General features: G+C 41.5%; 1 protein-coding gene, 3 long non-coding RNA genes and 1 pseudogene across 7 annotated transcripts; 3 read left to right on the top strand and 2 right to left on the bottom strand.

Annotated features, from left to right (window-relative positions):
- The first annotated feature begins 56217 nt into the window (after positions 1-56217).
- LOC118565070 lies at positions 56218-97968 on the top strand. Of its 2 annotated transcripts, none has more exons than XR_004932162.1 (3): positions 56218-59135; positions 61596-61842; positions 96589-97968. It is a non-coding gene; the product is annotated as an uncharacterized LOC118565070 (long non-coding RNA). The 2 variants fall into 2 exon arrangements; XR_004932161.1 differs by lacking the exon at positions 96589-97968 and adding an exon at positions 95674-95775.
- Positions 66800-68666, bottom strand: LOC118565069. The gene is made up of 3 exons (XR_004932160.1): positions 67988-68666; positions 66930-67260; positions 66800-66839 (listed from the first exon to the last, which is right to left on the bottom strand). It is a non-coding gene; the product is annotated as an uncharacterized LOC118565069 (long non-coding RNA).
- Positions 97969-103682: 5714 nt separating the features above from the next.
- LOC118565091 lies at positions 103683-105718 on the top strand (annotated as a pseudogene).
- A 1204-nt stretch (positions 105719-106922) lies between these two features.
- LOC118565068 lies at positions 106923-115529 on the top strand. Of its 3 annotated transcripts, XM_036144695.1 has the most exons (11): positions 106923-107051; positions 107163-107276; positions 108173-108283; positions 111906-112025; positions 112117-112164; positions 112268-112351; positions 112455-112520; positions 114613-114680; positions 114768-114821; positions 114903-114971; positions 115252-115529. In XM_036144695.1, exons 2-11 carry the CDS (start codon positions 107163-107165, stop codon positions 115259-115261), a joined length of 744 nt encoding a protein of 247 aa, XP_036000588.1. In that variant the 5' UTR covers positions 106923-107051; the 3' UTR covers positions 115262-115529. The 3 variants fall into 3 exon arrangements, 2 of the variants coding, with proteins under 2 accessions (XP_036000588.1, XP_036000587.1); XM_036144694.1 differs by lacking the exon at positions 106923-107051 and having other exon boundaries at positions 107225-107304; positions 114923-114971; XR_004932159.1 differs by lacking the exons at positions 106923-107051; positions 107163-107276; positions 108173-108283; ... (2 more) ...; positions 112268-112351; positions 112455-112520 and adding an exon at positions 112903-113816 and having other exon boundaries at positions 114923-114971.
- An 8463-nt stretch (positions 115530-123992) lies between these two features.
- LOC118564717 lies at positions 123993-125807 on the bottom strand. The gene is made up of 2 exons (XR_004932002.1): positions 125364-125807; positions 123993-124686 (listed from the first exon to the last, which is right to left on the bottom strand). It is a non-coding gene; the product is annotated as an uncharacterized LOC118564717 (long non-coding RNA).
- Positions 125808-144179: the final 18372 nt, after the last annotated feature.

Raw genomic sequence — 144179 nt, 5'->3', positions numbered from 1 at the left:
GCCTACATCAAGAGTGGCAGCTAGGATTAGGTTGATGCAAATATGTTTCTTCTAATGATGATCAGTGATTTCTGACCTATTTTTCATGAATATATATACCATTGTCTGAAAATTTTTTTTGTATATTTTCATGGGCCTTTGGAAAAAACACTATATTTTAAAGCTCTCTTTTTCTAAGTATGACTTGCTCAGTGTTCACACACAAGCATACTGTTATGCCAAGCAGCCATGCAACAATCTCTTTCCTGCAGTTGTTTTATGTACATGTGTACACACAACACAGACATGCATACACATTATCATGCAGGGTGGAGATCCTGGCCTGCTGCATTATGCATGGGGCTCAGGGGAGCAAGACCAGTGAAGTGTGGAGTGTGAGTTACACTGTTGGACACATGTCAGCACAGTCACACCACCTCCCAATGGACCGTAAACATACACACAAATACAATAATGCAAGGTACAGAGTCATACACATAGCTCAGTTGCCTGACAAATCTGTACGCTTAGGCACTCATCTACACTCTGTCAAAACAAAATCTATGGGATGCATTCCATATCCCATGATATGCTTTCACCGATGCAACCCAACATCAAGCAAAAGCTCCAGGAAACTTCAATCAGGTTTTAGTGCCACACACAGCCAGATGTCATGCAGCTGTTCAATGTCATTTGTTATAATTAGGCGTAACATCCACATGCTGTTGAGCCTTATTACACTTCAGGTGCTAATTGGCCTCTAAAGGTGGAAGGTAGTTGGTTAAGTTCCCTGCAAAAAGGAATGGTTATTTTTTATGTTTATCAGAAACTGGCTGCCACATAAAACTTTGTTGAAGGTCCTTGCTTCTTGACTCTTGTATATGGGTGTTTTGAGTCCAAATGATAATGTCCATAGGTACATTTCTGTTTGTCACAAGTAGTCATTTCATAAACAGGTGTATGGTATTTAGCAGAAAGACATGACAATTTCTCTGTGAGAACCACAGCTCACAGTTACTTCACTCTCCCTTAAATAGGACATTTGTGTTCTTTGCTTGGCTCACTCATAAAGACAGAGAATGTCTTTTTTCAGCCACATCATCAACTCCTAGCTATGAGTTGTGCCTGCAGGCGTGCCTACTTTTCATCAATCCCTATACACAATGGATGTATCCAGCTGTCAGAGGTCTGATCGGGTTGATGAATTAAAAACCAACTCCAGGTACCCACACAAGGAAACTAGCGACTGCCGTAGTATTGGGTGTTTGCCTTTGCTCAGCAGGAATCTTTAACTGTTTTAACATAGGAAAGTAAGAAACAGTTTGTTGTTAGCCAAATACACTTGCTGGTTCTCTGCAGTTTAGAAAGCTTAACCCTAACCTCTAAAAACCCATGAGTCAGTAGGTTATTAGTCTGGAGTATCCATCCACCCATCTTCGATAACCGTTTTATCTCTACTGGGTTGCCAGAACAGAGATCAGCAATCGCTGCTTAATACAGTGATGATTGATCAAAAGGTAGGGTACACCGTGGACAGGTTTGCAGATCATAACAGACAAAAATTTGCATGCAGAAATACAGAGACAAAGCACTTATGCTCACATGCCAAAAACTGTAATGTACAGGAACTGGACCCAAGATTCAAACCACGACAGGTCAGTGACGCTTCAACAAAATTTATTAAAAGGGGAAACAAGCGTGGGCACTAGGAGTGCGCTGCTCGCTCTCGGGCTGGAAATCCCCTGGTGGTGGGATTCCAGAGCCTGGAGAACCGACTTAGAGGTTGGCGAGCAGGTCCGGGGGCGGAGGTCCGTCTGTGGACCGGACCGGGCTGAAGCCGTTGAATGGCTGACAGGCAGGCAGTCCGTTCGGGGCATTCCAGGGGGGTAATCTAGAGGGGTCCGGGTCCGATAACAGGCAGAGATCCAGCGGCTGTACAGACAGGGAGATCCGAGAGGAAGGTCCAGGTCCAGTCCAGGTCCGATAACTGGCAGGCTCAGAGATATCACAAGGATTAGGCAGGTTCTGGTACTCACAGGCAGACAGGGTCAGCAATACGGGCAGGCAGCACGGGTTGGGCAGGTTGGCAGCTCCAAGGACAGATCAGGTCAGGCTTTCAGGCGGTCAGGCAGAATCAAGGCAGGGTCAGGCAGGCTCGGTAACGATAACACATAACAGATCGGGTAACAGATAGGCAGGCAGAATCAGAAACGCCGGAAAGTTCTTACTGGGTGGTTTGAGACAATCTGGCACTGGGGGCTGGACAGACAGCAGGTTATATGCAGGTGAGAACAGATGGAACCAGTGAGGGATGATTGCAGGCAGGGTAGAGTATGGCAGGTGTGCTGAGTAATGGATTAGACCAGCACTAGTGCCAAGATCATCACAAAAACGTGTAAACTCTACACTGAAAAGGCGCAGGGTTAGGATTACTGCTTTCTCAACATAAAAAGGTTACAGACACAGCGTCAACATTCCACCCCCTGCAATATTTGTGTGTGTGTGTTATTATAAGAGGGAGGGGTATCAGTACTGCCCTTCAAGAAACAATTGTTGCTCCTTAGCAATCTGGAAAGGGTTTTTAGTTCATTTTCAAAAGATTTAGCGAGCATTGTGCTATAGTGTGAAATAGTTTTTTGCTGTGTCATAAATATTTAAAGCAGTTTACCTGTGCACGTTCTCAGTTATCTAGGTTATCGCAACAGCAAACATGCTTAAATCAGAGAAAAATGGACTTTCGCTCAGTTTTTCCTGAAAACATTTCAACAGCTATCCAGGAGTCTTTGTTAGTTTTGGTACCTCAGATGTAAATCAGTGACCCACCTGTCACTGACTTGGGTTGGTAGAAGCTAATGCTTGGTGTGAGTGGAGTACTAGGTCACCTGAATCCTGATGAGACTGTTTATGCAATCTCTTTGGAATATGTGACAGGCCATAGCAAAACCAGGAACAAGTTTCCCCGGGGTCTTTTTGCATTATATACAGATTCTGAAAGAGTGGGATCTAAGCTTTCCAATAATGTCAAACTTGCCAATATATGGTCATTTGAATTTTGGAACTCTGCAAATTAGATTAGTGAGAAAAGAGCCCTCAGAGTTTCTTTAGAATCACCCCAGCCAGGGGGTGTTAACAAAAGCTATTAATTTGAATTACTTTGCATGCCTTGCTGTAACACCTCCTACCACTTTAATGCCTGTCAATAGAGGGTCCAGATCAAACAATATTTTGCTCATGTAAGGATAATTTACAGCTCTGCATTACAATATTTGTGTTAGATCTGTGTATAGAACAGCGCACGCCCTCCAAGCAACCTACACAGAACCCTCAATGTCTAAATGTGAATGGGGACAGAGGGAGCCATCAGGGGTGAGGCCTACACAATAAGCCCCCCACACCCAGATGTCTTTACCCTCCCCCCCAAACAGAGCCATGCATATGTGTGTTGTGAAAATGTTGTAGATGAAAATGTCTAAAATGCATACCCTCCAACAATGCCCCCTCCCCAAGGTCTTACATGTGAGGCAGCATGATGGAGCAGGCAGAAGGAGGAGTCGGGGATGGGGAGGGACGAACGAACTGAGAGCCTCATGCTCTCCCAGGGAGCCAGCTTCCCTACTGACTCCGATAGGCACCTTCGTTCCCCGAAAACCCACTCGGAGAGGGGGGCTCCGCCGGCCACACCACCCAGGGCCAGGGAAAGGCAGCAGGGCCCGTGAGCCAACCACACACCAGGACCAACACCACCACCCCCAACCTACACACCAAACCTAAAAACATAAATAAATTGATTAATTAATTAAACAAATAAATAAATTAAACCCCTCTGAACAGGTGGGCATAACCATAACGCATGAATGCAATTGTCAGGATTGTTGCCTGTGCACTGTGGACAGATATTGGATTGTGCAAAACCCATCCTGAATAATCTTTGACCTGTGTAGTGTACTCTGTGAAAGATTTTGTATTGTATCAGTTGTAAATTTGGGTTTCTTATTATTTTGAAAGTTTTCAGACATATCTGAGCCCAAATGTTTTGTTTAAAGCTGACTGATAAATCCTCTTCCCATTTCATAATAGGAAGACATATAGAATTGTGTAATTTAGTCAGTGTCCAGTATAATTTAGACAGTAGTTTTGGGGGGCTTAAATCCAAAAACTCCAATATATTTGTTTGAATTTGTAAACCACCATCACTGTTCTGTCATGGTCTTAAGGTGTTTAACCCACATGCAGAACTCACACCGGAAGACAAGAGCAGTTTCAGATATTTATTGAACTAGCTGAAACGACCAAACACAAAAAGTTGGAGCTCGGCTGTGCAGACGGGGAAGTCGGCGTGAGTAGGGGCCCGATCGTTCTGTGGGTGAGAAACAAGAGGATTAGATAAGTATCTGGGAGCTGAAGTGTGAGGGGAGGAGAGTTACGTAAACGCAACCTACCGCCGGGTGATGGAACCGGGCCGGAGGGAGTGGAGTGGAGTGATGGACTCAGTTGGAGCCTTCTCGAGCTGAGCCGGTGACTGTGGGACTGATGGGCTGGTTGATGGAATCCCAGGAGAGGGCCCGAGCAGCAGCGGCGTAGGTGGGATCTGGAGTCGGCTGATGGAACCAGAGAGCACGGGGATGTGTTAGGAGCAGGAGTCGGAACAGCCTGAACCTGTTGTCCTTCACTTGGGACGCCAGGGCACGAGGGAACGTTGGAGACGTTCTCCAAACGTAGAACGACCTGAGGATCACAAGAGACAACGTTGAAACGCTGGAAAGGGTTGACTGTCATAGACAGGGGCCTCTGACACACACATGCAAACATAAAACTGTGTAAAACCTTAAACAGTTATTTACAAATTAGTTAAATCTCAAACAGTTTAAGCTTTTTATCTCTGCATGTTCTTGAGTTTGCAGGTTGAGTTGTGCGCAATGGTATTGTTTTTTAATTGTTCGTTCTGTTCAAAAAGCATTTTGTGGACACTTGTTAAGATAAAATTTCTCATTGCCATTACAATACAAAATTATCAAATGGAACAATCTTCCAGGTGTAGCTGCAATCAATCATACAAAAGAAGAGATTATGCATTTCTAGCTCAAAGACCACAGTTTAGGCATGGCAAGTTTATTTATAAAGCAATTTTCATTAAAAACAATTCAAAGTGCTGTACAAGAGCAAACAAACTAACAAAAAACTGAGGAAAGAAAGCATTACAGAGACAGGAAAAACATTCCAGAGACAAGCACATTGCATTGCAATAGTAGGTCATATATATAAGACAAGCTGAACTACAAACTTTAACATCAACATTTAAAGGCAATTCTAAACTAATAGGTTTTTAATCGGCAAGTAGGTTTGCACATACAAGGAATTTGACTTGGTGTTGATGGTGCAGACAAAAATAAGAATACGATAAAATAAAATAAAATTGAATAAAATTGATATGTATACAGAAGCAATATACATGCAGTAAACTGTGCGTTAATGTAACGCAGAAGCTTGTAAGTCCTGAACGGGGGAGAGAGACAGTGTCAAGTTTCACAGGTGGCCCTTGGCCTTGTTCATAAGGCCGGTAGCAGATGGGAAAAAACTGTTCTTGTGGCGTGAGGTTTTGGTCCTGATGGACCGCAGCCTCCTGCCAGAGGGAAGTGACTGAAATAGTCTATGACTGGGGTGCAAGGGATCAGCCACAATCTTCCCTGCATTCATCAGAGTCCTGGAGGCGTACAGGTCCTGGAGAGATGGAAGATTGCAGCCAATCACCTTCTCTGCAGACCTGATGACGCGCTGCCGTCTGCTCTTGTCCAAAGCGGTGGCACCAGTGTACCAGATGGTGATGGAAGAGGCAAGGATGGACTCAATAATGGAGGAGTAGAACTTCACCATCATTGTCCTTGGCAGGTTGAATTTCTTCAGCTGCCGCAGGAAGTACATCCTCTGCTGGGCTAATCTAGGAGTTTGTTCCAGATTAGTGGAGCATAAAAATTAAATAATGCCTCTCCGTGTTGGGTTCAGTTCTAGTTATGCAAAGTAGGCTGGAGCCAGAAGACCTTAGTGGTCTGGAGGGTTCATATACTGATAAACAAGTCTAGATATATTTAGGTCAGATATATTTAGGTGCTAAGTCATTCAGCGATTTATAGAATAACAGAAGTGTTTTAAAGTCTATTCTCTGACATACAGGGAGCCAGTGTAAGGACTTCAGAACTGGTGTTATGTGCTCAACTTTCTTAGTCTTAGTGAGGACGTAGGCAGCAGCTTTCTGGATCAGCTGCAGCTTTTTTGGCAGAACTGTGAAAATACCGTTGCACTAATTGCTTCAACAACAAAAAAAAAAACACATGGATTAGTTTTTCCAGATTCTGCTGAGACATTAGTCTTTTCATCCTGGAAATGTTCTTCGGGTGATAGGCCAACTTAGTAATTCTGTTTAGATGCTTTTGAAGGTTCAGTTCTGAGTGCATCACTACACCCAGATTTCGAACCTGATCAGTGCTTACTAGCTGAAGCAAATGAAGCTGTGCACTAACTCATGATCGCTCCTCTATTGGTCCAAAAATAAATACTTCAGTTTTGTTCCTATTCAGTTGGACAAAATGTTGCCACATCCATGCATTGATTTCTTCTAGGCATTTACTCAGCGCTTGAATGGGTTCATAGTCACCTGGTGACATGGTGATGTAGAGCTGTGTGTCATCTGCATAGTTATGGGAACTGATCTTCTTTTTCATGATCTGAACTGAAGGGAGCATGTAGATGTTAAATAGGATGGGACCCAGGATGGACCCTTGGGGAACCCACATGTGATTTTTGTCGTTTCTGAGGTAAAGTTACCTACTGACAGAAAAAAGTCTTTAAGTAGGATTTAAACCAGTTGAGTGCTGTACCAGAATGGCCGACCTAGTTTTCCAGGCGCTCTAACAGAATGGAGTGATCAACAGTATTGACTGCTGCATTGAGGTTCAATAGTACAAGCACTGTGGTTCTTCCACAACCTACATTTATATGAATGTCATTAAACATCTTGACAAGGGTGGTCTCTGTACTGTGATGAGCAAGGAAACCTGATTGGAGAATGTCAAAGCAATCGGTCATTTGTTTTGTTTTGTTCGAGATGGCACTGTAGTTCTGCAGCAGTAGTTTGTCCAATTTCTTCTTTTTAGCAGTAGTTTGATAATTGCGGTTTTTAGAGACCGGGAGAAAACATCCGGCAGAAGGGATGTGTTTATTATCTGAGTCCAATCAGACGTTATGACAGGCAAAACTTTCTTTAAAAAAGCTGTGGTTAGAACGTCAAGGCAGCAGGAGTAGGAACTTAGCTGGTGTACTATTTCTTCTAAGCTTTGGTAGTTTATTTGGCTGAATTTAGACATTTATTCAAGATACGTTCTAGCTGGAGACAGATTTGGGTTTGAACTTGACATGGATGTACAAACTGATCCTATAATCTTTTGTATTTTCTCACTAAAGAAGTTAGCAAATTCATTACAGGCTCTGGTGAAGTGAAGTTCAGATGCCACAGACACAGGAAGATTTGTTGTCGACCATGGCAAATACGGCAGGAGCATTATTACTGTTTTTGCTGATAATTTCAGAGAAAGAAGATTCCCAAGCATTTTTCAGTTTTAAGTTACATCTGTAAAGTCTCTCTTTGTAGATGTTATAGTGAACCTGGAGTCTTTCTCCACCTGTGTTCATCTTTTCAACACTTTTCACTTCAAACTGCTGGAGCACTTCTCCACAGAGATTTTTTCTTCCCAGAAACAACCTTCACTTTAATTGGAGCAATGCAGTCAATGATATTGCTGTTTGTTGTGTGGTTGTTTACCACGTTTAGTTAAACTAAACACTCTAAAAATGTCTCACAGTTATTTTGCACCTCTGTTGTCAGGGTTGTCAACATGAATTTCAATCTGAAAAACTCACAGAGAAAGAAATGGCAATTAGAAGGATTTTATTGACACAATAATTTAAGTCTTTGGCGCTCAGACCTCGGCAGGAACATTAATGCTGAATTATACTTTAATATGCATAAGTAGATGTATGAGAACAGGGATGTTCCCCCCATGTCTGAAACTGGTGGTGGAGTGGAGATAGAAGAAGTTTGTTCAGTCCATATGATGATCTGTTTAAGATAGATGTCCAACTTGATAAACACAGGTTTGCATGAACTGTCCATGATGAGCAAGCTTGAAGCGACTGTGGAGAGGAAAAACTCCCCTTTGGGAAGAGTCCTCTGGCAGAACCGGGCCCAACATGGTGGTCTTCTGCTGGACCAATAACGAGGTGATAGGGAGTGCTGAAGACTGGGAGAAAGCACTCTGATGGGTTGAGGAGGGAGGAACGTCATGGAAGCTGGATGAACTCAGCTACGATGGTGGAGAAGGGGTTGGGGGTGGGTTGAATCGGATATTTGATTCGTAATCCGACATGATATGATGCTGTTTGCGCTTGCTGGTTAGCAGGCTGAGACGTGGATTTGAAGTTGCTTTTAAGATGAGCACGGGATGCTGATTGGGCTTCATGGAGGTGCGGTTCGTAGCTGATTAACTCACATCAGAGGTGGATCGGCCTCTGATTGGATCGAGGCAAGTGATGAGTTTCTTCAATTGAACTTCCGCTTTAGCTTCATGTTAAAATATCCTATAATAGTTACACAGTCATGTTGTGATATTACCGCCATGATCATCAAAATGGTTAAGGTCAGATTGAATTCTGATGACACAGCCACAGAGTAGAGAGAGAGCCAGCAGGGACGGCCCCTCTCTCTCTCTCAGGAGGGGTTCCCTCTTGCTATAAAAGTTTTCCCCACACAGACAAAAAGTTTATTCTCCTCACACTCCTCAAAACCCTCAGATGACCAGCACTCCTCGAGGAGTAGTTAGTTAGAGGGGACGGGGCTGCTGTTTCGTGGCTGTGTTGGGGTTCCGTTGGCTCGGGGTGCTACTGGTGTGGTTGAGCTTCGGGTTTAGTTTTTTTGTTTTTTGTATGTGGGGGTAGTGGTGTCTGGCATGGCTGCTTTTGAGGATTTTTTGGGGGGATCCGACTGAGGAGGGGTTGGTGCGCTGCACACATGAACAGCTGTTAAAAATCTCAGATCATTTCAAATTAGAGATCAGTGATAAGCGCTCTAAGGAGAGTATTAAAGCGTTCATCAAGGCTAATTTGACTGATTCTGGCGTGATTAAGCCAGTTCAGTTGCAGGCGGCCGGTTCATTGTTGGCAGCTGATATCTTAGATGGTGGTTTGACTTTTGAACAAAAGCAGGAGTTGCTCTTGTTACAAGCAGGGATAGAACAGAAAAGGCTGAAGGTGAAGAAATTGGAGCTGGATGAGCAAAGGTTGAGTTCAGCTGGTGTAGGCCATACCTCTTTGAATATTTCCCGTAGGACCACTTCCAACTCCTTTGATGTCGCCAACAACCTGCGTTTGGTTCCTCAATTTTTGGAAAGGTATCCTGACACATTTTTCTCCTTGTTCAAGCATGTTGCTCAAAGCAGGGGTTGGTCTGATTCAGGTCGCACGCTGTTAGTACGGTGTGTTTTGACAGGTAAGACTCAAGAGGCGTACTCTGCTCTTACAGTGGATCACAGTAAGGTTTATGCCACTGTGAAGCCGGCGCTTTAATTGCATATGAGTTAGTACTGGAGGCTTACAGACAGAGGTTTCGAACGTGGCAGAAGACTGGGAAGCAATCCCATGTTGAGTTTGCCAGGGAGCTGGGGATTCATTTTAATAGGTGGTGTGCTTCCCTGAAAGTTGGTGCTTTGGTTGACCTCTGTAATCTGGTTGTCTTGGAGCAGTTTAAGAACTCTGTTCCTCAATACCTTGCTGTGTATATCAGTAAGCATAAGGTGAAGACAGCTGCTGAGGCTGCTGTGCTGGCGGATGAGTATGTGCTTATCCACAGGAGTGGTCGTGAGTGTCATGCTCGTAGTGATTTTGGTTACTGGGGAGATGATCGATTTTATGTGGCAGGTCATGTGAAGGGGCGCAAAGGTGGTGGTTCTGAGTTGGACAGTAGGTCGGAACGGGTTGCAGGTGGTCATGTACATTATGATCCCACAGACCTATGCCACTATTGCAAAGCCAAGGGTCATTGGAAGCGTGGATGTCCTAAACAAGCAGCCCATGTTAAACCTGTTGCTTTTGCTGTCTTTGTAAAGAAACATGTTGGTCGTGCCTCTTCTTCTGAGCAGGTGGAAGTAGAGAGGTATGGTTTGGATCGGGTGGATTTCTCCACGTTTGTCTCAGATGGTCACGTGTCCCTAGTGGGGAGTGACATTTCTGTGCCGGTAAAGATTTTAAGGGATACTGGAGCATCTTATTCATATATTGTCAGCTCTGTATTACCCTTTTGTGAGGAATCCAACACAGGCGACCATATTTTGATGTGGGGAATGGGGCTAATGGTGCTACCAGTTCCACAGCATAAACTGTCTTTGAACTGTGGGTTGGCTCAGGGAGAGATTTTCATGGTGGTGTGCACTGCTCTTCCTCTGGAGGAGGTGGATATTATTCTTGGTAATGATCTTGCTGAAAGCCGGGTGTGGGCTGATTGTCAACCACCTTCACCTATAGTAACATCTTCACCTGTTTCCTGGGAGCCAGATGAGAGTGCCCGGTGTATTGCTGGGAATTTTACAGCCTGTTCGGTGACACAAGCTATGTGCCATGCTGAGACGGATTCGGTTTGTGGCCCTGAGGGTGGGGTAACAGGAGAAAGTGATATGGATATCCCTGATTCTGTTTTATCCGTTTCTCACAGTGACGTGATGGCAAGAATTGTTGTGTCTGTATCCTGGCGACAACGGAACTGATGACATCACATGCATTGTCGGCAACAGCTTAGGGTGGAATGTAAACAACCACCAAAACAACACTGGCGAACTCTCTTGGCAAATAATATGAACGAAAACTTGCTGCCAATAGGTCAATGTCTGGACTGCAGAGACAACACTTCACATAAATGTGTGCTGGGTGACACCATCTGTTGTTGACAAGCACTGCCAATCTACCTCCTTTTCATTTCCTGCTGCTCTTTAAATCTCTGTCTGCTTGTAAAGTCAAGAAGCCAAGCAGAGAGCCATTCTATTTGAGGATCCAAGCAGAGAGCCACTGTAGTTGAGGATATGATCCTGCAGCCATGTCTCAGTAAAACACATAATGCTGCATTTTCAATATTTTTGCCGAGTCCTTGTCAGGGCTTGAAGTTCATCCAACTTGTAAGCTAACAATCTTACATTGACCATGATGATGGATGACAGAGATGGTTTGAACCTCCTCCTTCCCTCTCTCTCCCCGTTGATCCTGCTCTGAGACCAGGGCATCTCCTTTTCAACTCCTGTGAGATTTCTGACTTCAGTTGTCATATAATTTCTCCTTTTACAATGTTAATCAACTGCTCCCTGTTGTAAACCACCCTGTTGTTATGGTTATGCATCATAACAAAAGAGTAAAATATGGAAAGGTATTGCGAAAAATCAATCCAGCCGCACGGCATCCAATAAAAGAAGAAACGGTTGTCCAAAAAAAGCAACGTTTCCAAGAAAACCAGGGATGAAATTCTTAAAAAAGAAAGAAATATCAAAGTTACAGCACTACTTCAACGTGCTGCCACCCTGCTCAGCACAATTCTAGAATAATATATACTGATCATCATGAGATTACATGAGTTTGACAACAATTGAGAGGACCTTTTATCTCTACATGCATTGCTCATTATGCTAAACCCTCTTTCACACTCAGCTGTGGAACATGGAATGCAAATAAATTTAAAGGTTTTCAGGCTCCCTGCTATTGTCCTCCATTAAATCTCTCATGACATTAACAGGGTGTTGCAAAGGAGAACTAACACAGGTCTGTGTCCCTTCTGCCTGCCTCACTAAAGATACGGAACACACATGCAGTTTGCATCAAATGAAATGGATTCTTAAAGAAAATTTGCATACGAGCCACCTGTGTGTTCTCTGCACATAAAGCCACAATACAATAGCGCTTTGTCTGGGGCAAAAGGATGCCAACGCATCGCTGCAAAACGACACTCTGTTTTTATTTGATGTCTAGCATTTTGTGAGTGTATTAAATTAGTTATGAGACATTTTCTGTTATTAAATATGCCTTAGAATTATTTATAATTATGCAAATGTTTTGTGCATGTCATATGAAGATAAATGCTTAAAAAAGTTATTTTAATCAATACTTGCTTTTCAAAAAAACATAGCAGAATTTTTGGATTGTTGGTGAAAGTTGAGAGTTGCCCTCTGCTCTACCTAATCATACACACCACTTTGTGAGTGGAAACACACACACACACACACACGATTGTGCACCTCTTGAATAATTTTTCAAGGCAGGAAAAAAGTTGAAAAAAGATGGTCCAGTATCACTGACTTATACAGAAATTCCCAAGCTTTTGTACTGGGTATATGGAGCATACTAGCTTATCACGTAGACTACACCACTCCTCTGGTCCCCAAGCATACCACAAAAATGGCAGGGTGGGGTGTGAAGTGCTTTAAGTTTTTTCATTTTTTTTTAAGTACCTGGCCGTTATAGTGTTGCGTTGTTCAGGACCCAAAATGATGCAGCAGAGCCATAATGAAGAACGGCATTTTAATATTTAACTGAAATTTATGAACACGAAAAGCCAGGACACAGGAAGAACGCAACAGGGTGACCAACCGGAGAATCCAGCAATGGAGGAATAGAGACCGGGCCTACAGTGGGAACTAATCAACAGGAGGAAAATGCAAAGAAAGGAATATCAAACAGTTCAAATATCAAACAGTTAGAGGGAAAGACATAAAACATAAACAACAGAGGATCATGACTCTACTCTCTCTGCAAACCAAAGTGTTCTAAACTCAAATATGAGTTTATAATAACATCAGAGAATGATTAGGTAACATAATTTTAATGGTTAATTATTAACTATTTATCATTCATGTCATTCTTCTGCTTTCAGTTCTTTTTTAAGTATTCTCTTAACTAAATGATTGTCACGTTCTGTTCTGGTTTATGTTTATTATTTGGTTAAAATAGTTCTTTTCGCCTTTGGATTTATTTCCGTTTTTGGATTCTACTTTAGCCCCTTTATTGTGTTAGTTATCTGGTCCCTGTTTTAGCTCTGCTTTTAGTTCTGTGCTTGGTTTGTTCGGTTTTGTCTTAGGGTTACTAGTGTCCTGTCTGCTCCCTTAATCACTCCCACCTGTCCTTGATTAGTTTCCCTCCGCTCACCTGTTCTATCAGCCTATTTAAACCTGCCTTAGTTCTCTGCTCCCCATCGGTTCATCACACTTCATGCCCACGCGTTTGTTCCTCCTCATTTGTTTTGGTAAGAGCCCCAGCACCTTGATCCTGTTTTGGTTAACCTGCTTCTGTTTATTCTGCCCAGTTCTGTTCCTGTCAAGTGTGTTGGATGTCTGCCTTACCCCCTTTTTTGGATCTGTTTTTTGCTCATTTTGCCCTTCAATAAATCCAGCAAAAGGAAAAACATTGTTTTGGCTGAATTCTGGGTTCTGCTCCACACCATTCATGACAATGATTAGATGATATGACGCTGGTGTTCATCAGAGGCTGTGTTTACCTTCTCTCATGGAATTATTAAAATCCTGGCTTCTGGTGCCCCACGCTACATTATGTCTTGATTTCTATTTAAAACGTGATAACAAATGCAGTTTAACAAGTTTTGGATTGCATCCAATAATTGTATTGTTTTGATACATGAGCTAACACTCATGTATCAAAGCACACAAGCACAACAAGCACAACAAGCACACAAGCGTGTGCTTGTTGGCTATAGTATAGATTTTCAACAAAACCATCATAGTGTTTTGAAAACCTGTATCTTGATACTTCTTTTTCCAGAGTCCTGTTTCTAGGTGTCACAAGTTGCCGTTTCATTAGTTTCACACTCTAACTGAGAAACACCACCATTTGCTACAGAAATGTAAAAAAATTGTTCTCTGAATGTGTCACAGTGTTTGGCTTTTTAGCAAGCAGAAGCTTTGTGCCGCCTCTCTTTTCCTGTCTACTTCTTTTTCTTCACTTGTACGTGTGTGTGTGTGTGTGTGTGTGTGTGTGTGTGTGTGTGTGTGTGTGTGTGTGTGTGTGTGTGTGTGTGTGTGTGTGTGTGTGTGTGTGTGTGTGTGTGTGTGCGTGCATGTGTGTGCACGGGTCTAAGCAGGCTGGTGGATGAGGTCCCAGGGGGCTGGATTACCCCTTTGCATGCCCCAGGCCAAGCAGCTCTTGGGGGGATTACTGTGAGACCTGCACCCTGGCTGGATTAGAGTGCTGGACCTCATTTCCATCTCCTTATTTACCTCAGCCCACCAGAGGAAACGCTCAGCTGCACAGTAACATGCTAATTGATGCTGTGAAAGGCGCACAGAGGTGGAACCCTCTCCCAGTGAGTTTACCTTATTAATTTATTTTGTGGGGGGTTGGGGTACAGATTTAAAGATGCGTTGTTGGAAAATACTTTTTGAGTTAACTAACATATTGTAGTGTTATTGTGGTGTTGCTGGGGGGACTGATTAGTCGTTGGACTGCTGTGCATGTAAGCCTTCATTTTGTCTTATATATTGATACTGTTTGGTTTTGTATGTGTATGGCTCTGTGTCCATTTTGGGATGACATTTGTTTGTTTTGCTTTCTTGATCTTGCTTTTTATGTGTGTTTGCTTGTTTCGTTTTTCCTTGATGTGCATGTTGTCTTGTGTAACTGGATCACACCGCTTGTTGTGAGCTGCTTTGTGCGTGCATGTGTGTGGATGCATAGGTGTTGTGGCGGAGGTGCTCATTACTTGGTGGGGTCACACACAGACATGGCCACAGCACAAGGAGGACAGTTGGCGGACCCATTCCTATTCCTGGAGCTCTTTAACGAGCTGGTGAAGGGAAGAACAGTCCAGTTGCCCTGGAAACCAGGTTGAACTTTGACCTCAGAGGTTGGCTACCTGTATATATTAGGATCACAGGAGTATGCAAATTGATCATCAGTCTTTTCCCCCTTTCTCTTTTTCTGCCAGAATGTTCCGTCGTCAACTTGACATGTGTGCTAACAGTGGCCTTATTCTGAACAGCGGGGGAGGCGAAGAAATGGCTGCTAGGACTGCCATTAGTGATTGCTTGGGTGACAGGAGCTCACATTTTGGCTTGGACTTTGCACACATCTGACCCTCCATCCCACAGAAATCCTGGGTGCCAGGACAATAGATCATTAGGAGAGAAAGTGTATTTTGTCATTGGAGCTATTTAGTTATTTTGCCTATTACTACTTCATGTCATTGTGTTTACTGTTACAATGATATGTTTGGGCTTCCAGTTTTATTGGTAAACGTCATCTTACCGAAAAAAGTTATGTTAAAGATTATATATTTCACCACTTCTAAATTGAATACAATTTCCAAAGTCCTTGATTAAATCTCTCTCTCTCTCTCTCTCTCTCTCTCTCTCTCTCTCTCTCTCTCTCTCTCTCTCTCTCTCTCTCTTCCACTCTCTCTTACTGTTGTGTTTATGTTCTAAAAAGAGGAGGAAAGTTATATTAAAGGCAATAAGTTTGTAATGTTAATGTAACATAACTTCTACTACCCCAATGCTGTAGGAAGATGCATATTATTCCTGTAGTACATATTTCTCTTGCTTTGCCTCCCTGAATATCAGTGTTTTGCCAGTTCATCTTAATGAGAAGTAGTTCTAAATTCAGTTTAGGAATCAGATTTCACAGGGGTACAATTCCCCCCCCCCCCCCCTCCCCGTCACCCTTCCTCTAGTTCAGAGGATTGAGAAACCGATCTTGTGTGATGGTCTTTTGGTGTCCTGATTGCATACTTTGCAATTCTCCCTCTCTGCAAAATTTCTTTTCATCAAGTCCTTAACTGTCCATTCTTATCAAAGCCTCTGCTGCCCCCGTCTCAAGCTTCCATTTCCAGACTTCCGACAACTTGCATTACTCGTTTCAATAAACCTTTATATACTGTGTTGATTTCATGAGTGTGTTCTGCACGTGGGTTAAATCATTGGCAAAAACCATGAAATCTGTGTTGTAGGCAATTTCAGTTTATTCCCTGTTGTATTTAAGTTCCCGGTTTTGGTTCAGTACTTGTCACGTCATCTGTTTTCCATTCTGGGGCCTACGTTTAGTGCGATTAAGTGAGTTGGTGCCATTAAAACATAATTGTTTCCAGTATGTGCATGCCAATGTCTTGTTGCCACTTTGGTCCTGCACCTCAAACCATAATAGAATGACTTGAACAGGAAAAGGACCAGGCAACCTGGTGTGGAAGTTATAATCTTGTTCGAACCTTGTTCATCTCCAGAGGTTCTCAGTGGTCCTCAGTCGTCTCCAGAGATTCTCAGCGGTCCACAATGCTGCCAGCATCTGGAATCTGCCCTTGAGGAGGGGTAATGTCATGATCCTTGGGTTTTTTTATGTTTTAGGATCCTGCCATCTTTAATTATTCTCCATCAGCCCGTGCCAGCATTAATTAGTAAATCTCACTCACCTGTGTTGTAGGCAATTTTTGTTTATTCCCTGTTGTATTTAGGTTCCGGGTTTTGGTTCAATATTTGACTCGTCATCTGTTTCCATCCCAGATCCTAAGTTTGGTGTGATTCAGTGAGTTGGTGCAATTAAGATATTATTGTTTCCAGTATGCGCCTGCCGATGTCTTGCTGCCACTTTGGTCCTTCACCTCAAACCATGACACAGCAGGATGTGTAATAAGATCACACTCAAAAACTTCACATCACTTTGTTTATTGGATGATTCTGCTTAAAAAAGGGAATTGGCACACCTTTCGTTTCCTAGCAACTTTTTGAGCTACATGGCTACAAAGGTTAAACCTTTCTTGTTAAACTCCTCCTAAATTTTTTGTGCAATCTGCGCAAAACTCCATATACAACCGTGTAATGGACAAATTAAAAAAGTTATCGAAAAGAGTTTTCGAAAAGTAATGCTAAAATAAGTGATTGTCAGCTAGCTAGCTCTACATGTAATTGCTGAAAATTCTAAAACCATAACAGATTTTAACATGTCCTTCATAACAGTTACGCCCTGGCTCGGTGGGTGCAACATAGTGGAAAACAACCAAACATTTAGCATATCAAAAATAGGATTTATTACAAAACTAGGGGTTAAAACATACAAAAAGGGGACAAGGAAGTGGTAGAGAGCAGCAGCTGCTGCTGTTCTCGCTGCCAGGCTGGAGAGAGAGAGAGAGAGAGGGTGGAGCCAAGGCGGACCCTTAAAGACTCCAGCTCAATGAGGGTTCAGGGCAGGCTGGAGACCTTGGAACTGGAAGACAGGCTTAGTACAGCTGCATACATAACATCCCCTCCCACAAGCAGGTTGATCACATCAATCAACATGCAACATAAGCAGTGGGCAACTCACAACCTCAAAAGGGCGTCTGCAAGAACATTATCACATCCTCGGATGTGGCGGATGTCCACGGTGAAGCCTTGCAGAAACAGGCTCCATCTCATAAGGAGCTGGTTGCAGTTCTTCATGCGACCAAGAGCGACCAGTGGATTATGGTCAGAGTAGACCACTACAGGTTGGCTGGAAGAAACATACACTTCAAAGTGCTCAAGTGCTAGAATTAGAGCTAAAGCCTCCTTCTCTATGGTAGAGTATCTGCTTTGATGGATGTTAAAATTCCTAGAGAAGTAGCAGATAGGATGCTCGACTCCTGATCTGTCTTGCAGGAGGACAGCTCCTGCACCAACCTCACTGGCATCTACTGCAATTTTGAAGGGCTGACTAAAATCAGGGGCTGTCAGGACAGGGGCACTGGCCAACAAAGCCTTCACATTATCAAAAGCAACTTGACATGCCTCAGACCAGACAAAGGGAGCTTTAGGACTCAGCAGGTTGGTCAAAGAAGCAGCAACAACAGCAAAATTTTTACAAAAACTTCTGTAGTACCCTGCCATACTGAGAAAATGCTTAAGTTCACGCCTGGTACTAGGAACAGTGAAGGTAACCCTCTATTTTGGCCCCAAATGGGCATACCTGTCCACAACCCACGACTTTCCCCAAATAAGAGACAGTAGCTTGGCCAAATTCACACTTAGCTAGATTTAAAGTCAAATTGGCAGCAACCAGCCTTAGAAAACATCATAAAGTTTAAAAACATGTTCGGACCAAGTTGAGCTACAGATGACCACATCATCTAGATAAGCCTCACAACCATCAACACCTCTCAGCACAGTATTTACAAGGCGTTGAAAAGTGGCTGGGGCATTTCTAATTACAAATGCCATCACCCTATATTCACAAAAGTCATCAGGGGTGACAAAGGCTGAGATTTCACGTGCTCTGGGGGTCAAGGGGACTTGCCAATAACCTTTCAATAGGTCAAGTTTGGTGACAAAAGTGGCTAACCCTGCCCTATCTATGCAGTCATCTAATCGAAGTAGAGGATAACAATCAGGCTTAGTGACTGAATTTACTTTTCTGAAGTCTGTACAAAATCGTGGTGACTTATCAGATTTCTCTACTAGCAGACATGGTAAGCTCCATGAGCTAGAACTGGGCATAGCTATACCATGTTGCAGCATGTACTATACCTCCTTTTGCATAACCTGGCGCTTCTAAGGGTTCGCTCTATATGGATGTTGCTTTATAGGGGCAGCGTCACCAACATCTATGTTGTGCTGTAGGACGCTGGTGCAAGATGGTACATCTGAGAAGAACTCAGGATGCCTGTGGAGTACAGCAATAATGTCATCACGTTTGTCACAATCTAAATAACAGAGATGTCCGTCTAGGTTAGACAGAAGCTCAGAGTTCGGCAACCTTCTCTCAGGAACTGATTTTTCAACCATACCAGACACGTCCTCAGGCTCTGACTTGTCTGGGATCTTAACCAAATAGTCAGTCTCACTGACCTGACTTTCGACCACAAAAGGCCCACTATACTGAGCCTGCAAAGTAGATCCAGGAAGCGGCTGGAGAACAAGCACCCTCTCCCCCGGAGAAAACACTCTGTGCTTAGCTTTTCTGTCAAATTTGTGAAATTTCATTTTGTTTTGGGCTTTGCATAAGTTTGACTTAGCAAGTTCACAAGCCCTCTGGAGTTTGGACCTGAAACTACTCACAAACTGCAAGAGGTTAGATTGACAAGGTGACTCTTCTAACCATCTCTCCTTGAGAAGTTTCAGTGGTCCCTGTACCATATGGCCAAACACTAACTCAGCTGGACTGAACCCTAGTGACTCCTGAGCTACTTCTCTGGCTGCAAAGAGTAATAGGGGAACTCCCTCATCCCACTCTTTTTCAAACTCTTTACAGTAGGCCCTCAACATGTTTTTCAATGTCTGATGAAACCTCTCTAGGGCTCCCTGCGACTCTGGATCATAAGCAGAGGAAGTACAGTGTTTTATTGACAACTGCTGAAGCACCTGAGAGAACACTTTAGATATGAAGCTTGTTGCTCGGTCAGTCTGAACAACCTTTGGAAGACCAAACAGTGTGAAAAACCTAATAAGGGCCTTAGAAACAGTGGTTGCAGTGATTTTTCTAAGGGGGACAGCCTCTGGGAAACGTGTTGCCATACACATAATTGTCAGTAGATACTGATTTCCAGACTTGGTCCGTGGGAGTGGACCAACACAATCAATCACAATGTGCTCAAATGGCTCCCCAATGACAGGAATGGGATGTAAAGGGGCCTTGGGAATCGTCTGATTAAGTTTACCCACAATTTGACAGAAATGACAGGTTTTACAGTACTGGGCAACATCAGAATTTAAACCAGGCCAATAGAAGTGTCTCCTTACTCTATCTAGAGTCTTCTTTACACCCATATGTCCTGCTAGGCTATGGTCATGAGCAAGGCCAAGTATTTCAGAGCGATAAACCTCTGGGACAACAATTTGATAAACACTACTGCTAGGGATGTAACGATTTTGACATTATCGCGCCATCGCGGTGGTAAACGTGTCTCGATATCGTCGTGGTTGGGTTACGATAATAAAAGGACAGATGTCCGTCAAAAAGCAAGAGGAATAAACACAATCCGTGGAACATTAACTACATAGACCATGATCCTTTGCGCTTCGTTGTCATACTAACCGTTCTTAAGCCAATAGGATTGCACGCTGTCCATGCAAGCTCACAGCAAGCCAGCATGGCCGACAGCGATACTTGTAAGGTTGAAAACAACAACCCCGAAGTTGAGATTGTGCCTGCCCCTGCAGCTTTTAAGTCAGATGTCTGGAAACATTTTGGTTTCGCCGTGTTAAAAAACGCAAAAGGAGAGAAGGTGGTGGTGGACAGACAATGGACTATATGCAAGCACTGCCACAGTAAACTGCGATACAACACGGGAAACACAAGCAATATGCGAAGTCATCTGACGACTCATTATCTGGAAAAGTTTGCAGATTCTCTCTCAAAGAATATCCTGTCCGGTCAAAAAACCCTGAAGGAGGCATTTTCAACAACTATGCCACACAACAGCACAAGGGCTCAAGAAATCACGAGGTACATCGCTGAATACATAGCGTGTGATTTACGTCCCTTTTCTGCTGTAGATGGGAAAGGATTTGAAAGGTTAGTGGCCAAGCTTGATCCAAAGTATCAAATGCCGTTGCGGGCTCATTTTAGTCAAACTGTGTTCCCTGCTCTTTACAGTGAGACAAAAGAACGTGTCACGTTGAACCTTAAACAGTCTGAGTGCATTGCTATTACCACTGATGGGTGGACTTCCAGAGCGACTCACAGTTACATCACTATTACGGCACATGTTTTGACGATTGAATGGGAAATGCAGAGTTACGTTTTACAAACTAGACAGCTTAGCGAATCACACACTGCCGTAAACATAGCTGAAGTCCTTAAATCTGCAGTCAAAGAGTGGGGGCTGGACAAGAATGGGACAAGGATCGCTGTTGTTACTGACAACGCAAGTAATATGCGAGTAGCAGTTAAGGAAGCCGAACTGTCCCCTCACATACGGTGCTCAGATGAAGGCAGCCATTCTGAAGGATCTTACGGACAGATACCAAGGAGAAGATGAAAAGTTCATGCAGGAGAGCAGTGCTTTGGATCCACGCTTTCGAACCTTGCACCATCTAGGCAGTGGAGAGAGAGAGGACGTCTTTGAAAGATTAAAGTTGAAAGCATCACAAATGCAACAACAGGTAAAAAAATTTTAATGCTGTGCCATAGACAAAATTGAGAGAAGTACAATAAAATGTAACAAAATCCTAATATTATGTATTTTTTTTATCATTTATGAACCAGGACCAAGATGTGCTGCCCAGGAGCCCACATCCAGCAGATCTGGATGACAGCAGCGTGAGCTTTGTGCCTCCTCTTAAGAAGCATGCCCTGGAGGACCTCCTTGGCTCTTCTTTTAGCAGTAATGAAGTCACAGGTGGAATTCAGGTAGAAATTGACTCTTACTGCAAAGAAGCATTAGTTTCTCTGTCTGCTTGCCCTCTTAAGTGGTGGAAAGACAATGCAGGGCGGTATCCTATTCTGTCTTCATTAGCAAAGACCTACCTGTGTATACCCGCTACCTTGGTGCCCAGTGAAAGGGTATTTTCAACAGCAGGGGATATTGTAAATGCCCAGTGGTCTCTTCTTCTCCCTTGCAATGTAGATCTTTTGATCTTTCTAAAGAAAAACTTGAACATTAGCTAAAGGATAGTTCAGTGTTTTTCAGAAGGCTTTTTGCCAGACTGTTTCAGGATTTATTTTTCTTGAAATGTAGATCTTTTGATCTTTCTGATGAAAAACGTGAACATAAGTTAACTGATAGGTCAGTGGTTTTTTTGAAAGGCTTTTTGACTGACTATTTTATTTAAGTTTAAGTTATGTTCCTAAATACCAGTTTTAAAAGGCTGCTTTTATTTGCCTTGCACATTTAAACCTGACCTAACTTGATATTTGTTTGCACTTAAAGGAAATTCCCTATTGTTTACAATTGTTCTGGTTGCTTCTTAACTTGAACATTGCACAGAAGAATCAACAGAATATTGATGTTCCTGACCACATCTTGCACTTTAAAAGCACTATGTGATCAGCGTTTTATGTTGTCATGATCCATAAATACAACAATAAATTGCCTGTTGACTGGCAAAAGCAGAAACAATGTCTATTTTTTGCTATTATCATAACAAACACTATCGTGAGTTATTTAACAGTACCGTGAGCTTTTCCACAATATCGCAATAAATATCGTACCGTGAGGTCAATATCGAAATTGTATCGTACCGTGAGATTTTGATATCGTTACATTCCTAACTACTCCAGTCATCCTCACAGGTTAGCTCTTGGGGGAGTCCATTTTCTCATAAGAACACCATTGCTAACAAAATAGGCATATGGGAGATCTTCAACTTCACTTTCAGACACAGCATCCTCAAACATAGCAGACAAACTATCATCCTGTCTCTGGGCAGCTTTAAGCTCTTTGTGAGAGGGAAAATAGTCACCAAAAACTAAAAGTTTCACACTTGGAAAGAAATGTATCTGAAAGATTAACCTCTGTATCATTATGCTTAAGGGCAGACCCTTTAACCATGGCCCGAGTGACCGCACACACTGGAAATGTGTCTGGGCAAGAGGCAATCTAAAGTTGAGTATCTCTGACAGGAATCCAGACACATTTTGGAATTGTGTCTAGGTACTCTAGCTCATCCGGATGCTCTGATGTAACAGGAGAGGAGACAACTACAGGAGTAGCTAGAACTTTGTCACCGGCCAAATCATTTCCCAAAATGAAAGACACACCTTGAATGGGAATAGAGGGACACACAGCTACAGGGACATGTCCAGACACTAAAGCAGTCTGTAGGTTAACAGTGTGAAAAGGCAGAGTTAAATAACCACCCAAACCCTGTACAACAGCACTACACTTTAACTCAGACTGATCACAAAACGGGAGAACATTCTGTAAAATAACAGACTGAAATGGTCCACTGTCTCTCCAGATTTTGATAGGACATTTGGTAGTTGGGTCTGAACCAAGTGCAACAAATCCATCCATTAGAAATGAGGATGAACAGGTCACTTCACACTTTGATTTAGGCTTCTGACTCAAACTCGAATCTTTATCTAACTTGAGGAAAGCCACAGGCTTAGGCTTCTGCTTTTTACTCAGAGTGGGACAGTCAGCAACAATATGACCGGGTTTTCTACAATAGAAACAAACTTTTCCATTTGCACAACTGTGAACAGGTGACTTTTTAAAACCAGGACCACGTGGAGGAGAATATTGTTCGTAAGTTTTCACTTTTGTCTCGCCCTGCCCTCTGTAAAAGCTGGATTTGTGCGTTAACACAAATTCATCTGCAAGGACTGCAGCTTTATCAAGAGTGGTAACTTTTTGTTTGGTTAGATAAGTACAAATGGCATCCGGCATTAACTGTTTAATATCATCTACTGTCTCCACTGTCTGAGATAAGCACCATCGATTGAACAGAGTTTCTTTTTGTTTAGCAAACTCAACATAGGATTGATGATCAGGTTTAGTTAAACCTCTAAAGCGTTGACGATAGGCTTAAGGAACCTATTCAAAAGCCCTGAGGACAGCATTTTTAACAGTGTCATAGTCCTCACTTTGGTCAATAGATAAAGCAGATTATGCTTCTTGTGCCTTCCCAACTAACACACTTTGTAAAAGCAGGGTCCCAGAATGTTTAGGCCATTTGGAAATGGTAGCTACACGTTCAAAAGGTGGAAAATATTTTTCAACATCTTTTTCCACAAATGGGGGAACCAGTCTAATATTTTTAATGACATCAAATTCAGCTGGCTCACATTTAATGTTTATTGAAGCCCTTTTAAACTCCAATTCATTTTGAAAACATTCATGCTCTAACATAATTTGTTTTTCTCTTAATGCCACCTCTTGCTCTCGCATACTCAGCTCTCTCAGTCTCACCTCCATAGTAGGATCTGAAGAAACAGGAACAGGTAAAGCTGCTGACGAAAATGCAGGTTCTGGGATAGTCACAGTCACACTGGGAGTAGCAGGAGAGGCCAAAGAATTAGAAAAAAGTTTAAGCTGGTCACTCTCAACTAAAACAGTTTTAAGACTATCTTTAATATGTTCTTTTAGTCGTTTATTCCAACCTGAAGCATCTGCATTATAATGTGCAGCTAAACTCAGTAACTGTTCTCCAGTGAACCTGTCTAGCAACTCCTCTGAAGGTTACTGAATGAAATCTGAGATAGAAGCCATAGTAAATGCTCTAGACTACTGTTGGCAACTAAGTAAAAAACTGAGTAAGAAAACCACACAAATGCACTATTTCATGCACACTAAGTGTCCCCACACACAAAGCAGTTAACAAAATGCTCTCTCAAACAAGTAGGCCCAAACTTATAAACTAGCCACAAAAGTAGCAACAAACTAGTCTACACAGCAATTAGCTGCTAAACCACAAACAGTTTGACCTACACACAATGTCAAGCTACTTACAAACCTCAACAACACACTAAACTGCACCAAGTTAGGCTCAAGGACACAAACAAAACTCACTATTACTCACCTAACTTATACAAAAGCTCCCACCAAACTATGCAATACAAACCTGAGTGCATATTAACATTAACACTGCACAAAACGGTCCCCTGGTACCTGCATAACCAGGACTAAAGCCTAAATATCTTCTGAGACGTGCCGGGCTAGAGGTGGCTTTGAAAGCAGAACATCGGTAGACTTATTTGAGACTCCGACTTGCTTACCCCTAACAGAGACTGGTGTCTCCACCCAGGATTGACTCGAAAATAAAAAAGGCAAAATAACAAATGAATGAACCAAACTTGTTGGAACACTCCCTGGTCTAGCCAGAGGGACCAAACTAAACACTCAGAGACAAAAAGGAGACTAAACTAGCAGCCATAAACAACTAGACAGCGCATCCACAACCTAAGCCCCAAAACAACTGACAATAGGAGAACAAAACTAAGCAAACTATACTCCGAATTCAAACCAAAAATAGGACGAGCCCCTAATATGTTATGCCCTGGCTCGGTGGGTGCAACATAGTGGAAGACAACCAAACATTTAGCATATCAAAAATAGGATTTATTACAAAACTAGGGGTTAAAACATACAAAAAGGGGACAAGGAAGTGGTAGAGAGCAGCAGCTGCTGCTGTTCTCGCTGCCAGGCTGGAGAGAGAGAGAGAGAGAGAGGGTGGAGCCAAGGCGGACCCTTAAAGACTCTAGCTCAATGATGGTTCAGGGCAGGCTGGAAACCCTGGAACTGGAAGACAGGCTTAGTACAGCTTCATACATAACAAATATACTCCAAATAAGATTTTGTACACGTGACCTGCGTTTTAGAATCGTCCATCACTAGGGGACGCTGTGATGCCAAGAAATATACTACGGAAGAATGGCTGATCGGATTTTTACAAAACCTTCTTTATTCCCTTCTAGTCACAGCCCTGAACTAAAGTATTTAATTTGGTAATGAGTGAAACAAGTGGGCGGGCCTATTTCCAAAAGCGTGAAAAAAAAACTTGAAAACTAGAAAAAATCACCTAAAATCAATGTTTTGGTGTAATGAGGTCAGATTATCAGGAAGTATTCCTTGAATAAGGTGTAACAATTCTTTCACTGCATGTATTGAAGTTTTGGAAAGTTGCTCACTCTGAATTTTTAAAAGGTTGGAAAATGGAGAAATCAATGTATTTTCCACAAATATTGTTCTAAGCCAATGAAAATGTGGACATTTGTTGATCATATGGAGACTAAACATAGATTTCAGTTTGGTAAATATCCAGGCGATTTTGACCTATTTACAAGACATTGAAATTTACATATACAAGACTATAAAGGTAATTTTTTTTTTTCCTGAAACCATTTTATCAATGACTATGAAAATAATCAAGTGCTTAGAGAAGGCACTCTTGGTGATCGGTGAATATTTTCAGAATTTTAGACCAAACCGTTGATTTTTATGAATTTATTACATATTAAAGACTAACATCAAAAAAAGAATTTTCACAAAATGATGTGTGCTGACATCTGCTGGTGAAACAAATGCAATACAACTGGTTGTCGGATGCGCGGGTGCACACTGCACCGTCAACCAAAGGATTCCGGAAAGGTAGAAATACGATGGATCCTATTCTGTTTTTGGAACATGAAATTAGAAAGGCACAAGTTAACCTAACTTCCGGCGGCGCCCCTGGCGGCAGCAGCCGAACACAGCTCTGTACCAACTCGCGGACTTTTTGCATAAAAATGCATAAAAATGCCGCCAAACTCGCTGGAAACCACTCATCTACCCAGCCGATCAGTACTTGACCGCGAGCGCCTGTTGGAGTTGCGATCAAGTTGTGTTTTTGGACTTTTAAATACCACGCTCGACTGCTTACGTGACTGTGGCGTCCTACGGAGACCAGCCCCGGAGGCCTGTGAAGCGGCGGCCTCGACGAGCAGCTCACGCCGGAGGAGAGCGACGCGGAAGCGGTGTAGCCGGCTGAAGAAGCGCGGGTGCCGAGGAGGTTTAGCAGCGAGGCTAAAGGCTAACCCATTCAGACCGCCGCTACCATCCATCTGGCTTTCCAACGTTCGCTCACTGGACAACAAAATGGACCATTTACAACTCGAGCTCTCTACAAAGAGGGAGTTCAGGGACTGCTGCGCTCTCATTCTGACCGAAACATGGCTTTCATCATCAATCCCAGACAACGCCGTTAGCCTGGAGGGGCTAGCTACTTTCCGCGCCGACAGACAGACAGAACTCTGCGGTAAGACCCGAGGGGGCGGACTCTGCGTTTACATCAATAACACCTGGTGTAAAAATGCTAGATTAGTCACAAGTTTCTGCTCTCCGGACATTGAGCTTATGATTATTAGCTGCAGACCTTTTTATCTGCCTAGAGAGTTCACTGTTGTTATCATCGCAGCGGTTTACGTCCCTCCCAGCGCTAATACTAAGGATTCTATGGGTGTTCTCTATCGGACTGTCTCTGAGCTGCAATCTGCACACACAGAGGGTGTTTTCATCATTGCTGGGGATTTTAACCAGGCAAATATGAAAACTGTTCTCCCTCATTTTTACCAACACGTGGATTTTGCAACTCGGGGAGAGAACACTCTAGACCTAGTTTACACAAACATAAAAGAAGCATTCAGAGCAGCCCCCCGCCCCCACCTGGGCTCTTCAGACCACCTTTCTGTGATGCTAATTCCTGCATACAGACCCCTGCTGATCAGAGCAAAACCAACAGCGAGGCAGGTGAGGGTGTGGACTGAGGGCGAAATGGAGGCGCTCCAGGACTGTTTTGAGTGCTCTGACTGGAACATGTTCAAAGCTGCAGCAACTTATGAGGACAAGATCAACATTGATGAGTACGCCATGACCGTGTCAGCCTACATCAACAAATGCATTGAGGACGTCAGCACCACTAAGACCATCATCACCCGAGCCAACCAACGACCCTGGATTACTGCGGAGGTCCGTCAAGCGCTAAAAGCACGGAACTCAGCCTTCAAGTCTGGTGACAAGGAGGCTCTGAGGACAGCGAGAGCCAACCTGAACCGTGCCATCAGGCTAGCAAAGCGGAACCACAGCCAGAAAATCCAGGAGCTTTTCCACGATGCCAGCAACACCAGGAGCATGTGGAAAGGCATCCGGGCGATCACTGAATACAACACGCCCTCCCCCCCGGTGGGTGAAGTTGATGCTGACTTCCTCAATGGACTAAATAACTTCTTTGGGAGGTTTGAGGCACTAAACAGCACTCCAGCAGTGAAAGCTGTTCCCCATCAGGAAGAGGAGGTCCTCTGCCTTGACACTGCCGACGTGTTGAAGACTCTGAGGAGAGTCAACCCGCGAAAGGCCCCAGGCCCCGACAACATACCTGGGCGGGTGCTCAAGGAGTGTGCAGGTCAGCTGGCTGGTGTCCTCACAGACATTTTTAACACCTCGCTGGACCAAGCCACAGTGCCAGCATGCTTCAAGTCTGCCTCCATCATTCCGGTGCCAAAGAAACCTCAAGTCACCTGTTTCAACGACTACCGGCCTGTTGCACTGACTCCCATCATGATGAAGTGCTTTGAAAGGCTGGTAAAGGAACACATCGTCTCCAGTCTCCCCCCAACACTCGACCCGTTCCAGTTTGCCTACCGACGGAACCGCTCCACTGAGGACGCCATCTCCTCTGCTCTTCACCTGAGCCTGGCACACCTGGAGGAGAAGAACACGCACGTGCGGATGCTGTTCCTGGACTTCAGTTCAGCGTTTAACACCATCATCCCACAACATCTGGTGGGAAAACTGGAACATCTGGGCTTCAGCACACCCCTTCGCAACTGGCTGCTGGACTTCCTAACCAACAGACCTCAATCAGTCCGGGTCGGACAGAACACCTCCAATGTCATCACCCTCAGCACGGGCTCCCCTCAGGGCTGCGTCCTGAGCCCCCTGCTGTTCACTCTGATGACACACGACTGCGTCCCCAGGTTCACCATCAATCACATCGTGAAGTTTGCGGACGACACAACGGTGGTGGGCCTGATCAGAGATGACAACGACCAGGACTACAGAGAGGAGGTGGAGCAGCTGGTGGGCTGGTGCAGAGACAACAGCCTGATCCTGAACGTGGAGAAGACGAAGGAGATCATCGTCGACTTCAGGAAGAACCGGCCTCACCACGCTCCACTGCTCATCAACAGCTCAGCTGTGGAGGTGGTCAGCAGCACCAAGTTCCTGGGGGTGCACATCACGGACAACCTCACCTGGACTATGAACACCATGTCACTGGTGAAGAGGGCACAGAAGCGACTGTACTTTCTGCGGAGGATGAGGAGAGCCCGCCTGCCCCCGCCCATTCTCACGACCTTTTACAGAAGCACCATAGAGAGTATTCTGAGCAGCTGTCTCTCTGTGTGGTGTGGAGGCTGCAGTGCCTCCGACTGGAAGAACGTGAGGAGAGTGGTGAGGACAGCAGAAGGGATCATCGGGGCTCCTCTTCCCTCCATTAAAGACATTTCATCGCAGCGCTGTGTGTCTCGAGCCCGTAACATCATCAGGGACCCCTCACACCCCCACCATAGACTATTCTCCCTGCTGCCCTCTGGAAAGAGGTTCCGCAGCATCCGTTGCAGGTCCACCAGGTTCTGCAAAAGCTTTTTCCCTGCTGCCATCAGACTGTTGAACTGCTGAAGTATAAAAACGGACTGTGTACCACACTCGACCCGCTGATTTGCACATTTGTATGTATCCTTCAATATCGCTGCTGCACTTTTTCCGGAAACGTACTGCAAAACTGTTTACAATGCAACTGCCTATTGTTAAATCACTGCTGCACCTTACTGCATATTTGTTTACATTGCTTACATTGTCTTTACATTTCAATCTGCCTACTGCTCACTGCTGCACTTTATCCGAAAGTTAATTGAAAGTTATCCTGTTTTTGACTGTGATTTACCACTGCATTTTTCTTATCCTGTACTGTAAATTCACTGCAAGGTATCCTGTAGAGTTACTGCAATCTTTCTGAGCTGTATGAAAAAACGAAATTTCGTTCTGTATGCACTCTGTGCTACAAAATGACAATAAAGAAAGTCTAAGTCTAAGTCTAAGTCTAAAGAGAATGTGGTAGCTGTCTTCTTTGACATTGAAAAAGGATTTTTGATCAAATTAAAGAAGATGGGAGTGGGTGGTTCAATGTTTAACTGGATAAAGGATTTTCCTCATAATCGATCTATACAAGTAAGAATAGGAAACCAATTATCAGGAAATAATTATGTTGAAAATGGTATCCCCCAAGGAAGCATAGTTAGTCCATTATTATTTTATTTCTATTATGATTAAAGATGTGTTTGAAGATGTGGAAAATAAAATGGACGTTTCTTTAAATGTAAGTTTCATCATTAAAAAGTTCAAGAAGCCATCAATAAAATAGAAGATTGGTCGTTTAGATGGGGATTTAATATTTCTGTAGCTAAAACAAAGGCTTTGTTTTTTTACAAGGAAAAAGTTTCTGAAGAAATAAAGTTACAAATTTATAGATTTGACTTGAAAAGGATAAACCAATTAAAATTTTTTTGGTATATGGTTGGATGAAAGGTTTACTTGAAAAGTTCATATTGAGAAGATGATTGATATATGCAAAAGAGTTATAAATGTTATAAGGTGTTTGGTCGGGAATGAGTGGGGAGCTGAGAGGAACGCATTGAAATAAATTTATACAGGTTTGATTAGGTCTGTTTTTGATTATGGATGTATTGCCGTCTGATGTTTGCAAATGACCATCTGAATGATCCAGAGGAGGAATGGGAGAAGGTCATGTGGTCTGATGAGACAAAAATAGAACTTTTTGGTTTAAACTCCACTCGTCATGTTTGGAGGAAGAAGAATGATGAGTACAACCCCAAGAACACCATCCTAACCGTGAAGCATGGTGGTGGAAACATCATTCTTTGGGGATGCTTTTCTGCAAAGGGGACAGGACGACTGCACCATATTGTGGGAAGGATGGATGGGTCTATGTATCGTGAAATTTTGGCCAACAACCTCCTTCCCTCAGTAAGAGCACTGAAGATGGGTCGTGGCTGGGTCTTCCAGCATGATAACGACCCAAAACACACAGTCAGGGCAACTAAAGAGTGGCTCCGTAGGAAAAATCTTAAGGTCCTGGAGTGGCCTAGCCAGTCTCCAGACCTGAATCCAATAGAAAATTTTTGGAGGGAGCTTAAAGTCTGTGTGGCCCAGCAACAGCCCCGAAACCTGAAGGCTCTGTAGGAGATCTGTATGGAGGAGTGGGCCAAAATCCCTGCTGCAGTGTGTGCAAACCTGGTCAAGAACTACAGGAAACGTCTGATCTCTGTAATTTCAAACAAAGGTTTCTGTTTTTTTCTGGTGTATCAAATACTTATTTCACACAATAAAATGGAAATTAATTATTTAAAAATCATACATTGTATTTTTCTGGATTTTTGTTTTAGATTCCATCACTCACAGTTGAAGAGTACATATGATAAAAATTACAGTCTTCTTCAAGCTATGCAAGTGGGAAAACCTGGAAAATCAACAGTGTATCAAATACTTGTTCTCCCCACTGTATCAGAGCTATGATTACCCCATATATTCCTAACAGAGCACTTCACTCTCAGACTGCAGGTCTACTGGTGGTTCCTAGAGTTCCTAAAAGTAGAATGGGAGGCAGATTCTTTAGCTATCAGGCTCCTCTCCTGTGGAACCAACTCCCAGTTTTGGTCCGTGAGGCAGACACCCTGTCTACTTTTAAGACTAATCTTAAAACTTTCCTTTTTAACAAAGCTTATAGTTAGAGTGGCTCACATTACCCTGAGCTACCTCTATAGTTATGCTACCATAGGCTTAAGCTACTGGAGGACATCAGGGCCTATTTTTCTTACTCTACTGATTTCTACTGTTCTCCAGTCTACTGTTCTCCAGATTTGCATTGCATTACATTGAAACGACTGCGTTTCAATGTCATTGAATCCGCTTCTGTCTGAGGCTGTCATTTCATTTCAGCTTTTAACTTTTTGTTCTCTCTTTTTTCTCCATAGTAGGTACACCTGGTCTGACGTTCTGTTAACTGTGACATCATCCAGAGAAGACAGGTCACCCGCTATTTCCATCTAATGTAGAACAGATTACTGGATCAATGTGTGCTTCTGTGCTTTTTTATCTGTCTTGTTGTGTCTCTGCTCTGTCTTCTGTAACCCCCAGTCGGTCGAGGCAGATGACCATTCATACTGTGCCCGGTTCTGCTAGAGGTTTTTCCTTCCCACTAATGGGTGGTTTTTCTTTCCACTGTCGCTTCGTGCTTGCTCAGTATGAGGGATTGCTGCAAAGCCATGGACAATGCAGACGACTCTCCCTGTAGCTCTACGTTTCTCCAGGAGTGAATGCTGCTTGTCGGGACATTGAAGCAATTACTTGGTTCCCTTATGTAGGAATTTTTTGACCAATCTGTATAATATGATTGATTTGACTTTGTAAAGTGCCTCGAGATGACATGTTTCATGAATTGGCGGTATATAAATAAAATTTAATTGAATTGAATTGAAATAACACGGGGATGTCTCCTTTATTCACCATTCTTCTCCCACCAGCAGTCTTAGGCTGAAGAACCTGATCTTGAGAGAAGTGAAGGCTGCAAACTTTGCTATGCGGTGTTAGCTTGAATTTGTCCCGATGAATATTTACAAGCCATCCAGGATCTCCTGGAAATCTGCAATAAACGAGCCCCAGCCAGGAACATCTTCGCAACAACTTTCTGCCCCCACTTCAGGCATGTTATTGAACATTATATATTTGTAACCCATGTACTAAAATACAATTTTTTCTTTTTAGAAAAACTTTGGCAAAATCTTGACATAAAAGTGGGCCAGCAGATCAATGGTCCACAGCTGAAGCCATCCAGGAGATGCACAGATACTTGGCAGAGGGTCAGCCTCCACACCACACAGAAAGACAGCTGGTCAAAATGCTCTCTACGGTGCTTCTGTAGAAGGTCGTGAGGATGGGCGGGGGAAGGTGGGCGCTCCTCATCCTCCACAGGAAGTACAAGCTCTTCTGTGCCCTCTTCACCAGTGACGTGGTGTTCACAGATTAGGTGAGGTTGTCTACATTGTGCACTCCGACGAATTTGGTGCTGCTGACCACCTCCACAGCTGAGCTGTTCATGAGCAGTGGAGCGTGGCGAGGCCGGTTCTTCTTGAAGTCGACGATGATCTCCTTCGTCTTCTCAACGTTTAAGATTAGGCTGTTGTCTCTGCACCAGCCCACCAGCTGCTCCACCTCCTCTCTGTAGTCCCGGTCGTTGTAGTCTCTGATCAGGCCCACCACCATTGTGTCGTCTGCAAACTTCATGATGTGATTGGTGGTAAACCTGGGGATGCAGTCGTGTGTCATCAGAGTGAACAGCAGGGCACTCAGGACGCAGCCCTGAGGGGAGCCCGTGCTGAGGGTGATGACATCAGAGGTGTTCTGTCTGACCCGGACCGACTGAGGTCTTTTGTTGAGGAAGTCTAGCAGCCAGTTGCGAAGGGGTGTGCTTAAGCCCAGATGTTCCAGTTTTCCTACCAGATGCTGTGGGATGATGGTTTTGAACGCTGAACTGAAGTCCAGGAGCATGCTCAAAGGGGCAGGGCGTTGGTGGGCTTGGAACCCGTTAATAACTGCTTGCAGTTCTAGTTACTTTTGATTTTTCCGTAATGTCACACAAGGCTACACTGTGGTTGAGGTGTTGCCTCTAAATATATCCATTTTAAAGACTGGTTCACCTCAAACTTCCTTAAACTAAACAGTGAAAAAACCGAACTCCTCCTCGTCACCACCAAATCCACCCTATTCCTAATAGTTTCTCACTACCAGAACCCCCTCTTTTCAACATATTACCCCTGTCCTTCACCAACTCCATTGGCTCTCAGTTCAATTCAGAATACAATTTAAAATCCTTCTATATACTTTCAAAGCCATCCATAACCTTGCTCCTCCATATCTGTCAGACCTCCTTCATATTGCCACCTCCTCCCGCTCCCTTAGATCCTTCTCCACCATCCACCTCAGTGTACCCCCAGCTCAACTTGTCACCATGGGGAGCAGAGCCTTCAACCGCTCTGCTCCCCAGCTCTGGAACTCACTCTGTCCTGACCTCCGCAGTATTGATTCGCTCCTCTTTTTTAAAACCAGACTCAAAACCCACCTGTTCCATCTCACTTATTTGTAAATACACTGCTCTTGTCCCTCCCCATAACTGTTTTTGTTCCTGTATTTGTATTTTCCTTTTTTTTTCTCTGTAAAGTGACCTTGAGTGTCCAGAATGGTGCAGTTAAATAAAATGTCTTAATATTATTATAGATGTGTCTCAATTTAATTTATTTTTTTTTAATTTCCCCCAACTAACCAGAAGCCGTTCAAGCCATAATATCTTCATCTGGGCTTTCCCAAGTCATTCAATGTATAGTCATCTTCTTGGTCTCGTCAAGTTTTGAGTTTTGGTTTGTGGTGAATGGTGATTCATTGATAACAGCAAGGCAAAAAGATACAGGCAGGCAGGTGAAGCGGGGTACAGGAACATGACAGGGACGAAACCAGAACAGGGGTTGCATAACGGAGGACATAACGTTGACAGTGACTAAGCTGACTGTGGAGCAATTAAGCACATGAAATATGTAAAGGTAATCAAGCAGAGGGAGACATGATGATCTAACATGTTCCTAATGATTCCAAGTGAGTTGTTTTAGTTACATGTCCCATGGTGTGAATTGCTGTATAAATTCCTGGGGAGATGAGTCAGGGATGCAGAGTAGGTGTTTGGAAGATGCAATCTGAGACCACCTCCTCTCTTAAGTGTTGGGTTTTTAATGTAAATGAATGGCTGAATTTTGAGCTGATGACTTTGCTCTTCTGTGTTGGGCCATCAGTTTGGTTAGCTGTTTTTCAGTTTCTCCTGTGTAGAGGTCTGAATAGTCCTTGCTACACTACACTTAGGATGAATCCGCTTCTGTCTGAGGCTGTTGTTAATTATAATATGCAGAATATTATGCTTGGAAAATATTCTTTTTAGTTTTGCAGATTTTCTGGCCACATGTGTAATGATAATGTTCTTCCACTTCTTATTCTTTTTTTCTTCAGTGATGCCTTAGCATAGGCCCAGGTAGTGTATCCATAGTTTTGAAAGGCTCTCTTGATGTGTTTGTGTTCCCTGTCCTTTGCTTTGGAGAGTGCATAGTTTTGATGACTGACAGTTTATGTTCCAGTCAGTAGTGAGATTCAAAAAGTAGGTACTGTTCAATGTATGGATTTTTATAGACTTCAGTGGGGAGGCTTACAGAAAAGACAGTCAAAAAGGTAGTTTGTTGTCTCTGGCACACTCTAACTTGAACTTGATTTTGTTGACCACTGAGGTATTCATCACATGCTTTTACTTGTTTTGCTTGGATTTTGACCCAGTTGTCAAACACATATCTAAACCTGTGGTTTGGTGTTGTTCCCATGTAAGAGTTAAGGGTATATTTTAAGTACAATGGTAAATGGACTGAACTTACATAGTTCTTTTCCAGTCATACTGACCACTTAAAGCGTATTACACTATGGCCACATTTACCCAATCACACTCACTACGGCTCAAAAATTTATACTCCGATATACGGATCGGTGGGCAGCTTGGGGTCTCCCAGGGGTACATTGACATGTGACAGGGGAAAGCTGGATTTGAAACCTTCTGATTGCAAGATGGCTACTCTACCCGTTGAGCTACAGTCGCCAAAGGACAATGTTTACATACAGAAGACTGGACTGTTTTCCCTGCTGCTTCACACCCAGTGGCCAGAGGTCCAGGCTGAAGCTACTCTCTCTGGTTTCAACAAGAAAAGGCTGCAAAGGACCTAAAAGATGTCCAGACAGCTCCTAACAATTTTTCCAGAGCTCCTGGAAGAATTGGCCGTCTCCTTGTGCAACAGGCCATTTAAGGAGAAGCACCCAGTGGCCGGCAGTTCGGTACTGGATTGCGACGGGATGGAAAATTGCTGCCGCCCTTTCATCAAGACCGGACCGCTTTTGGTCGAGCCTGACTGATAAGTCCTACAGAGCAGCCGCGCTCTCAGTCTGTGCTCTAAATGGCTCATCTCTGCTGATGGCCTATCAAGCAGCGCTCAAGAGCAAATGACCGCCGCACAAGATGCTACGCTATGGGAGGAGGTGTGCGTCATAACCGCTCATTGTCTGCATCTCGATCCAAGCAACGCACGCTATGGGCAGATCCATGGGACTCATGGTTTTGCAGGAGAGAGCCAGGTGGCCAAATCTTACCATACTGGTAACTCAGGAGAAGGAGGACCTCCTGGACACACCCATATCATCTCAAGGGCATTCGGTGAAGTGGTAACGTCCATGCAAAAGAGGTGGGAGAAGAAGAAGAAAAGGGATGACAAAGCCCTAAAGCTGTGCCTCCCCAGGCGTACATCTGCCGCTGGGACTGCCCCCCTCCAGCGCCAGACCTTTGCCCAGGCAGCAGCTCACTTTCCCCTTACTTTCAGAATCCCAAAGTTGCTGAAGACTCAAGCAGCTTCGCAGACCCCCCCCCCCCCCCCCCCCCAGAAAGACTGGCTCCATGGGCTCGGCCCGTGAGTGGTTTAACCCACAGTCCATAGGGCTTCTACAAAATATTATCGAGACAATACAGGATGCTAGAGCTCCTGCGACACTATCTCTGTATGAGTACAAATTGTCAGTTTTTGAAAAATGGTGCTCGGAAATTCAAGAAATACCCTTTCAGTGTTCTGTGGCTGTGATTTTAGCTTTCCTACAGAACCTGATTGATAAGGGAAAAGCTTTTTCCACTATTAAGGTCTATCTAGCAGCAATTTCTGCCTGCCACATAGGCTTTGAGGGGAAAACTGTTGGCCAACATCCCTTGGTGTGCCGCTTCATGCGGGGAGCTCGCAGGAAGCTCCCTGTTTCCAGACCCACGGCTTCATCGTGGAATCTACCCCTGGTGTTTGATGCTCTCACTACCACATCCTTTGAAACACTGAATCAGGTGGAATTAAACATAGCACTAAAAACAGCACTTCTAATGGCACTGGTCTCTGCAAAGCGCGTGGGTAAAATACTCTCCCATAGAGTTGATGGCTTTTCATCCTCCTTTTTCATCACAGGAACAGGAGAAGCTAAACAGTCTCTGTCCTTTGTGTGCTTCACAGATTTACCTAGAGAGAACAAAACAGGTCAGGAAAAGTGACAAGATGTTTGTCTCCTGGGCTAAAAATGATTATGGGAAAGCTGTTTCAGAACAGCGGCTTGCACATTGGATAACTGATGCAATTTCCCTGGCATATAGCTCAGAAGGACATCAGCCTCCAGAGGGCCTGTGTGCCCACTCTACTAGGGGCTTAAGCTCTTCACGGGCTCTACTCAGAGGAGTATCCCTGCAAGAAGTGTTTCCCGCAGGAATTTGCTTAGGCGAGGCGGTGAATGGGGGGGGGGGGCAAGTTTTGCGCGAACTGACTGGCGGAGTGGGGGTGGGGGACGACGACAATAACTTTTGCGCGGACCGACTGTGTTTTTGCCTGTATCCATGTGTATCCATGCGTATCCATGTGTTTTTGCCTGTTTTTTCCCTGCCATTCACTATATGCATGCACAAAAGCAACAACAAAGAACCGCATGTTAAAGTCAAATAAATATGCAAGCATATCGAGTTAGTTTTTTTTGTTGTTTTTTTTTGGAATGTTGGCGAGGCAGTAGCGTGAGTTTGGCAAGGCAGCCGCCTCACAAAGATAGCACTGCGGGAATCCCTGCCTACAAGAGATTTGTGCTGCAGCAAGCTGGGCATTATCTCACACGTTTACTCGGTTTTACAAACTTGATGTCACAGCTCCGTCACTGGCTCATTCGGTACTCAGTGTAACATCAAGCACTAAGTAATAAAAATAATTACAATGGAGACAGCAAGCACGTAATGTGGGATCTGCTGAGCAATACAGGAGTCAGGATATTTTTCGTTTCCAATGTGAGACACAAAACATATGCTATGAAAGAAAACTTTGGGTTACTTTTGTAACCCCGGTTCTCTGAGTAGCATGAGTGAGTGTCTCACCAAATCACCCTCCTTGCTCAAACATTGCGAGGATGAGGTGATCGTTTTTCAATATACTGTCAGCGCAGCGTCAGCCCTATATATAGGGTGAGGGACCCTGCCCTCTCTGACATTGACAGGCTTATTTCCAGCCATGGCGTGGCGTAATGTAATAGGAGCTTCTGATGAGGTCAGGCTGAAGGCGTTCCCAATGTAAGACACTCATGCTACTTAGAGAACCGGGGTTACAAAAGTAACCTAAAGCTGCTCGAAATGTTTCTTATGGTGCGTTCACACCAAACGCGGTATCTGCGGAATTTTCACCTGTTTCAATGTTGGCCGCAGTGCATTTTGCATGCACACACTGCGACACCAGCTTCAGTGAGCTCCACCGCGTCATCAAATAGGAGAAGTTTATGTTCAGCTCAAAAGGGCAGAACGGGATTTTACTGAACAAGTCACAGTGCTGTATTTAATGAGGAAAGCTGAAAAACTGCCCCGGGTGCCGGGGCAAAGAGAGCCCGGGCAGGGCAGATGCGGTAGCTGACCATACCCCTCTATGGAGCTTAAATAGAAGCACTAGGAGAGCAGCAGGAGAGAGCAGAGCAACAGACTGAGAGAAAGACATTAGTAAATATCATGTGATTGGGACGGTACAGGATTAAATATCAACGGGAGCAGACGGGAGCAGGAGTATCGTATTTTCCGGACTATAAGTCACAGTTTTTTTCATAGTTTGGCCAGGGGTGCGACTTATACTGTGGAGTGACTTATGTGTGAAATTATTACACATTTTTGCCAGTATATCATTACCCCTGTTATTTTCACACCAAACAGAAGACATGCTTTGCACGGAGCGGGGGGAAGAAGACATGCTTTGTGGGGGGGGGGCTGGTGGAGAAGACACGCTTTGCGCGGACGATAGGCAGAGCGGAGTGCCTGTTATTTCACTATATGCACGCACAAAAGCAACAACAAACATCCAAGCATATCGACTTAGGTTTTTTTTTTTTGTTTTTTTTTTTGGAATGTTGGCGAGGCAGTAGCATGCGTTTGGCAAAGCGCAGTAAATTGGGCAAAAGACTGGGCTATTTCTACACTGCGATGGACTGGCTACCTGTCCAGGTTGTACCCCGCCTGTCGCCCATTGACAGCTGGAGATCGGCACTGGCACCCCTCACGAACCCAGCAGGGATAAACGTGTTAGAAAATGAATGATGGATGGTCTGGGCTATTTCTTTTAACTTGCCATCAACATCTTTGCCAACTGGCGCCAGAAAATGCTATTATTGGGCTTTCTTCGTCTGGCAACAAATTTTTACAACCCTTTACGGGCGCAGCCATGGTGAAGTGGTTGAACTTGCTCAGTTGACAATACAGCGATCTGATTGGCTGAGCAGCAAAAATCGAATCACGTGACCTCTTGGACCGGAGCGCAACAGTTTATATTTTTTATCGGCTTTAACTTATTAATGTGCAAGTGAAAACGTGGGAACATTGGTGGTTTGAGATCACTACTATGTGTAGCAACTTATCCCGGTGGAAGAAAAGTAGTCCTACAGATTCTGGCCCACGGACTAATTCAGGTTTAATGTATTGCCAGAAAACTTAATGAAGACAACAAGAATGGGAGTGGCGCAGGAGCGGGAGTCATTCGCAATGGGAGCTGGAGTAATTTTACCAGGAGTGGGACTGGACAGGACTTTTTTTTTCTACTCTGAAAATTTCATATATGTTATATTTCAGTAGGAGTGGGATGGGACAGGAGTGAAAATCCACTCCCGTGTCACGCTCTAGACTGGAGCCACAAGAGGAAGATGAATGATGATTTAACAGTCCTTTGAAGGGCTAAATTAAAACAGCTTTATTCAAAGCCACTCACAAACCTCTAAAGAGTAATCCTTACTGCATCCTATGGCAACATTATTTTTTCTATTACCTGTTTTGATTGATAAAAGCTTTGTCTCCGGTGCTCTCCTTCACTGTGTGTCACAACAACAACTAGTGCCTGGTTGGTAACTTCACGTAGCGAACCTAAAGCAGTAGCACCCGAGCAGCCTGGTAACCAGGCTGGCTGGGTGACAGTTCGTAGGAAGCATAGCTCTAGATTACAGACCCCAGATCACCACCAAGCCATCTGCGTTTCTAATAAATTTTCCCCTCTGAGCGACAATCTCGCCGAGGAGCCGACCTTAATTATTGGCAGCTCCATAATGAGAAATGTGGCACTAAAGAAACCAGGGACCATAGTTAAATGCCTACCAGGGGCCAGAACAGGCGACATAGAATCCTACCTAAAACTACTGGCTAAGGATAAGCGTAAATACCGCTAAATTGTTATTCACGCTGGCGGTAATGACACCCGGTCACGCCGATCAGAGGTCACCAAAGTTGGTGTTGCTTCGGTTTGTGAGTTTGCTAAAACTATGTCGGACTCTGTAATTTTCTCTGGTCCCCCGCCTGATCTGACCAGTGATGACATGTTTAGCCGCATGTCATCATTCAACCGCTGGTTGTCTAGGTGGTGTCCAGAAAACGACGTGGGCTACATTGATAACTGGAGAACTTTCTGGGGAAAACCTGGTCTGATCCGGAGAGACGGCATCCATCCTACTTTGGAGGGTGCAGCTCTTCTTTCTAGGAATCTGGCCGGATTTATTAGTTCTCCTAAATGCTGACAACCCAGGGTCCAGACCAGGAAGCAGAGCCGTAGTTTAACACACCTCTCTGCAGCTTCTGTACTGTTACCCACCCATTATCCTATTGAGACGGTGTCTTTCCCACGGCCAAAACTTAACAGATCAAAAACTGATCTAAAAGGAACAAATCATAAAAACCTAATAAAAATCAATACGGTTCACCTTGAACCTAAAAATAAAACAATAAAATGTGGTCTATTAAATATAAGGTCTCTCCCTCCAAAGACTTTGTTAGTTAATGAATTGATTTCTGATAATCAGATTGATTTGTTTTGTCTCACAGAAACCTGGCTACAAGAGGACTACGTTAGTATAAATGAGTCAACCCCCTCCAGTTATTCAAATTTCCACATTCCCAGATCTGTGGGAAGAGGAGGAGGAGTGGCAACTATCTTTCAGTCTGATTTATTAATTAGTCCCAGGCCAACTAATAATTACAGTTCTTTTGAACATTTAACCCTCAGTTTCCCTCATCCAAACTGCAAAGCAATAAAACCTCTTCTGTTTGTTGTTTTGTATCGTCCACCAGGCCCTTACACTCAGTTTTTGGATGAGTTGTCAGATTTCTTATCTGATTTGGTGTTAAATACTGATAAGGTTATTATAGTGGGTGATTTTAACATCCATGTTGACACTGAATGTGATAACCTTAGTGTAGCCTTTAAAACTATCCTAGATTCAATTGGTTTTGCTCAAAATGTGCATGAACCGACGCACTCTCGGCTCCATACTTTAGACCTTGTTCTGACATATGGCATTGATTGTGAAGAATTAACAGTATTCTCTCACAACCCTGTCCTGTCTGATCATTTTTTAATAACATTTGAGTTTAATCTAACTGAGTTCTCCACCCCCAAAAGAGGGCTCCATTGTAGTAGATTTTTATCGGATAATGCTGTATCAAAACTTAAAGAGTCTGTCCCCTTTTTAATATCCTCAGTATTGCAGAAATGCCCTGTAGATGGCAGCAATGCTGTTTCTTCCCATTCACAAATCGATACCTTTGCTAACAATGTGACTTCCTCATTGCGTTCTGCATTAGACAATGTAGCTCCCTTGAAAAAGAAGGTGATTATTCACAGGAAACTGGCTCCTTGGTTTAATTCAGAGCTGCGTTCCTTGAAGCACAATGTTAGGAAATTGGAGAGAAAATGGCGCTCTACACACCAAGAGGAATCCTACTTAATCTGGAGGGACAGACTATTGTTGTATAACAAGACCCTCCGCAGAGTTAGAGCAGCATATTTTTCATCATTAATTGAAGAGAATAAAAATAATCCTAGATTTCTCTTTAGTACAGTTGCCAAACTTACCCAGAGCCACAGCTCTGTTGATCCATCCATTCCCTTAGCTCTTAGTAGTAATGATTTTATGGGATTCTTCATAAATAAAATTGATGCCATTAAAAATAAAATAATTGGCATCCTCCCAAACATGATTACCTCATCCTCAGTAAGTGAGGCAGCATTGCAGGAATCTTTAGAATCTGCGCAGTGTCTGAACTGTTTAAAAACAGTAGAGCTTTCTGAGCTATCTAAAATTTTAGCTTCATCTAAACCTTCTACCTGTATGTTAGACCCAATCCCAACCAAGTTGTTTAAGGACATATTCCCTTTGATCAGTGGCACTATTTTAGACATGATTAATCTATCCTTAGTAAATGGATATGTACCACAGGTTTTGAAAGTAGCTGTTATTAAACCTTTACTTAAGAAACCTTTTCTTGATCAAGATGAGTTAGTAAATTACAGACCTATATCTAATCTTCTTTTCTTATCTAAAATTCTTGAGAAAGTAGTTGCTAATCAACTTTGTGAACATTTACAAAGTAATGACCTACTTGAGGAGTTTCAGTCAGGCTTCAGAGCTCATCATAGCACTGAAACAGCTCTGGTGAAGGTCACTAATGATATTCTCATGGCCTCAGATAATGGACTTGTGTCTATACTTGTCCTGTTAGATCTCAGTGCTGCGTTTGATACAGTTGATCACAATATTCTCCTACAAAGACTTGAACATACAGTAGGGATTCAGGGGAAGGCATTAGGCTGGTTTAAATCTTATCTGTCAGACAGATTCCAATTTGTTCATGTTAATAATAAATCTTCCTCAAACTCTATGGTCACCTGTGGAGTACCACAGGGTTCAGTCCTTGGACCAATTCTCTTTACTATATATATGCTTCCGATAGGCAAAATTATCAGACAGCATGGGATTAATTTCCACTGTTATGCTGATGATACTCAGCTATATTTATCCATAAATCCTGATGAATCCAATCAATTACTTCGACTGCAGTCATGTCTTGATGACATCAAAAGCTGGATGACTTTAAATTTCCTGCATCTAAATTCTGACAAGACCGAAGTTTTAATCTTTGGGCCAGAGTCCTCAAAAAATAAACTTCTTAACCAATCACTTAATCTGGGTGGCATTAACCTGGCCTCTGGTAATAAAGTAAAAAATCTTGGTGTTATTTTTGACCAAGACATGTCATTTAAATCCCATATTAAACAGGTTTCCAGAGTTTCCTTTTTTCACCTCCGGAATATCGGCAAAATTAGAAACATTCTGTCCAGGAGTGATGCTGAAAAACTGGTCCATGCATTTGTTACTTCAAGGCTGGACTATTGTAATTCTTTACTATCAGGAAGTCCACAAAATGCAGTTCAAAGCCTTCAGCTGATCCAAAATGCTGCAGCAAGAGTTCTGATGAAAATCAACAAGAGGGATCATATTTCTCCAATTTTAGCTTCCCTTCATTGGCTTCCTGTTAAATCAAGAATAGAATTTAAAATTCTTCTTCTAACGTATAAAGCCCTTAATAATCAAACTCCATCATATATCAGAGCTCTGATTACCCCGTATGTTCCTAACAGAGCACTTCGCTCTCAGACTGCAGGTCTGCTGGTGGTTCCTAGAGTCTCTAAAAGTAGAATGGGAGGCAGATCCTTTAGCTATCAGGCTCCTCTCCTGTGGAACCAACTCCCAGTTTTGGTCCGTGAGGCAGACACCCTGTCTACTTTTAAGACTAGGCTTAAAACGTTTCTTTTTGACAAAAATTATAACTAGTGGCTCATGTTACTCTCAGCTACCTTTATAGTTTTACTGCTATAGGCTTAGGCTACTGGAGTATATCAGGATCTAATTTTCTCACTCTATTGAGTTCTACTGTTCTTCAATTATGCATTATGTGTTGTCATTTCTGCTTTAACTTTCTGTTCTCTCTCTTTTCTCTTCATAGTAGGTACACCTGGTCTGGCGTTCTGTTAACTGTGACATCATCCAGAGAAGACGGCTCACCCGCTACTACCATCTAATGTAGAACAGATTACTAGATCAATGTGTGCTTCTGTGCTTTTTTGTTTCTCTTGTTGTGTCTCTGTTCTGTCTTCTGTAACCCCAGTCGGTCGAGGCAGATGACCGTTCATACTGAGCCCGGTTCTGCCGGAGGTTTTTCCTTCCCGTTAATGGGTGGTTTTTCTTCCCACTGTCGCTTCATGCTTGCTCAGTATGAGGGATTGCAGCAAAGCCATGTACAATGCAGATGACTCTTCCTGTGGCTCTACGGTTCCCCAGGAGTGAATGCTGCTTGTCGGGACTTTGATGCAATCAACTGGTTTCCTTATATAGGACATTTTTGACCAATCTGTATAATCTGACCCAATCTGTATAATATGATTGAACTTGACTTTGTAAAGTGCCTTGAGATGACATGTTTCATGATTTGGCGCTATATAAATAAAATTGAATTGAATTGAATTGAATTGGTTGCGGTAACGCGACTCAACAGAAAAGTTCAGATTTCTGAACTCCAGCAAAAGTCACTGCTTCGCTTCTTCCGTGCGGACTGTGCCTTCTGCTCCGCTCTTACTGTGTGGATCACACCGCAGGCTGCTTCACTGTTCCTGATCGTGCCATTTGCATAAGGATAATATGTAAGACGGCTACATTTGTGTTCAGAGTGAACGCACCATTAGACCTGTAAGTAAGAAAAAAAGTGGAGAAGACAAAAAAACTTACTGTCTAATATATTAATAAGATATTTTATACATTGTAATCATGAAACATTGAAATCATCAAGTGTTGTTACTCTGTGTAGTAGCTGAACTTATGAAATGTACATACATAAACTGTATGTGCAGCTGTAAAGCTCAAAGAACATTATGAGCTTCGAAGCACAGTGGCGCTGATTCTTTGCAATTGTTATCTCATGAGAACGAAGGTGGAGAATACATGAAGATAGACTCTGGAAAAGAACCTTAGCAAAATCTTGGGCATACTATGGATTATAAATAGGGATACATTATCTGTATTTGTTAATTCAACTCAGCTCCATCTGGAAGAAGCTGTGCATTCTGTACACCATGTTGAATTCCTTGGCCAAGATAATAGGCAAGTGTATTTCAGCAGGATGAGGGTAATTTCCCTATTAGTAAGGTGAACATTTTACAATTCCACTGACATTTTCCCACCACAATTTTTTTATCTACTCAAGTTTCTGATTACGCTCAGATACGATCCTCTCTGCACAACCAGCTTCTCCAGCAGAGACCTTCCATGGCTTACCCTCCTTGTGGAGGTGTCAATCACTGTCTTCTTGACATCTGTCCAGCCAGCCATTTTCCCCATGATTGTTTCGCCTACTTACCCAGACTGAGAGACCATTTAGAAGTTCTTGAAACATTTGCAAGTGGTTTCAGTTCATTTATTAGGATATGACACCATGAGTTTCCAATCTTTAATCTGTTCACAATATTACATTTTCTGAGGCACAAAAATGTGTGTGTTCATTATCTATAAGCCTTAATCATCCAAAGTACAAGAAATCTGTGATGAATCTATAACATAGGTGAATTGCACTTTCTGAAATAAGTGACAAAAATATTGAACTTCTTCACAATATTATATATTTTTTAGATATAATTATAAATAATAGCAATACAAACACAAACACTTTCCTGTCGATTAGATGTGGAGTGACAAGATAAAGATTACCTTTAAAATCAACTTCTAGAAGTACTATTTCGACAAGTTATTTTCAGGAACATTACAGAAAATCTCAAAAGCGTTCACAAGCGTGAAGCGACAGTGGAAAGAAAAAACACCCATTAGCGGGAAGGAAAAACCTCCAGCAGAACCGGGCTCAGTATGAACGGTCATCTGCCTCGACCGACTGGGGGTTATAGAAGACAGAGCAGAGACACAACAAGACAGACAAAAAAACACAGAAGCACACATTGATCCAGTAATCTGTTCTGCATTAGATGGTAATAGCGGGTGATCCGTCTTCTCTGGATGATGTCACAGTTAACAGAACATCAGACCAGGTGTACCTACTATGAAGAAAAAAGAGAGAGAGCAAAAAGTTAAAAGCTGAAATGACAACAGTCATTTCAATGTAATGCAATGCAAATCTGGAGAACAGTAGACTGAAGAACAGTAGAAGTCAGTAGAGTGAGAAAAATAGGCCCTGATGTCCTCCTGTAACCTAAGACTATAGCAGCATAACTATAGAGGTAGCTCAGGGTAATATGAGCCACTCAAACTATAAGCTTTGTCAAAAAGGAAAGTTTCAAGATTAGTCTTAAAAGTAGACAGGGTGTTTGCCTCACGGACCAAAACTGGGAGTTGGTCCAACAGGAGAGGAGCCTGATAGCTAAAGGATCTGCCTCCCATTCTACTTTTAGAGACGCTAGGATCCACCAGCAGACCTGCAGTCTGAGAGCGAAGTGCTCTGTTTGGAACATACGGGGTAATCAGAGCTCTGATATATGATGGAGCTTGATTATTAAGGGCTTTATACTTTAGAAGAAGAATTTTAAATTCTATTCTTGATTTAACAGGAAGCCAATGAAGGGAAGCTAAAATAGGAGAAATATGATCCCTCTTGTTGATTTTCATCAGAACTCTTGCTGCAGCATTTTGGATCAGCTGAAGACTTTGAACTGCGTTTTGTGGACTTACTGATAGTAAAGAATTACAATAGTCCAGCCTTGAAGTAACAAATGCATGGACTAGTTTTTCAGCATCACCACCGGACAGAATGTTTCTAATTTTGGCGATATTCTGGAGGTGAAAAAAGGAAACTCTGGAAACCTGTTTAATATGGGATTTAAAAGACATGTCTTGGTCGAAAACAACAGCTTCAAGGAACGCAGCTCTGAATTAAACCAGGGAGCCAGCTTCCTGTGAATAGTCACCTTCCTTTTCAAGGGAGCTACATTGTCTAATGCAGAACGCAATGACGAAGTCATACCGTTAACAAAGACATCTATTTGTGAATGGGAAGAAACAACATTGCTGCTATCTTCAGGGTATTTCTGCAATACTGAAAATATTAAAAGGGGGCAGACTCTTTAAAGGGTTGTCAGGAAATACTGTTAATTATTCACAATCAATGCCATATGTCAGCACAAGGTCTAAAGTATGGAGCCAAGAGTACGTCGGTTTATGCACATTTTGAGCAAAACCAATTGAATCTAGGATAGTTTTAAAGGCCACACTAAGGTTATCACATTCTGTGTTAATATGAATGTTAAAATCACCCACTATAATCACCTTGTGAGTGTTTATCACCAAATCAGATAAGAAGTCTGACAACTGATCCAGAAACATTTCAATGGAGAACTGAATAAGATTTCTTGCTGTGAGGAAACAGTGATAACCATTGTGCTAATGGAAATAAATTTGTCTGAAATGCATTTATGTTCATCTTAATAATACATTTTCAAACTCTGGGGTCGCTTGTGGAGTACCACATAGTTCAGTTCTTGGGCCAATTCTCTTTGCAATATATATGCTCCCAAAAGTGAAATTATCAGACAGCATAGAATTAATTTCCCCTGTTATGCTGATGACACTCAGCTATATTTATCTATAAATCCTGAGGAATCCAATCAATTACTTTGACTACAGCCCTGTCTTGATGACATCAAAACCTGGATTCCCTTAAATTTTCTGCTTTTAAATTCCAAGAAGACAAAATTTGTCATTTTTTGACCAGGGTCCTTAAGAAATAAAATTCTAAATCAATCACTTAATCTGAATGGCATTAAACTGGCCTCTAGTAATAAAGTAAAAAACCTTGGCGTTACTTTTGATATTTGTCATTAAAATCCCATATTAATCAGGTCAGCCTTCAGCTGATCTAAAAGGCTGCAGCTAAAGTTCTGATGAAATTTAACATGAGAGATCATATTTCTCCAATTGTAGCAGTCCTTCAGTGGCTTCCTGTTAAATCATCCTTCTCACATATAAAGCCCTTTATAATCGAGCTTCATCATATATCAGAGATCTGATCACCACATATGTTCCTAACAGTGCAATTCACTCTCAGACTGCAGGTCTACTGGTGGTTCCTACGTTCTCTAAAAGTAGAATGGGATCCTTTAGTTATGAGGCTCTTCTCCTGTGGAACCATCTCCCAATTTTGGTCCTACTTTTAAGTCTAGGCTTAAAACCTTTATTTTTGACAAAGCTTGTAGTTAGAGTGGCTTAGGTGTTGCTGAGCTATCTCTGTATTTATGCTACTCTAGGCTTTGTTATCATGTCAATTTAACTTAACCTTTTTTCTCTTTACAGTAGGTACACCTGGTCTGGTGTTCTGTTTGTTGTGACAGCATCCAGGCAGGCAGATCATCTTCCATTACCATATAACATAGAAACGATTCCTGGATCAGTGTGTGCTTCTGTGCTTTTTGTGTCTCTGCTCTCTCTTCTCTAACCCCCAGTCAGTCAAGGCAGACAACCATTCACACTGAGCCTGGTTCTGCTGGAGGTTTTCCTTCCTGTTAAAATGGGATTTTCCTCTCCACACTGTCACTTCAATTCATGCTCAGTATGAGGAATTGCTGCAAAGCCATCAACAATGCAGACCACTCTCCACTGTGGCTCAATGCTCTTTCATGAGGAGTAAATGCTGCTTGTCAAGACTTGATGTTATCTGTTGTGTTTCCATAGATAGGAAACCTTTTGACCAATCTTTCTGTACCATTTGATTGAATTTCACTTAGATGTGCCTTGAGATTATCTGTGTTGTGAATTGGTGCTAAATAAATAAAATTGAATTTAATTGATTCTGTTTTGTTAAATACAGATTAACTCAACAAGACCTGTAATGCCAACGCATTGCTAAAAGCTTATCTGCAATGTGTTATACATATCTATGGCTAATTTTGACTTTGAAAACATTCCGTGTCCTTAACATAAAGAGAAGAACAGAAGAATAGGGAAAAAACGTGCTTTAACTGCAAAAGATCTCTCAGGGAAGCAGATTCTGAGAAGCTGAGGATATTTGTCAAATGATGAGTGGATTGGTGAAAAGCTCAATATTGAGGATGTTTATTCACCTTATGTTGTATTCTGCATAGTAAACTGTCAAGATAAATATTGTTTGCTCAGTTCAGTAATATCAGATAATAGATTGTTGAAACTTAACAATCACTAACATCTGAATCAGCCAGTAAGGGTCACCACTGAACAACAGCATTATCCACAAACTTTCCCTTCATGAACCCTGTTCATTGTTATGGATGGGATGCCTTGGTGAGCCAGGAGCACAGCTGGAGGGACTCTACTATAAATTGCTCTCATGGGATGGATCTTGAGTGCTTTTACTCACATTTGGCCAATTTCTGTCTTTTTTAAATGTTAGGTGTTGATTGACAGTACTGTCAACATAGAGCGGATGCAGCTCCTCATGGTATTCCCATACATTAACTAGAGCATTAGATTTTAGATCCGGAAACCAGACAGTTTAACCATTGAGTTGTTGCATCTATTTGTACCTTGTCAGTATAGATTTTTTTGGGGGGTACTTATGGTCCTACCACCAACAGTTAAAGGGAGAGAAGAATAATTCACTCTGGATGAGTTGCTTGTAGTGTTGTGTTGTTCATTAGTGATTCGTTCAAAAGAACAAAATGTTCAAGTGAACAAACTGAACCGAATTCTTTCATTACCTAATTCGATCATTCTCAGTTCAGTCAAGGAGGTCAGTGCATGTGCCACTCAGTACTGGAACTTTTGCGTTCTGTTGCTCTCCTTAATCTGAATGACGCACTGACTGCCTTGAGTGATTCATCCTACTGTTTCTCTTGCAGTGAATATGCTCTCATGCTTCTGGGATTTGTATCTGTTTCTCTAAGCTAAATATATATATATATATATATATATATATATATATATATATATATATATATATATATATATATATATATATATGTGTGTGTGTGTGTGTGTGTGTGTAGATAGATAGATAGATAGATAGATAGATAGATAGATAGATAGATAGATAGATAGATAGATAGATAGATGCAAATAGTTTTTTTTTAATATAAAAATTTACTTTATCCATAATTTTGTTTTTAGTATTTTCCACTTTAAATATTTCTTTTTTTTTCAGTAGGGTGCAATCAAACTAAATTAAGGCTTTGTTACCACTGCAAGTCTTAAAGGAACAATAAGTGAAATTTACTAAAAACTTTTGTGAAGGTATGTTTTTAGATGGACTATGGTTAAACATCACACAGTATCTCTCTGTGTTCTCCAATCACTTCTTTACAGAGCCAGGCTGTCTGGGCATGCACATACGTACACACACATACAGCTGCTACTCGGGGCTTACCCACTCCCTGCCCATAAAGTTGCACTGCCAGTCACAAAATGGCACGTCAATCGGATCAAAACGTTCTAAGAGCATTAATTGACGATCTGGCCACTGGTGCTTGTCTAACCACTCTCTCAGCACACCTGCTCAGCTCCACCCTGTCTGCAATCACCCATTATTGGTCCCACCTGTTTCCACCTGCATATAAACCCTGTTCAGATCAGCTACCAGTGCCAGATCGGCTCACTCCTTCAGTAAGAGCTTTCCAGCATTCCTAAACTCTGCCTGTCTACCTGTTACCTGACCTGACCTGTTCTCCTGTTACCGAGCCTGCCAGTTCCCTGTCTGTTTCTGTATGTCTGCCTCGATACCAGATCTGTTCCCTGCCTGTGAGAAACTGGACCTGCCTAACTCTTGTGTAATTCTGAGTTGTCAGTTACTCGGACCCGGGTTGGACCTGGTTCTCGGATTCCCCTGTCAGAACGGCCGCTAAAGCTCTGCCTTCCCTCCTTGATCATCCCTTGGTCAGTGGCTGCTTCTTGCAGCATATCCTGCTTGTCTCCCCCCTGGACTCTGCCGAAGATTGTTTTCTGTTTGTCTGGCTTACCCTTCATTATTTATCCACCCAATCATTAGACAATATAAAGTTATGAATTACTTACTGTTATGGTTGAGTTTTGGTTTGGCTTTGTTTTTCTGTTATTTTAATTTTTTCATCTCTTTTGGGTTAGGTTTGATTTTATTTATTGTTAGTTTTCAGTCATCAGTTATTTTCTGTCAATTTTCACTTCACCTCCTCAGCAGTCAGTCACACCTGATAATCATTTACCAGTCAATTAGCCAGACCCTTGTTCCACCTGTGAAGTGCTCTATTTAAACCTCCCTCTGCCTTCAGTTCAGCACTGGGCCGTCATCATTCCACACCTCTCCGTGCCAGTCCCTGTTTTTGCCTTGGAAGATTTGTTTTTCTTGTTTAAGGTTAGTCCTGCCAGTTTTCTATATTTTCTTACTTTGCTGTTTGTCCCTGGAGAAGTTCTGCTCTGTGTCCTGGTGTCTCCAGAGAACTGCTAACTGGACTAGCCATCCTGGAAAGGCTCTGCTCTGTGCCCTGGTGTCTCCTAAGTTCTGCTAACCTGACTAGCCGCCCTGAAGAAGCTCAGCTCTGTGCCCTGGTGTCTCTCAAGTTCTGCTAACCTGACTAGCCGCCCTGGAGAAGCTCAGCTCTGTGTCCTGGTGTCTCTCAAGTTCTGCTAACCTGACCAGCCGCCCTGGAGAAGCTCAGCTCTGTGTCCTGGTGTCTGCAAACGAACTGCTAACCTGCTGTGGCTACGGGCCTGCTAGCCGAGCAGAACTGAGCATTCCCGGCTGTCTGGAAAGTCGTGACTCTCTCTCACTCCGGCCCGTCAGCTCCTGCTATCACATTCATCCCTGACCTTCTGCAGTCCTGAACCTCCGGTCTTCATCACTCACCACCCAGCAAACTTCCTTCAAATAAAACTCTTAAACTTTAGTCCCGTGTGCGCGTCCTGAGTTCATCGGTAAACAAAACCCTGACACTTACTTCTTCACCAGGCATGTTCCTCTGAAAGGTGATGCTGTTCTGCTGTGTATTTATCCTTTGCAAATAGGTTCATACCAGCCAATGGGGCAGAAGGGTAAATGGGTGCCGAGTGCTGGAGCAAGTTAGAGAAAGGCATGGCTTGATACATGTCTTGTTTTGGTCTACAGACAGTGCTCAAGCTCTACCTAGTGGTTAAATATTGCTTATTGCTCTTTTAATGCACAATTTCAATTTTGTCAGTTTTTTTTGCCAGGTCGTTCCCAATACTTTTAAAATGCTGCCTATATCCGCATCTTAGACACTTTCATTCATGACATTCTCTTAACACACATATGTACAGTCAAGGCCAGAGGTATTGAGAATGACACAAATATTATATTTTCACATGATCTGCTGCCCTCTGATTGTCATGTGTGTATGTCAGATGCCATCACATATGTACAGAAATACAATTGCAGTCATATTATGAGTAACAAAAGCTTTTAATGACAGAATGAGTTAATGCAGCAAGTCAATATTTGCAGTGTTGACCCCTCTTCTTCAGGACCTCTGCAATTCTCCCTGGCAGGCTCTCAATCAACTTCTGGACCAAATCCTGACTGATAGCAGTCCATTCTTGCACAATCAATGCTTGCATTTTGTCTGAATTCCTAGGTTTTCGTTTTTCCACCCGTCTCTTGATGATTGACCACAAGTTTTCAATGGGATTAAGATTAGGGGAGTTTCCAGGCCATGGACCTAAAATCTCTATGTTTTGTTCCCTGAGCCAGTTAGATATCACATTTGCTTTATGGCAAGGTGCTCCATCATGCTGGAAAAGGCATTGTTCATCACCAAACTGCTCTTGGACGGTTGGGAGAATTTGCTCTCGGAGGACATTCTGGTACCATTCTTTATTCTTGGCTGTGTTTTTAGGTAAGACAGTGAAAGAGCCAACTCCCTTGGCTGAGAAGCAACCCCACACATGAATGGTTTCAGGATGCTTTACAGTTGGCATGAGACAAGATTGGAGGTAGCACTCACCTCGTCTTCTCCGAACAAGCTGTTTTCCAGATGTTTCCAAATGATCGGAAAGGGGATTCATCAGAGAAAGTGACTTTACCCCAGTCCTCAGCAGTCCACTCCCTGTACTTTTTGCAGAAAATCAGTCTCTCCGTGATGTTTTTCCTGGAGAGAAGTGGCTTCTTTGCTGCCCTCCTTGAGACCAGGCCTTGCTCCAAGAGTCTCACAGTGCGTGCAGATGCACTCACACCTGCCTGCTGCCATTCCTGAGCAAGCTCTGCACTGCTGGCAGCCCGAACCCGCAGCTGAAACACTTTTAAGAGACGGTCCTGGCGCTTGCTGGTCTTTCTTGGGCACCCTGGAGCCTTTTTGGCAACAATGGAACCTCTCTTCTTGAAGTTCTTGATGATGCGATAGATTGTTGACTGAGGTGCAGTCTTTCTAGCTGCGATTATCTTTCCTGTTAGGCCACTTTTGTGCAGTGCAATGATGACTGCACGTGTTTCTTTAGAGATAACCATGGTTCACAGAAGAGAAACAATGATGCCAAGCACCAGCCTCTTTTTAAAGTGTCCAGTGGTGTCATTCTTACTTAATCATGACAGATTGATCTCCAGTCCTGTCCTCATCACCACCCACACCTGTGTTAATGGAGCAATCACTGAAACAATGTTAGCTGGTCCTTTAAAGACAGTGCTGCAATGATGTTGAAATATGTTTTGGGGGATAAAGTTCATTTTCTAGGCAAATATTGACTTTGCAATTAATTGCTGTTACGCTGACCACTCTCTATAACATTCTGGAGTATATGCAAATTGCCGTTATAAAAACTAAGAGGTGGTGGATGGTGCTGTTTGTTTATTTGTCAGGTTGGGTTTGTACTGCCCCCTCCCCCATGACATCTCAGGTCTCCAATAAGTGTGGAGCCCCCCCAGTCCTGCTCTCCTCCGCTGGCTAGTGCCTTGGCCTCATGGTGCATCTGTGGTACTCTGTGTACGGGGCTGGGTACCCGGGGTTGGGTGCCGGCTCCCTCCTGGCGGCTTCTTTCCGGGGCCTGACCCCCCGTGGTTTGGTCGGTGGCCCCCACTGCAGGGCGGGGTGCCCCCGGGGCCTCGGTTCCCTGGGGCCCATGGCCGGATCCACTCCGCCGTAGCTGGCTGCCGGTGGAATCCACTAGCTCGTCCCCGCGGCTCCCCGGGGCTTTGGCATTTTGGCGGGTTTCCTTGGGGCCGTCTCTTCTCTTCCCTTGGTTGGGGAAGGCAGATTTACTGGGTTGGCCTCTCTTGGGCACCTTAGCTGTGTGGATCCCCTGCGCCGTCTGGGGTTTTGGTTCCCCTGACGTCTGCCTCGGGCCCAAACCTGATTTGAGCCACTTGCATAGGTGCTGCTATTATCAAAAGTTGTCTCTGTGAACTAGTTAGCCAAAACTTTGTGAAATGCCAGAGTTACACTTTCTTTTTATTTCCCCCTCAGCACCCACTGACACAATAAATAGTTTCCGTTGGGCAGTTTAATCCATAAAACGTATTTCTTCCATGTTTGCTGGACCGAAGCGGGCTGGGTAAAGCCATTAATATTTTTCTTTTAACTCATAACTCATAACTTTATAATGCTTTTAGCAAGAGAACGTTTTGATCCGATGGGCATGCTCTCCGGCATTTTGTGCCTGCCGGTGGCATTTCATGGGCAGGGAGGGGACAGCCGCTCACGTGCACTTATATTCATGTGCATGCAAGTACGCACATGTGCGGCAAGCCCGGCTATGTAAACAAGAGATTGGAGAACAACACAGAGAGATAGTCAGGACTAGTCAAGTCAAGTTTATTTGTAAAGCACATTTCAGCAGCAAGGCGGTGCTTTACATCATGAAAATATAAAAACATCATAAACACACCGAAACTGTCATGATCTTGGCACTAGTGCCGTTCTGATTCACCATTTGACACACCTGTGCAGGTCTGCCCCATTCTCATCAGCCTTCACCTGATCCACCAGATCCAGATTATTACAAGCCACCTGTGAGTTTAATCCAGCGTTCCGAATCCTGCCTTCTGATTCTCTGAGCCTGCCAAACCTCTGTCGGACCTCATTGTTGGACTGTCTGTCTCTGACCTGTGCCCTGACTCTGCCCCTGGATTCTGCTTTGGATTTTCCCTGTATATCTGATTACCTGGATCTGCTCTCGGACTCCGGACTAGTTATTCCCCTTGACCATCCTGCCTGTCTCTGCCATCACATTTCTGACCCTGTGCCTGTCCTTTCACCACCGATTACCTGCCAGCCCCATGAATAAGATCATTCAAGCTGCCCTGATCAGACTTTGGTTCACATTGGGCTTCACCAGCGACGTCACACACCAACAGGAGCCTTCACTCACCTCCCCAGCCTGTTTCCGGATTGTGAAAAGTGGTTCCTGACGCTGATGATTCGTCCTCGACCTGCAGCAGTATACGTCACAATAAACCTTTTAAACGTAACTCTGTGTCCGGTTGAATATCGGGTTCGCCTGCAGTAAACATTACAGAAACAGTCACTGTTGTGAGACCAGTAACAAACATTAAATTGTATCAGGTGAAAACATCAATGCACATCAAATATGTTGGTCAATGGTCCTTATATTATGGGCCAAAAGCAACAGGTGGGTTTTCAGTCTTGATTTAAAGGAGCTCAGTGTTTTGGCTGATTTGCAGTTTCGTGGAAGTTTTTGTCAAGATTTGTGGAGCATAGGAACTAAAGGCTTGTTTTCCATGTTTGGCTCTGGTTCTGGGTATGCAGAGTATACCAGAACCAGAAGTTCTGAGTGGTCTGGAAGGTTGATGGAGCAACAACAGCTCTTAAATGTATTTTGGTGCTAAGTCGTTCAGTGATTTTTAAACTAACAAAAGTATTATATAGTCTATTCTCTGAGCTACAGGGAGCCAATGTAAGGACTTCGGGTGTTGTGCGCTATCTTCCTTGTATTAGTGAGAACACAAGCAGCAGCATTCTGGATCAGCTGCAGCTGTCTGATTTTTTTTTTTTTTTTTTTGGCCAGACCTGTGAAAACAACGTTGCAGTAATCAATGCAACTAAAGATAAACTCATGGAGGAGTTTCTCTAGATCTCGTTGGGACATTAGTCCTGGAAATGCTCTTCAGGTGATAGAAGGCTGACTTTGTAATTGTTTTCATGTGTCATTGAATGTTCATGTCTGAGTCCATCACTACACCCAGATTTCGAGCCTGATCACTAGTTTGTAGTTGTAATAACTGAAACTGGGTGCTGACTCTTGTTCATTCCTCTTTAGGTCCAAAGATAATACCTTCAGTTGTGTTTCTGTTCAGAGAAGGTTTAGAGAAGGTTTTGGCACATTGATTTCTTCTAAGCATCCGATCAGTGCATAAATTGTAGTCTAGAGCTGTGTATCATCTGCATAGTTATGATAACCAATCTTCATTCTTGTTATAACCTCAGCTAGTGGGAGCATATATATATACTGAATAGAAGGGGTCCCATGGTTTAACCCTGGGGTACCCCACATGTGACTTTTGTCCGCTCTGATGAGAAGTTACCTATTCACACAAAGAAGCCTCTGTTGTTTAGGTAAGATTTGAACCAATTGAGTGCAGTACCAGAGAGTCCGACCTAGCTCTCCAGTTGCTTAAATAATATATAATGGTCAACAGTGTCAAATGCTGCACTGAGGTCCAACAGAAGTAGCATTGTGGTTTTTCCACTGTCTGTATTTATGTGGATGACACTGAAAACTTTGACGAGGACAGTCACTGTGGTGAGCAGTACTGAGAGTACATTGTGTTTGCCTAAATGATTGTGTTGACCTAAATCAATGGTTATGGACTGTGGTTAAATGTGTGTGACGTTTAACCACAGTCCATCTAAAATTATACCTTTAGTTCTAAAATAATGAAATTTTGCTTAATGTAAAACAAATATTTGTCCACATCCATTTTCTTCTATTATTGTGTTTTTTGACAATTAAATGTTTCACATTCTGTGATGATCCTGGCACTGCAGCTGATCCTGCTCACTATCAACTCACCTGTTCAGTCTCCACCCTCTTTGCAATCAACCCCGACTGGTTCCACCTGTCTTCACCTGCATATAAGCTCCGTCCAAGTCAGCCTCCAGTGCCAGATTGTCTCAAGCCACCCGCACGAGCCTTCCAGCGTTACTTATTCTGCCTGTCTGTGTCTGACCTCCGTTACCGAGCATGCCTGTCCCCTTTAACTGTCTGTTCCTGTGGATATTGGACCTGGAACTGAACCTGGAACCCCAAACCCTCCCGCCTGTCTCTAGCTGACTCTCTGCGCCCAGGCTCCTCTCGTTATCCGGTTAGTCTCTCAGTCTGTTCCACGTTGCTAACCTGCCACTGCAGCCGCTAACCTGTCCCTCTGCCTCCAGGGAGCTCCAGTCCGTTAGCGAGAGCTGCACGCTCGAGAGCCGGCGCTGTTCAACCCTGCTTCTCGATAAACTGTTTGAAACAGTTGAACTGACCTGTCGTGGTTGAATCTTGGGTCCGAATCTGGTACATTACACATTCTCAAACAAACTTTAGGATCAGACAAAGATTACAGGAATATGTACAAAATGCATTTTTCAAATGATATAATTTATTAAGGCAAAAAAAAAAACAATCCAAACCAGCCTCACTCTATTTGAAAAAGTTTTTGCACCCTAAACCTAAACACTGCTTGTGCTATTCTGTCAAGTCAACTGGCAATGGCTCCATCTTCTTTGCGGAATTGTTTTAATTCTGCTACAAAGCATGGTTGTCGAACATAAACCGCCTGTTTAATTGGATATTAGTCCTCAGTTTGACTATGTCCCTTCAAAACCTTTCCTTTCTTTTGAGCTATTTAGAGATGGACTTGGTGGTGCATGACCCCAGGGTGCTTGGGCCTACGGTCAGAAACTAATGGCTTAAAAGCAGGATCCATGCTTTACAACGATGGACGTGATGCCACCTGTCAATCAATCCTGGTGGCTCATCAGCAACTGAACAATCAGTGATCGCCATTTGTTCCCAAGTTGATTGGGAACAAATGGGGCTGGGTCCGTGACCACTGCTTAAAGCATCATTATTTGATGCTTACCTGCAGGCCTTTTACCTCCAATGACATTATTATACAATAATATGTCTGCTCGGCTTGAACTCTGACTCCCAGTGTGCCTGACTTCACCTTGCAGCGTACACTGTATCGAAGAGACCCAAGAATTCTCTGAGTTTCCTCACGTTTGAACACGTGGTGGACCCCATGATGTTTCACTGGACAAAAGCTGCACATAGCCTTTTTCCCTTCAAAGAAGAGCTTTTAAGTTTGGAACCAACAGACAAATCTGTGTGGTCTCCCTTTTACACTCTGTCGTAGGATTGACAGAGGAGGGCTAGACTCAATTTCAAGCGCACAACCTCAAGGAGAAGACGAGAAGTCCTCACCCTTTTACGTCAACAGATGAGGCGACATTCTTTCCTGCTTTGGCCAAGCAGTTCACAAGGACAGCTACTGCGATCTCAGCTCCGCACACACCGGATGAGCCGACACACCTGCAACCGCCACTGAAGCCAGCGTGACACAGCTAGGACCCACCAGCCTCTTGCGCTGAGCTAAACTACATTCCTGGGTCGTTCCTGGACTGGTCTGCCGACAGGGAGTACCAGGGGGGAAGAAACCATTTAATATCTTATAGAGCTAGAAATCAATACTGGGCCTGGGCAGAGGTTTTGATTTGAAGTAGGTTTAATCCTGATATTTTACTCCAGAAGGAGTTCTGTTGAATGTCTTCCCATTGTGACATAATTCATGTGATAATCTGCTTATTGTGGTCATTTTGGTTTGGTCATTTTGGTTTCTGTGAAACAACTGCGCTGACGGCTGAGATTATTATCCTGGATTTTATCATTAAGCTCCATTTTCTTTTCGTATCCTCTCTTTTCCCGTTTCTTGGTTTTCCCATGGATATTGTTTGAAGCTCACTATTTTTAGCCAGGTAGCTATTGTTTCGAGTTAGTCCCTCCGTTTGCCTTCCCTCACGGTTGCCTGGGCTAACAATTGTTAGCAGCTAGCTTATTGTCTTAGCCCGCTATTTGGAGGCTTTAGTTATAAACTGTTTTGAAGCTAACTGTGGCTAGTGGGTTAGCTATTGTCTGGATCGCCGCTTATGGTAAACTGATTTACCATTAGGCAAAACTTGGCAGTTGCCCATATAATTCCTTATACATGTATGGTTAATGCAGTTATTACTCATTTGTACACATTAATTGTGTTTTTGATTAAAATCCTTTTGCTAAAATACCCACCTTCAGTCTCCACTACATTGGATCAGTCCATCTTGCTGCACATGTGCAGAAGGGTCCAGGCAGACCGCAGCAAACCATTTGAAAACAAATTTACATCCTTTCAGAAAAAGTATTCTTTTGTGCTACACAGCAAGGTTACCTTCTCTGTAACCAGGCCAGACTGACTCAATAGGGCCAGTAGCTCTTTTTATAAATTCTAAGCCCCGCCCTACAATTAGATCAGCAAACAATTGAGCATTTATTTTATGACATAACACAAAAAAACACTTATCCCAAGAAAACATATTCATTTCCTGCTTCCATTCCAAAGCTACTTTCTTTAGTTAAAAAAAAAATACAATTAAGCTTGCTGGCGAAAAATCACTGATTTCCTTTATAGGAAAAAACAACAGGAAAAAGAAACCAGAAGTATTACGCCCACCTTCTTTCAAACGCCACAGTCGGACAAAACAAAGCTACATGGGTGAGTGCAAACGTGTGTATGTGTTTAAGTGTAAATGTATGAGTTCCGATTCATGAGCGTTGGCAAGTGTGCACCCTTGGTTGCGCCACATCTTACAAGGGAAAACAGTGAGTAGGTAAAGCGATCCGCCTGCAATTATACATGGAGAGGGACACATAGTTGAATGAGTGTATGTGCACGTGAATTGCTTTGTGTGTGAGTGCGTGCGTGCCAGCGGGATGAACCGCGCTGCACTGTCACAATACTGAATTTCAGGAAAACTTCAGGCTTTTGGGGTTCTTTCTAAAATCACCCTTAGGTTTTACAGGTAGTTTTGGCAGGTGTTTTAGTCCTTAACAAGTTAAGTTATGCATTCATAAAACAGGAACTCTACAGTCCTGCTCACCATTATTGGCATCCCTTCATGTTTTGCATAGCTGAGTGAATATCTTCAGAAATAAATGGAAATGTTCAAAAGTTCAGCTCAGCAAGATCTTTCAATTTAAGGTCCAAAATAATTTAACAAAGACAGTTACCATTTCAACACAAATATTTTACTTCCAAAGGACAAAACAGATAACCAGCATGTGCACTAATATTGACACCCCTCCCTAATATTTGGTTGCACAGCCTTTGGCAGCAATGACAGCCTCCAAACGTTTCTTATATTCATCTATAAGCTTCTTGCACCTCTCGAGTGGCATTTTCTCCCACTCTTCTTTTGCAATGTACTCAAACTCTCGTACATTTGCAGGGTTCCTTTCTCCAATGGCAGATTTCAGCAATACCCAAAGATTTTCACTTGGATTGAGATCAGGACTCATTGCTGGCCATTTTAAAACAGTCTGGTCCCTTTCAACCATGCCTGCGTGCTTTTGGAGGTGTGCTTTGGGTCATTATCTTGCTGGAAGACCCAGGATCTTTGAACCAAGTTTTCTTACACTGGGCAAGACATTTCGCTCTAAAATTTCTTGATAATCTTCTGATTTCATGATGCCTGTTATACGGTCAAGGCCTCCAGTACCAGATGCCGCAAAGCAGCCACACAGCATTATGGATCCTCAACCATGCTTGATTGTTGGTATGGTGTTATTTTCTTTAAAGGCTTCATTGCGCCATCTGTAAGCATACTGTTGGTGTGAATTACCGAAAAGCTCCACTTTTGTTTCATCTGTCCATAAAATGTTGTCCCAGAAGGCTTGAGGTTTGTCCAGGTTCTGTTTTGCGAGGATCAGTCGTTCTTTTTTATGCCTTTTCTTTAACAATGGGGTCTTCCTTTGCCTCCGCCCATAAAGCCCCACTTTGTTTAGTGTGTGGCGTATGGTACTTGCTGAAACAATCACACCAGACTGCTCCAGGTTGGTCTTTAGGTCTTTAGATGTTTAACGTGGTGTTTTTTCCACCTTTCGCACCAACCTTGGAAGATTTCTGTCATCAATGTTTCTCTTCCCCCTATGTCCAGGGAGGTTATTGACCATTCCATGCCTGGAAAACTTCTTAATAACATGACGCACCGTTGAAACAGGGATACCAAGGTCTTTGGAGATGGCTTTATACCCTTTGGAGTTCTTGTGCTTACAAATAATAGCATTTCTGGTTTCCTCAGACAGCTTCTTTTGTCTTTACCATTGTCACATGTGAAGATGGATTAACAGGTGCCTTTTAAAGCACCAACATGATCATTCATTGGTTAATTCATGTCACATGTGTGGAGGCAGTTCATCACAAGTGATCTTTATTTGTGATTTGCAACAGGTGAGCCGAATTGGGTTTTGATACTGATTTGCAGCAAAGGGTGCCAATACCATTGACATGGTAAACATTATGTTTTTCTTTGTTTTCCTCATAATAATTATCTTATTAAATGTTTTTTATCATTTGCTGTTTTGCATCAAGCACATGCTATCAGCAGTAAAATATTGTATCACTTGATGAATTTCCTTCAGGAAATATTCCATTATATGTACCTAAACTTCAGGGGTGCCAATAATGGTGAGCAGGACTGTATATCTTAAGGAAGTTATTACCAACTTCTCACTCTGCATTACAGTTTTTTATTAGCATTGCTTTAATGTCTGTTATCATGTACAGCCGTACATCTTTAGAGTCGAGCTAATTATAGATGAATTGATTTACTGTTGGGTAGTTTAAGCAATTGTCACATTTGTAGCCTCAATTGTCTTTCCTGTGACATGCAGCCGATTTTCAGCTGTGTCATAATTCTTTTTTTTTTTTAAAAAGTCAGTCCTTAAAGGAAGACCTGTTCAGTTTATCACAAATGTTAACGTTAAATCTTAATTTGGGGGGTACAAGATTTCAACTGAGCATGAAGGTTTTGAAATATGTAACTAGCAATGTAAATATGTATTGTAGTAGAGTAGAAAATGCTGTATCCTCAAATATCTACTTTACCAATTGAGTAAATATACATTTAACTACTGGGTGAAAGCCTTATACTGTGTTTTCTGTGTCTGTTTTCAGAATGAGACAGGGATGGGCTGTGACAGAGAGAGTTCAAAAATGATCCAACCAGGCTTTGATAATGATGTTGTTCCACCAGACTGTGAGTCCAGCATCATTCACTCTGCTGGTAAGCAGTCAGCACAGTGGACTTCCTGAAGATGACCCAGCTCTGGCCAAAACAGCTGTCTGATCGTCCACGCTGCTCAATAGTACTGAGAGGACCGCTCCAGGTGAAGAACGGGATCTTCCCATGAAATGAAGACAGGTGCAGATTTACTAACAGCTATTACTTCATGCAATTGAAAAATGGATAACAGATAAGCAAATCATGGCTTGTCTACAGTGAAAAGTAGGACTGTGTTATTTGTTTTTACTGCCTACTTTTTGGAAACACAGGATAGAACAATTAGCTGAGTGAGAATGGGCTTGATGAAGGAAGACTCCATCCTCACTGAAGTCAGCAGATATGGATCACCTCAATGCAAGATTTGCTGAGGCCAAGGTTCTCAAAATAACATTTTAGGGACAAAAGAAAGAAAATACAACTACTAGAAAAGTAATTAATATTTACTCCCTTGGTTCCGCACGAACCATGGCGACTGCGCCGCGCTAACTCCACGGATTTCACCGCTGGCCGCCTTACCACTCTAAATCACCCATTTGCATAGGGATAATATGTAAATCTGCGTTAGACTGGCGACCTGTCCAGGGTGTACTCCGCCTCTCGCCCATTGACAGCTGGAGATAGGCACCAGTACCCCTCGCGACCCCAGCAGGGATATGCGTGTCGGAAAATGTATAGATGGATAATATGTAAATCCACCGTTAATGCTGCGGACATTGCAGTTGGTCCAAATGCACCATAAGTATTGGCCGAATCTATTTCTATTGCTGCTGTTTTAATGGTCATTATTTAATGCTTAATTAAGTAAGGCCTAAGTGTGAACATTACCAAAAGACTGCTGCCTTCATGTTTCATCATTTTGCTGTTCGTTTTATTTTTATCTATTTTATTAGCAGACTAAATTAGGCTGGTTCGTTACAATGTTTATGTACTTCATATGTTGTAGCTAGCGGTTAGCTCGCTAAGCTACGTCTTTTCTTACCATGATAGCTGTGGATATAGTCTTCATGGAAGAATTTATACCCCTTGGCTGGATTATATGTTTGGGAATTCGGAATGAGGATTGCCTTTGGATCAGTGAAGGAAAAGATAGCACATTAAACAGTGCTGTTGAAAAAATTCAAACCATTTTTCCTTAGACCAATGACCCGCAAAAACAGGAACTGAACCAGCACTAACAGACTCTAATTCTGGTCAACGTGAAAAAGAGCACCACAAATGTCACATCACATGACTAAGAAAGCGTAACTGGATTGGCTGGGTGTTGGACATCACCATCCATTGCTAATGTCCGTGACCTGAAGTAACCCTAACTTTTAACCACTGAATTTAGATGCTGAATTTCAGTCAGCGAAATTGAGTCAGTTGAATCTCAGGAGTCTGAAAATATTCCATTTCAATTTTGAAAGGTTGAATTTTTTTAACACCGAAAACTCAAACTGGAAAAACAGGTTTTGAAAATGTAAAAGACTTTGAAATAGTAATGTGAATTTGAAGTTTGAAGTGAAAATAACAAATAAAATTTCAACTATATAGAAATAATGACAATGGCCTTTTTTAGGTTAAACATGTATTCTGAATCTATTTTAACACTGAAAGAGTAAGTACAAACATAGAACATTGAAATTTCATAGGCATTTTTCATTCAAATCCCAGTGACATATATTTACTTCCATGCCCATTCTCCTGACAAGGCTTTAATGACAAAAAGGAAGGAAAACTTACAGATGGGGCACAAGAAGAACTGGAGATCGACGCAATAGAAGCATCCTTTACATCCTTTTTTTAAATTTACCCAGATTATCCTTTGAGAATCCGAAACATTGACGCCATAGAGATTTCTGGGAAAACCGAGGATTTAGCCTGAAAATTTTAACAGGCACTCTTTACAGGTCCCTCCCCCTTGTTCACTGCTGCACTACAGCTTCTCCCCCACAGCGAACCCTGCTATGCTTCTCCAATGTTTACACTCGTATTATTTCGGACTTGGTTTAATTCCTTCTGTTTAGCATGCTTTTCATCATCAGTCTTCTCCTGTTTATCTGTCTTTGTGTTGAGCAGGTGCCACTAGATAATTTGCCATTTTTCCTGTAACGTTGTTTCTTCAATCTTGAGCTTGAACAATGGTACACACTGTGCGAAAAAAAGTGATGCACATACACCAGCATGATTGACACTGCTAAGATATTCTTCCTGGCTGTGATTGGTTGTTTCCTACGGAAGCGTATTGCTGCCACTGGACAAAATATTTTATTTGTTGCTTATCTTGTATAAACATGATAATTATCTTGTATAAACGTGATCTTATCTTGTATAAACATGATAATTATCTTGTAAAAACGTGATAATTATCTTGTATAAACATGATAATTATCTTGTATAAACGTGATAAATATCTTGTAAAAACGTGATAATTATCTTGTAAAAACGTGATAATTATCTTGTATAAACGTAATAACTATCTTGTATAAACGTGATAAATATCTTGTATAAACGTGATAATTATCTTGTATAAACGTGAAAATTATCTTGTAAAAACGTGATAACTTATCCAGATGGTGGCGCTAGTATGCTTTTAGTCTGACTCATTTAAGACGAAGAAGAAGCATGTGCGTCATCTACTCGAGAACTAAAATGGCAAATTTATGGAAATGGATCAAGTTATGCTCGCTGGTATCACCTTATTTTCAACGGAAATACGGAGACAGTGAGTGGCGGTTTTCCGTGCGAGACGTCCGATACGTCACTTCCTGTTACTGGCGAGTCAGCTGGACAGCGACTCGCGCAGTTAATTCGTACCAAATTACTCGTCTTTATGATTTCATGGAAGGCCGGGATCGTTTGTCCGGTTAGAGACTGTCATGATAACGGGTGTAAACGAAAGGTTTATGTGGAGCAGGAGTGTTTTAATCATCGACCGCGTACAAGAGCTGTAGATACCAGGCGCCCTACTTTCTTCACCCCCAGCCGAAGAATGAGATATCCCTCCGCCTGTGGCTAAAAGTTGTAAATTTGAAGAAACCACCGAAACAATGGTATGTTTGTTCTTTTAATTTCATGGACAAAAGACCGATAGAAGACCACACGATGCCAGAAAAGTGGCCGGGCTACAAAGTTCCATTAAAATCTCTGTGGAGACGTCAAGAGGGGAGCAGACAGGTAAGCTTGGAAGTGTACAGTGTTTACGTTTGTGTCACTCTTGATAAAACATATGCTTTCACATTAAGACAGCCGTGTTTTAGCTTTGTTCTGTCTGTCAATTATTATCTGAATATTTTTCATCTCTGCTCGAGGTTTTTGGGGTTCCGTTTGTAAAGTTATACAATGAGAGATTTACAGCAAAATATTTAGCCTGTAATATGACATAAAAGGCAGGGTTCATTATTCATATTTTTGTTATTCATAAATCTATAAATAAGTCACAGTTCCCAGTTTAATATTTAAATAACAAGCTTAATATTTAGCTCCAAAATAAACGTCTAGTTTGTAAGCTAAACATTTAATTTGGAGTTCAATATTTCATTTGAAAACTAAATGCTTGGTTTGCATCTTAATATATAGTTTACAATCTAAACATTTAGCTGTGTAATTAAATATTTAGTTTGGAACGGTGACATTTATAAAATGTATAAAACCCATTTTTTCCTCTTATAGAACCCAAACTATTGCTGTTATATCTTGACTGTATAACCTTACCAATGGTATCCCAGCATAGACTGTTTGTAAAAACTAGAAGCAATGTGTGATATTAATATTTGAATGATTATGTGATATAATGCAGGTGGTGCTCTATTAGCTTGGTGTTAACATAGTTTTAAGTAGTCTTGATATGTTTTATGCTGTTTGCTAAACTGATTGTGGTCTTGTTTTTAAAAGATGACTGCCGCTGTGATGCAGAGGCTGACTGGACCGCTCATAAGAGTCACCTTTGCAGAAAGATGCTGATACTACAGGCACCGAAGGATCACACCTAGGAGAAGAGAAGAACAGTGTATGTGGCAGGGAAAACACTGACTTCTCGAGTGCCTTTGTCCTGGTGATGAAGTGACGGCAGACAGAGGCTTTACCATCTGAGATCTGCTGTTTGAGAGGAGATTTAACCTTGTTCTACCAGCATTCACCCATAAAAGGAGGGCAGTTGTCGGATGAGGATGTAACTGCAGCAAGGAGGATTGCAAATGTCCACATACATGTGGAAAGTTATCATGAGGCTCAGAGTTTTGACAATAATCCCCCAGACTGTAGCTCTCAACTTGGTAAATAAAATGGACAAAATCTTTCGTCCGTGCAGCCCCTTAGAACATGCAGGAGATCATCCACGAGGATGCTGATTGAGCGGAGAAGTTTACATGTCAAAAAGATCCTGATTAGTTATATTCTACTGTAAATCAGTGCAATTATAATACATTAGAATGTGTTTTGGATTTCTGCTTTTAAATATTTCTTTGTGTAGCACCTTGAGGTTTTACATTTTGGAATTACTTTTAATTTTTGAAAACTTTTCAAGTATTGTATATCCTTCGTTTTAGACCATTTAAATGTTTACATATACATAAATTGTGTCCAACTAAATGTGTATTATTAAAGTTTCCAATCTATTTCACTTGCGAATGTAATTTGCATTCATTCATATTTAGATCAAGTGGATCTTTTCCTAAGCATATGTAAAGAACTAAAGTGTATCTTATGTACATAAACTGACAAAAAGATAAGATTATTTTATTTATTTAATTAATGCAATTTGTTTACATTAAATGTAGTACATTTCACTTATGGCATATTTGTAGGCCGTTTAATTCTTGTGGTGCAGGAAACATCCATCATTCAGCCTTTTGGGGACGGCACAGCTCATCTGTTCAGGACAATCCAGTCAGACCTTTGGCCACGGCAAACTGCACCTTTTAACAAAGTTAAAGGAACAGTTATTTTTTTATTTATATTACAGTACTTGGTGTCATCATATTTATATAAAATATGGATAGTTTGTAGTGACAACTATAAACCGTCCATATTTTTCTACTTCCTGATATACTTATCCAACTTGCCATTCAAGATTAGACTGTTATAGAATGGTGTGCTCACATCCACAGACAGAAAGTGGTGGTGTTTTGACAGAACATTACCCAAACTTGAATGACCTTAAACAGCATCAATGAACAAAAGATCAGACTTTTATCTTAAAAAGCTGCACAATCTGTTGATTAGAAAAATAAAAACATTATTCATACTTTTTGTACTAATTTATTACCATCCATTTTCCTACACCCTTATCCTTGTTGGGATGGCGAGGGGTGCTGGTGCCTATCTCCAGCAGTCAATGGCGAGAGGCAGGGTACACCTGGACAGGTAATATATCTGAAATATGAGTGGCCGGCAAATACATTATGTGTTCTTCCATGTGTCAGAGACACTCCTCTGGTATGCCAGAGGAGTACATATGCACTGTTCTTCTCTTCTCCTAGGTGTGATCCTTCGGTGCCTGTAGTATCAGCATTTTTCTGCATAGGTGACTCTGATTATGAGCGGTCCAGTCAGCTTCTGCATCACAGCGGCAGTCATCTGTCAAAAACAAGACCGCACAAGACCACAATCAGTTTAGCAAACAGCATAAAACATATCAAGACTACTTAAAACTATGTTAACACCAAGCTAATAGAGCACCACCTGCATCATATCACATAATCATTCAAATATTCATATCACACATTCCTTCTAGTTTTTACAAACAGTCTATGCTGGGATACCATTGGTAAGGTTACACACTCAAGATATAACAGCAATAGTTTGGGTTCTATAAGAGGAAAAAATGGGTTTTATACATTTTATAAATGTCACCGTTCCAAACTAAATATTTAATTACACAGCTAAATGTTTAGATTGTAAACTATATATTAAGATGCAAACCAAGCATTTAGTTTTCAAATGAAATATTGAACTCCAAATTAAATGTTTAGCTTACAAACTAGACGTTTATTTTGAAGCTAAATATTAAGCTTGTTATTTAAATATTAAACTGGGAACTGTGACTTATTTATAGATTTATGAATAACAAAAATATGAATAATGAACCCTGCCTTTTATGTCATATGACAGGTTAAATATTTTGCTGTAAATCTCTCATTGTATAACTTTACAAACGGAACCCCAAAAACCTCGAGCAGAGATGAAAAATATTCAGATAATAATTGACAGACAAAACAAAGCTAAAACACGGCTGTCTTAATGTGAAAGCATATGTTTTATCAAGAGTGACACAAACGTAAACACTGTACACTTCCAAGCTTACCTGTCTGCTCCCCTCTTGACGTCTCCACAGAGATTTTAATGGAACTTCGTAGCCCGGCCACTTTTCTGGCATCGTGTGGTCTTCTATCGGTCTTTTGTCCACGAAATTAAAAGAACAAACATACCATTGTTTCGGTGGTTTCTTCAAATTTACAACTTTTAGCCACAGGCGGAGGGATATCTCATTCTTCGGCTGGGGGTGAAGAAAGTAGGGCGCCTGGTATCTACAGCTCTTGTACGCGGTCGATGATTAAAACACTCCTGCTCCACATAAACCTTTCGTTTACACCCGTTATCATGACAGTCTCTAACCGGACAAACGATCCCGGCCTTCCATGAAATCATAAAGACGAGTAATTTGGTACGAATTAACTGCGCGAGTCGCTGTCCAGCTGACTCGCCAGTAACAGGAAGTGACGTATCGGACGTCTCGCACGGAAAACCGCCACTCACTGTCTCCGTATTTCCGTTGAAAATAAGGTGATACCAGCGAGCATAAAGTAAAACTTGATCCATTTCCATAAATTTGCCATTTTAGTTCTCGAGTAGATGACGCACATGCTTCTTCTTCGTCTTAAATGAGTCAGACTAAAAGCATACTAGCGCCACCATCTGGATAAGTTATCACGTTTTTACAAGATAATTTTCACGTTTATACAAGATAATTATCACGTTTATACAAGATAATTTTTACGTTTATACAAGATAATTTTCACGTTTATACAAGATAATTATCACGTTTGTACAAGATAATTATCATGTTTATACAAGATAAGATCACGTTTATACAAGATAATTATCATGTTTATACAAGATAAGCAACAAAAAAAATATTTTGTCCAGTGGCAGCAATACGCTTCCGTAGTTTCCCACCAGGAGCAGCGTATTTCTAGCCTCGTGAGACCATCCTGATCTCGCGAGGTTTCAAGGTTTCACTCGCAGATCAGTCTGGATACCCTCCGTTGAAGAAAATTTGGAGCCGTTCACCAAACGAACGTCCAATCAGCGTTGGCTTTGAGGCGGGTTGAGGTGTGACGCAACGGGAAGCGCGTCAGTTCAGTCTAAAGAACATGGCGGCTTCAGCCGATGAAACTAGCGTTAGCGCGGCTATCGAGCAAGTTTTATCGGAATTACAGAGTATTTCTCTGCTGAGCTAACGAGCCTTTACTTGCAGCAGCAAGAGTAGCTTGGCTTGTGGTTGTGTTTTCGTCGTCGCTCTGTTACGAGCGACGACGAATCTGATTGGTTTATTTGGCCCGTCTATCACCAACATAGGCCAATCAGCTGACCAGTATTTTCGCCCCTTCCCAAAATTACTTCAACGGAAGGTTTCCAGATGGATATGCGGAGCAAATCTATCTGGCGGAGTCAGGTAAGCGTATTTCTGCAAATGGCAGTAGAACCACTGGGAGGAGCTAGGGGAGCTTGTTTTTTTTTTACATATTTTCCCTCACATTATACTGTAAGGAAACAGTGACAGTTTTGATAAATATGTAAACAATAAATTTTTTACAAAGTCACCTACAGAAGCTGTACATGCCTGAATGCCACTAGAATTTAATTTAATTTGTTTCAATTTTACGTTTTTGTGACAGTGTGTTAGGACTCCAAGCTACAGCTCTGAGAGATAGGTTGTGTTTTTTGTGACAAAAAAAACACAAAAAAGTGCCTGCTTAAACAAACTTTGGGAATGTTATGGTTTTATCATATTCTCCATCTGTCCGCACAATATCTAAAAAGTGCACTGTACAAGAGAAAGAACATTGTTCTGTGGGACAGCACTCACTGTTCTGCAAGAAGTACTAAATAAGAGTTTAATTCTGTTAACATATTGCTCTTTGAAGAGTGAGCAAGCACAACTTAATGGGATCTGATTTATGTGCTGACAGACTGTGGAGGTTTGGTGCATTCTCTGTGCAGTGGAAAACATATCACTGCTGGAAGCTAAAGAAAAAAAATCAATGAGAGTGAGGTTAGTTGGTTGTGAAGAGCATCCAGTCGGCTGGAGTTTAACAGCATTTTAACTCTCTGTTGACTGAGACTGAGGGACTGCCTATTGATTTTATAATACCTGCCCCTCTTTTAATGAATCAGTTCAGTGTCTGCTTGTCTGTGTGGGTGAAAACTTCAGTTTCCTTATGTTGGGCATAGGGACATACAGTATCTAAATGTAAATATCACATTTTCATTTTATTTTAAATATTACAGTATGAAAAATATTTGCTTAGCTATTTGTGTAAAAATTGTATTGCTATGTCATGATTTACATTATGTAAATAGTAGGGCTGTCAATCGATTAAAAAAATTTATCTAATTAATTACATACTCTGTAATTAATTAATCTAAATTAATCGCATATAATTTTTGCTGTGAAAGTATTTTAAATATTTAAATTCAAATGATTCAATGAATAATCAGCATTAGATACATTAAAGTTCAAAAACTCTTTTATTCACATTTCATGCCTTCAGACGTTTTAACATGTGTCGTTGTGGCATATGTGGCACACAGTAACGTAGGGGACACAGTAAAAATAAATGAACACTCCCCTCAATATCAACACTTTACAACAGTAAAGTGACGTCCGCGCTACTTCTGGGTTACGCCGGTAGGCAAAAGGAGGACTGTTCTCGCCAAACACTGTGACAAAACGGGTGAATTAGAGCGTGCTTTTAGTTAATTTATTTTCAATATGTAAACAATGCCTACGACTTGTTGTGCTCTCGGCTGCACACAGAGGCATTCTAAATCGTTGGATGTACATTTCTTTCGTATACCGAAGGACGAAGAGAGACGAAAGAAATTTATATTTTCAATGAAAAAGGACCCAGGCAGACAATCGACTGTGGGAGCTATCATACCCCGACAGAATTTGCAGTCTACACTTCATCTCCGGTAAATACAACTTAATTTTGCACTGGTCATTGTTCTGCTTAAATAATTAAAGCCGCAAGCGGCGACGATTGGTCCTGCAGCCAAGCGCCGCTCTGGCCTATTGGCCACCTCGGAGGTTCGCGCACCGCCGGCCGCCAGCCACCGCAGAAGCTGTCATGTGTCTTACTTGCTACTTTTACTGAAACATCACGGACAGTGGACAGTTTTAAAATTTAGCTGTCATTAGAGCAAATTCATAAACAATGGTTTTCAATAGCAGACAAACTGAACTCACGTTAACAGGAGACGCCAACTGAAATAATAATAAAAAGGACAACCTGAATTTAACAGATGTCAACATATTCCATATTCTAATCTACTTTTTAGGCTAATTATACACAATTTGGACATAGTGCTATTTTAACAAACAAGCATTTTATTTGTTGTTATCTCTTATCTGATGTATTTCTGATGTTTGGCACTTTGTTTTACCTCGTGTTAAAGTGCTCTTTAAATAATGATGACATTCATGATGATTATGATCAGAATAAACTTTTGCATCACCTCCCAGAAGCTGGAAAGAAAAGAGATTCAATTCAATTCAATTCAATTTTATTTATATAGCGCCAAATCATGAAACATGTCATCTCAAGGCACTTTACAAAGTCAAGTTCAATCATATTATACAGATTGGGTCAGATTATACAGATTGGTCAAAAATGTCCTATTAAAGGAAACCAGTTGATTGCATCAAAGTCCCGACAAGCAGCATTCACTCCTGGGGAAGCGTAGAGCCACAGGGAGAGTCGTCTGCATTGTACATGGCTTTGCTGCAATCCCTCATACTGAGCAAGCATGAAGCGACAGTGGGAAGAAAAACTCCCCATTAACGGGAAGGAAAACCTCCGGCAGACCGGGCTCAGTATGAACGGTCATCTGCCTCGACCGACTGCGGGTTACAGAAGACAGAGCAGAGACACAACAAGAGAGACAAAAAAGCACAGAAGCACACATTGATCCAGTAATCTGTTCTACATTAGATGGTAGTAGCGGGTGAGCCGTCTTGTCTGGATGATGTCACAGTTAACAGAACGCCAGACCAGGTGTACCTACTATGAAGATAAAGGAGAGAGAACAGAAAGTTAAAGCAGAAATTACAACTCATAATGCATAATTGAAGAAAAGTGGAACTCTATAGAGTGAGAACATTAGATCCTGATATCCTCCAGTAGCCTAAGCCTATAGCAGTAAAACTATAAAGGTAGCTCAGAGTAACATGAGCCACTCTAGTTATAAGTTTTGTCAAAAAGGAAAGTTTTAAGATTAGTCTTAAAAGTAGACAGGGTGTCTGCCTCACGGACCAAAACTGGGAGTTGGTTCCACAGGAGAGGAGCCTGATAGCTAAAGGATCTGCCTCCCATTCTACTTTTAGAGACTCTAGGAACCACCAGCAGACCTGCAGTCTGAGAGCGAAGTGCTCTGTTAGGAACATACGGGGTAATCAGAGCTTTGATATATGATGGAGCTTGATTATTAAGGGCTTTATACGTTAGAAGAAGAATTTTAAATTCTATTCTTGATTTAACAGGAAGCCAATGAAGGGAAGCTAAAATTGGAGAAATATGATGCCGCTTGTTGATTTTCATCAGAACTCTTGCTGCAGCATTTTGGATGATCTGAAGGCTTTGAACTGCATTTTGTGGACTTCCTGATAGTAAAGAATTACAATAGTCCAGTCTTGAAGTAACAAATGCATGGACCAGTCTTTCAGCATCACTCCTGGATAGAATGTTTCTAATTTTGGCGATATTCCGGAGGTGAAAAAAGGAAACTCTGGAAACCTGTTTAACATGGGATTTAAATGACATGTCTTGGTCAAAAATAACACCAAGATTTACTTTATTACCAGAGGCCAAGTTAAAGCCACCCAGATTAAGTCATTGGTTAAGAAGTTTATTTTTTGAGGACTCTGGCCCAAAGATTATAACTTCGGTCTTGTCAGAATTTAGATGCAGGAAATTTAAAGTCATCCAGCTTTTGATGTCATCAAGACATGACTGCAGTCGAAGTAACTGATTGGATTCATCAGGATATATGGATAAATATAGCTGAGTATCATCAGCATAACAGTGGAAATTAATCCCATGCTGTCTGATAATTTTGCCGATCGGAAGCATATATATAGTAAATAGAATTGGTCCAAGGACTGAACCCTGTGGTACTCCACAGGTGACCCTAGAGTATGAGGAATATTTATTATTAACATGAACAAACTGGAATCTGTCTGACAGATAAGATTTAAACCAGCCTAATGCTTTTCCCTTAATCCCTACAGTATGTTCAAGTCTTTGTAGGAGAATATTGTGATCAACTGTATCAAATGCAGCACTGAGATCTAACAGGACAAGTACAGACACAAGTCCATTATCTGAGGCCATGAGAATATCATCAGTGACCTTCACCAGAGCTGTTTCAGTGCTATGATGAGCTCTGAAGCCTGACTGAAACTCCTCAAGTAGGTCATTGCTTTGTAAATGTTCACAAAGTTGATTAGCAACTACTTTCTCAAGAATTTTAGGTAAGAAAAGAAGATTAGATATAGGTCTGTAGTTTACTAACTCATCTTGATCAAGAGATGGTTTCTTAAGTAAAGGTTTAATAACAGCTACTTTAAAAACCTGTGGTACATATCTATTTACTAAGGATAGATTAATCATGTCTAAAATAGTGCCACTGATCAAAGGGAATATGTCCTTAAACAACTTGGTTGGGATTAGGTCTAACATACAGGTAGAAGGTTTAGATGAAGCTAAAATTTTAGATAGCTCAGAAAGCTCTACTGCTTCTAAACAGTTCAAACACTGCACAGGTTCTAAAGATTCCTCCAATGCTACCTTACTTACTGAGGACGAGGTAATCAATTTTGGGAGGATGCCAATTATTTTATTTTAATGGCATCAATTTTATTTATGAAGAATCCCATAAAATCATTACTACTAAGAGCTAAGGGAATGGATGGATCAACAGAGCTGTGGCTCTGGGTAAATTTGGCAACTGTACTAAAGAGAAATCTAGGATTATTAATAATCTCTTCAATTAATGATGAAAAATATGCTGCTCTAACTCTGTGAAGGGTCTTGTTATACAACAATAGACTGTCCTTCCAGATTAAGTAGGATTCCTCTTGGTGTGTAGAGTGCCATTTTCTCTCCAATTTCCTACATGTGTGCTTCAAGGAACGTAGCTCTGAATTAAACCAGGGAGCCAACTTCCTGTGAATAATCACCTTCTTTTTCAAGGGAGCTACATTATCTAATGCAGAACGCAATGAGGAAGTCACACTGTTAGCAAAGGTATCGATTTGTGAATGGGAAGAAACAGCATTGCTGCCATCTACAGAGCATTTCTGCAATACTGAGGATATTAAAAAGAGGACAGACTCTTTAAGTTTTGATACAGCATTATCCGTTAAGATCTACTATAATGGAACCCTCTTTTGGGGGTGGAGAACTCAGATTAAACTCAAATGTTATTAAAAAATTATCAGACAGGACAGGGTTGTGAGAGAATACTGTTAATTCTTCACAATCAATGCCATATGTCAGCACAAGGTCTAAAGTATGGAGCCGAGAGTGCGGCGAGAGACAAAAACATTTTTCACACCTCACTTAGTAACTCTAATATTTTAGTCTAAATACTTTAGCCTAAATATTTTAGGCTAAAATATTACACTTTTTATTTGTTTTTCTTCAATCCCACTGTGATGTTTAGTAATTTCTGCCAAAGGCTGCAGCATTTTGATTTAATTCATCTGAATGCAGTATTTGCAAGCCATACTCTGATTGGATGGAAAAGAAAAAATGTCTGTGATTGGCTGAAACAGCCGAGCGAGCGCACAGCTGGTGTTGAGCATGGAACAAGCAGGTGCGCGCGAGCAAAGTAGCGCGCAAGCAGAGATGGAACTCACCGCGAGGACAGTGGGTTGAGAATAGTTTTTCACACCATGCCAGACCAGTTTTGAGCGTTGAGAGTTGTCTCACTGCGCGCTTGGATTGTTTCCTGCGCGCTCAAACAGAAGGCACGAATATTGCTACATAGTTTCACAGAGTTGAGCGGCAGCGCTGTCTTCTTCTCTGTCTTCTCGTGCCTCCCCTCTGACTCTTTGGCGCCCCCCACGGGAGGCGCGCCTCACCTATTGAAAACCCCTGCCCTATACGACATTGATTAATCTGCGTTATTTTATTTAATCCGTTATTTTTTTTTATTAATTAATCGAAATTAACGTGTTATTTTGACAGCCCTAGTAAATAGCATTCAGCTAGAATATAGAATAATATAATTGAGCCTTAGTTTTCCCATAATAAAAATATGGGTGGGAGATATGGGTAGGAAAAACTAGAAACATAAAATAAATTGGACATTTTTAAAATGCTATATAATCAGGCTCGGTGGTGACCCATGTAAAGAGCCCTTAGTCCTTAACGCAGCCATTCTGGGTTAGACTCCTGCTATATGGACATTTGTTGCATGTCTTCCCCCTCTCCTTCAAATTTTTTTTTTCTGTCAAGCAACTTTCACATAAAGGCCACTAATACCTCAAAAGAATAAAAATGAAATAAAATACTATGTACATATTAAAAATAAATTTAATGGAGAAACAAGCAATATTTCACCACTAGGTGGGGCTTGAACACTGTCTGTAGACCAAAACAAGATGTGTGACAAGCTGGGCCTCTCTCTACTTCCACTCCAGCTTTAACTCGGCACCCCTTTCCCATTCCCTTCTTACCCATCGCCTCGTATAAATCCACAGCATCACCTTTTAAAGGAACATTTCTAGTGAAGAAGTAAGTAACTCTTAACTTTATACTGTTGTTAGCAAGAGAACGTTTTTATCTGCTGGGAGTGCCATTTTGTGCCTGGCGGTGGCATTTAATGGGCAGGGAGGGCCTAAGCGCTAAGTGGCAGCTGTTTCAACACAGAGAGATGATGTGTGACGCCATACCATAATCATCTAAAAAGATAACTTAAGTTTGTCACAAAGCAATTTTTTTGTTCTATCTAAAATAAAATAATCTCTCTTATTGCTCCTTTAAGGATCAGAATCAGATTCAGAAATACTTTAATAATCCCTTGACACAGAGCTAGGGAAGAAAGCCTTTAGCTACGTAGCTCCTTTTGCGTGGAATTCTTTACAAAAAGACTGGAAGTTGCCTGCATTTTTATCATTAAATGCTTTTAAGTTGCAAGTGAAAGAATTTGAAATGGCCTCAATTATCTGTAATTGTTTTCTTTGATATGTTTTTTTTTGTGTGTGTGCCTGTCATTTAATCTAATGTACACCAGTTCAACGTGTAACTTTGCTGCCTCTTGGCCAGGACTCCCTTGAAAAAGAGGTTTTTAATCTCAATGGGATTTTTTTTTTTAAATAGAGTGGTTAAATAAAGGTTAAATAAATAAAGTAAAATACATTTTCAATATAATTTGCAGCAAAAGAGGGGCGTACTGCTGCAATACTAGGAATCTTATTCACCAGGCATATCATCTAATCAGTATCAGTATCAGAAACACTTTAATAATCCTGTTTCAGTAATGAATAAAAAACATATTTCTCTGCTCCTAAATTATTATTTTCTAACAAGAGCATCTGCACTTTAGTGTGACTTTAAGAATGTGTCTACACATAATAAATACTTTGAGATCTGTCCTTTAACTTTTTTCAAAATCCTTTTTCGTTCCTGTTGATTTCTGCCGCTCTTCAAAGTTTAACTTCTGTAGTAAAACAATTCAAACCAGTAACATTTGTCATAAATTTTTAAACATCAGCAACTCCATCTTAGGATAACTCCAAAACTGATGTATGATGAGACCTAGGCCTGATAAAATCTATCTAATCAACCGGGTGTTACTTTTACCAAACATCTTTAAGCTCCATTTTAACTTTTGGTTCTGCTGACTGGTGATTCCTAGACCTACAATGAGCAGACGTTGTTAGTGAGCTAATTCCCGCTTTCTTTTGATCAACCAGATTTAAGTCTAGCGTATTATATTCAAACTAGGGCTTTCAAACTATTAAAATTTTAATTTCAGTTAGTCTTGTATTTTATCTTTTTATTTCTGAAAGTATAAAAGCTCATTTGGGAATTTTAATGTGCAATTTTGCAATAAATGGCACTAGTTAAAATTATGCTTGTGCAAAACATATTTTTCTTTTTTAGGCACTTTTCAAAATTGGAATGACCACATCCTGGCGCCATGGAATGATAAATTCTAGTCAATAATGGGGTAAATCGCAAATCATAACGCCCTGATGTTTACAAAATGTATAAACAAATGTGTAAATAAATAAATATTTCATACTGAAATATTTTTTTATTTTACTCCTAAACAAAGATAGAAATGGTATTAAGCATTTACATATACATTAATACATTTTACATTTAGATAAAATCACAAGTTTTATTGTTCATTTATTTTTTACTCTCTCTCAAACACATATAATCCTGAGCGGTCCCTTAGTTTGTCAATGCAGAGACAGCAAGTCTGCCCCTGGAGGGGTGGGCTGCGCACTGAGCAGCAGGCGGGACATATCAACTATCAGTGACCAATCCTCGGCTGTTTTCAGCGAGGTTGGGGCTGTAGGTGTAGTAACAGATGACATGCATGGTTGATGGGTGTTTCTAATAATGTATTGTTCCTGGGGGTGTCACCAGGAACCGTCAACTCTCTGCCCAACACGTCCTCGCCATAAACATTCAGATGTTTACATCATGGTCAGATTTGTTAATTATATCTATTGTCCTGTTTTAGGTTAAACTGTCCCTCTGTGGTTCGCCTCAGCTCAGCGTAACTGGATAACCACAAATGATTGTAACAGATGACAGGTTTAATGTGGCCGTCTGATATTTTGATGCTCTTCTAATTTCCTCTTTTGGCAGCAGTAAAATTTTTAGTAAAAAATCTCCCATATTCTCCCAATATGCTGTTTGCCATTTTATTAATGTTCTAAAATTAGAATATAAAAAGCCTCTAATCTGGTATTTTTACAGCTGTCATGAATCCATTGTTAAATATAAGCTTTGTGCATTAATAGTGTAACTGAATACTTTCTCCACGCCTCAGGTTACTGTACTCCATAATTAGGCTCCAAAAGAAAAAAGGAAAACCTTTATCCCCAGTTTCAATCATTTCAAACAACCCTGAGATATTTTTCGTTTAAGCCATGTTAATATCTCCGTGTTTCAATTTAATTTAGGCTGGACAAATGGTATTAAACACAAAACTTCTATGTTATTAAATTGTCTGTCTTTTTTTTCAAACTTTTAGTTTTTCTGTTTAATTGAAGTCCCCAACGTGCATTTGTTGTGAATGCTGCAGTCATTCAACACAAATAAACACTTTTTGAAACCGTGGTTTCTAGAATTTTAACCTGGATTATTTCCCACAGACGAACAGAGCTTTCACACACCAACATACAACAAGACAATTAGATGAACAAAACACAACCACAGGCCTCTCCTTTCACACTACTTTTCACAGATCATGTTTGAAAAGTTTAGATTGCCGAAATATATTTCTTTAGTTTATTATCCAACACACAGCAGTTACTCCACGGGGAGGTCTAGCTGGCAAAATTGCCCCGCACCGACGTGACCGCTCAACCCACCAGCCGTTCGACGCCTCGCCTCCGCAGAGACAAGCCCCAACACCCAACCGCTGTGCTTCCTTTATTCCCTTACGTTTCACGGTTATTTTTAGCCATTTTCTCCCGGCTAGCCGACAGAAACGTCTAACCGGTCCGTCACTAATATGTGTCTCCCGCGCAACGCTGCGCCTCTTAAGTTCCGTTCCTTTTTCTTTCTTTCTTTTCAATGCAACTGCCCCGACCAACCGCCGTCTGCACTCAGAATGCTCTCCTGCGCAACAGAAGCCATAAATACATCAATCTGTCTTCCCACTGATTTCCATGCTGCACAATCCTATTGATTTTCACTAATATCCTGATCAAATGCTCCTTCCGTGGTGAACACTTTTTACCTGTTCCTCGAGAGTAAACTCACTCTGCACGGTGACTTTCCACCGTAAATCTTTACGCTCCTGCACTATTCTCAGCCCTGTCATACGCACAAATCTACACACACAGACTTACACACAGACCCACTTGCGCACACACATACTCCCAAGCGCTGCTGACCCAAACAGTCTCTCCTTTGATACCATTAAACGACACATTACATTGGACAAGATATGATAAAAACAACATATTAGACAGACAGCTTGCGTGGAAAGAGTCTTCTGCTACCTTTTTTTTTTTTTTACATAACCTCCTTGTCTAACTGCCGTATTTCCAAAAAAACTCCCAAATTGTTGCTCTGAGATTTTAGCTATTTTTGTTTGTTAAATCACCCCTTAAATCTGCATTGTATTATTTTACCTATGTAGCTAAATATTTTATTTTATCAGGGTCCTGCTGTTCAACGAATTTCCAGTTCTTACTGTGGAGCTGTTTCAATCACCTGTTGTAATAACTCCAACTGAGTTGCTGCTGATTTCCACAAAACATCGGGTCCCCACCCGTCATTGTAGGTCTCCCCATCAAATTCACCCTGCATTATGAAATCTGTATATGTTGTTCACTTATATCACTAAACAATGTCATGTCTCATGAAAACCCCGCAGTCATGGGAATCGCTCGTGCTTGGCGTCTTCCCCAGTCACACTTATCACCATTCACACTGTTTCCTGATAGTCTGTTCTTGCTGATTGTGTTCAGCTCACAGTTCATTCATTTTATCTTTATCTTTATTCCCTGTCCGGTCTTCGCTGGGTGTGTGTGTGTGTCCAGCGTCACGGCTCATACCGGTCTCCCTGTTTCTACGGCAAGTCACGGTTTCTTATAAAAAGATTTCTTGAACTTACAGGACTTATTTGTTGTTGTGTTATCTGCACAACTTATCAATTTCTACTCTCTTCTTAGTTCTGTCATTTTATGTCAGAACTTTATGCGCATGTAATCAGAGTTTTCACAGAGTCACTCTCTGTTAAATCTCCGCATTCACACCATTGTGTATTTGCCTGGTCTTATTCTCAATCTATATGTAGTATTTGAGGTCTTCTCAGGTCCTCGGGCCTCCAACCCAGCAAAATACGATTCCCCGTTGAGAACTCGCAGTGAGCCGCCATGCTCAAGAATTAGATTTCTTGAACACACAGGACTTACTCTATTCTTAGTTATTTTATGTCATAAGTATTTGCCTGGTCTCGTTCTCAATCTTTTTTTCAAAATTCTCAATACATCTCTGAACCACACTATTCAATACTGCTCCAAGGCACTCCAAAGAATTAATTTAGCAGACTTGGTTCTACTAAAACTTGGGACACATAATTTAGACTATATTTCTGATTCGATAAAACAGGTTCTGCTTACCTTTTTTTTGTTGTGGCCAGCCAGTGTCCCTTGTCCTTTCGTTCCAATCTGATGTCCAATTCAGCCTGTCACCCCAAATCCCAGACGAACCCCCAATTGTTGAAGCCGTCTTGCTTCCCTGGGTTTGTTAATTCGTTGTGCAGGACTTAAAACAAAAACTCAGCCAGGACGCATAATTTAGTTTTCACCTTCGCAACTCTGACTCTCGCTCTCCCTCCCACTCAGGCTTGTTTTATTAATTATTGAAAATAGATTATACAAAGTCACACAATGAATGACGCACACTCCTTATCGCTATCTTACTCCCTAATAACTATCTTCTCTTATTGTTTTCTCCTGCTGCGTGTGAACTGGAGTTGTTGTTCTTTCGCACTGCCTAGGAACTGGCCTTGAAACTCTCTCCTGATACTTTCCCTCGTTAACAGCGCATTTTACCCTAATCTATTCACATTCTATTCCTCTGAGAAACAGACACGGTCATATATAATAAGCATATATAAGCATATTAAAAGCATGTTAAACCTTCATAAATGTGTATTAAAAACGGATCAAAGTTAATACATTCCACACTCTTTATATTTTTTGTCAGCAAAAACAAAAGCTAACTGATTCTATTGTGACTCTGCTATATGTTCCTGAAAATCTTGTCTTTACTTTTCTGAGTCAAATGGTAAGCTTTCTTCTGAAATATATTACATAGTGGTATTACCTGAACCAAAACATTTTAGATTTTCCATAACAAATTGCACTTTTTCCATGAAAAAAATACGTTTTCCCTTTTAGATCTTCTGTTCGGAAAGAATAGTTCATTTGCTACACTTAAAATGTAAAATTCTTTTGATTCCTTTGGCAAATCCACTCTTCTTGTTCCTCTCACGTAGCTGCTTTCCTTCATGTTTCCATCCTAACTCAACCTGTCTTGTTTTTCTCACATCAGTTTGTTCCTTAAATATGATTTTGGGTTTTTATGAGTTGCATCAGATTCTTCTTGGTCATGTTCCTCTGGATCTTTGTCAATTCTTCCCATCTTTCTCTTGAGTTTTTGAAGCAATGTCTGTCAATGCACATCTCTTTCACCTTTTCCCTGGTACTAGGAGCAAAATCTCCGGGTGGCAATTCTGTCAGCATAGCTGGGAATGTAGGTGGCCAAGCTCTCTCAGTCTACAAGAACAAGGAAATGATTGTTATATCAAATGGAAAAAACTAAAACATAAAGACTGTTTTAAATAATGTGTATTAATCTTCACAGCAGAATTTATGATTAAATACATGACATGTTTTAAATAAAATCAAGCTACTTATCCTTATCTCTATATCCTTTTGTCAACCAATTTCATTAACATCCATGAAGAACATTTGCAGTCACAGGCCCTGTTTACAGAGTACTTAAACAGTGTAATTCCCATGCCGCACCACTAGTAGTGCGGTGATTTTTGAAACTCCACGTCAAATTGCCCAGAAGAACAAAACATCAGCTGGAGTACTGTTTCGGCTGCAAACTCTTTTGAATAAACCCACAGCTATAGCTGAAAGTCTCCTTAAGCAACAATTAAACCTTGTCGTGTGTAAATGGAAAGTACAAACGCAATGCAAACCTATTTTCAGACAGTACCTCAGCACCGCAGGTGTATTCAGTATATAGTTGTTAACTTTAAATAATAACTGTCGAATTGATCAGATATCAAAAGGCCCGTTTACACTACACTTTTTTAACCGAGCCGAGACCAGTCCGAGCTCGGTAACCGAGATAACGCTCGTGTGTAAATGGTCAGCAGACTGAACTGAACCGCTCTAGACATAACCGGACCGCGCTAAATGCTGTTTTTTTTATCCCGGTTATCTGATAACGAAGAGCGCATGAGCAGACCGCATCATCCCCTTACAATCAGCTAACTGTCTGCGGTTTTTCCGGCGTGTCTGGCTGCACGTGCCCATTCACACAAATTTCACATATTCATAATAATACTAGCTTCCTTACCATGCCACACGATTTCCAGAGATGATTGTGCTTAGCAGTGTGATGAACTTCAGCATCTGTCGTTGTTTCCTGCGTCTGTAAATCCTTATTAGACGTTCGTTTGTCTTGTCCATGCCCCAAAGGACGACTCTGTCCAACCATAACATCCTGAATGTTACGGGCGCCGCCATTTTGATTTACTTTGTCCCGCCTTCAATCCCAGAGAGCAGCAGTACCGCAGATCATCACTTGGAGGCGAGGAGCAACCAAGGAACCGGGATAGCGTGGTGTGTAAACGGTCGTCTCAGCTTGGTTAACTGATCCAAGCTCGGACTGGTCTCAGCTCGGCTCGGTTTAACAAGGGTAGTGTAAATGGGGCTATAGGGTAGTTCATTGTTATTGTTTTGATGCGGGTTTTTCGCGCATGCGTGCCGCACTGGTAGTCAAAAGGCGGACACAATGGCGGACGCAAACAAAGAAACCAACGAGTTCTCCACGTATTTTTCTTCTTTAGATAACGTATCATAAGATCGTTTTAAGAGTAAGTTGATGGTTGATGGTATCAGATTGCCAGATCCACACAGCAAAAGCCTGAAGGGACGGAGCGAGTCTGTGAAATGCTGGCCAAGGGTTCCGTACCGCGACATACAGCTGCCTTATAAACACGGCAGGCCAGTACAGACGAGAGAGCACGAAATCCCCTGAAACCACTGGACGGCTACAATTATATTATATTGGGAAAAAGGCTCCAGCAACCCCCGCGATGTCATGAGGGATTAAGTGGTCAGAAAATGGATGGATGTTCAGACATGTTTGTGTAACAGCACAAAGCGGCGTCGGACCCCGCCGCGTCTCAGCAGAGAGGAAGACGCGCCCGGTAGGTTAAAAAAAAACATTGTTTACTACAGATTATTTTGGTGTTTTTGTCTTGTTAAAATGGGTGGGGGTGTCGGCGTCGTTGCAGCGTAAACACAGACGTACTAGCGCCCGTGAATGGGCGGAGGGGAGGTGGCGATCGCTACACGGGCCGGAGAAGCGGCCCGTGTAGTGTTTACGCAGCAGCCGCTGTCTGGAGCTGTCTGAAGCAGCAGTAGCTGCTGCTGCTTCAGACAGCGGCTGCTGCTGCTGCTGCCGCTTCTCCTGCCCGTGTAGCGATCGCCACCTCCCCTCCGCCACTATTTAAGTAGAACAATGACTAGAGCAGAATTAAGTTGTATTTACCGGAGATGAAGTGTAGACTGCAAATTCTGTCGTAGTATGATGGCTCCCCCAGTCCATTGGGAGTGTCTGCCTGCGCTCTTTTCATTGAAAATATCCATTTTTTTCTTCGTCCTTCGGTAAACGACAGAAATGTACATCCGATGATTTGGAATGCCTCTGTGCAACCGGGAGCACAACAACTCGTAGGCATTGTTTAGATTCCAAAAATAAACGAACTAAAAGTATGCTCTAAATCACCCGTTTTGTCATGTAGTAGACGAGAACAGTACTGTTTTTTGCCTACCCGCGGGACCCAGATGTAGCGCTGACGTCACGCGTGAACTACCCTATATAGGCTACTTGCATTATATGCATGACTTACCTTGTGACTCCTCAGAGCAGAAATGCATTCCTTCAACAAATGACAACTTCTTAAAGAGAAATAAAGGGTCTCCCTCTGTCTCTCCATTTTTTCAGATGACACTCAATATCCCGCGAGAAAAGATCTCATAATTACGAGATAAGCTGTCTGATCTTTTTTCTTTGGCAAATGCAATACGCTTCCGTACATATGTGTGCCATAAAATGGGCAAAACACAACTTGATTGCCGTCCATCTTGGGTCATCATGAACGCTCCCAATATCACTTCCGGGTAAGCTTCAAAGTTGACAGTCCATCTCTTTCCGGTAGATTTTGACATCTCTTTCCGGACAGATCCTCCGTGACTGACAGGATTGTGTGCAGCTCGAACAGTGGCTGATTAACAGATGGAGCTCAATTGAGTTCAGGTACCGCTGCTTGATAATCCCGCTAAAACTCTTCTCCAATTTCTCCAAGAAAAACAGAGATGAATTAAGAAGAAAATAGTCCTGCAGTACTATTACTTTTAGGGAATAGTCCCTAAAACGCTCCCCCAGCTCATTGAATGGATCCATATTATATGGAGTGGGTAAGGATGATGACATGGGCAGAGCTGCTGGAGAAACAGGAAACTTGACTGTGGTCCAGCTGTCATGGATCTGGAACCGTATGCTACAGACCTAGGATGAGGTACTGTGAAAGGCAATGGTGTGGATTGTGCTGCAGATGTGGACGTAGAAGCTGCAGATACCAACATGGTCCCATGAGCTGTCTTATTATTTGGCACTGTCTGTATGCTTAAGTCCAGTATATATAGTCAGAGGAACAGGTGAACGAAATTAGCTCTATTGCACTGCCTTGGAAGGTGGCTCATGGGTGCATCAGATGATAGTTAATTACTGTTGTGCAGAAGGAGTATGGCAGGATGCAGACAAACAGGCCAGCACATGACAAAAACAGATTCCTAACAAACAGCAATGCAGTGTTATGGGCAGACAAGATGATAAAATGTTTATGTTCCTTTTACTAAAAACTTTACTTAACTTTACACGCCTCTCAACGTCTTTAGACTTGACGAGCTTAAACAAAAGTACTTGTGAACATCTCTAGACCCCTGTTCTGAAGACATATTGGACTCACAGTTTGGGGTATTCACATACTGTGGACAGTTAATCCATAATCCCACATGTCAGTGAATACTGTCAGAAACACAGGCTGCTAATCACCAACAGACATGATGATTTCAATACATTCCGACAATAGATAATCTAATTTTGTCAATATTACACTTTTTTAAATAAAGCACAGTGCAATGGAGATGCCATCAAAAACCAGCACTTCTACTGTAAGTATGCAATGGAAAATTGTTTGGCAAATATTGACAAGTATGCTGTGTAAATTGTTTAGGAAAGATTTGATTTGGAAAGATAAAACTGAAATGAAGCTCAGGAAAACGTGACTGCTTTTTGAAATTAACACAAGTATGGATGAAAATGAGGCAACAGTGTGTAGACATACAATAGACTGCCATTAGGCGCTATTGACAAGCACACAATAAGGCTTCTGCATTAGGGTCACCATCTATTTACAGTTTGCATCAGTAAAATCAATAGACAACAATTTCTTCCTGCCATTACTTAAATGTGAGAAGTTTTGTATGGTTGGTATACATGAAGAAACATTTCAATGACACTCCTTAGATAAATAAGTGTGCCGTTTGGTGCCCTTGTAAGCCATCAGCAGACCTCTCTGACTGGCACTCCCTGATCACTCTAATGAGGCTCAGTCTTAAACCAGGACGAGAGGGCAGTGTTATTATCTGGTGTCTTCCCCATTAAAATCACCTCCAACAGCCATGACTGTCAAATATGCGGCCTTTCTCTGCTACAATTAGTGGGTGAGGATTATGCAAGTAAACTAGGTGATCTGCTGTGAGCGTGAATAGCACAGGAGCTCATGAATGTGGAGGGGTGATATGAAGGGGAAAAGGGGGTGCATGTTGTCCAGAGGGCAGCCAATGATTAGTGGCATCAATAAATCCATTGTCACAGTGGGGAGGCTGTTTGGGTGTGGACAGAGAGGGGTGACTGAGTGACAGTGGTAATTGCATAGAGAGGTCACTCTGGGGTAATAGGCTGTGGAGTTCATCCAGCCAGGGCCTTTATGGCCCTCCATGTCACAGACAGCAACCTACTGAACTTTGTAGAGAATTTTTTTGTCATAGGAATGTGCAAAGGCTAAACCCTTTGTGCTGAATATTCACATAACAAAATAATATAATTGTACATGCACTTGGCCATCCTTTATTTAAATGCTTCAATTTTAAAACAAATTAATGCAAGATTTTCTTAAATAAATAGTTTGTGTTACAGTCCATGAACTAACCACTGTATTATTTATTTCTCTCCTTTCAATATTTTAAAGCAAGTACTAAGTGATATCCACTATTTTACATTTTACATTTACCTAAATCATTCTAATTTGTCACCTGGGATGTAAGTAACATTCCCTATAAACAATTGGTCCTCTCCATTAACAATGTCTTAGTCACGTTTTTCTCCTTTCAAACCAAGAGGTATGGTCCGGAACTACTTTGGTTCACAGTGTAGCCTCTGTTCACTTCCTGGTTTCTGAGCCATATGAGATTTTCCCAGGGTTCCCAAAGCAGAGCACAGCATTTGGTATTTTATCTTGGCAAAAGAGCAGCAGCCAGCAATCTTGGAAGCCAATAAGAGAAGTGGACCAAAAATAGAATAGAATAGAACATCATAGACCTGTCCTGTGGAAGTAAAAATTCAGTGGGGTTTCACAGCTGTAGGACCATGGAGTAAATGGGGGAGGGGGTGGAGGGGGGTTCTCCGTGAAAGGCATTGAGTATGTGTTGTTCTAGTTTTAACCCCTAGGTGTCAATATTACTTATTTATTCCAAGTGTGAGTACATAATGTTTGCGTACATGTTTATTAGGCTCTAATGCTGGTCTTGAACACAAACCAGTCTCAGGGGAACAAAGCAGACTGATGAAACACCAGTTGAATGATTTGGTTAAATCGTTTCACTTACTCAAATGTGCAGACTCACGGGAGGACTGCAGACCCCAGGGATGGACTTCGGTCCAACAACCAACTGGATAAGTGTGTGGACTGTGCATGCCAACAACAGCAACCTCAGTTAGAAGGTGACACCCACACTGGATAGATACAGAAAATTGTGAGACACATCAGGAGCAGAAGAAGATTAAATAATTGTATTTATTTATGTTTTCTTAAGAAATTAGGAGCATCGTCTTATATCCTGTCAGGATAGTTATTCTCTAAAACAGACCAAAAAAAAATAAACTGCATTTGCTGGTATTAAATCACTTTATTCCTTTTTCATTTTTTGTTTTGTTTTGGTATTTGTCTCATCAGTGTAGATGATTTACAAACCAGCACATTAAATTGCATATAGGACTGGTATCACTTCGTTATGAGAAGGTTTTTATAATAACCCCAAAGCTATTTCAATCTGAAAAACTCACAGAGAAAGAATGGCAATTAGAAGAATTTTATTGACACAATAATTTAAGTCTTTGGCGCTCAGACCTCGGTAGGAAAATTAATGCTGAATTATACTTTAATATGCATGAGTAGATGTATGAGAACAGGGATGTTCCCCCCAGGTCTGAAACTGGTGGTGGAGTGGAGATAGAAGAAGTTTGTTCAGTCCATATGATGATCTGTTTAAGATAAATGTCCAACGTGATAAACATGTTTGCATGAACTGTCCATGATGAGCAAGCTTGAAGCGACTGTGGAGAGGAAAAACTCCCCTTTGGGAAGAAACCTCTGGCAGAACCGGGCCCAACATAGTAGTCTTCTGCCGGACCAATAACGAGGTGATAGCGAGTGCTGAACACTGGGAGCAAGCACTCTGATGGGTTGAGGATGGAGGAACGTCATGGAAGCTAGATGAACTCAGCTACGATGATGGAGAAGGGGTTGGGGGCGGGTTGAATCGGGCATGTGATTCGAAATCAGACATGATGCAATGCTGTTTGCTTGCTGGTTAGCAGGCTGAGACGTGGATTTGAAGTTGCTTTTAAGATGAGCGCAGAGTGCTGATTGGGCTTCATGGAGGTGCGGTCCGAAGCTTATTGGCTCACATCAGAGGCAGATTGGCCTCTCATTGGAAGCAGGCGATGAGTTTCTTCGATTAAACTTTCGCTTCAGCTTTACTTTAAGAAACAGAATGATCAGATACATTTTTAAAATAACTCTAAAACCATTTTACAAAACAAAAGGATTAGATCAATTTCATTTCCTTCTTGCTACCATGTTTCATTCAGACATAATCATATTGCTGATAGGGGCATCACACATAAAAAGCCTCTGTGACACTTTGAAGAGCAATTATAAAACGACATCAGATGGTCTGCTTGGGAGAAACCACTTGGGCTCAAGCAGGCTTCACAGAATATTTTCTAATAATAATAATAATAATAATACATTTTATTTAAAAGGCGCCTTTCTGGACACTCAAGGTCACCATACAAAAGGATAAAAAAAACACTATGTCAGAAACAAAGTCAAAACAAAAAACATTTAAAAAATACAGAGGCTCTGATAGGGAAATTCATATTTAAAGAGAATAGGCTATCTTAAATAGATGAGCTTTGAGATGTGATTTGAAATGGAGAAGTGAGTCTGTGTGTCTCAGTAGGGGTGGTAGAGAGTTCCAGAGGCGGGGAGCAGAGCAGCTGAATGCTCTGCTCCCCATGGTGGTGAGACGGGCGGAAGGGACAGTCAGGTGTAAAGCAGATGAGGATCTAAGAGCACGGGAGGGGGTGGGAATATGCAGGAGGCCTGACAGATATGGGGGGGGGGCAAGCTGGTGGAGGGCCTTGAATGTCATCATGAGAATTTTGAAATGAATGCTGAACTTGCCGGGGAGCCATTGAAGCTGTCGGAGGTGGTGTGGTGGATAGAGGGAGTTAATAATAAGTGGGAAACTGTTGGTTTTGGAAAGAGTTGATTTAGTGCCAATGAGGAGAACCTCAGTTTTACTACTGTTTAATTGAAGGAAGTTGTTGGTGAACCAGGCTTTTATTTCACAGATGCAATCTGTGAGGGAGGTGGGAGGAAGAGAGGACGATGGTTGTGTGGTGAGGTAGAGCTGGGTGTCATCAACATAGCAGTGAAAGTGGATGTTGAATTTGCGGAAGATATTGCCAAGGGGAAGGAGGTAGATGATGAAGAGGAGGGGCCCCAGGACAGAGCCCTGGGGCACACCTGAGGTGACGGGGGAGGGGGTGGATTTGAGGGTCTTCAGTTAAATGAATTGAGTGCGGCCAGAAAAGTAGGAAATAAACCAGTCGAACGGAGTGTTAGTGATGCCAATGGAAGAAAGCCGACTGAGGAGGGTGGTGTGACAGATGGTGTCAAAGGCTACACTCAGGTCGAGGAGGATGAGGATAGTGAGTCGTCCAGAATCAGATGCCATGAAGAGGTCATTGGTGATTTTGATGAGTGCTGTTTCAGTGCTATAGAGTGGCCGGAAACCAGACTGGAACTCTTCATACAGGCTGTTGGCAGATAGGTGAGAATGGAGCTGGGAGGCAACTGTTTTTTCAAGAATTTTGGAAATGAAGGGTAAATTGGAGATAGGATGGAGGTTGTTGAAGTTGATGGGGTCGGCACCAGGGTTTTTTTTTTTTTTACAATCGGGGTGATGGCAGCAGTTTTGAGAGGTGTAGGGACTGTTCCAGTGGTAAAGGAGGTGTGGATGATAGAGGATATGAGGGGGACCAGAGAGGGGAGGCAGGTTTTGACAAGTTGAGCTGGGAAGGGGTCCAATTGACAGGTGGATGGTTTGGATTTCCGGATGAGCTCTGTGATTACCGAGACAGTGGGAAGATGGAAGGAGGAGAATGAGTGTGTAGGTGGGGGGAGATCTGCTGAGGTGCTGAGATGAGGCGTTGATCTAAGGTTCTGGTGAATGTTCTTGATTTTTCCTGTGAAATATGACATGATGTCATTGCAGAAGGAGGTTGTGTAAAGGTGCAGGGGGAAAGTGTCCTGGAGTTTCATAGTATTGTTGAGTATCGAGAAAAGTCACTTAGAGCTATGTTGATTGGCAGTGATTAAGCTGAAGTAGTACTGTGATTTAGTGCTGGCAATGGAATCCTTACAGTGAATGATGTGATTATTGTACATTTCTTTGTGTATAGTGAGACCAGTTTTTCTATAAAGTCTTTCAAGTTGCCGTCCTTTGGCTTTAATGCATTGGAGATTGGGGGTGAACCAGGAACCAGGGGGCGGAGACGGAGAAAGAAACAAATCTGTTTTTTAGTGGAGTGAGTCAAGAATATTATGACCAGTGTTGTAGTGAAAGACCAGATCATCAGGGGTGAACAGATTAATGAAGTCAAGGAGGCAGGAGGAGTAGATACTTGAAATAAGGGTGGAGGGATCAATGTTCTTTATGTTCCGGAAAGATATGAGGTGGGATGTTTTAGAGATAGAGAGAGTAAGATTCACTGCAAGTGAGAGAAGAAAATGATCACTTATGGGGATTCATCAGTTGTTATGTTGAGAGGGATGACACCAGAGCAGCAGATTAAATCCAGAATATGTCCTTTGGAGTGTGTGGGAGTGGTGGTGTATTGCTGATATCCAAAACTCTCTAGGCAGGAATTAAAGTCTTTGGTGAGTGGCAAATTGGTATTGTCCATGTGGATATTGAAATCACCCAGCAGAATTAAGTGTGGTGAAAGAGAGGATAGATGGGTGATAAAATCAGCAAACTCAGTTAAAAAGGCACTATTCGGTTTTGGGGGGCAGTAGACAGCAGCAATGATGGTTGGAGTTGGACCAGATAGCTTGCAGACAGTGGATTCAAACGTGCTAGAGACTGACACAGATACCGGCGAGACTTTCCAATTCTCGCAATGAATTATCGCGAGACCTCCTCAGCGGCCGGAACCACTGGGTTGAGAGATGTAAACAAACCCACTAGGAGTGGAATCATTGAGCTGAGAGTAGTCTTGGGGCTGTTGCCAGGTCTCAATTAAACAGAGAAAGTCCAGTTTTCGGTCAGTGATGAGGGCCTGAATGAGTTGTCCTTTGCTTGTCAGTGAGTGGATGTTAAGCAGAGCAAAGTTGAGTGCGGTGTTGTCGCAGCTGGTGGTGGTGCTAGCCTACCGAGCTAGGCTGTGGTTGACAGCCCGGCTGGTGGAGCATGGAGGGCGACGAATCCACCGTTGGGAGCTGGACCAGATGGATTTTATTGCTGTTGAACCGTTATGGTAGACAATCTGGCAGGACCCTCGTTGGATATATCTCTGGTGTGGCTGGAAGGTGATGTCCGGGTGAAGGTGGAGTGCCTAGAGCGCAGGTCATCGGCTAAATACTGCAGCAAACCCATCACTTGCAGGTGAGCGGGCAGTAGAAATATCCCGACGCAGAGAAGCAGGATGTATGTCCTGCCGGTCCACATTATTAAAAAACGCCAGGTGAGGGTCAAACCGGTGCAGGACAGGTGAGCTACCGATAGTAGCCTAGCTGGGACTCACACAACCTGTAGTGCCGGCGAATCGTGGCTGTATTCCCAGTAAAAAATTGCACTGTCTGTTAAAAAGTTAAAAGTTAAAAAGCTACCGGTGAGCGGAGGCAGCGGTAGGGTTGGGAAATGATAAGATTTTCACGATTCCAATTCCCTTATTGATTCTGTGAAACAATTCAATTCCTTATCGATTCTCTTATCAATTCCAATTTGGGGAAATTTTTTTAATGTCTTGAACAAAAATAGACATGGTATTAAGCATTTAAAATTAAAGTAATACTAATTTAACATTTTAGAGACATATAAGGACAACAGATAAACATTAAAGTACGGTTTATTGGTTGGGTTCTGCAATGTTATAAGATGAGTATAGGGTAGTGCATTGTTATTGTTTTGAGGCGGGTTTTTCGCGCATGCGCGCCGGACTGGTAGGCAAAAGGCGAACACAATGGCGGACGCAAACAGAGAAACTGACGAGTTCTCCGCGTATTTTTCTTCTTTAGATAACGTACTACAAGATCGTTTTAAGAGTAAGTTGGTGGTTGATGGTATCAGATTGCCAGATCCACACAGCAAAAGCCTTGAGGGACGGAGCAAGTCTGTGAAATGCTGGCCAAGTGCTCCGTACCATGACATACAGCTGCCTTATAAACATGGCAGGCCAGTACAGACAGAGAGCACGAAAGCCATGAAACCACTGGACGGCTACAATTATTTTAAATCGGGAAAAAGGCTCCAGCAACGCCTGCGACGCCATGAGGGATTAATCGGTCAGAAAATGGATGGATGGATGGATGTTGTTCACACATGTTTGTGCAACAGCACAAAGCGGCGTCGGACACAGGCCGCGTCTCAGCAGAGGCCCGGTAGGTTAAAAAAAAAAAATTTTCACTACGGATTATTTAGGTGTTTTTGTCTTGTTAAAATGGGTGGCGGTGTCGGCGACATTGCAGCGTAAACACAGAAGTACTAGCGCCCGTAATGGCAGCAGCAGCTGCTGTAGCCCCTGCTGCTAGCTGCTGCTAGCCGCCCCGGCCCGGCCCGTGTAGCCGGCGGCGCCGGCCCATGTAGCCGGGCCGGGGCGCCGGCCCGTGTAGCCGGGCCGGGGCGCCGGCCCGTGTAGCCGGCGGCGCCGGCCCGTGTAGTGTTTACGCAGCAGCCGCTGGCTGCTGCCGCAGCCCGTGAACTGGCAGAGCAGCCGCTGCCTGCTCCGCCGCTGCTGCTTGGCTGCTGCTGCTACCGCTTCTCCGGCCCGTGTAGCTATCTGTGTACCCTCCGCCGCTATTTAAGTAGAACAATGACTAGAGCAGAATTAAGTTGTATTTACCGGAGATGAAGTGTAGACTGCAAATTCTCTCGTAGTACGATGCCCCCCCAGTCCATTGGGAGGGTCTGCCTTAGCTCTTTTCATTGAAAATATCCATTTCTTTCTTCGTCCTTCCTCCTTTGGAAAACGACAGAAACGTACATCCAACGATTTGGAATGCCTCTCTGTGCAACCGGGAGCACAACAAGTCGTAGGCATTGCTTAGATTCCATAAATAAACGAAGTAAAAGTACGCTCTAAATCACCCGTTTTGTCATGTAGTAGACGAGAACAGTACTGTTTTCTGCCTACCAGCGGGACCCGGATGTAGCGCTGACGTCACGCGGGACGTCACACGTGAACTACCCTATAAAACTTATCTTTAGAACCAATCTCTGCTCAAAATAGTGATCTGCACTGCCTAATCTACTGTCAGCAGTTATCATCAGTTATTGCAACCGTAAACTGCAGAAAAATACTGGCAGATCGGCTCCTTCTGAGTTTACTCTCTGCTCCTGTCAGGATGATCTCCAGTGCATTATGGCGGAGGGAAATTTCAGTGTCACTTAAGTTTAGACCCCAAACAAGCAACTTCACTTTCAGAACCCAAAAAAAACCTGCAACCCCACAACTCATGACATTTACAAGCGACTTTAGAAAAAAGACCAAAGTCGCATAAAATAAGGCTTCGCAACAGTGAGCATTCTATCGAAGTGTGTCATATCACTCCGCTCCTCTGGTCGGTAAAAAAATGTTCCGGCAAATTCCACATTATAAAAAAGAAAAACCTACCGAAAAGTGTGGCTCTTATGTCATCTTGAAGACATTCTTCTTCGAAATGTTGGCTACAGATGACGTTTTTTTCTCTCTGGCCAGAAGTTCGATGGCAAGTTGGCAATCCAACAAAACGGCCCGTGGTGGATCATAAATCGGAATGGTGAAAAAACTGTTTTTTTTTTCACTTTTACCCGATGTATTGGAACATCCAACGGCCATGCATATGAGCATTGTTGCTTCAACAATAGCTCTCGTGAATTTCAATGGTGAAGTCCTCTCGAAATCTGAAACAATTATTGTTGTAGAGCGCAGTGCCTTACCACGACAATACGTCACAGGATGTGATGTAGGCCAATAATGGCCGCCCCCCATACACAGTGATCGAGGCGACAATTTATGCTTTTATTTTCTTATGGATTAACACTGAATTCATTAAATCACCACAAACGTATTTGTTTTATGTAGGCCCTATAGCTAACTGATTTTTTCTTGTTGACCGGACTTTCGATCACTTTACTCGATGGAGCGCCATTTTTTTTGTTTTGCTTTTCTGCTTGGTCGCGTCGTACTTGCTTACTGAATACCGTGTGCGTAGAAAAAAAACGTGATGTAAGTCGTGCTGCCCGGCTCTGGTGCTGCCTGGAACCTAAAGTATCAAGCTGGTTCTCAGAACACATACACGCCCACACATGCACATGTCCTCAAAGCCAAAGGGGAAGTGACAGAGACACCAGGATGCATAGCGGTGCCTGCTGTGAAAAGAAAAGAGGAGCTCTAACGCTCTCCACAGATCAAGCGCACATAGGTCTCTCCCTGTCAGTGATTTAAACACCTTCTTACAAGTCGTCACCACACTCTTCCTCTTTAGCACTTCTGTTGTTTAGATGAAGCCATGTTAGAGTGAAAGTGTAAGCACTGCACTCTCATGCATTCAGATGAGAAGTCTGTATGGAATCACGTTTATGTCATAATTCCATAATTCCCACGAGCAAAATAAACATTTGCATGTATGTTAAACTACTTCTGCACATGGTTTGTCTACCGCAATTATTCCTCTGGAGTAGTGCTATCTTCGAATAAACAGCCGTAGAATGCCATAATTATATTTGGTCGAATTGTTCAGGGATATATAGTTAGAAGTTACAATGTTTGGGCACGAGAGAGAAATGTTGACTGCTGTCTGCTGCGTTAGTTACTGTGGCGCTTCGGTGATGATGCTAACCAATGCTAATGTAACAGGTTAATAATATGACTTAGATTAAGCTTCAAATTCCACTAAATAAGTTATTAATGTTACGTGAGCAGGTTTTATTGTTAGAAAGCTGTTATGAGTATGTCCTACTGCACTTGAACACAGCTCAAGCAGGCAGGCACGTAGCCCCACGCTCACAAGGGTCAGGTCAATGCTGCTTTCAGCTGTTAGCGGTAAGGCGTGCACAACCTGATATAAAAACATTTTTCTTGTTTGATTTACAGTTCATAGGTGATATATTCTTACCTCTAATTGAACGAGAATGCATTTTGATTGAGTGTTCTGGTAAAATCTCATATTTAGAATCTTCACCTTAAGTTACACAGACATACATTATGTAAACAATTTGCCTGAGTTTTATGCTGTATAATTTCCGAGTCATGCTATTGGATCTTTAGTGAATGCTCTGCAGGGTCAGAGCTGACCAGGAGGTAGAGAATGTTGAAATAGCCCAATACATGTTGACAGTCTGTGGAACAGTTTAAGGAAGCTTCATCAATAGAAAAAGTGTACACAATCAAAGGTTTCAAACTTCTGCATGTCTTTCAGATATGATCACAGAAATATGTTGACTGTAACCATACTGATATTTTATTATCCGACAAGTCTTTCAAGTTAAACATAATTACGTTATTTTTGGAGTGTGTAGGATTGAACGGCTATGGCGTGACGTCAGAACTTGTGTGACCTAAAAATACTACAGCCCACTACACAACCTAGAGACTGATCACCTTCTTGATATTTCCTCCAGGGGTTAGTTTCATGATTAGGAATAAGGGACAGATTTGCTCTTTATCTTTTCTGGTTTGTTTTGCATATGTTATAATGAAGTGCAAACATCTTACATAGAATATTATTCAACAGTACTGACTGGAATATCACACTAGTAAAAGCATCAAAGAATAATGAAGGAAAGAGTATGAACCCCCCCACCCCCAAACAAAAACAAAAACAAAACAACAACAACTAATTAACATTTCCTCTCCTATGCAGAGGACCTTTTTGGAGTTCACATGACCATCCTTGCTAAATTGAAGGCAGACCTGGAGGCTTTTGTGGAAGACTGGAACAACCATTCAATTAGGACGGACGGACGGACGGGGGTGGGGGGGGGGGGGAGTATTCTAACTCCGGAGCAGCTAAGGCACATTGCAATTATGGTTTATCCAATGGATCAGGTTTTTGTCACATTTTGTAAAACACCATGTTTGAGCTTTTATAAACATCAAATAAATGGATTTGAAGTACAGAAAATGTTATTTACATAGCAGACCAAAAATGAAAAAAATTGGCCAATACAGCTATAATATAAATTCATAAATGGCAAGTGTTAAATTAAGATATATCATCATAGTAATGATAGTGACTGTATCACAGTGCACAAAGGGCTACTGTGATACCTGTGGGAAACACTGAGGCCCCATTTATTTCTACTTTTTAGTGTATTATCTCAAGCTACAAAGTGATGGGGTAAACACTGTTGTCTCTTAGCAGGGAGATTTATAGTTTCAGCCTCAGCTGGGAGTTTACATTGTTAGGTTACACGATGCCCTTTATTTTCCTTCAACTGTCCAAATGCACACATGTTATTTTCATTGTTATTTAAAAAATATTCCTAGCAGGGAAGGTGAGTTGTGATTTCACTCTGTGAAATGCTTAAAACCTTATTCCTGATTGCAGCTTTGATCTGCTTGTAACCCCATCATAAAATAAATGTGTGTTCCAAACTAATGTTCTTGTCCCTTGCTCCAATCTTACTGTAACTCTTCTAGGGTATAATGTGACACATTTCAGGGGACTTTCCTTAAACAAAAACCTTTGTGTAGAATATGTACATAACTCAACACAAGACTTATAATATTTATATGTGCAGTAACTGCTGAATTTTCTTGTTTTTGTTTTAATAAGGACATCCAAGAGCCCGACATTGACTGGGACGTTGCTGCTGAGTATGATGGACATGTGGATGGTGCAATAGTGGTCTCTGAATTTCCATGTCCACTCAATGAACAGCAACTGGCTGAGGTGCAGTTGCTGCTTGAAAATGAAGCTGAGAGTGATGTTCCTGAACTTTTTCTACTATGTCATGAATATGTGATTACAGCTTTGTCAGGTGCTAAGTAGCCTATAAATGAACAATGGCATATTTTGACCCAACATAAATAAACATTGCCCATTATGGCCACGGCTTTGCTTTTTTCTATTCAATACAAAAAAAAATTTTTTTGTCATAGGGCAATAAAAGCTGAATGGTTTCTTTTTTAAATGGATTTCCAGTCCCAAATTTATACTGAAATAATTATGTTCAAAGGTAAGTACTTTAAACTGTGATGAATTGATGAGCTATCTTGAGTGTGAGTTTCTTGCCTGTAGCCTGTTGATAGACTCAGAGCAACGTGAACAAATTAATACAGTAACTTTTCTTTTTTGGTGGTTGGAGGGGAGTTGATGCACAGGTAATGCACTATTTTCTGGCTGCTAATGTCTGATTCAGACAATATCCCTGGGTTTATATGGACATTTTAATTGGTTATCATCCCAGTCATGCAAGACCATAGAAAATGTTAAACTTGCAGGAGAGCTTGGGTTCCAGGAAAATCTGAGGCACAGTTAATGCTTTAAAGAAGGTCCCTAAACATTTCAACGGGAGCTTATGATAGGCCCTATTGGTGTATCCTACCTAGTGCATCAGATTTAAATATAAATGCTGATTTTTAGAGATAGATGGAATGTTATTTGAATTACCATGAAAAATAAGCAAAAGTAGTTTTGTGTACACAAAACTACACAACGTTGCTCCCCATTGTGATAAAATAAACGGAACATGTAACAGGTTGATAAAGTTGTTGTTTTAAAACGTACACGTTAATGTAATTCTTTAAATCTAACCCTTATCTACTATTAATGTGTCTTCACATTAGTTTATTTTATTTTTAACTTGGATAGAGTGGGTATTACAGTATTGTCACAGTTTTTTGTAACTCATTAAAACAAATACACAGTAGACTGGCAAGCAAATTTATTTATAAAGCCCAATTCATACACTGGCTTATTCATACTGCATTCAGTCAAATCCAAGATAAAGTGCACCAAAAGCTTTACTGATTCTGTATTTAAATAATTTTGATTCAGAGGGAAAAAAATGAAATATCTAGGTGACTCCTATATGAATTGTGCTTATTGCTGAAGGAGTGGAGACTTGTAGTGAACCCTTATAGTCTTATCGACTATTTAATAGTTAACATAATGAATATGGTTGCTCATTTCAGAGATAGACTTACCACTGGGTAAACTAGGTGGTTGCCTAGGGCCCCAAGTACCTGGGGACCGCATAAAACTCCTTGTATAAAAATGTGTTTAATATAGATATTATTTTTAGCACATTTTGTTTTTGACTAAATTTATTTTGCTAAAATAAATAAAAAATTGGTTATTGTAATATGGGTCCTGGGATCTATCCTTGAGTTTCCACGACATTGGATCAGTCCATCTTACTGCACAAATCAGCAGGACCCAGAAGACAGCACAACATGTGAAAAACAGAAAAGCAGAGCGGACTAGCGTTATGTCCGAACCCTCTATGGGAGCTTCCACCTGGTTTGATGAGAAAATATTCTTGTCTTTAACTCCACATTATAGAAATAAGATAGAGTTATAGAATTTGATCAATTTATTAAATTAAATTAAATTTAGGTGAACTACATAAAATTTCCTTCAGACCAAAACATTGTTGACCAAAATATAACAAAACTGATGCCAATAATATATAGTTCTAGTGAGTGTAAATGTCAGACACCTTTTTTATATTTAACATGCAGCTCTGAGTTTTTTAAATATGCACTGTTAATAAGAAAAAAATATCACAAGCAATCACAAATATACCATTATTTAGTTAGCTATTTTATCTTTCTGTATATGTAATATAAAGTAAAAACAAAGGATTAACACTTATGGATGACGAGCTGTCAGTCAAAGGCTTCCTGACACTACTTCCTGTGTGATCGTGTCTGCAAGGCCCAATCAGGAGGAGGCTTACAGAGGAGGTTTGTCTCCGCCCAACCTGTCAAAAACACATTTTCTTTTGCGCGAGGAGAAAATCAGTCCGAGGGCAGCCGCTCTCCAGCATGGCTGCTGGATAGAAAATCATGAGCGGGGTGAGATTCCGAGTGCGCGTGGGAGGTGCTGGGGCGTGCGGAGAGTGTTTTTCTCCTCCTAAAGCGGCAGTTTCTCGCACGGCGGGAGATGAACCATGCGCAGAAGTAGTTTAACATACATGCGAGTATGTTTATTTTGCTCGCGGGAGTTTTGAAATAAATGTGACACCATAAGTCTCCGCCCTCCGCTTTTCCTCAGAGGCTGGCCTATTGATTGTTGTGTGTCTTACTGTTTCCTATGATTCCTCTGCGTATGATCAGCAGGTAGGAGCAACGCTCATTATATGTTTCAATATGTGCAGTGCTTCTTAGAATTGATAGTAAGAATTCACTCTTGTTGAGACTCTGTTCATATCTCTTTTTCTAATGACTGACTTTTTATCTATCAGTGGCTTTCACCTGACTTTAATAGGTTTGAATGATGCAAATTACAATCGCCTTTTGAATAAATAAATCCCATTTGTCTCTCCTGTTTTCATGACATTTTGACTTTGCCACCTATGATTCAGTAATAGTCGTGAACAAATAGATGTTTATAGAAGGCATGCATATACACATGTGGGTGTGTGCAGGCATGGACTGGTAATCGGGCATACCGGGCATTTTCCCGGTGGGCCGACGTGCTGTTTGGGCCGGCAGACCCGACATGTATATTAATAATATGTATTATTATTATTTTATTATTATTATTAGTAGTATTATTATTTTATATATCTGCCGCGTTATATTTGCATAATGCATGAAGAAAAATAAAATCAGCAGCGCAAGAGTCTGTTCCGATCATCCGGCCCTTACCACAGGCTACTGCAGCCCATTGGTTATCATCCCTGACAGTCTAAAGGGCTAGGCCAATCATAAAGTAGAAAAACACCTTCACGCTCCATGTGGAACTTTGTGCAGCGGTTTTCACAGTAGTAATGGATAAGAAACGCAAGGGAGGCGCAGAGAAACTGCACGAAAAAAAGAAACGAGTTCTTCAAACGGACGCTGCGAAATGTGTCAAACTGACCGACATGTTCCCAACAGCAGGCCCTTCATCTGCTCCGGTGTCTGATGTAAAATATGGTGGTGGTGGTGGTGGTTGTAGTCAGTGACGTGCGGTAGGGTTCATAGCTGGTGAGGCACTGACGTCATCAGAGTCAGATTTACAAATATATACACTCTACAGAGTAGACTCGTTGCAAAGTGCTGAAGGAGACTGATTGAGCCAAATAAATTCACCAAGATACATGGAAAAATATTGATTCTTTGATGAAAAAAAAATTGTCATTTGATTGGTAACAGTTAATGAGTTATGATGGATTTCTGCATTTGTAACACATTCTAAAACTATAACCCACATTACGCACATTTTATCACAAAAACAAAACATGAATAATTATCGCTGTCTTACCTCTACTTATAAATTAAGTCCATGCGGCGCTCTTTCTGCACAAAAATATCGGTAATTTTCCGGTAAAAGTTCTCTTTATCTTCAATTTTAAAAGTCTCTCAGTCTCAATGGAGCTCACTGCCAGGGAGGAAAGCCTTCCCCGATCAGTCCTGTTCCAGCTGTATGTTTAGTCTTTTTAGTGCTTTACTTGTTTAGTAAAACTCGCTAATAAAACATCAATAACTTGTTTTGACTCTACTATTTGGGGATCACGAGCGGTGCCCCTTGAGCGCCCCCTGTCTAGCGGCCAAGGAACTGCCGGCCTCACCTAACCAGTTCTTTGCTGTTTATGATCGGCCAGCAGCACAAAAACATGTTAGCTGCACACAGTTTGATGACCAAAACACAATTTGTAATCCACATATATTAAATTGTGGAAAATCAGTTCATAACTGTTTGAACAATTGAATGTATGATCTAGAGACTGGAAGATGCATTCACAGAATGGAAGTCAGCGCAGTTAACATGGGATTGCGCAATCCCAGGGGAGGCCAAGCTCACTGCGGCCTCACCGGCTTCGCTATGAAGGATTTACATTAAAAATAGCGAAAAGTCTTCGATTTTAAAGAAAATATGATCAAAAATTTGGAAATTAGATAAATAAAATACTTATTACAAATGACTGAGTTATTATATATTTTCTTTCTTTCCATGATGACAAGTGAGGCCTTTCTCTGGTTCATTTTGTCATTGGCATCCTTTTTTACACAGTGAGTGCACATTAGTCCAATGTTACCCTACAGTATCTGGAAGACTGAATAGATCTGATGAGCAACTTAAAATAACTTCTTATGATGATGTAATGTGATAATATGTGTGATTGACCGTGACACCTCTCTCTCTCTCTGGTCTAAGAATTGTTGCTGTGCTGTGGTGGAGTTAACATTTTACAGTGTTAATAAATTAAGATTTTGGAAGTGTTTTAAGTGTCCACTCTCACTAATTTCCATTAACCTGGCCTCAAGGTATTGCACAGTTGGTATTGCACAGTTGGTATACACATTCAGTACACAAAAAAAATGTGGTGGGCCAGTCTAATCCAAAATGCCAGGGCTGATTTTTTTGTCCCAGTCCACCCCTGTGTGTGTGTGTGTGTGTGTGTGTGTGTGTGTGTGTGTGTGTGTGTGTGTGTGTGTGTGTGTGTGTGTGTGTGTATACACACTTAGAAGGAGAGAGAGAAGAGAGATACAACCTTTTCTGAATACTTGGTATAAAACACCAAGAACTTAAGATGTACATACAGAAGTCAAAGCTCAGACACGATTTATGGATTTTAAATTGTAATTTTCTGTTGTAGGTTAAAAATATAGGGTGCAAAGTTTAGCAGCTGTTAACACTGGAGCAAGAAGGTCTTGGGTTCCAACCCCAACCTGTGACAGGTCTGCACAGTGGTGCAGTGGGTAGCACTGTTGCCTTGCAGCAAGAAGGTTCTGGGTTCAAATCCAACCCTGGGCCTTTCTGTATAGAGTTTGCATGTTCTCCCTGTGCATGTGTGGGTTCTTGTCAGCCCTTGCCTTCTTCACTTATTTGGCCTGTCATTGCCTGCAACTCTTGGGCAGTCTGGTTTACCAGTGTTATCCATTACAATTTGCTCTTGGGCACGATTAACAAATATAGACAGACATGGCGACATCTAGCGACAGTGTCGCAGAACTATCATAATGCTGGTTTGATTAATTTATTAATCAATTGTAAATAATGTCGGACCAAGCCTGACCCTCTGCAATGGCTCGGAATAAAGTGGCAGCTCGGCGTAATCAAAGACCAAATATTATTAGTTAAATACACCAATGTGCATTACAAAATTCCGTTAAAATCGTACATAAACACGAAAGGATTTATTTACTGAAAAAACTGAGTAAAAACGAAGAACAGAGCATCAAAATAACTAATACACCAGCAGGATGTGATAATCTCTGATAAAAACGTTGTATGCAACCAGAGTGAGCTCCTGACGTATACATTTTAAAAAAAGTAAAATAACGTAAAATGCACCTCTAAGCCCTACTCCCACAAAAGACCCGGACCAGGTGGCCTGTTCCTCCTCCAGGCTCCATTCTCTGGATGGCAATTGAAGAACAGGGGTCTGTTAAAGACCCTGATTCTCCCTCCGCCCACTCAAATGTTGTGTTGTTGCATGTTGTTCTCAAATGAAGTTAAGACTGGGATGGCCAAAAGGGGGGTTCCCGGCACAGCCATTAACCATGCTGTCAGCCATGGACCACATGGTCAGCTCTTCCCTGGCCATGCTTTCAGGAAAGAGTTGATGTTGATATTTTTAAAGCACGCATGCTGTTTTATGTTTAATATTGCTAATAAATTGCAAATCAGAAATCTTGAATTCATCACACATTTTCTCTTCTGTCTCTAGCCAGGGCTCATTTAAGGGATTATGTTTTAAACATTATGAGATGTATTGTAGCCTATTTGCTAAGAAGTAGTGATGGAAGTTAGGCAGATCTAGTCCCCCTTCATCTTTAGTCTTCTATAATGCCGTTAAGCTATCTTTCCAAAGACATTTAGAGATGGAGGAGTCCAGAGATTTAAACCAGTCAAATGTCGGTTTATTTGGTAAGATTGAGAATAAGTAATTAATTCTAGGTAAAACCATCATTTTAAACGAAGCAACCCTGTGCATAAATTAAATTGGTAGAGATTTCCACCTGGCAAGATCATCTACTATCTTCTTTAAAGAGGGACGTGGTTAGGTTTTGTTAAATCCACCGATTTAGGCGACACAGTAATGCCCACATATATGATACTCCCTGACTGTATTTGTAAATCTAGGGGGTTCTGTAAAGAGCAGTTAATTGGCAGTACTGTACCGTATAAAGGCAAAGGGCCGTTAAGAAATTGCTTTTCTCTGTGAAGGCATTATGTATGTGTTGTTCCAATTTACAACACTAGGTGTCAGTATTACTTATGGCTCCTTTAAATGAGTAAATAGCATGTACTACTGGCAATTTGGGAGCTGCTATCAAAGGAAAAGAAGGACCAAATCCTACACATAATCTCTAATGAAGAACTCCTATCAGAGTTCAGACTGCAGGTCAGCTGGTGGTTCCTAGAGTCTCTAATAACCAGAATGGGAGGCAGATCCTTTAGCTATCAGGCTCCTCTCCTGTGGAACCAAATCCCAGTTTTGGTCCGTGAGGCATACACCCTGTCTACTTTTAAGACTAATCTTAAAACTTTCCTTATTGACAAAGCTTACAGTTACAGTGGCTCATGTTACCCAGGGCCAATTTTTCTCACTCTTCTAAGTTCTACTATTCTCGAGAAGCCTTTCGCTGCAGCGCCTTTTGGATATCCAACTCCGCCCATCCAAGTCGGCCATTCTGATGATGTCATGCGACTATGAGCTTTCTTAGGCGCAAACAAAACTTTACTGCCCATAGCAAATCGGAAAACGAACGATGTCGGTAAGTGAAAAATACATCATTTTATGTTCATAGGCCTAACGATATTACGTTGTTGACCCTGCTGGATGAAATATATTATGATATTTGATGTGACGATCTAGTTTATTGTTTTCATTAGTTTTTTGCATGATAAGGTAGTAGTTTCGTAGGCTACCATAAATTTATTGTTAGCTAGCTCTAGGCCCTGTTTAGTTTTAGTTATAGATGTTTCTTGTGAAATTGAGTTTATGCAATATCCATCCCGTGATGTCAAACGAACATTACAGAACGTTATAATTTTTGTGTGAAGAAAGTATGCAAGATTAGTAAGAGCCCAACAGTTAGAGTGAAAATTATTTCGACTTGAGAAATATAACGTTATTAGCCTGCTAACGTTAATTACACATATCAGTATACTTAGCAGAGTTGCTAGCGGTTTAATTTGTAACACAATGTCCATTTACAAAAGTTTTTGGACTATGTTGGCAAACAGTACAGCTTGTTGTCATAGATAATAATCATTAATATTTTTTAAAACTGTACATGCACAGAAAAAGGCAAATGTTTTGGTCAAGGTTTGTCAGCAGGCCAGCTTGATGAATCTTCAAATGTTAAAGGCATGTTTAAGCCCTGTAAAGAACCACTCTGATGATTAACGCATAATGCATGATTTGATAATGTTTTCTAGCATCCAACACACTTTAAAGACCGTCTAGCCATTCAGCAGTACCTCAAGGATGGTATATTCAAATGCCCCTGCTGCAAATTCTCTACAGAGAATAACTACAAATTATCGAATCATATTGATAATCACCTTAAACATGCTGTGCATCATGCAGGTAGGGTTGCAATAATCAGGAAACAATAATCAGGAAAGACCAGGTAACTACACACTTAAATGACTGCCCCCTCCAACACGCCCCTTTCTTCTTCTGCCTCCCCCCATCATTTGGCCTCCAGCATTGCAGCGACCAGTGCTCCACCATCTCCTGCCGCCTCCCTTGTGCCCTCCAGTGCACCACCACACAAGAGGAGGAAAAAATAATCCGTCATGTGTCCACATTGTGCTATAACAATAAACAGGAGAAATGTGAGACTGCACATTCAGAGGAAACATAAGCCCAAAGGAGTAGACATTACAGCAAGTAAGCATTTGAAATCCCAGGCAATAGATTATAAAAATGGAATATTTGCTGTGGTGAAGTCATTTTTAGGACCCAACACTCCCATCCATGTGGTCAAAAGGACTTGGGGGAAGGAACAGTAGACCAAATGTGAGCTGGATATCTGCAAAATCAATGCAGAATTTGCTGAACGCTCAAATTGTAGACCTTTTGAGTGTCACCATTCAGAGGTGAAACCCCCTCTCTCACTGAAGATGTACTGCAGGAGATTGTGAACGAGAAATGGTTTGGAGAGGACAAGAAGGAGAGATGTCTGAAACGCCAAAGGGAGGCTACAGATGCAGGAACACCTCTGTCCTGTAAACTCTCAATCTGCAATCCCTCAACAAAGAGGTTTATTTCCATTTATGAGCCTACTGTATCCTATTACAGTAGGTTTGGACGACTTATGGTCACCTTGACTCAAAACAGATCTCCTGGCACTGTCCTTGTGCAAGGCCAAGGCAGTCTTGCTTGTACAAATATACTGCAAAGTGGCACCTGTTTCAGTTTGAGTGTGAACTTTTTCAGAGGACACAAAGTGTGGATGAAGAACTTGTTCAAAACCATTTCCCTACAGAAGTGGAAGGTGAAGAGGAAGAGGAAGGAGGCCACTACCCACCAGAGGGAGATGTTTTAGAAAAAAATGTTGCATTACATATACCACCACAAGAGAATGCCCTTTGTACCAGACACTAGTATGGTAATCACAGATAATTTCCCAAGATTGTATACCCCAGCAGAAACATTCTGCACTGAATGTTCCGAGGCAGCTCTACTTGGGGAACCAGAGCTAATAACAACCAAGGGCAGAATCCTCACTGTGACAGGTGTTATTGAAGGTTTGTCAATTTTTTTCCGTCAGGATTGATAAAGTATCTATCTGCCCATCTATCGATTGATCTTAGGGTTCATTGCATTTTCTATACACTGTAATTTTTTGTATTTGGGATAAACTGTCTGGTTACGCATGTGAAACATCCTGTATTTGCCTTCATCAAGAATTTCATTCTTCAGAAAGCAGTGCTACACATGTGGAATGATGTACCGATATCAGGAGTGGTCAGATGGTGTCTACAATTTCGATGACCATACACTCCTGTCCTTGCACCTCTGTCTCTTTCTTCGGAACAGTCTTCAGGTAGGATGTATAATCTCTTTCGGTATCCTCTAATTAACTTGGGAGTGTAGGATACGTGTGTATATACACACAGTGTTTTCCATATATTGATGAGACTGTGGTGGCCCACCATAGTTTTGATATGGGATGTGAGATGTCTGCCATTCCAATGCAGATGACATTTCTGACAGTTCTCTTTATTTGCATTACTTTCAATTACTTCAGTTCTGTTCATTCTGGCCTGTATTGGTGTAGACTGGCTGAGTGTGTCTTGTATGAAGCTAACTGGTTTGACTGTGTTTATCCTGATTTTACAGACCCACCAGGCTGTAAGTAGAACCATTGAGGTTTTAGAGAGAACCTCTGGCCAGACCTACCCCTCAAAAAACAGAATTCTGCACGCCTACCTGGCATTCGAAGCGCTTTGTGATCATGACTACACATATGGATGTGTGTCATGTGGCCATAACCCAGTATCTGTTGTGATGGACCTTCATAAGAAGGGTGTCTTCAGTATGCCTGGTAAGCTCATGTCTGTCTAACTTAGTATCTGCCTGTCTATTCATCATTCCATTGTATCTGATTTGCTGCCCTTGTTTGAAACACCACCTGTTCAGCCTGTACAGATTTAGATGTATTCCATTTAATTTTTTTGTTTGTTTGTTGTAAGTGAGCAACATTGATAACCCACCAGAGGGTTTTGATGGCAATGTAAATGTAGAGGACTTTTGGGATAAAGTTTCCATGGAAATGATTTCCCGTGGGTTAGTGCCAAGTGAGTATCTAGACAATTGATTACATTTTCTAATTGATTCAATTAGTTGCATATGGGGTGTTGGTTATGTAATTAGGCAATGTTTATCTAGCAATAATGTTAGCAACCTAATTATATTTCCATTTATTTAAAGGCAACAAGGCCAATCCTTTCATTGTCAGGCCAAGTTACAAGTTCTGGGCTCCATGGATAGGGCCTCACACGAGGAGGGGAAGAGTGGTCCTAAATACGGAATACAGTAAGATACATTCACCACACAGTGCAAATGAGGAGATGGAATTGACTGTGACAGAGGACCGTCTTAAGATGAGCTCCTGAAGTTAAAGGTATGGATCCCAAATTCTTTTGTGTGTCTGTTAACAAGGATACCACATTGTGGCCAAAAGTGAAGTAGTATTGGTTTACTGCATTAAACAAATTGCTAATGTTCATTGTAGATGGAAGCTGTGCGTTCCTTGTGCAGGCAGTGTGGGATTGACCCTAAAGGGTCACGTCTGGACCTGATAATAAGACTCCAGACGGAGAAGAAAAACTGTGCATCATACAACAAGGTGTTTTCACATGTCAGGGGTGCTTCTGGTAAGGTTGCTAAAATGCAGTGATTTGAAAGTTTGAATATGTTGAAGACATTTGCTTGGAGGAGTTCAGTTATTGTATGTCCTGTTTTCTCTGACAGGTGGCTGGGCAGTAGTCACATGCCCATGTGCTGTGGTGTATGCCGTGAAATTTAACCTTAGAGCTGAAAGCCCAAGGGACTTCATTGACCTTTTATTATCAATGAAGCACTTCCCCAACATCACACTTTATGACTTTGCACGAGGGTTGGCAACACATGCCAATACCAGGCTGCCAGGAACATTCAGACCACACGATGGACGGCTGCTTGAGCCCACCCTGTCAAATATTTCTCTTGCCAGTTCAGGGCAAGTCAAAGCCAATTTGTTGTGGCCAGCTCAGAAAAAGGAGGTTCCTGATTTTAATGACCACCCTATCACCGGGTCATCAGAGCGTTATGCTCCGTATGACCGATTTCATGAAGCCAATACTAAAGATGCCAGAAATGTATTGCGAAGGGTCGATCTCGCCCCAGAATTATGTGGCTGGCTGAACAGTCAATGTGCTGAACAGCTGTTCTCGGGGATGAGAAAGAATAATTATTTTTTAAATATGATGACTCCTTCCTCTCACGTGTTTTTGATGAGGAATATATTACACCACTACAACACAGCAAAGAATTCGGCAACCATAGAAAATATGAAAAAGATGCTTGGTGTGGGGGTTGACATCGGATTTAATTCTTATGGACAGACAGTGCTGGGTATTTAGTACATTGATATATTTACATTTTCATGATGCTGAACATTATTGTTTGATGTATGTGGCTTTGATTTGTTGAATTTGGTAGGTCTTGTGTGTTGGTTCACCGTTTTTTATTTTTCCCTGCCAGCCGGAATTAATGAGGCCCAAGACCCCACCACAACCGCAGATGAGGGCCAAGATCCTGCCATGGCCACAGATCAAGTACCAAACACTGGAACGACAGAGGCTTCAGTACTTGGTATTTCAACAAAAAACATTTATACAGACACTTTGCAGACGTGTGTGGTTGCATATGTTCTTAGATATATTCCACTATGGACTATCTACTAAATGACAGTCTGCCTTACAAACTTTGTTTATTTTATTTGTTTGTTTGTTGTATATATATATATATATATATATATATATATATATATATATATATATATATATCTCCTGCTATTTGCTTCGTCTGTGTCTTTTGTGCCATTTCTTCATAGCAACCGAAAGCTCTAAGGCAATTATGGATCTCGTCAGCTGGTCTCTCAACGCTATTGATCAAATTCTGGAGCCAGCGGCGAAAAGACTCTAAGGCTGACAGAAAAGTTGGTGTCAGCTTGTTCTCATAACAAATTATTTTTCAACTGGAAAGCAAAGGACCGGGGAGCGTGCCTGTCCCGACGGAACTTTTTTTGCGGGATACATCTTGGACCCGTGGCAGAAATGGTCCACGGTGTGCCTCTCAATTCTTTCTGTTGAGGATGTCGAAGATGTCTACTTATTCGGATTTATGATACTTGGATTCCTCATTTTTGGCCTTGGAGGATATTTAATGTATCAACAGTCTTCTGATGAGACTGCCAGCGGCAGTCGACGCGATCACGAGGTCGTTGAATGAACAGAACGGACGGCTTGATAAGCTGACCGCGGTTGTGGTACACAGAGGTGAGATGGGATAAAATCTGGAAGTGTGAACGTTACTAGCCCATCGATTGGATTATTGGAATATTGGATCGTTTTCTTCAAATCAGACTCCCCGCTATCAAATTCTCCCTGGTTGTTATGGCGACATCGCACAAATTCCCTGCTACCCCACATTCCTGCGGACATCTGTGGAGGAGTCAAGCCGGAGCGGCAGAGTGATAAGACTTTCCATCTTATCACTCTGGGGTGACTGTGGCTTGATGGGTTGAGTAGTCGTCTGGCAACCAGAAGGTTGTGGGTTCGATTCCAGCTTACCCTTGCTACATGTCGCTGCCCCTTGGGCAAGGCACTTAACCCCAAGTTGCCTACCGAGCTGTGTCTCGGTGTATAAATGTGTGTGCGTTAGTGAGAGCGACTGGGTGAATGTGGCTATAGTGTACAGCGCTTTGGGTGGTCAGCATGACTGGAAAAGCGCTATATAAGTTCAGTCCATTTACCATTTATCAAGGACACTTGCCTGCCGGAGGACGGCCTTCATGGACATACAGATTTCCACACAACATGCACCCAGACACACATATGCTCACAAATACAGATGACTTTACCCGACCAGAACTCAAATGTTTACCTTCTGCATATATGTGTCTCGTCATTGATTGTGCTTTTTGTGCAAATGAGTTTTTTTTGTCGGATGCTTCACATTTTGTGTGGAAACACAAAGTGTGCAGCACCTGTCTTTTTTTCTTTCCCTCCACTCGCCCAGTGTAAATCTTTTTTCAACAGATCTCAAGGCAGCGCCTAGGGACCCCGTGTAAAGCGGGGTCTGGGGCAGTTTGGGGAACGCACCTCACGGCTGCGCTATTTAGCAGCGGCCGACTGGGTGTGTTCCTGGCAACGCAAGGCCTCAGTCAATCATTCCCCCAAAATGTTTGTTAAGTGTATGTGATGGACGGTTGTACTGGAATTGAAATTTCGATTGTAATGCAAATTGCAGTTGACTAATAAAATTGATTGATTGATTGATTGATTATATATATATATATATTGTCATGGTTTAGGTTTTGTCTGTCTTTAGTGTGCAGTTCACTCAGCCCTCCCTCGCTCTGCTCCATACACTAATTAGCCTTAACTCCCCGTCACCTGTCAGGCAGCAATTAACCCTGATCTGCCATCACCTGTTTCCACCGCTTTATAAGACTCACCTCTTTCTGTTCCCGTCGCCGGTCCATAGTGCTCACTCCCGCTCAGTTCCTGTCAGAGGTTTTCTTTCCAACTGTGTTTTGTTTCAGTCACTGCCCAGCTCCAGCTCAGCTCTCAAGTCCGCGCCTCTGAAGTTCTGGTCTCAAGTTCACGCCACTGAGGTTCTGGTCTATAGCCCACGCCGCTGATGTTCTGGTCTCAGTTCCATGCCGCTGATGTTCTGGTCTCAGTTCCACGCCGCTGATGTGCTGGTTTCAAGTCCACGCCGCTGATGTTCTGGTCTCAAGCTCAACGCCTCCGATGTTTAGGTCTCAAGCTCAACGCCTCCGATGTTCAGGTCTCAAGCTCAACGCCTCCGATGTTCTGGTCTCAAGCTCACGCCTCCGATGCCCTGTTCTCAAGTCCACGTCTCTGAAGTTCTGGTCACAAGTCTTCGGCTCCTGAGTTCCTCCCGGCCAGTCACGTTACACGCCTCCTGCCGGCCAGCTTCTGTGCTCTACACCCTCGTCAGCTGTAAGACTCTGGTTCCACGTCATTCACCAGCTACACCCTTCAATAAACTCACCCATAAGAACTGACTCTGTGTGTGCGTGCTGTGTCCGGGTTCATCCCAGAAAAATATCCTGACATATATATATATATATATATATATATATATATATATATATATATATATATATATATATATATATATATATATATATATATAGCGTTAATTTCGCGTTAACTCATTAGACTATTAACGGCGATATTTTCTTTAACGCGCATTAACGCATGTTGCTCACATGCTTTTATTTTTTGAAGGTCTGTTGCTGCGGTGTAGGGGTTTGAATCAGAACAGTAGGTGGCGATAATGCGCCAATAACCTCGCTGTCAGCCAAACCTCGAATTCAAAGAGGAAGAAAGGTGCTGGCCGGAAAAAAAACAAAGCCGACATGCGGAACGCGGTGTTTCCCGCAGGAATTTGCTTAGGCGAGGCGGTGAGTTGGCGGCCGGAACAAGTTTTGTGCGGATCGGAGCGGGGGGTCTGCATCGACGCCGTCGGTGAAGTCGCTTCTCGTTTCAAAGCATCCATGTGTTTTTGCCTGTTTTTCCCTGCCATTCACTATATGCACGCGAGAAAGCAACAACAAAAAAACGCGCGTTAACGTCAAATAAATGCAAGCAACGCAAGCATATCGAGTTAGCAAGCATTTCAGTTTAAAGTTCTTCCAGCATCGAATATGACAGAAACAAGTTAGTTGTAACCACTGCCAAGTTAAACTTTGGTATTGAACATAAAATGGTAATGCTGCTCCCTGCTGTTACCTCAGAAATTGCCTGTTTTTGGTAGATTTTTTCCTCATAAAGAGAATTCCCTGTCAGTGGCAATAAGCTTTAATTTATTATTATTGCTATTTTTTGTTTTACATGTTTAAGTTGAGCTTTACACTAAATATGTGTTACTGATAAGTGCTACATGCATGTTACAACACTTTTGTTCATATGGCAGCAGAACATTAAAATAAAAGTGCTCTTTACACTACTTTTGTAGTGTGTGTGTATATATATATGTGTGTGTGTATATATATATATATATATATATATATATATATATATATATATATATATATATTATATATATATATTATATATATATTATATGTGTGTGTATATATGTGTGTGTGTATATATATATATATATATATATATATATATATATATATATATATATATATATATATATATATATATATATATAATTTCTCTTGTTCAAGGTTGACTATGTGCTCAATGCCAAAAGATCAGAAACCGAGATTATTGGGACAATTGGCACTACCAACTTAACATGGCAAGACTTCCAGTCACTTGGTTTGCAACACAACTTGGAAGCAACAGTAAGTAGGATATAGCAGTTATACGTGTGTGGATTTTCTACCTCACATTTGAAATTAACCTCTGCATTTCTCTTTCCATCTCTTTCCATAGATTGCCAACAGCTGCATGGAGCTCATTTGTGACATGGCCAGGTGGAAGGTGTGCATAGTTATTTATTAACCTTTAAGTTGATCATGAAGTTTATCAAACATGTGATTCCTTACATGACAGCTTTTTCTGTCCCTCACTTATGTGTTGGCAGAAGAAGGATGTGTATGCAGCGGATGCCTATGTCGTTGCCACTTGGCATGCACCAAGTTTCCAGGACCCTTTTCTTAATTTACCGGTAAGCTTATTTACTTTTTTCTACTCCTTTTTTCCCCCTGCAATGTCTTCCATTTTCATAAGTTGGGAAAGGGGACACTTATTGGCTTTATGATCACCCACAGGCTGATGCAGCATCAAAAGATCTCCTGATTTTTCCTGTGTGGAAACCAGGACACTGGTTCCTCTGTGTAAGTCTTTACTTGCTCCAGGATAGTTTCAAATTGTTGATTGTTGTTTTATTATTAAAACCAATTACAGTAATGACCTTGCAGGTACTACATATATGCATTGACATTTAACTTGTTCAATTCAATTTTATTTACTTAGCACCACATCACAAAAACAGTTATCTCCCAGCTTTCCAAACAGAGCAGCTCAGACTCTGAGTTATTTACAGAAGAACAACAGTTCCCACCAAGAGCAGCACTAGGAGACACAGGGAGGGAAAAAGTTCCTTTTTCTCAGGCAGAAACCTGGAGCAAAACCATGGCTCAGAGTGTGTGTGTGTGTGTGTGGGGGGGGGGGGGGCATCTGCCTCGGCCGGTTGGGGGTGAGAGAGAGAGAGGGCAAGAGAGAGAGGGAGCAGAGAGGGGCAGCCTACACAGTAACACATAGACTGGATAAAAAATGGCAATGATATTGATAGTAATGATAATGATGGCAATAATGATAGCAATAAGACTATAAAGAGTGGCTGTAATTGTAACAGAGTAGGAATACGGGGACAGCAGGAAACTCCCAACCACAGATCCAGCTTCCACAGCTCTAGGAACACCTGCTTATAATTATATTGAAAATAGCCACCTTTATAACATCTCCCCAAAAAATGTGCTATACATTGATTGATTGTTGGTTGTTATTGACACTTTACTTGACAGCTCCTGATGCCCAAAGCTTTCCAAATATATCAGCTGGACTCAGCTGATCCTTTGCGCTTTGGTGACGAGCAATATTTAGGCGTATTCAGGTTTAATGTCTCTTTAATTGAAACAAAACAAAATCCTTCATGTTCAGAAGGTGTGTGCTGTTTTGTTGTTGTCCATGTTCTGAAACTCATAGACAGCAGTTATGAAATAAGTATCAGAAAATTGACATGGGGCCATTAGTTATTACATAGACTGTTCATTCATACACCAATAGGCAAATTTGCCACTAAACTACTTCATTGACTGGGTTACTACATCAAGCTTTAACTGTTGTCTATGGCTTTAGGAATATATGTGTTTGTGTGCATGTGAGGTGGGGCAGTGAAGCATTATTAAGCTATCAAAACCAAAAGCCAATCAGAAGAGATCATCTCTACTTTAAATTGCACATTTTAGTTGCACCTAGCTTCACTGCTCGTTCTGCAAAAGGTGGAGGGTTTTGGTGGTAAGGGTTTTGCGCTACAACTCTTTGCCTGCTCAACTAATGTTCTGTTTACTATCTGTAGCTCAATTGCCACACGTTTGGCTACCGGCCATTGGAAAGTCATCAGAAACACGGTACAGTAGTATTTAGGATTTGCATTATTAAGCTGTGGTGGTAATAATTGTATTACTGTGAGGGGAGTATATGCGTATGTTACAATATTTTGTCACATTTTGCAGGACCCTTCAGGCCTGGCCAATTTAAATGACTGTATTCATGGTTATGGTCAGTTTTGAGTGCAGAGGCACTTTTTACATTGTTGTTTTCCCAAAGACATACAGAGTAGTCCAGTCTGAGTCCTCTTGTGAAAATGTGTGACCCTGACACTAATGCGCACACACACAAACTTTGAAGGTCCTAAATTATTATTTTGTCTGTGAGTTAAATATTCTAAGCAAGTTGAGTATTCCCGTTTGAGTATTCCTACCCTCATGAACTGATATTTGCACACCCATCCATCCATTTTCTGATCCGCTTTATCCCTCATGGGGTCGCTGGTGCCTATCTCCAGCGTTCATTGGGCAAGAGGCGGGGTACACCCTGGACAGGTCGCCAGTCGGTCGCAGGGCAACACAGAGACAAACAACCATTCACGCACACCTAAGGAGAATTTAGAGAGACCAACAGTCATGTTTTTGGACTGTGGGAGGAAGCCAAAGTACCCAGAGAGAACCCACGCATGCACAGGGAGAACATGCAAACTCCATGCAGAAAGACCCAGGGTTGGACTTGAACCCAGGACCTTCTTGCTGCAAGGCAACAGTGCTACCCACTGCGCCACTGTGCAGCCAGATATTTGCACACAGCCTTCGTCATACTGACAAAGCATCCTTTAGTTTAAACCTGTATTGTGCACTTTGTTTCTTTTAGGATGACATGCCATGGTTACGAAGGTGGTGGCGCCATTCGATGCTTGCAAATATAACTCTTGCTGCAAAGTATGCAATTACTACTTATTTTCTTCAATGTAATGGTTCCATGAGGAGCAAACCTGTTCCTAATACTCTGCTGGTTTTATTTGACAGTGCTAATGACACTGCTTTGGCATGCAATGTTTTGCTAGCTGAAGAACCGGCAAGGTATGATGGAATTAAAAAACAACAACTGTAAATCCAATCTAAAAAACAAATATTCTAGAATTGTACTATACTCCTCACAAGGTCTCTTCTTTCTTTCTTAGCAAAATTCAACGTATGGGGGACATACATCCCGAGGAATTCCTTAAACAGGTATTCAGGTGTAGGGTGTTAAGAAGGTTGTAGTGGTTGATACTGCACTTTCAGCACCTTACATTAAGTCTGGTGTGTATGCACGCACGTGATGTAGTGTATCATGATACAATGTGTGGATGTTGAAACAATTGTTTTCCTCAGGCCATCCAAACACACAGCATTATTTGGACCTCAGTGGGTTTAAAAGTATGTTATTAGGATGGGAATATGTGTATCGGTGAAAAGTATTGTACTGAATGTAAATGTGATATCAAATGTACTTCTGTCTTTCTCTCAGAGCACCATGACAAGAATCGATGAAGCAGAATGCTGGATACGGGACAACATGTCTCTTTTCCGTGGACATGTTGAACTGCCCAGCATACTGTCCATGACAGGAGAGGATCGACAGCAGTTCTTTCAGAACATCACCAATGATGACGACATCCATGATTCAAGAGAATGCCTCCATTTTGTTTTCGAATATCAAGAAGATTGCACAGTTTTTTTTTTATTGTTGTTCAGCTGTGTCGGCAATCTTTAACACCCCTACCCTTTCCCCTTAGCCAGAGGACGCCCCCCCCCCCCCCCTGCCCCACCTACCACCCCAAAATCTGTATATATATATATATATATATATATATATATATATATATATATATATATATATATATATATATATATATATATATATATATATATATATATATATATATTATTATTATTGTTGTTGTTATCTTTAATTGTTGTTGCTATGTTGACTTTTATTTGTGAAAAATAAATGTATTTTTGGATAAACTTGTTTGGACTTATTGTACAAACGTATTTAACCCTTATACTATGTTGAAAAGAATTATAGTGATTATGTTGCGGGTCATTTTGACCTGTACTATGTAAATGAATGCAAAACAGTCACAAAAACAGGTTAAACCAATAAACAATTAACTAATATTCGGTACTACTTTCTACTTTCTACTTTCTGCAGATGTAATTCTTACATTTCACACATCATCAATATGACCGGGAGTCATATTGATGATGGCAGTCTGCTTCGACTTTGATGTGGTGATGTAGAGTGTTTTACACAGACTCTCAGACCCAGATCCTTCACACACACCTTGGTCTGGGTCTCAGAGGTGGATTTTTTGGATCTGAACAGCTGCTTACCCACATTTATGTGGCCGGGTCAAAATGACCCGCAACATCATCTTTGTATACAAACTCTGCACAGACTCCCCACTACACATCAAAGTGACCAGATTTTACACACAAGTTCATGACCCCAGATGAGGAAAAGTCACCAAATTTCATGAAGAGAAAAAAAGCATAACCAGCCCTTTGATCAACACAAAAACTGAAATGGGTCCAATTGAGGGTTAACACATACTATTTTAACACAATATTATGTATTGAGTTTAATTCAGTGTTTGCGAGATTAATTTCTCTATTTTTAAATTAATGTCTATATTGCCATGAAGCAATTATGATAATGCATGTTTATTGCAACATTTTTATATTTGGAAAATTATTTTAACGGCTACTGTCACCGAAAATAACGTGACTGCAGTTTTTTATGTTGTAGTTAAAACTTTCTAAAAACTTCCAGGGGTGGCGTATTCAAAATGGCCGACTTGGATGGGCAGAGTTGAGTCGGGGGGGTGACGTATTCAAAATGGCTGACTTGGATGGGCGGAGTTGGAAATCCAACAGGCGTTGCAGCGATATGTACTTGCTGTTCTCCAGTCTACTGTTCTCCAGTTTTGCATTGCATTGCATTGAAATTACTGTTTTCATAACTTTTTGATCTCTCTCTTTTTTTCTTCATAGTATGTACACCTGGTCTGGCGTTCTGTTAGCTGTGACATCATCCAGGGAAGACAGATCACCCGCTATTACCATCTAATGCAGAACAGATTACTGAATCAATGTGTGCTTCTGTCCTTTTTTGTCTGTCTTGTTGTGTCTCTGCTCTGTCTTCTGTAACCCCCAGTCGGTCGAGGCAGATTGAAACTTTTTCTTTGAGACAGTATTAATTATTATATAAAAAATAAAGAAAACGATGGTTCTTTTGTCAACTATTACTACTGCAGAAATACAGGCCCATTTCACACCTCCCCTTTATCAGTAAGATTATTGAAAAAGCTATGGTTCAACAATTAAACACCTTCTTAACAATGACCAGTCGCTTTGGTGTTTTCCAGTCAGATTTCCCTGCCCACCACAGTACAGAGACCACCCCTTAACATGTTTTATGAAATACATGTAAGTGCAAACTGTAGAAGAACCACAGTGCTTGTATTATTGGACCTCAGTACAGCATTCGATACTGTCGACAACTCCATTCTGTTAGAGTGCCTGGAAAACTGTCTGCCTTTCTGGTCCAGCACTCAACTGGTTTAAATCCTTATTAAGGGAAAGGAACTTTTTGTGTCAGTAGCTAACTTTACATCAGATATGACAAAAATCACATGCAAGGTTCTCCAAGGGTCCATTCTGGGTCACCTCCTATTTAACATCTCCATGCTCCCTCTAGTTCAGATCATAAAAAAACAACATAAGCATATACTATACAGACGACACACAGTTCTACAGTACTATGTCTCCAGGTGACTATGAAACCATTCAAGCACTGAGAAGAAATAAATGCATGGATGTGGCAAAACTTTCTACAGTTGAATAAAAACAAAACTGAACTAATTATTTGTGGACCAATAGAGGAACGATCAAAAGTTAGTGCACAGCTTCAGTTGCTTCAGCTAAGAACCAATGATCGGGCTCGAAATCTGGGTGTAGTGATGGATTTAGACACGAATCTCCAAAAGCATCTAAACACAATCAAAAAGTCAGCCTTTGAACACTAAAAAAAAAAAAAAAAAACGACGCCATACACACATTACCACATAACACTCACATCCAACAATCCCAAGTGGGGGGGCACCACAATCCAACTATCCGACTGCCTGTGCCCGACCCCCGATCCTGCCCCCTGACCAGGCGCCCCCAGGCCCAGGCCCCCCAGGGATGGGGCCAACATGACCCGTGTCTGGGTGAGAAACCCACTCCCTCCCCCACCTTACCCTAGCCACCCCTCCCCCACCCCTTTGTGGTGAGAGCAGAGGCATCAGCCCTAGTCCAGGCAAGCCACCCAGGCCCCAGGTTCCAGACTTCGTGCCGCAATCGGAGAACAGGGGTGTGAAAAAGACCCCAATCGTCCCTACGCCCGCTCAGATGTTGTGTTGTTGCATGTTGTTCTCAAGTGTGTTTAAAACTGGGAGCACCGAAGGGGGTGCCCGGCACAGTCCACCCCCCCCTCCGGAAGGTAGCTGGTGCCGGCGCACCCCCTCCAAGCAACTGCCCAGAACCCTCAATGTATAAATGCAAGAGGGGGTGAAGGGAGCCATCCGAGGCGAGGCTCACACAACATAAGCCCCCCCCCCCCCCCCCCCCCCCCCCCCCCCCAGATGTGTTTCCCCCCACCCCACCCCCATACCATGGCCTACATGTATGTGCGTTGTGAAAATGTTTGGAGTGAGAGTGTCTAAGTTGCGTGATACAATTGGGGTGAGGGACATCATCAGAAAGTGGCAACCTCCAGTAACGCCCCCCTCCCCAAGGTCTTACATGTGTGGCAGCATGATGGAGCAGGCAGAGGAAGGAGTACGGGGATGGGGAGAAAAGGACTGGGGAGCCTACTGCAGTCCCAGGGAGCCAGCTCCCCCACTGACTCCTATTGGCACCCCCACTCCCCGAAAGCCCACACGGAGAAGGGGGCCCTGCCAGCGGCACCACCATAGCCTGGGGGCCAGGGAGAGGCGGAAGGGCCCGTGAGCCAACCACCCACCTGGACCAACGCCTCCACCTCCCCAGCCCACCCACCAAGCCTCCTGGCTTCGCCCCCAAAAAAATTATAAATAAATAAATAAATAAGGGGGGGGACCCTGGCTAGCCAGCCTGCACAAGCCATTCACAACCCCACCCCCCAGGCGAAACCCGCACCGGGAGATGGCACGGCCCAGGACCGAGACAGGGTCCTGGGCCGTGCTCGTAGATGTAATCCCTCCCCAACACTAAGATTCAAACAACTCATCATACATACAACAATAGACATCCAGGCTGGGTAAGTCCCTACTCCCCCCCCCCCGCTAGCAGAGTGCCAACCCAAAAAGAAAGGGAAAAGCATCTGCCCTGAGATGTTCATGTCCATGCCCCCCTACCAGCTCAACAGGCCACGAGGCCCCCCAGTAAACCAGAGGCCTCGTGCAGGGGCAGACACCCGGGCACGCGCCGGCCCAGATTCCAAGCGGCATACCCCCCGAGGCCCCGCCGGGGCCCCCGCCCAAGGGCGGCACACTCCAGGGACCCCCGACCCCACCCAGCGGAAGCACAGCTACCAGGTCAGTAACCCATGTCCGTCACCGCGGAACTCCCCAAGAGCGTCGCCAGCGGTCGCTGTAGGCCGCCCCTAGGCCTCCCAAGCCCCTCCCAGATGGGGGCAAAAGACCCTGGGGTCAGACCCACCAGGCACCTCACTCCGAGAGCCCCCTAGAGCCCCAGGAACCCCCCCCCCCCTTAGCCAGCCACTGCGCCCTGCAGGACGCAACCCACCGCCCCCATTCCACTAAGTGATGGTGCTGATCAAAGGAGCCCACAGAGATCAATCAGATGTGGATGCAGATGCTGTCTCAAGATTAATATGATCCAATAAAACATATCTCTATACTGTTTGATACTGAGATTTTCCTTACTTTTCCAATTCACGAGGATAGTTTTCTTTGAGATACATAATGCAGTGAAAACCATGCAAACTATTTTTTTTCTAGAGGGCTTTCCTCAAAGTTACCCAGCAAGCAAACTGATGGGGAAGTTGAAATTTTACAACTCAGGCACTTTGATAAGTCCTTACATATCTGTGTCCAGAACCTCTGGACTGGTGTGCATAACCATAACACATGAATATAATTATCAGGATGATTGCCTATGCAGTGAGGACAGATATTAGATTGTGCAAAAACCCATCTTGAATAATCTTTGTCCTGTGTAGTGTACTCTGTGAAGGATTTTGTATTGTATTAGTTGTAAGTTGGTGTTTCTAGTCAATTTGAAAGTTATTAGACATATCTAAACCCAGAAGTTTTGTTCAAAGCTGACTGATAAATCCTCTTCCCATTTCATAATAGGGAGAGATATTGAATCATCTATTTTAGTCAGTGTCCTGTATGAGTTAGACCAGGGGTGTCAAACTCATTTTGGTTGAGGGGCCGCATACAGCTTAATCTGATCTCAAGAGGGCCAGATGAGTAAACTCATTGCAAGATTAAATAGAACTAATAAATGTGGACTTGTTGATTTTTATATTAAGTTATTTCACTTTTACACAATATATTATGAATAACCTCAGCGTTTTTAAGAAAAATATGTGCAATTTCAAAAATACTGTTACTCAGGTAAACATTTACTTGTGCATTATGCATAAGAACTGATCACTGTGATTGTACAATGTTGAAAAACATTTATTAAAATTTTTTGGAACTTAAAAACACTGTCCTGCATGACCAAATACATCAAACAGATAAAAATTAAGAAATGATTTAAATTTTTCCACACCTGAAGCTTAATCTGCTAATTAAAACACAGCGCCCCTCGTGGACAATATAGGAACTGCAGATTTTCAATTAAACAAAGTTTTATTTTTTTCAATAATTGTTTAATCATTCTCTTCCTTTTATCTCCTCTTTCTTTCACCTTTTCTTTTTTTTCCTTGTTCTTCCTTTCCTCTCCTACTTTCCCATTGTAGTGTCCATATCATTTGAGATATTCCCCGCATGAATCATTATAAAACTATTCACATTCATAAATCAAGCAGAGCACTATGGCAAAAGCAGTATTGCTCCACTTGTGAAAGTCAAATCTGATGAGCTCTTTTTGGCATTAAGACCACAATTCTTATTGCCACATTGCCAGACAGGATACTGGGGAAAAAAAAAAAAATTAATAATGATAATGCATTTAGCCACCGGGCCGGACTAAATTGTTCGGCGGGCCGGATCCGGATGTTTGACACCCCTGACTTAGACAGTAGTTTGGGGGGGGGCGGTTAAATCTAGAAAGTCTAATATATTAGTTGGGATTTGTAAACCACCTTTAAAATGCTTGAATTTATTTCTAATTATAGATTGAATTTGTTCATATTCTAAGAATTTATTTTTACTAATGTCATATTGCATATTTAGTTTGGCAAAAGTGATAAACTAGGTTCAGTCAAGTAAATGTTCCAGGTATTCAATACCATTATTCTTCCAGTATGTAGAGTTTATCATATTATTATTTTGTGGGATGCCTGATTTTATTATCTGATGGATTTATCTGTGATGTGTATAAAGATTTGTAGAAATCTCGGAAGGTGTTATTTATACATTCCGGATCATGTAATGTATTACCAGTTGAGTCTGTAACTGCAAATATAAAATGGGCCAGTTTAAATAAGGAGGTCTCTTTCAGGATTGGTGGAGCAATCAGGGAGAGTATCCAATCGGGAGGAGAACTTTTACAGAGAGTGATGCAGGAGGAAATTAAATAAATGATCCAGGAAAACTGGATCAAGATCCCATAGTGGAGCCAGCTGGCAGGAAGCAGGAACTGCTCCTGAATTTAAATAACACGAGCAAAGAGAAAGCACAAACAAAGGAATCACTAAAACAGTCCTACTCTCTTACCATTACACTGTAACCAGTATGCTGATTTCAAAAATACAATACAAAATTCTACAAATTCCGAAGGGGCCCATTGACAGCTGGAGATAGACACCGGCACCTCGCGAACCCAGCGGGGATAAGCGTGTTAGAAAACGAAAGATGGATGTTCTGGGCTATTTCTTTTTTCTTGCCATCAAGATCTCTGCCAGCTGGCGCCAGAAAATGCTATTATTGGGCTTTCTTCGTCTGGAAACAGATGCATACGTAGTAAACTCGCTCAGCTGACAAGACAGCGATCTGATTGGCTGAGCAGAAAAAATCGAATCACGTGACCTCTTGGACCGGAGTGCCACAGTTGTTTTATCGGCTAGAACTTATTAATGTGCAAGTAAAAACGTGGGAACATTGGTGTTTTGAGATCACTGCTATGTGTAGCAACTTTTCCCGGTGGAAGAAAGTTGCCCCCTGACAGTTCATACGAAAAGTCACCGTACAGATTCTGGCCCACGGCCTAAAGTGGACCAAACTCACATGAGGCACTGACAGGTTAGACAGAGAGACCCAAAGGGACAGGTTACATGGTCATTGGAAAATGTTTGTAATGCGCTCACATGAGCTGTGTCTCAATTCGCAGGCTGCGTCCTTCGAAGGACGCATTTTAAGGCCAGTGATGTCACAGCAATGCGCGGAGGTTGTCCCATTTGGCAAAAATTCTGAGGATGCTTAAAATGCAGCCTTCGAATGCGTCCTCCTTTTCCCCGAATTCTGAGGATGCACCGCTACCATCCTTAGTGGCCTCGCCTGCCATAAGATTTCCCGAGGTGCTTTGCGCGCTTTTTTAGTGATAGTGAAAGTAGTGATTTAAGTCAGTTATTTACAGGGTTTGTACACATTTAACTATTCAATTCAAATTACTAAAGTTACAAACATAAGTTTATATAAAGTCTTACAAATAAATATAAAATGTTTTATTTAAACACATTTGTCAATCTGCTGACAAGCGTTTCTTTAATAACTGGTATATTATGATCATTAGCAGGCCCCTGGGTGAAAATAATAGCAGGTAAATGTTACCTCTCCACTGCGCTCTCCCAGCCTGAGAAAAATTTGTCGCTGGTTTTGCTGCCGCTGAAGCCGTCTAAACCGACTGTCCTCCTCTAATAACAAGTAAAAAAAAAAAAATTCCATATCCATTTTTTTGTCGTCTGGCACTGTTTTTCCCGGGCGTCGGGACGTCGTGTCGCAACCAGGAAGTGCTCCAAAGGCTAGACCGTCCCATTGATAGACATATATGGTCCCATTTACCAACAGTATCCACCTTATTTTCGAACGCGGAAGTGACTAAGGGTCCAACTTCCGTCTCTGTGTGCGGCACTTCCGTTTCAGCGCTTCCCTCGGCCAAATAACATTAGCTTGACTGAAATGATAAACAGTCGCGGCAATATTTCCAATAATTGCAGAGCGATGGAAGTGGCAGGTCAGCGCCACAGCCTCAAACTATTAATGACTGAGGATGACATGAAGAATCGGACTTGTATAACAAACGAGGACATTTTAACCGGTTTGTGTCACTTTGTGCGAATGGCTCTGCAGTGCGACTTTACCGAAGCGAACCTCCGCAGTGGAAAAGTTGGATTGTGTTAATAAATATTAACAAGGATGACCTGGTATTCATGGAGGCTGATGGCCGTTAAAGCCAAAGCAAGTCCAACGTTCACTCTGCTGGATCCTGACTACATTAACCGGCTCTACCGAGATGACCGGAGCTCTGATGCTGCAGCTCCAGGGGAAGTTCTTCAGTCAGGCGACTTATGGAAGGTAGGCTATGAATCGTCTGATTCAAAACATCCTGGCTGTTGCCTCGTTGTGATTAGATTGCTGCTCAGTTAATTTTGTAATGTTTGGGATTTAACTGATGTTATAAGAGGATATCAAAACATTCTGCCCACTTCATGTTTAGGCTTGAAATTTAAAATGTAAATGGATAGTTTAAGTTGTCACTATAAACTATCCATATTTTTATATAAATATGACACCAAGGACTGTAATATAAAAAGTAACCGTTCCTTTAACTTTGTTAAAAGGTGCAGTTTTCCGTGGCCAAAGGTCTGACTGGATTGTCCTGCACAGATGAGAAGTGCCGTCCCCAAAAGGCTGAATGATGGATGTTTCCTGCACCACAAAGAATTAAATGGCCTACAAATATACTATATATGTAAAATGTACATAAGATACATTTTAGTTATTTACATGTGCTAAGTCAACATCCACTTGATCAAAATATGAATAAATGCAAATTACATAAGAAACTGAAATGGATTGCAAAATTTATTAATACACATTTTAGTTGGGCACAATTTTTGTTTAAGTAAACATTTAAATAGTCTGGAAATAAGGATATACAATACTTAAAGTTATTAAAAATGAAAAGTAACTCCAATATGTTAAACCTCAAGGTGCTAAATAATGAATATTTAAAAGCAGAAATCCAAAACACATTCTTGTGTATTATAATTCCTCTGGTTTACAGTAAAATATAACTAATCAGGATCTTTTTGACATGTAAACTTCCCTGCTTCCTCATGATTTCTCCTGCATGCTCACAGGAGCTGCACAGATTCTAAAAATTGTGTCTATTTTATAAACCAACTTCATGGTTACAGTCTGGGAGATTACTGTGAAAACTTTGAGCCTCCTGATAACTCTTTCCACATGTATGTGGACATTTGCAATCCTCTTTGTGGCAGTTACATCCTCATCAGACTGCTCTCCTTTTATGGGTGAATGCTGGTAGAACAAGGTTAAATCTCCTCTCAAAACAGCAGATCTCTGATGGTAAAGCCTCTGTCTGCCATCACTTCATCGCCAGGACGAAGATACTCCAGGTGTTTTCCCAGCCACATGCATTCTTCTTCTTCTTTTCTCCTAGGTGTGATCATTGATGGCTGTAGTGTCAGCATCTTTATTCATAGGTGACTCTGATTATGGAGCGGTCTGGTCAGCCTCTGCATCACAGCGGCTGTCATCTGTCAAACACAAGCCTGCACAAAACCACAATCAGTTTAGCAGACAGCATAAAACATGTCAAGACTACTTAAAACTATGTAAACACCAAGCTAATAGAGCTAATAACACCTGTATTATTACACATTCAAATATTCATATCACACATTCCTTCCGGTTTTTACAAACACCTGGAGTTATTACCTGGGATGTCATTTGTAAGGTTACACAGTTAAATTCTAACTGCAATATTTTGGGTTCTTTGAGATCATAAGAGGAAAAATGGATTTTCATTTTTAAAGTCAGATTTTCACCATGTTATACATTTGTAAACACAAACAGCTGTTTAGTTTGTAATCTACATATTAAGATGCAAACCAAGCATTTAGTTAAACGTTTGGTTCACAAACTAAACATTTAATTTGGGGCTAAATATTAAGCTTGTTATTTAAATATTTAACTTGGAACTGTGACTTGTTTATAGATTTATGAATAACAAAAACCTGAATAGTGAACCCTAACTTTTATGTCATAGTATAACTTTACAAACGGAACTCCATAGACCTACTAGCAGGGATGAAACATGTCCAGAAAATAATTTACAGAGAGAACAAAGCTAAAGACGGCTGTCTTCATTTGAAAGCATATGTTTTATCAGGAGTGGCACAAACTAAGGAGTTAGTTAGTTAGCTAACGTAAACATCCCTTAGTTTACCTGTCTCCCCTCCTCTTGACGTCTCCTTGATTTTCTTTTTAATGGAACTTTGTAGCCCAGACACTTTTCTGGCATCGTGTGGTCTTCTGTCGGTCTTTTGTCCACAAAATGAAAAAAACAAACATACGGTCGCTTCAGTGGTTTCTTCAGATTTAAAGCTTTTAACCACAGGCGAAGGGATTCCTCATTCTTCGGCTGGGGGTGAAGGAAGTAGGGCGCCTCGTCTCCGCAGCTGTTGTTCCCGGTCGATGATTAAAACACTTCTGCTCCACGTAAACCTTTCTTTTACACCCGTTATTATTACAGCCTCTAACCGGACAAATGATCCCGGTCTTCCTCAAAGTCATAATGACGATTAATTTGAGACGAAGTAGCTGCATAAGCTGCTTTTCAGCAAGCTACCCAGTAACAGGAAGTGACGCGCCGGAAGTCTCGCCCAAACAAACGGCAACTCGCTGGCTCCATGTTTCCGTCAAAAATAAGGTGGATAGGATCCTCCGGAGCATCCTCCGATGGCTGGGTCCTCCTAAGGCTAAAGGCTGTGTAGGCTGGGTCCTTCGAAGGACGCGGCCTGCGAATTGAGACACAGCTATGGTGTCTGTAAACAAAGGGGCTAACGGAATTAGCCCATGCTAGCATCCTGTTCCATGGCATTGCTTATATAGTTCAAATGTGTTTTAGGGTTATAACAAACATTATCTTCACATGCCAAAAGGGACTTAAAGTAAGTAATATCTTCTTAAAATGAGTTTATTTGTCCTTGGTTTGAGCAGATAAACAAGATTATCTGCCAATGGAATGAGTATTTTGATCACTAAAATAAGATAATTGGATATACTGCACTTGAAATAAAATGGAGATTAATTGTTCCTATATTAAGTGCAAGAATCTCACACCATTGGCAGATAATCTTATTCACCTGCTCAAATCAAGGACTAATACACTAATTTCAAGAAGATTTTACTTACTTTTAGTTCCCATTTTTGCAGTGAACAGGGGTTTCATACATTGATGGGATATTAATGTTTATGTTATCCAACCACTTATTATGACTAAAATAAAAGCCGAAGCTTTTAAAGTCAGCGCCGAAAATCCGCTAGCCAAAATGCTATTTAGCTCCTGGTTACATCCGGTTCTGGACTTTCAAAAGGAGCTTGTTTTAAAGCATAAGGCTTATTTGTTTTGCTCCCCCATCGTTCGATAGTGCTATGAGCCTTATTCCCGCATTAATGTTAAATATTAATGACGGTTTAAAGGTGTTTTGGTTAACTTTAGGAGTAATCAATTTTAGCGACCAATCGCCGCAGCGACCCCTATCGCCTGGAGGTAGAATTGCATAAATAAAATCTACCGTCCCTCAAGTAAATGATTTTACTACGCAAATCATTCTTTAAAATTTTATTTTCTCAAATAATGTTTTGTGTAACTCAGGATTTGCATTGTGAATGGGTTGAAACAAATACCAAATGTTGTTTTGAATTAGTAAAGCTAATTTGAGCTCATTCCATATTCTTTAAGATGAACTTGGTTTTTTAACTGAAACAAAATGTTATTTAATCAAATAACGTTTTGTTTAACTCAGGATTCGCATTGTGAATGGGTTGAAAACATGCCAAATGTTGTTCTAAATTAGTTAAGCTAATTTAATTCCATTCCATGCTTTTTGAATAAGATCTGCAGTGAACAGGATTCACTGAATGATTCTGATTATGATCAACCACTTTTGTTTTGTCTTTTGTTTCTTTTACATTTAAATAGTTCCTTAGCTTAGCTTCTTTTCACCTTTATTTTGCTTAGTAGTTTAGTTAAGTTTCACTAGCCTAGTAGAGAAGAATAGTTAATCGAAATATAGTGTTAATTCAGATAAACAGCATTTTATAGTGATGTTCTCTGAATGTTCATTCTATTTCTGTTATTGAACTTGAAGAAGTTGTCACTCCTTTATTCTGTGTGTGTGCACAGAGTTTGCTGTTAAAAGATTGCTAGTGCTCGAAATCATCCCTTTCAACAATTATCCTGATATCAGTTTAAGAGTTCATTATCACCAGACAATAATTAACTGAGTTATTTATGAAACATTAAATAACTTTACAGTGTATAATTGCACAACACTACCAAAAACAAGAAACAGACACAACCTAAATAGGAAGTGTCTTGAAGTGTCTGACCAAATTTTTTAAGCCAACACGAGGCCAAAACTAACATGGAAAACATGATTTTGAGACTGGTCTCGAGGCCAAGACCGGTCTTGAGACCTCTTGTAAACAGAGAATGCAAAAACAATACACTTGCAATGTAGTGTATAGCCCTAGTGAGCCCTACAACAAGTCCAGGACCAGAAACAACACTGAAAATTTAAATAAAAATATTCTGGATCTGAAAACATCAGCAGGGTAATCCTACTCAGAAACACCTTTTGGTATACTGGGTAAAATCTTACATCCTGAAAGTAGTCAATACATTATGTATTCAGAAAAAGAAGGTTAAAAAATCGGTGTCTGTGTGAGCTGCAGGCCTGTAGAAACTCTAACCAATCAGGGATTTCTCAGAGTTTTGGTCTTGCTTTCACGCATTAACATCATATACGTAGACGCCCCGTCGTCGGGTGAGAGGCGTGCCGACAGAGCGGTCATCTTAGGTCAGACAAAGCTGCAGTCAGACAGAATACACGTCAATTCAGGAAAATGTACTTTATGACACTCTGAATCCGGTGAATTCTCAACCGATTTCCAGATAAATTAGCTGACTGAAAACGTCACCCTTTTAGGGGCTACATGAGATCAATTGATTGAATTAAATTATTGTCTAACTTAATACATAATTTCGATTTTGTATTGACAGTTAGCAAACTTCCAGAGCTCCGTCCGAGGATTCCCGATTTTTTCTCTGCTTATGGGTGCGCAAATAAAAGGACACTACAAACCACATCCTGGGGAATTACCTTCCATAAATAAGATTGTCTGATAGATAATCCTCATGCTTTACAGTTACAGTTTTTTTCCGGCATAAACACAGTAAATATATATATATATATATAGTTTATAATAATATAAACAATAATATATAGTTTTTGCTATGATTTTGTTATGTTTTTGATTTTAAGATGCATTATTCATTTTTGTTGACTTTTTTTCTCTCCGCATTGCGGTTTGTAATATATCATTTTAAATGCTGTTATTGGCACCTCTTCTCTCACACTTCTTTGTTCATACAACCTCATGGACAGTATTAATACTTTGCAAGAAGCTTGTCACAAGTTAGTGTGTGTAAATATTTTATGCACTTTTGGTTCTGTGTTTCATTACCAAGAAGCCCTTCTATCCTGGCCTGGAAGAGCAAGGAGGATGAACTCAGCCCTCCCTTTTGCTACTTTTTTGATGCACTCACCCATGCAATCTCTCTTTTTTTTACTCTCTCTCACCCTGTCGGTCTCCACTCTGCCCATTAACTTCAATTAATGTGATGGTTCATCAGTAGTGGAGAGCTCTGTCACAGGGCTGTAATCCACTACTTATATAATTACTCTTAATGGGAAAAAATATGATAAACAAATGCAATTATCCCTGACCTATTTCCAATGGTTTGGACATGGGTTTATAATTCATGTCATCTCTGAAGTATGAATATGAAGAGATCTAATTACCTTGGTGTCATGTTATGGATGGACAGGGTATGTAAATATATTCCATATTCATGGTGATGAACTACTGTGCATTGTAAAGGCCAGAGAGGGAGTGAGTGATACTGAAGATGAACACCCCCTGTTGTGTCCTCAGTGGCCATCAATTCTTCACCGAAAGCGGCTTTCATCCTCCTGTATTGATGACTGTTGTGCTGGCGCTGTAGACTCCTCCAGCGACCACACAAACGATGAAGACAGATGGACACAGATTTAATTAAATCTGCACCTGACTATATGAAGATGGAAGGAGGTAATTGAAGATGAATGCATGCTTTGGCTGCTAATCCAACCTTTTGTTTGTATCTTGTTTGCATATGAACTTTACAGAAAATTGAGGAGGACTTGCATGTAAAAAATCCTGATGCTTTATCCTGAAGTGATTTCACCATACTTAATAAGGAAACTGACATTAGTTCGGTTAAGATGATCTACGATGTCAATATGTTTTATGTCAAATTCTGTTTCAACATAAAGTCTTAATTTATTTTCTTTCTTCTGACATTTTTTAAATCTTTTTTGGGGTCGCCACAGGCTGGAGCTGATCTCCAGTGATCATCTGAAAATTGCTGACCTCTAAAATCCCTTTCCAATGAAAGAGGAAAATGGAAGCATGAATGCAGTAGTCATGATACTGTGTTACAAGCTGCACTATTACAATTCAAGCTGGGATATAAATGGGCTGAACTTATAAAATGCTTTTCCAGTCATACTGACCACTCAAAGCGCTGTACACTAGAGCCACATTCACCCAAATCGCACTCACTAACACACACACACACATTCATACACCTATACGCAGCTCAGTAGGGAACTTGTGGTTAAGTGCCTTGTCCAGGGACACATTGACATGTGACAAGGGGAAGCTGGAATCAAACCTACAACCCTCCGATTGCAAGACAACTACTCAACCCATCAAGCCACAGTCGGCCAATATACGGAACACAAATTCAATAACTTAGAATATTATTGTAAATTTCAGTAATTTCAGTAACAATTTACTAAGTTAAACACAATGTATAAATTAATTATAAAATATATAGCCTTTATTCATGTCAATGGGGATTTTCTGCTTTCAGCTAATTAGATTAGCGTATCACATCAGACCCACAAAAGAACAATTTGTACTTGTAACGGTTACTGCTGGCGAACCCGAAATTCAGCCAGACACAGAGTTACATAAAAAGGTATTTATTGAAAAACAGCAAAAACAGACCAGGGGTCCGTTCTTCGTACGTCGCTAACTCAGTTAGCAGGATTTCATTGTTGACGATTTGGCATGATCTTGGATCGTTTGGTTCTTCGAAAGACTTCCTGCACTTGTTGTCATAGCAACATGTGCGCCAGCTTAAGCCTGCTCGAGAGCAGGCTTATTTCATGTAAACAAGATTAGATCACTGCTGTATAAGCGGAGGAGATGGGAAGTCTGTCGTAGCCATGTCCATTTTTACGACTGCAACCTGTTGCGGAAGGTGCAAGAATAATTTGCAGAGTTTTTCGAATTAATCGCGTATTGCGCAATAGACAGGATCCTTTAGCGCAGCGCGACAGTCATAATACAGACAGTGTAATTGTAGAGAGATTTTCTTGGTGGCTGTTATAAACAGACAAACACATCATTTAACAGTGGCTTTTAAAGAGGAAAAAGTGGTGTTGGAGCCATAAATCTAAAATATTTAAGTTATTTGTATGATGGTTTGCTTTTTATTTTTATCCTATTCAGTAAGAAGATTTGTTCGGGCCATTTTATTGTGAAGTTTAGTTTACTTTGAAAGGCTTGCTTCCTGTCGAGCCGTATATTGTATTAGAAAAAACTATGGATGGATTATCTAGCCACGGAGCAATACAGTTTTACCGTGTAAACTGTGGATGACTTGGAAAAGGAAATTTTTAATTTTTTATGGATAAAGATTTTTTTTTGTTAAAATTCCCAGTTTGCACGCGTCCTTTACTTCCCGTGTCTAAGGAATGACACTGAAATTTGGATCTCTTGACATAACAAGTGCCTTTTTAAAATAAAGTGTAATAATTAAAGGCTACCATTTTGTAGAATATTCTTGTATTTCACTTTTACTTGTCCCCATGTTCTAGTGGGTCCCGTGGAGGCTCTGATATAAAAGAACAGAATAAATATGAAATTATTAAAATGCAAAAATTCATACTTTAGAAAGTGATAGAAACATCTACCATGGACAGTATTTACGCATTAATTTGTCTGCTGCTTTTTTTTCTCTCCTGGCTTAAACAGATTTTGAGGTGTTTTAATTAATGACTCAAATTCGGCATAACCTTCTATTAAAAGCTCGTGTTGTGCTTGGGAGAAAAACTGTGGGCGTTCTTTGTTCATGCTGAACAGCCAATAGCAGCGCTGCTGATCAATGTTTCTACTATCGATACAGTTCCCCTTTTAAACAAACGCATGAACGCGCAGTTGTCTCAGATAACTCAATCCAGCCATACTAATCATAAACAACAGGTGTGTTTGAAGAACCCAATTAGCCGGATCAGGATTAGCCGGATGAAATCATCTTGGATGTCTCGTTTGATTTCGGATGTTTTAAGCTACGTACGAAGAACGGACCCCAGGAGATGCAGGTGTTACCAGTCTTGAGCCGAAGCAGGTGGAGCACGGAGATAAACTGAAAAAAACACAGTGGAGGGCATGAGTCAGGAGATGTGTGCTTGGAAATTAAATGTGTAATCTGAAATGACAATCTGGCAGTGAGTGGGTCAGTGAGGCAGGTATATGAAGGCAGGTGAACAGGTGAGCAGAATTGGAACTAATTAGTGACAACAGGTGGAAATGGTCCGGGCAGATAACTGGACTGACTCGAGAGTTGACAGGGAAGTGACAAGGGCTGTTTGCTGAGGAGAGTGTCCAGAACAAAACAAAAAACCTAAATTGTGACAGTACTGAAATTTGGACCTCACAGAAATATGTTTAATACCTCCTTATATGTTGTGATTTTCAAACGGTACTTTTAATCTGAGAAACGAGCCTCATAAAAATTAATATTCTAATTTATCAAATATGCCTGTAAAACCCCTTCCAGGTTTAACATCAAAACACAAAGTTTTATTTATTTATTTATTTAATTTTAATAGGCACCTACAGTTGCCTAAGCAAGCTTACCTTAGTGTCAACAAGGGAAAAGCCAACTAAATTATTGTTGCTTTTAGAGGATCTACAAAGGAAAAAACAGTCAGGGGCTGCAAATCAAATACTATAGAAGATATGGTCATTAGACAGTGTGACAATATTTTTAAAAGCAGGTCGTACAGGTCGTACAGGCAAAACACAATGTCGGAGAAAAAAAAGCTAACTACATTATGTTGCAAAATTTCTATACAACTTGATTTTTTTGCAGATATTATTACACTACGACACCAAACATTGATTTACTTTATTCAGATTGTATGTCATAGATCAACACAAAGTAACACATAATTGTGAAGTGGGGGTGAAGTGATAAATGTTTTTAAAAACATATTTAAAAGAAAAAACTGAAAAGCATTTCATGTGTTTCTATTTAGCCAAAGTATTCTGAGAACATACATTGCTAAACAACTTTCCAGCAAGTCAGTGGCAAGTCTTTAAGGGTATGTCTCTAGCAACTTCAACTCAGAAGGTTTTGTATTCATCAGCATCAAATCTTTCCAAAGACTATCAATTGGATCTAGGTCTGGACTTTAACTGGACTATTCTTACATATGAATTATGCTTGGGGTTCTGGCTGTATTTTTAGGGAAATTGTCCTGCTGGATAGGTGAACATCTGCCCCAGTATGTATTCTTTTGCTGCTTTTAAAAGGTTTTTGTCCACAATTTCTATGTATTTACCAGTATCAAATCAATCCCATTAACTCTGACTAGTTTCCCCACAAAATGATACTACACCCAATATGTAGATGGTCTGTTCAGGGTGATGGTGCAGTGTACTTTTTTCGCTACTCAAAGCATTTTGTATGTATGACAAGTAGTTCCCTTTTGCCAGGCCCGTATTAAGACAATGTGGTGCCCCTGGACACTATACCTCAAAGCCCCCCCCCCCCCCCCCCCCTTACCCGTGCTGTCCTCCGGTCAAAAACATCAGACATATTCAAGGGGATTTCTGTAATGTAATTTACTATTTACTAACTTACACAACTACATGTAGGCATATGAGCAGTGAGCAATATTCAAATATCTCATTTTAAAATGTTGAAATCAAAAAAATCTTGATTTATTTATCATTTATTATTATTGTGACATCAGTGTTCACAAAACGAATAATGCATGGTCTTTCAACAATTTCAAGTAAATAATATAACAATTTATGAAAAATATATTTTTAAAGCATGTGTCATGTGGTGCCCCCCCATAGTTGGTGCCCCTGGGCACTGGCCCACTGGCCCTTATGGATAATCCGGCCCTGCCTTTTGCTCTCCAGAACACCTTCTTTGTCAAGACTGCTATGTCTTCCACATGAGACATGACAAACTGATGTTGGGAATCATCATGGCTTTCTTTTAACAATGGCTTTCTTCTTGTCTTTCTTCCATTGTGGCTACATTTGTGCTTTCCTGTTCTCCCACCTGAGCTGTGGATTTTTGCAGCTCCTTCAGAGTTACCATGGCCTCTTGGCCGCTTCTCTGATACATGTTCTCCTTGTTCAGATGGTCAGTTTAGGCTAAAGTCATGTCTTGGTAGATTTACAGTTGAGCTTTATGCTAGTCGTTTTCAGATAACATATTAAGAAGAGCTCCGTAAGATATTTAAAGCTTGATATGTTTGGCCTTAATAGAACAGCTGCATTTAGTGTATACTATGATTACATTACACAAAGCTGGAATCTTTCTACAAGTTAGCAGATGCCTGAAGATAACTGAGGCATTGGAGTGCACATTTGTGACAGTTCTTAGATTTATCTAGATCAGGACAGATGTTTAACTTCTGGCAGAACACTTGCAGGTAACGTTAAAAAATGTAGTGGGATAATAATATGGGTTTGTTCTGCCACCTTGGAATATTTAAGCTGATCTTGGACTTGAAAAAAATATTCAAAAAAAGTATTCTCTGGTCATCAACAAGACAGTTTGTTTGTTGTTTGTATGTTTTCTGACTGTTTTATTTAAAATGGGGGCTTCAAGGCTTCAAACTTGCATCTTACTTACGTTTTATAACATGGAGGGTGTGGTTAAGTACCTTCTGAATGTATGATCTGATTTTAGATGTGTTCTTCTCTCAATGTTTGCAAGGGGTGGAACACGATTTCATGGCATGAGATCTAGCAATACTGAATTAACCTGAACTGGATTCTTCTACAATGAAGATTGTTTGAAGTTGCTGAGGTAAAGATTTATAAAACTTTAAATTAATGTCTAAACTAAAAGGGGAATTTTTTTTATATATTATATTTTTTACCATCAGTCTGTTATTAATCGCAGAGGTTGATTTTGTTGTTAGATCTAAATTTATCTTAGGTTTTTGTTCAATAGAAGAGGTAGTGTAAATTCAGGTAGCTAAAGTTCATTGCATTGCTCCCAAACTTGGAAGTGAGTAAGGTTGTGGAGAGCAACTCCAAGAAACTTTATTAATGTTTTAATTTTTCATTATTACCACTGGGGAATACTATTTTAAAATACTGTTTATTCAAAGATTACACTATTAGAAAGGACTTGATCTAAAGGAAATTTGTTCAAAAATAAATATCTAATACATACAAATAAGGATCCCTTGTGAACATGTTTTCATGTCTTTGGAAAAGCATGGGCTCCCTCTGTTGGCCAGCATCTGGCCTCCTGCTCAAGTGCTGATGAAGGAAATGTGGGGCCAATGTAACTGACACTGGTGATAAATGGGGGCTCAGGAGTGTTAAGGCCACTGCACCAGAAAATAGTTAGAAAAAAAAAACAAAAAGGAAAAAAAAACAGATTTTTAGAGTTGGAGAAATTCACTTGAGTTAACCTGCACTGAGAGCTAGTGACTTCTATTCTGAGGCCAAAGCTGACTACTTTGGTGGAAAATCCTTACGTACCCACTTTTATTTCTCATTTCTTACTCACTCTGGTCTTACACTCAGCCCTCTCCGGTTGTCTATCTGAAACTGTGTGCGAGAGCATGTTTCTTCCTCTATCTCTGTATACGCTTGTGTCTTGAAGACTTCACTGACTCTAAGGGATCGATGAAGGGAAGAGATTCAGAGCCAATTATTTTCAGCTTAATGATCCCATGGGTGCAGGCCTGAGCAACAACAAAACGCCTTCAAGAGACATCAATTCTGGACAAGCCGGCTCCTCCATTTCTGCACTGCCACGGCATGGACAACAATTCCCTGCTCTCGGGATGAGAATGAAGTACGCACTGCAACACACATACACACACACACACACACACACACACATATAGACAGATGCAAACACATGGAGTAAAAGCACCTGGGAACTGTTTGGGGTGGGAGCATACAGTTCTCTGTAAGAGTAGATTTCTCTCCTGTCTGTTTGTCATCAAACTACCTTCCTGTCAGAAACAGAAGAAATTATTCCAGTTAAATGTTACACAGGATTATTCCTGTCTGTTGGATCTGTCGTTGGGCAATTTAATGTGGCATGAAGCAATCATCTTTATTGAATATTTGGTATATAAAACTAGATTCTATTTTGTTCACAAAAACTTACTGGTATGAACTGCTTTGAATTTGTTGTTGGTTCATTCAAACTTCACAAATCCTGAGAAAGTCGATTAACTTTTCCCATGGACACTTTTGTTTTGCACTTGCCTTTATAGCAGTAACATTCTTACCAAATGTAATCATACATTGTCTTGCAAAACAGTTAGGCTAACTCTCCACATATTTGGCATGTAGATGTTCCAAGAACTACCATGATAGGACACAATGATAGGATGCTACCTGTGCATTAAGGCCGTTTGTGAAATTTCTTCACTACCAAATATTCCACAGACAGATGTTAGAGGTATTGTAACAGTGAAAGTGATTGGGAACAACAGCAACTTGGCCACAAAGTAGGAGCCACATAAAATGACAGGACAGGGTTAAAGATGCTGTGGCACATAGTGTACAGAGGTGTCCAACTTTCTGCAGTGTCATCAAAACAGACCTCCAAAATTCATGGGGCCTTCAGATTAGTTAAGAAAGATTGTAAGGAAAGCTTAATGGAACAGGTTTCTATGGCCGAGCAGTGTTCCCTGCAGTGACAAATTAAGCCTAGATTTTCTGGAGATTAAAAAGACATGTCGGGGTTTCACGATAACCATGAGATCAGTACTTGAGTGACTGAACTGTGCCAAGTGTAAAGTTTGGTATGGAACAGATTAATGTGTGGGGCTGTTTTTGAGTTGTTGGGCTTGGTCCCTTTGTTCCACTGTAAATAACTCCTAATGCCTCAGCAAACCAGACTCTGTGGGAACAGTCTGAGGATGGTGCCTAACTGTGCAGCGGTACACAACGCTAGATCCAAAAAGACAATGATGAGCAAGTTTGGTAAGATTGAAGTTGACTGGTCTGCAAAGAGTCCTTATTTCAAACTGATAAAACACATTTAGGATGAATTAGAGCAGGAACAATTCAATTTTATTTATATAGTCTGGCCGCGCATATATAATTGAAAACGTTTCCTATCTAAGGAAACTCAGCAGATCGCATCAAGTCTTGATGCAATAGACTCTGATGTCCTCCAGCAGCCTAAGCTCATAGCAGCATGACTACAGTGATAGCTCAGGATAACATAAGCCACTCTAACTATAAGCTTTCTCAATAGAGAAAGTTCTAAAGAGTGAGTTTAGGAAAATATACTTTGCTTGACAGCATCGTAAATTATGCTAGTTTAAGGTTATGAGACCAAAAGAGCTTTAAACTGGACAGCACCTGTTCTGTGCCACCTCTGGAAAATATTGTCCATGGTGAAAGGTGGCAATAACAGGTTAGATGATATGGAGCCACGAAGTTTGAAGCTACAATTACTGAAAATGTTCCTGACCTGAGCCCAAATCTTAGGAGAGTGTCACTTAACTGGGTTAACCAACAGGCAGAAGACAAGAAGAAGAGGGAGTTAAGAGAAATGTTCTGGATGAAATCCAGCTGCTGCACCAGCCTAGTAGTAAAATTTAGAACCACAGGATTGTGGCTGGTAGTAGGAGCGGATATTAGTTGCCCAGTAATAAAACAGAAAGCTAGGGGTTACCAGTCTCGACTCCTTTGGGGACTTGTATAAGTTTCTTAGAATCATGGGTTGTTTCCTTCACATATGTGAGATTCATTCAAACTCAAAAGTACACTGAAAATTTAAATTTTTAAAGTTTTCTGAAGATATCAAAAACTCAAATTTCAAAGATGAAACACAGTCAACAATAAGTGGTTTTTTTTTTCATTCTTTATTGCAAACTCAGAGGTATCTGTGTTGAATCTCACAAACTTCCTATTGTAAATTTTTTTGCACTTTACCTCCTGCACTGGAAAACTCAGCTGTGTCCTCTGATAATTATCTTAAAAAATGGTGAGGTGAAAGTCCTGCTGGGCTTGGAACCATCTTCTTTCCCAGGCTGCAGAGCAGCAGGATGCCAGGTTGTTTAAAACACTCCCAATGGGCATCTGTGAGTGAGGCGCTGCCAGATTTACTGTCCCCCAACAGCTTAGTCCTCATCAACTATTTAGATATGCTCTTAACGCTCCTGGGGAAGCTAATGCTTAGCCGCTGGTGAACAGAAGAAAAGCACTTGTCAAAATAAGAGCAAATAATATCCATAAAAATTTTATTATTTTCAAAGCCAAACTTTAACAGAGTAATAATGCATACTGTCGAGGCCAGGTTAGTTTTATTTCTAAGAAGAAAGAGGGGAAAAACAACTATGTGTGCTCTTAAGTGTGAAACCACTACCCTCTACCCTTGCTCTTCCACTATACCTCATAAGTGAATTCCCAGATGCAGAGATTCCATGTCCCAACCGACATCTACAAACAGTGTCCCTCAATTGCACAGATAGCTCTCTCGCTTTCTGCGCGCACCCAGGCTCTTACACTCTACCTCAGCCTGCGCTCCGACACCCTTACCACCAAACCAGCTCCTCCTCCTCAGTCACTTCCATCTCTGCTGCATCCCCACACTCCCACAAGCAACTCCAGGAGGGGTCGCATGATGAATGAGCAGAAAGTCAGCAGTACTGTGCGTGTGTGTGTGTGTGTGTGTGTGTGTGTGTGTTTGTGCGCCGGATGTGTGGGTGTGTGTTTGGGGGGGCGGGGGTTGCAGGGGAAGTCTGCACGCACATGCATCCCTGTGTGTTGGTCTGAGAGTGATGACCACAACTGCCAGAGTGATCACAGTGGGATTCATTACAGCGACAGACAAGGCCGCCTCTAAAACACTGTGTGTGTGTGTGTGTGTGTGTGTGTGTGTGTGTGTGTGTGTGTGTGTGTGTGTGTGTGTGTGTGTGTGTGTGTGTGTTGTTGGGTAGGGTGGGGTGGGGGGATATTGGAGTATGTGTGTGCATGTCTTGACAGGCCCTCCACTAAAATGGCGTCTGAGGATTACCCTGACTGGGATGGAATAAACAGTGCTTTGTGTGTGTGTTGGGGTGGTTTGATAAATTATTTACATCACTGAGAAAGCAGCGTCGACACTGTTTATGCCCGCACCTGCTCTTCTCAGTGCTTAAAAGATGATTTATGTGTTATGGTCACATCGGATTTCAGCAGCTATTGGTCTGCCGTCTTTTGGGACATAAAGCAGTGGTTACAAAGTGCCGCAGGCTCGTTTGGGAGGTAGCACAGTGAGAGAAGAGGAGCATCATATAACTGGACCAGGCAAACTCCTGTCCAGAGGGCTGTTACAGCAGTTTGTTTGCTCTTACACTCAAATGAGTTATGGACACACTAAGGGAGGGAAGGCTGGCAATGGTTGCCATGAATCTTGTGGTGTGAGGATATGTTCCCCCAACTTAAAGTCTCTATAAACAGTAAAGAGAAAATTCCAAAGAAAATAAGACAAAAAAAAGTCCAAAAAGTTAGCATGCATCATTCAGGCTATTTTTAGTTAACTTAGACAAGGCAACACAACAAAAATAAATCTACTTTTGTTTTCAAGACGCATTAACCATTTAACATATTCATTATGCTTTGAATCCTAGCTGTAACTAATATTAGATTAAAACAAAAAAGAAAAGGACTGTGATAGAATGTACATTTCTTACACAAGCAATCTCTGCATGTAATTGATCTGTTTATTGGCTCCCTTTATCCTTATTTTTAGTGCCCAATTCACACCAGATCAAAGACCCAACTAGAATGTAAAACTTGTCCTTTTAAGGTTTTCAGGGGTGTATTAAACAAAATGGCTACATGCTTAAAACCAATCAAAATCAAGTAGATCACCTTCGAGAAATACAAAATACTGCAGTCAGTTTTTGATTTGCTGTTTTGTTATAAATTTTTAAAGTATGACTGTCTGTATAGAAGAATAAATAGCCAGAGTCACACATTGAGGCATAGGTTCCCTGATAATTAAGCAACAAATACATGAAGGTGGCTCAGGAATTATATTATGGCATACTGCAACAGTCATTTAAATATTTTGTTAAGGCCTGCAAATCAACCACAGCTCCACTATAGCAGTAAGTCAATGAGTACGTAAAGTGTATTTATTAAGTACCTTTCACAGACAGAGCAATCACAAAGCACTGTACCGAAAATCAATAAAACAATAATTAAAATAAAAAAATAAAATCACTGTAAAAATAAACATTCAACAAAATGGCTGTTTTAAAAAAATAAGTTTTTAACTTTAAAAAAAAAAACAGCGGTAGACGGTTCCACAGCCTTTGTATCATGGACCAAAAGGCTCGATCCCCCTCATTTTGAATCTGGTGCGTGTAACAACTAACAGAATCTGCACGTCTGAACGAAAGGGAGCAAACTTAATAATTATGTGAAACTAGCATAACTAATCTGTGGCCTGGTTTTTTAGGGCTCTATATGTAAGTGTGAGAAAAACATATAGCGGATCCTGAACTCCATTAGTATCCAGTGTAAAGAATATAAAATGGGGGTTGTGTGATCTTGCTTTCTGGAGCGAATCAAAAATATGGCCGAGCTCCACACGTCTCCACACATCCAACTGGACTCGCTGCCATTGGGAGGGATTTCAAAACCACATAAAATGGATGAGCCGATCAGGACCGCATTGCGGGATTTTCGTAGGTGTGACAGCAATGGCGGCTCACAGCGAGGAAGCAAGCCGCAACAACACCCCCTTTTCCATTGTCACTCAAAAGCCTGCGGCTTTTGAGAAGCCTGGGGCTTTGCAAATCACTGGTAGCATTTCTATACACATTTACTCACTAATTTCATTTACCTGAGCTTTACTGTCCCGAGGCAAGTTGATGTTTCAGTGCACGGCCAGCTGTTTTAATTTTATGTAGTTCCAGTGTGTACCAGGGATACATCATGGATTCTTGGGGGTGGGGGGTTGGAAGATGGTGTGTCTCTCTATGTTGTCCATCAAGTATGTGGAGGATGTGTACATAATTTAATTTATGATGAGGATTTCTGATTATTGCAGCTGGAGGTTACCTGTTATATCAGTAAATAAGGAGGATCTTGGCAGGAGTTTTGGCCATGGTAAGGCTGCAGGGAGTTTGTGAGGGTTTAAACCAGGCCACAATTACCCAGACTCAGATGATTAGTGAGCAACACTGCAAACTTGATGCCATACTTGCACAGTATTGCAACTGAATGGTTAAATAGTAAGATTTTGGGGAAGTTTCTAGCTCGATTTACGGCAGAAAGTCCAACAAATTTGTCTGTTTGGGACTTGCCATGAAGATGGACCAGCAGAGACTGGAAAGCTGACACAAATTCCACGGTCAACACATAATAAATTACCTTGTTATTGAATCTGGTGCCCTGATGGCTAGCCTTGGAGATGGCTATTTCAAATTCTCCGGGATGTTTCACAAACAAGACACTCTAACCCTGCCCGGAACCACTCATGACACCTGTGAACTCGAACAGTGCCCTTCTGAACTGCTGATAATATGCCATCTAAGAGTAAGGCTGCTAGAGAGTCATGGGCCCATACTGACATGCACACATACACATACACACATACACGATCATGGCGATAAATACACCCCCACTCCCTGTGACTTGTCACATTCGCTGTCACTGATGTGTGTCCCCCTCCCGAACAGTAATATAGGTTGGCATGTACGCGTTGCTCACTTGGGGAACTGGACTTGGATGCCCCACCACCCAAAAACCCTCCCACCTGAAACATGTCTGCTTATGATGTTGTCCGTGTGTTTGCTTTTTTTGTGCTGAGGTTTTTTTCTTGCATTGATCAAATTGTCAGACAGACAATGCAACTAATGCACTCTTTTTTCCCCTTACCCATACTAGTGTAATCCTTTCTCCACTCTGCAAGAAGACGGCGCCTGGCAAGGCTGCGGCCACAGTCTCACCTCTACCTTTGGGCTGTACTGAAACGAAATTTCCCACACGGGGAACAAATAAAGAAATTCAATTAAATTCATAAGTCTGTTGTCTTGGTCAAGATTTCAATTATGACCAAAGCAAGATTACTGTTACAACTATAGGGTGATTTAGCAGAGTGGATGGATAAGAAACTACTGAAGATCTCACATGGGAGCTCCTACACATCCACGTCAAAAGAAGTTAGCTGAGATGGTTCTAACATTTGCCTTTTCAGCAACTTAGATAATGGCTATCATGGAAGACTGCACTCATTCTTTCTCTTATGATTTTCCAGCTAAGTTACATTAACACCGTATGATCCCCATATCACAATGCATCTTGCAATAATCTGCCTCCAAAGTTGCACCAACATTGCTTCGCTGTCATGTGCAGTATGTGAGTTCCAACTTGTCTGGAGCATCTTAGCTATGGATTGCATCACTTTCTCCATAGTGTCTGCCAACATGTCCCAGATATTAGTCTCCTGCCACAAAGAGGGGTGTCACAACCAGATTTACATACAGCCCAAACAACACAGACACCCAGCGGTACCTCATTGCTACTCACCAGCTCAATATTTCATAGCGATATGAAATATGCCTGAATGTGTGCATGGCATCTGCCATCTTTGGGGCTTTGTAGCCCCCAGGAGGGCCGTTTGATGTGTAATTGGGAAGTGTGCTGAATTAATCAGCAGTTTATATGCTTTTTAATTGAAATAACACGTTTAGAAAACATGGATAACAGAGAAAAGCATCATAGAGCTTTTTAATATTGTCTTTTGCCTATTGTCAGTTTTCATTTTTGTGCTCACTAATAGCCCATTGAGATTCAAGAATAACATAGGAATTATGTTATTCTTGAATATTTCCTTGGAGAATTCCTCTGATGCAGAATTGTTTTGTATTCCCTTGTTTTGAAGAAAGATTCTTTATTCCTTTCCGAGTTTTCTGTTAAAAACAGTTATTCCATAGCAGGTTATAAAATCCACAGTCTACCTTGCATTATTGCAATGCCACCCACAGACATCAGCTTTCAACATCTGCCAGTGTACCTTCTTCTGATTTAGAATAAAAATATTGTAGTCAATAAGCTGCAGATAAATGGTTTTCCAGGTAATCCATTAGTAATTTTTTGGTTTACCACTCTGTCTGACAATTTAACATGTCTCTAAATGCACTCAATGCAATAAATAAGTTTAATGGTACAATCTGTAATGGGATTTTAAATTAATTCTCAGGAAGCTATGGTACTTGAGAATAGTTCATAGTCCATATGTTCCTATCATTCTTTGAATACCATAGAATATGAGTTTGGAAAATTAGGAAAAAAAAAAGTTTTTTTATAAAAGAGTCAAGGAAATCCAGATCCAAACTAAAGATTTAAAGTAAAAATTTATGTCATCTGGGGCATGCTCCGATGGCACAGGGGTAGTGCGCACAACCCATATAGGGAGGCCTCGACGTGGCTGACCTGGGTTCGATTCTGGCCTGAGGCCCTCTGCCACATGTCTTCCGCCTTTCCTGTCAGTATACTGTATGAAAAACAAGCCACTAGTGCTATAAAAACCCAGAAAAAAACGTCTGTCATCTAATACAAATCCTACCTCAAAATCCACTGCAACTTTAGTAAGTACTTAAATATGATTATCTATAATGTAACTTTTGCATCATATGAAATGATGCAACATGGACAGTGTTTGCAGTGATGCATACACAGTATGTACTGCAACCAATTTGTTAATTTTATTTTGCATCTTTTTTAGATATTTAGATATCACAAATTCCTTTCTGAAACTTGCTTTGGAAATAATTAAAATGTCTCACTTGCTTGAATCACTCTGACCAGAATACACTGCAGGTCAGATACTAATAAGTACTCCACAAAAACTTTAAAGCTAAATTCTCCCTTCAGGTCAGATTCTGATTACCTGTGTACCTGCTTTTCAGCTTAAATTCAGTTCCTGTAGCATATTATTATTGTATGGACTAACATACACATCTAGGGTCAGTTGTACTAGAAGCTGGAGAAAGGTAGCAGAGAGTACTCATATGCTGTCAATACAGCAAAGAAAAGATTCCTTTCACCTGCCTGAGGTGTTGCTATATTTATAGCAATTGCACCGACCATTAGACAAAAGCATGGAAGTGTCTCTCTCCATCCCCATGACAGCAGCCATAGCAGAGATAATAAATTGTTACAGTAGAGATCAATGTCTCTTGGAAGCAGGGAGGGAAGAAGGGAGGGAGTCTCATTGTTCCTGCTCTCTGTATGCAGCTCTTCAAGAAAGATCCTCGGCTGCCAGTATGACTAATGGCAACCATTCTGGAGTGGCCGTTTGGTACTCAGCATCACTGTGGACTGGGACCCAGGGCCGTCAGGTCTCTCCCCAGCGCCCTCCATGCAGGGTCCCAAGGGTCCCCCGCCCTGTCTAGATGGAAAGGAGGTAACATAAATCAGCCCGTCTGGGGGTTGCTCTGCTTTACCATCCATCTTAGGCTTTTGTCTCTCATGGTGAAGATGGGGCAAGAGGGGTTGGGAATCAGAAGGTAGAAGGGGTCCACATACCTGGGGGAAGGGGAGGATGAAACGCAGGGAGGTCGGACAGAGGTCCATGCTGGTTCCAATGATACAGACACCCGGGGGTCAACGGATGCTATGAAGTGAGGAACCA

The sequence above is a fragment of the Fundulus heteroclitus genome, chromosome 12, assembly GCF_011125445.2.
Source record: "Fundulus heteroclitus isolate FHET01 chromosome 12, MU-UCD_Fhet_4.1, whole genome shotgun sequence".
In the NCBI taxonomy this organism is placed as follows: Eukaryota; Metazoa; Chordata; class Actinopteri; order Cyprinodontiformes; family Fundulidae; genus Fundulus; species Fundulus heteroclitus.
This window is presented reverse-complemented; position numbering and strand designations above follow the sequence as displayed.

Excerpts from the sequence above, each read along its gene's own strand:
- LOC118565068 (XM_036144694.1), top strand. Across the intron at positions 112,352-112,454 it reads ACCCTTTTCTTAATTTACCG|GCTGATGCAGCATCAAAAGA; the intron begins GTAAGCTTATTT and ends GATCACCCACAG. Across the intron at positions 114,681-114,767 it reads AATATAACTCTTGCTGCAAA|TGCTAATGACACTGCTTTGG; the intron begins GTATGCAATTAC and ends TTTATTTGACAG.